The 102,200-nt window shown below is 46.9% G+C and overlaps 4 protein-coding genes and 2 long non-coding RNA genes across 24 annotated transcripts; 5 read left to right on the top strand and 1 right to left on the bottom strand.

Moving 5' to 3' along the window:
- Nucleotides 1–5,512: 5,512 nt before the first annotated feature.
- MAPK1IP1L (mitogen-activated protein kinase 1 interacting protein 1 like) lies at nucleotides 5,513–18,013 on the top strand. Of its 2 annotated transcripts, none has more exons than XM_064423084.1 (4): nucleotides 5,513–5,643; nucleotides 13,722–13,749; nucleotides 14,307–15,020; nucleotides 15,451–18,013. In XM_064423084.1, the coding sequence occupies exons 2-4, from the start codon at nucleotides 13,726–13,728 to the stop codon at nucleotides 15,460–15,462; spliced, it is 750 nt and encodes a 249-aa protein (XP_064279154.1). In that variant the 5' UTR covers nucleotides 5,513–5,643; nucleotides 13,722–13,725; the 3' UTR covers nucleotides 15,463–18,013. The 2 variants fall into 2 exon arrangements, with proteins under 2 accessions (XP_064279154.1, XP_064279153.1); XM_064423083.1 differs by lacking the exon at nucleotides 5,513–5,643 and adding an exon at nucleotides 5,899–5,921.
- On the top strand, nucleotides 5,928–10,087 carry LOC135302539 (uncharacterized). Its single transcript, XR_010364125.1, has 2 exons — nucleotides 5,928–6,343; nucleotides 6,376–10,087. It is a non-coding gene; the product is annotated as an uncharacterized LOC135302539 (long non-coding RNA).
- Nucleotides 18,014–26,581: 8,568 nt separating the features above from the next.
- LGALS3 (galectin 3) lies at nucleotides 26,582–32,807 on the top strand. Of its 3 annotated transcripts, none has more exons than XM_064423079.1 (7): nucleotides 26,582–26,648; nucleotides 29,924–29,977; nucleotides 30,107–30,129; nucleotides 30,818–31,273; nucleotides 31,421–31,509; nucleotides 31,768–31,936; nucleotides 32,542–32,807. In XM_064423079.1, the coding sequence occupies exons 3-7, from the start codon at nucleotides 30,112–30,114 to the stop codon at nucleotides 32,695–32,697; spliced, it is 888 nt and encodes a 295-aa protein (XP_064279149.1). In that variant the 5' UTR covers nucleotides 26,582–26,648; nucleotides 29,924–29,977; nucleotides 30,107–30,111; the 3' UTR covers nucleotides 32,698–32,807. The 3 variants fall into 3 exon arrangements, with proteins under 3 accessions (XP_064279149.1, XP_064279151.1, XP_064279150.1); XM_064423081.1 differs by lacking the exon at nucleotides 26,582–26,648 and adding an exon at nucleotides 26,669–26,738; XM_064423080.1 differs by lacking the exon at nucleotides 26,582–26,648 and adding an exon at nucleotides 26,860–27,011.
- A 941-nt stretch (nucleotides 32,808–33,748) lies between these two features.
- DLGAP5 (DLG associated protein 5) lies at nucleotides 33,749–53,407 on the bottom strand. 6 transcript variants are annotated; one of them, XM_064423057.1, is made up of 20 exons: nucleotides 53,349–53,373; nucleotides 52,264–52,322; nucleotides 50,374–50,623; nucleotides 48,682–48,884; nucleotides 48,140–48,244; nucleotides 47,635–47,719; nucleotides 45,877–45,975; nucleotides 45,082–45,152; nucleotides 43,163–43,455; nucleotides 42,667–42,785; nucleotides 42,467–42,587; nucleotides 41,991–42,076; nucleotides 41,289–41,449; nucleotides 40,511–40,603; nucleotides 38,928–39,147; nucleotides 37,717–37,927; nucleotides 37,305–37,362; nucleotides 36,003–36,153; nucleotides 35,594–35,643; nucleotides 33,749–34,932 (listed from the first exon to the last, which is right to left on the bottom strand). In XM_064423057.1, the coding sequence occupies exons 3-20, from the start codon at nucleotides 50,612–50,614 to the stop codon at nucleotides 34,810–34,812; spliced, it is 2,490 nt and encodes an 829-aa protein (XP_064279127.1). In that variant the 5' UTR covers nucleotides 50,615–50,623; nucleotides 52,264–52,322; nucleotides 53,349–53,373; the 3' UTR covers nucleotides 33,749–34,809. The 6 variants fall into 6 exon arrangements, with proteins under 6 accessions (XP_064279127.1, XP_064279129.1, XP_064279130.1 ...); XM_064423059.1 differs by having other exon boundaries at nucleotides 38,928–39,144; XM_064423060.1 differs by having other exon boundaries at nucleotides 42,467–42,584.
- Nucleotides 53,408–53,630: 223 nt separating this feature from the next.
- LOC135302536 (uncharacterized) lies at nucleotides 53,631–59,967 on the top strand. The gene is made up of 3 exons (XR_010364124.1): nucleotides 53,631–56,068; nucleotides 58,210–58,313; nucleotides 59,819–59,967. It is a non-coding gene; the product is annotated as an uncharacterized LOC135302536 (long non-coding RNA).
- Nucleotides 59,968–60,623: 656 nt separating this feature from the next.
- On the top strand, nucleotides 60,624–101,947 carry FBXO34 (F-box protein 34). 11 transcript variants are annotated; one of them, XM_064423070.1, is made up of 5 exons: nucleotides 60,624–60,771; nucleotides 74,136–74,213; nucleotides 86,059–86,158; nucleotides 88,544–88,746; nucleotides 97,028–101,947. In XM_064423070.1, the coding sequence occupies exons 4-5, from the start codon at nucleotides 88,670–88,672 to the stop codon at nucleotides 99,162–99,164; spliced, it is 2,214 nt and encodes a 737-aa protein (XP_064279140.1). In that variant the 5' UTR covers nucleotides 60,624–60,771; nucleotides 74,136–74,213; nucleotides 86,059–86,158; nucleotides 88,544–88,669; the 3' UTR covers nucleotides 99,165–101,947. The 11 variants fall into 11 exon arrangements, with proteins under 11 accessions (XP_064279140.1, XP_064279137.1, XP_064279133.1 ...); XM_064423067.1 differs by having other exon boundaries at nucleotides 88,113–88,746; XM_064423063.1 differs by having other exon boundaries at nucleotides 86,059–87,023; nucleotides 88,113–88,746.
- The last annotated feature ends 253 nt before the right edge of the window (nucleotides 101,948–102,200 follow it).

The following is a 102,200-nucleotide window of genomic DNA, read 5'->3' as shown; positions in this document are numbered from 1 at the left end:
TGCTGCTGCAGATGGAACCCCAGAGTGCCAACTCCCAGGGGCCTGGAGGTTTGGCAAGGGGAGGGTCACCCCACATTCCTTGTTTTTCTCCTCTTCCTGAGGACCTGGTGTTGCCCACAGTCACGAGGCCAGCTGGAGCTCTGGGCTGTCCCACTGTGACTATTCTGAAATCTATCCCACAGGCATGTGTGAATGTGCCTGTGTGTTATGTGTGTCACAGCGTCTGGGCCACGGGGAAAATCAGCTCTGCCCTCACTGTCAGGGCAAAGCCTCCACAGCCAGCCATTCCTCAGCTCTTTCTCCTCCTGGAAAAAAAAAAAAGAGCTTTGTTTACAATTGCAACATCAGAGTGAAATAAAATAAGAGGTCCTTTTATCTTCATTTCAAGGTTTCGGATAAAGAAATTTTCCAGCTTTTTCTCCACAGCACTGAGCACTTGAAAACATGATCCTTCAGAGAACGAAGGGCCATAATTCTATATTATCATCTGCCTGTTGGAGCCATGGCTGCCAGCCAGCCAGCAAATGTCACACAACTCATTGAGAGGCTGCGAGGATTGCAACACCATGCTGGGAGCCACGCTCTGGGACTGGGCATGTGGAGCAAAGGGGAAGGGCAAGCAGGGATCAGGAGGAACCAGAAGGAATTTGGGATATCAGAAGGAATTCCTTCATGGAAAGGGTGGTTAAACACTGGAAAGGGCTGCCCAGGGAGGTGATGAAGTCACTGTCCCTCAAGGTGTTCAAAGAATGACTGGATGCGGCGCTCAGTGCTCTGGTCTGGTTGTGACAGGGTGGTGACAGTCACAGGTTGGACTCAATGACCTTGGAGTTCCTTTCCAACCTAAGTGATTCTGTGGTTGCATGACAGAGAGTAGTGACAAAGGTTTGGATCACTCCTGAAAACTGTGGTTCCCAGTTTGGGGGTGAGGAGAAGGTGAGCACCTCTCTGAGAGGACAGATGATGGGGTGGCTTCCATTGCTGTTACCCACAGAGGAGTTTCCTACTTCTTATTCACTAAAAAAGAAAAAAAAAAGTGAAGAGAGCTCTGTTTTCTGCTGCCAGACATAATCACTAACTCCAAAACCTGAAAACAAACTCATACAGTAACTTGACACATGATCAAGGCTTTAACATATCCACCAATGTGGGAAGAAAATGTTCCCAAAAAATTCACTCGTTGTCACAAAAGCTCATGTGTTAGTACCAAAGTGACTGCTGGAGTGCCTTTAATGACAGTTCACCTGCTCATCATTTCACAACAAGCAGACAGCCACGCTTCCTTTCCAGTTCAATCCAGTTTATCTCCTCTCCTCAATAGGGTGAATTTGCCATCCCCATGCACTTTGAACCAGTTTTATGATTTTATCTTCATGGCAACAAGCCTCTGCTTTGAGGAAGAGCACTTATTAACTAGAGACAGCGTCGTTTTCAAAGTGATTTATTTTATGAGAGTTTTGAAATAAATGATCAGTCAGTGATTGGCCATAGGGGAAAAGCATATAAAAGCTTACCACATGCACTGAACATACCATCTGGTATCCTTTAAAATCTAGCTTCAGGGTGGCTCAGCTAATTCTTCAGAGTGCTTGATGTTCACAGAGCACACTGAAGCATGAATTGAAAAGTGAGTGACATCGCCCTGTAAGAATCAACACTGGAACTAAAGATTAATATCTTATATCTCACTGTTCCAGCCCATCAGCAAGAGAGTGGCATTTTCTTAATGAAAGCTGACGTTACATTCCAGAATTTTAAATTTGATTTTTAAAAAAAAAAAAAATCTTTTTTTTCAAGTTGGATAGCAAAGTGATGCCTCCACTGTGTGCTGTTCCTCCTGACTGGCTGATGTAAAAGGGAGGTACAACAAAGATATTGTTATTGTTCCTTTGAATTTACTGTTCACGGCATGAACAGCCCTCCGGGTGTGATAAAGTTCCCTGCCTCTGATGCCTGTCACAACTCAAGATCTGTGCTATTGTCCCTGAAAAGTACCAAATCGGACAATTTAAGTATTGTCTGTTGGTCTTTTACCCCAAAACAAAGGCTGAGGCAGGCAATTATGCCCAATTTTGTCACTGAAAGACAAGAGAGATGCTGAAACCGGAGGGAGTTCAGCAGGGGCCACTGGCACAGTTGGGGGCCAGAGCATGAAGAAAGGCTGTGGAAATTGTATTTTTGTGCTGGGAGAGAGGGTAGGAAGGAGCTCAGGGCAGCCTCCAGCCATCCAGGCGGGTGGCACTGAGGGGGCAGAGGTACGTGCCAGGAGAACAAGGCACAAGTCCAGCAAGGGAAAGTCTGACGGGATGCAGGGAGTGATGGGGGCTGTTTCTAGGGATGGAACACCCAGAGAGGTTGAGCAATCTCTGACCTTGGAGACACTCGGAACTCAGGCAGACAAGGTTCACAGCTATCTCCCTGTTTTGAGACAGAGGTTAGACCAGAGCTTCCTTCCAACACAAATATTTACATGAAGCTGAGCTAAAAACAAAGTGGCCAACACTTGTAGCACACAGGCAGGGTGCAGGCCCTGCAAGGCAGGCCTGTGCTGAAGAACTGCCCTCACATTATTACACCAAAGAGCCTTTCTGAATAATTTAAATTCACTGTTTCATCCCAACATTTCTTTCATTACATAATTTAGTGTGCAAAGTAACATCTTCCAATAGGATGTGGCCAGGGCTTGGTGTTAGCCCTTCCCAAGACCTATTCCTGGCACTGAGATGAATCAACTGAATGCAAATTCCACACTGGCACAGGCTGCCCAAAGAAGCTGTGGTTGCCTCAATCCTGGCAGTGTTCCAGGCCAGGCTGGACAGGGTTTGGAGCAACCTGGGATGGTGGAAGGTGTCCCTGCCCATGACATGGGGCTGGAACAAGATGGGCTTTAAGGTCCCTCATAACCCAAACCATTCTGGGATTCATTTTACAGCCTTCAGCATACACACACACAGAGCTAAAGAGCTGCATTTGCCCAAGGGAGAGGGGAAAGCTCAAAAATTCATAATTTTCTACTTCTACACATTGTGTGATCCTAACGTGAAGCTCGGCGAGGTTGGCTGGTGAGATTATTGATTAAAAGTGCTTTTGCAGTCCCAGCCTGATATTTAAAGTGAGACATCACCACTGTTGTCGGCTGCATGTTTGCTCATTAATTAGGGTTTCTAACTACCAGATTGCTCAGGAAGAAACATCAGGCTCTGGGGACTCCTGCTGTCACCACTGGCAGCCCAGGACACGGCAGCAGCCGCCCACAGCGCTGCCCTTTCAAGCGTGGAAAAGCAAAGGTGCCCTGAACACAGCTGGGAGGAGGATTGATTTCATTCTTATTTGCTCATTTCTCCCAATAAGGCCACGCCGAAAGGGCTGCTCCTACAGGAACTCCCAGTGATTGCTGGACTCAGAAAGGCAATTGTGAAAGAGCTCTGAAGTCAGCCTTCATTTTCTGTGGTTTGTATTTAAATTCAGATGGCAGGTTGTCATGTCCTTATGGGATAGGGTCTACAGAAAGTGCCCATTTAGTTTTGGTAGTAATTATTCATGAAAATTAGTCAGTAAAAACTTTGCAGTTTCATGCCTGTTACAACTACCACAGAATTTCAGAATGGTTTGGGTTGCAAGGGACATTAAAGACCATCTTGTTCCACCCCTGCCATGAGCAGGGACACCTTCCTCCACTAGCCCAGGTTGCTCCAAGCGTTTTTCAACCTGGCCTGGAACACTTCCAGGGATCCAGGGACAGCCACAGCTGCTCTGGGCACCCTGTGCCAGGACCTCATCACCCTCACAGCCAGGAATTCCTTCCCAATCTCCCATCCATCCCTACCCTCTGGCAGTGGAAGCCATTCCCCGTGTCCTGTCCCTCCATGCCTTGTCCCCAGTCCCTCTCCAGCTCTCCTGGAGCCCCTTCAGGCCCTGCCAGGGGCTCTGAGCTCTCCCTGGAGCCTTCTCCTCTCCAGGGGAACATTCCCAGCTCTCCCAGCCTGGCTCCAGCCCTTGCAACATCTCCCTGATTTCCTCTGGACTCGCTCCAGCAGCTCCACCTCCTGATTTTGGGGGCCCCAGAGCCGGACACAACACTCCAGCAGGGTCTCAGGAAACTGGAGCAGAGGGGCAGATTCCCCCTCTCCCTGCTGCTCACTCTCCTGGGAACACAGCCCAGGATACAGGCGGTCTCTGGGCTGACAGCGCGCTGCTCCTGCCGCTGACTTTTCCCTGTTACTTCAGAAACGGGGGAATAATGACCTTGAGGAGCACAAACAGATGCTCACTCCCAAGGGAAGGGCGCCAGCGGCCGGCTCGGCATGTGCTGGGCATCGGCCGTGCCCGCGTTTCTGCTGAGTTTAACGGAATCCTCCGGGCACGGAAGGCTCGGGATTAGTGCCATAGCTGGGCAGGGCAGGGCAGGGAACCACGCCGAGTGTTTGGGCCCTGCCACGGGGGCTGCGGACACCCAGGCACACAGGGAGAGGTAAAGGGAAAAGACAGATTTCAGGTGCAGCTTTAGGTTTGAAAGGTGAAAATTGGAAGATTTGGGGTAACTTGAAGTGAAAATTTGGTGGCGTTTTGTACAAAATGAGGGGAAATCCCGGCCAGTGGTCATGGCCACAAGGCTGACAGGGCTCTCAGGAGCGTGGAGGAATTGTTGGGGCTGTCGGGATTGCCTTCAGTCGTTCCTGTTGGGCAAGAAGAAAATCAGAACTGCATCTTCAGCAGTCATAGAGATCCAAGAGAAACAGCTGTTTGTGTGATTATTAATTACACTGTTTGTACGATTGTTAATTACACTGTTAAACACGACAGGAGTTGTGCAGCTTCTGCTGAAGTGTTTGTGCTGGCGGCTGTAGGTCTAAACAAATCAATGCTCTTGGAGCTTTTACTGGAACCACCAATGGCAATTTACCTTGCACACAGAAACAACATTTCAATTTCTTAGTAGTTAAATTGATTTTTTTTTTTACACTAAGGCTATTTCGAATCTTGAAGGAACAGAAAGGTAAGTGCTTTGCTTTGTCAGTTTCTTCTGCAGGTCTTGAACTGCACGGCGCAGATTTTGATTCACGGACGAGGGGGGCGACAAAGCACGACACAAGTTTGTGGGGTTTTTTAATAAAAGTGATGAAAATGGTGGTGAAATGGTGGCGAGGCGCTGTCTAAGAGCCGCGCTCGGAGCGGCGGGGCCATGGCGGGCCGGGTCCCCTCAGGGGCCGCGCCCGCCCCTCGGGGGAGGCGACACGTGACCGCGGGAAGGGGCGGGGCCGCGCTCGCTGTCACGTGGCCCCCACAGAGCCCGCGCGGCGATAATGGGCGGGCTTATGATTGATGGGCGTGGCTTGTGCATTATTCGTGGGCGGGGACACAGGTGGGGCGTGGTCAGCGGTGGGCGTGGCCCAGACGCGCGCTGCGGGCGGGAAAGGGGCGTGGCCACGCCGCGGGTGGGCGGCGCCGGTGACGCCGCGGCCGTCGAGGGGCGCGGCCGAGCGCGCGCGCGCGCGCCTCCGGTGTGGCGGCGGCGGCGGCGGCGGCGGCGGGGTGGGGGCGCGTGGGCGTGGCCTCCGTGACGCAGTTCCGGTTCCGGTGCCCGTCGCGGTGGAGCTGCGGCCGCCGCGTCGCTCCGGGCCTGCGCCGGCTCCCCCCGCTCAGGTACCGGCACCCGGCCCCGCCGCCGGCACGGGCCCCGCGCCGCCGCGGGGAGCGCGGGAGGGCGGGGGCGCCGCGCCTCGGCCGGCCCGGAGGTGCCGCCCCGCCGGCGGGGGGCGGGCGGTGCTGGTCCCTGCGGAGCGCCGGGGCTCGCTCGTGGCCGGGCCTGGCGGCTGCGGAGCGGCGCTGCTGCCTTGGCTGGGTTCAGTATTTGTTCGGCTTTATTGTTAATTTTTTAATTGTTTTGTGCGCGTTTCGCGGCCGGTTTTGTTAATGAGCAGGTCAGTGAGCGTGCGTTGCGTTTAAGTGACTTTAAGGTGAGGCTGGCTCTCTGCGGAAGGGCTCGGGAAAGCCGGTTTTTCGGAGTTGGCGAGAAGTTTGTTTATAAAATTTTAACGCGTTTAAGGCAGCAGGGGATGGCCAGCACCGCGTGGTGTCCGTGCTGCCCGCCTGACAGGTTTCGTTTTTGACAAAAAACTTGTTTCCAGGAGAATCCCGTGGCGAGCCGTGCTGATCTGATGCTCCTCAGCCTTATGGCCAGTGGTGCGAGAACAAAAGCAGCTGCTTGGTGGTTTTGAAAGCGAAATGACACGCCCTGAACGTGCCCTTCCCGGGAGCTGTGGAGATCAGGGCATGAGGGGAAGATTCCTGGTGGAGATCAGGCCTGGAGATCAGGGCATGAAGGGAAAAATTCCTGGTGAATGTTAGGGCATGAAGGGAAGATTCCTGGTGGAGATCAGGGCATGAAGGGAAAAATTCCTGGTGAATATCAGGGCAGCCCTGGGAAGCGTTTTGGGTGTTCCTGAAGCTCCAGTTCATCCAAGTGCATTTTGGTGCCAGTTGAAGGAAGGTGCCAGGCGTGGATCCTGAAAAGTGGTTTTTTGGGAAAGCCTCTGCAAGGAGCAGGAATGTGCCTGGGTGTGTGTGAGAGGTGGGGGCACAGCTGCAGTGGGACATGTGGGTTTGGTGGTGTTTTACAGCAGTGGAGCTGTTTGATGGTCACTCCTCAGAGGCAGCGTGTTCATTTCATCCAAAACAATGGCAGTAAAGGAGAGGAGAGCAGAGCCTGCCCAGGAAAGCTGGGGCTGCCCCTGGCAGTGCTCCAGGCCAGGCTGGAGAGGGCTTGGAGCACCTGGGACAGTGGAAGGTGTCCCTGCCATGGCAGGGTGGGATGGGATGAGCTTTGTGTCCCTTCCACCCAAACCACTCTGGGTTCTGTGATGTAGCTCTCAAGATAATTTAGAGTCAGCTCTGAAGGATCATTCCAAGATCTGCTGGACTGACAGATCTTTCCCAGGATTCCCAGGGCTGGGGGGTGTGGCAGGAGGGATGTCTGGCAGGGGAGACTGAGCTGTGCCCTGACTGTGTGTCACAGCTGGCACTCCCACAGGGCCCCTCCCTGAGCTCCGTGCCCGTGTGGGGCCATCTGCTGGGCTTGGGGCTGGCTGGGGAGGCAGCTGGGAGCTGCATGGCCTGCTGAGGGTGAGGAGCTGGCACACATCACACATCCTCCTGGCTTTGTGTTCCTCAGCTCTTGGAAAATGCCAGCTCCTTTGTTTGGAGGAATTGTTTTCTTTTGGTAGTTCAGTTTATAGTCACCATTTGGTTGTGGGTCTTCATGACATGTGTCCTGAACATCTGAGAATTGACTTTTGTCATTTTTTCATTTATAACAGACAGGGAAAGGGGCAGAAACATCCCCAAGCCTCTCATAGCCACTGATGATGTAGCTGTTGGTTTGTTTGCCAATTAACTGTGTTTTCCCAAAGGATAAACACCCAGGGCACACCAAATCATTTCATGGTGTGTGAGCACTGGGGAGGCTTCAGGGGTGGGGAAGGGGCCAGAAGAGGCCACCAAGGTGATCAGAGGGCTGCAGCAGCTCTCCTGTGGGGAAGGGCTGAGAGAGCTGGGAAGGTTCATCCTGGAGAAGAGAAGGCTTTGGGGTGATCTCATTGTGGCCTTGCAGTGCCTGAAGAGAGTCTGCAGGAAAAGTGGAGAGCATGGAGGGACAGGACACAGGGAATGGCTCCCACTGCCAGGGCAGGCATGGATGGGACATGGGGAAGGAATTCTTCCCTGTGAGGATGGTGAAGCCCTCCACAGGCTGCCCAGAGCAGCTGTGGCTGCCCCTGGATCCCAGGGAGTGAGCAGGAGGGAAAGAGAAGGAATCTGCCCCTCTGCTCCAGTTTCCTGAGACCCCGCTGGAGTGTTGTGTCCAGCTCTGGGGCCCCCAAAGTCAGGAGGTGGAGCTGCTGGAGCGAGTCCAGAGGAAATCAGGGAGATGCTGCAAGGGCTGGAGCCAGGCTGGGGTGCTCATGTGGAGAGGAGCAGGGAATGGCTCCCACTGCCAGAGGGCAGGGATGGATGGAATAATGGGAAGGAATTCCTGGCTGGGAGGGTGGTGAGGCCCTGGCACAGGGTGCCCAGAGCAGCTGTGGCTGCCCCTGGATCCCTGGAATTGGGTGGGCCTTGGAGCAGCCTGGGATGATGGAAGGTGTCCCTGCCCATGGGAGTGGAACAAGATGAGCTTTGAGGTCCCTTCCAACCCAAACCATTCTGGGATCCTCTCAAGGCCGCCTCTGAAGTGTTGATATTTAACGCCTGAAGCTGCAGAAATTTGCATATTTTAGAAAACATTTAGAAGCCGTCAAAGACTTGGTGTCTCTTCCATTTTCTCCGGGTGCTATGTTGGGTAGTTCCACTTATGTGGGCAGCAGTGCTGTTGTGGATGAGGTGGTGCTGGCAGGAATTAGTCATGTTGGAGTGACAAAGGAACCTCTCTGCCGAGGCAGCCGTGCCACCCAGTGGAAATGCAGCACAGCCTCTTGCATATCCAGAAAACCTTCTTCTGTCTTTGAAAGATCATCTTGGAGACAGGAACTAAATCTGGCGCATCAAGTGTTGGAATAATGTCATACAACTCAAAAAAAAAAATAGGAAAGCAGTTGATGCTTAGTTTTGGGTTAGAAAAAGTGCTTTGGATGGCTCTTCCTAATGAGGGTCTGTAAGGACTGATGGTGGGTAAAAGCCAGGAAAGGCAAAAGCATGGGGAAAATTGCTACTGCACCCACAGTTTCAGTGAGATGGATGCAATCCAAGAGGGTTTGGAGCTGAAAAAACCAGCGTGGAGCTGGTTTGTTGTGGAAGCTGTGCGGTAGGACGGATTTAGCACGGCTCACGTAGCACCAGGCGTTTCACAGACCTCCCTGGGAGTCACCCCCTGGTTGTGAAGGCTTTGGAAGAACTCTACTGCCAGAGCTGGGTTGGAATTGTGCTTCCCAGCCTTTCTCTCTTCCCAGTGCAGCCTGGCCCATCTCACCTTCCTGCTGGTGATTTCTGGGAGCAGCTCATGGAGAGGAAATCCAGGAGGCCTTGGCCTGTGCCTGAAGGTTTTGCAGGGTGTCATTTCTGGGCAGGTGCAGTGAACTCCTTCCTGTCCCTCATGGCTCTTCAGGATAAAGGGTGAGAGGGACTCAGCTCCTGGCAGCCTTGTTTTTGCAGGCATTGATCATCTCCCTCCCTCCCTTCAGTCTGGTGCTCTGAGGTGGCTGAAGGTGCTGCCCTGACCACAGAGCTGGAGCTGGCAGGTTCCCTGGGAAGCCAGAGATGATTCCAGGGGGCGTTGGCCTTCAGAAAACAAAGGGAATCTTATCTTACAGCACAGTGGATGCAAGCAGGACTTCACTGTGAATGCTGCCAGCTCTGTTGTCTGTCTGCTCCCTGCCAAGTGACTTTAACTCCTGAGCCCTCCTTCCATTTGTTCTTCCTTCATCCCAACTGCAGGGAGGATAATTTGGAGTAGAGTTTGAATGTGGCAGAAGGAATGTCTGTTACACGAATGGGTTTCTGTGCTGATATCAGTGCTTGTGCACCAGGAAAGCTTCAAGGGATAATTGGTTCATTCTAATGACTCTAAAAATCCCATCAAGCCACCATTCAGTGTGGGGGGTTTTTTCCTAAAATCTTGAGCCCATGTGTGATCTGGAGGGACTTTAAAATTTAGTTACTTGGAGGTCTGACACTGTCTCTGAGTCTGATTGGTGAGCATGTGAATGCCTTGGGCAATAATTGTAATAATATCATTGATATTCCTGTAGGGTTTTGACTGGAATTCTGTAGCTAGTGTTGAACAACCTGAATGGAATATAGATTCCAGATTTAAGTACAGATGAGTTCATATGTTGTCTGAATGTTAGGGGTAATTTCGGTTTCTTTTTTGTGAGATGAAGGTGGCAGTAGCCAGATTAAATGTCTGTTTAAAAAACATCCCTGAAATAGGGCATCCTTTCTGCAAGAGGATCCTTGACATGCTTGGCATGGGCTCAGTTATCCCAAATGTTGCCAGCAAATGTTGCTCTTGTCTGCTTGCCAAAGTAAAAAAGCCACTAAATCTCATTATAAGCTATGCTTAACTAGTTTTTTTTCCTTCTTTTTCTTTTTTTTTTTAATAAATCATGCAGCAGAATTGTTCTCTTCATTTTCATGGCACAGAAATATTTGGGAATGATCTGCTAACAGATATTGGGGATATCAGTTGATATTTGGGAAGCAGGCCTGTTTCAACTGTGTGCACCCACTGCTTGACTTGAATTTACTCCTCTCTGACACTTCTGTGGCAGATCACAGGATTTTCTTCTGAGTTCTCCTTTAGTTTCCTTTCTTCTCTTCCTTCTCTCCCTCGCAGCAAATGTTCCAACTTCTTCTATGGACTATTTTCAGTCTGTTGTAGATCTGGTTTTCACTTGGTCTTATCCCATCTCTCCATCTGCCTAAAGAAATGAGGATTCTCTTGACCTGTTTTGGTGGTGTTTTTAATAACCTGGTTATGATCATGGTTGTTATTATTATTATCTGTGCACTTATGTAAAAGTTTTTTTGTACATGTCTGCATATTAATTGTTGTTTTCCTTTATTTTTGGGGTTATGATAAATAACTTCTCTGTCCATGGAGGTAAATTGAATTACAGTACCACCAAAAAGCACCTGCCAGCTTATTATTATTGAGTGTGGTTAATTGCAAAAATTAATGAATTCTTAGCAGAAGAGGTATTTCTTGAAGAGAAATTGAGTTTGTAATAGATGTCTCAGACAGCTGAGCTGTTAATAGCAGGAGCAGAAACCATTTCCCTGATGTAGTTCACTTGCTTTCTCAATTTTAAACAAATAGTCCTTGATCTGAAATGTTCCTCATCTGAGACAGAGAGACCTTACTTGAAAGAACTACTGCTGTTATGAATTAATACTGGAGTTTTAACAAACCTTTGTATTCGTGCAATTAGGCACTGAATTCCATCAACTTTGTAGATACATATTTCTTAAAAGGTTTATTTAAATTATTAGGTGTTTCTTGACAGGTTTATTTAAATTACTAGCTATTTCTTGAAAGGTTTATTTAAATCACAAGGTATTTCTTAAAAGGGTTATTTAAATTATTAGGTGTAACTTGAAAAGTTCACTGTGTTTCCACAGAGGTCTGGGTAGTTCCACGTGGTCATAAATAACTTGGGAAATGAGATGAGCAGTGTCCTGTTGATACAAAGCCATTCAGGAAAGTAAGGATTAGGTAATAAATTGGAGAAATAATTCAATGGCAATAAATCTGCTGTGATTCAGACTAGATAAATGTAGAGTGGTGCATATAATTTCACATATAAAATGCTGGGCTGACCCTTGACACGGAGGAGTGAAATATTGCCACAGAAGTGTCAGTTCCATAGGGATCTAAAAGCAGCTGAAAAATGAAGAAGTATTAGGAAGGAAATAGAAGACAAACCAGAGCATAATTATGATACTGTATAAATCAATGGTTATCCCACATCTTCAATTCTCTGTGGTTCTTTCTTGTCATTCATCCCAAAAGATACAAAAGACTTGGAAAAGCCTCAAATTGAGGCAAGGGAGAATAATCAAAGGTAGGGAAGAGCTGCTGCACAGGGGTCAGGGGAAACAGCTGGAACTCAGCCTGGAGAAGGGAGAGATGAAAGAAAATGGTAAAAATCTGTAGGATAATGATCAGCACGGGCAGGGTGGGTTAGAATAGACTTGCTGATTTCCTCAGCTGCAAGAATGGAGGAGCTACAAGTGAAAGTAGTAAAATCCAGGTTTTTTTAGAACAAAAAAAGGAGGTGGCTTTTGTGCAACAAATAGCAGCCAGTGGGTGTTGTAGGAACAACTCTGAAGTGGGCAAATGGGACATCCCCTCATCTAAGTGAGGAAGCTGGATGTGTTTGTGAAAAAAGGAATTATTTGAGGTTATTGCTCCATGGAAATTGTCTTAGGAGGTGTCTGAGCTTGGAATCACTGAAGTGTTGGGGTGAGAGTCATTCCTGTTCTTGTTCTTCTCTGCTTGTTAAGATAAAATTGGATGCTGAGCTAAATGGCCCCTTGTCTGATCCAGAGCTGTCCTGAGGTCAGGAGATTGTGTGGGTAGTAACAAACTTACCATACAGTTTCAGAGAAGATTGTGTAAATAATATAATGTAAGTAATGTGGATATATATTAACCTAAAGGAGTAACATGTAAATAATGTGAGTATATATTAACCTAAGGGAGCTTCTAAACCTATTTGAGCTGGGTTTTCTGTATGAACCTCCATGCCCGAGACCATTCTCTGTCTTAGAAGTCAGTTCTTTACCATCAACAAGGGAAATACAAGGATTTTGTTTTGTGGGAACCAACTTTGCAGTAGTATTTATACTTGTGACTTGTCTTTTACATTTTTCCTCTTCTTATGTTCCTTTCTGGCTCCTACACTCTCCCCTAAAACTTTTTGGCTGCTCTTGGTAATCTTTTTAAACAGTTCCTCACCTCTGGTTAAGTGTTAATATGTCTCATTGGTCCCTATTTTTTGGTGCCTATTTTTTTGGAAGTGTGGAGAGGTTGGAAGTTGGATACATATTAATGACACCTCTGCAGTCAGGCTCTGGAGTTGGTGAATGTAAACAAAAGCATCCTCTGCCCTTGGTGGTGTTATTTATTCTGAAATAATTGGAGGATGAACCATCAGCAAGCTATAGTTTTTATTTTTAGCAATAAGATCTGTATGATTCCAGTTCTGAGGTCCCCAACCTCAGAAGGACATGGACCTGTTGGGACAAGTCCAGAGGAGCCACAGAACTGCTCCAGGGCTGCAGCCAGGCTGGGAGAGCTGGGAATGTTCCCCTGGAGAGGAGAAGGCTCCAGGGAGAGCTCAGAGCCCCTGGCAGGGCCTGAAGGGGCTCCAGGAGAGCTGGAGAGGGACTGGGGACAAGGCATGGAGGGACAGGACACAGGGAATGGCTCCCACTGCCAGAGGGCAGCGATGGATGGGAGATTGGGAAGAATTTTGAGGGTGGGCAGGCCCTGGCACAGGGTGCCCAGAGAAGCTGTGGCTGCCCCTGGGCAGGCTGGATGGGCTTGGAGCAATCTGGGATGGTGGAAGGTGTCCCTGCCCACAGCAGGGAGTTGTAACTAGGTGATCTTTAATGTCCCTTGCAACCCAAACCATTCCATGATTCTCTGATTTAATGATGCTTCGGTTTAGAGGCATTGACTTCACCCACAAGAATCCTGCTATACCTTTTCCAAATCCCAGTTTAGAAAACACCTGGAATCCTTCCCAGGCCTCCCTGTCTGGGCAGGCTCCATATGCTCCATATGAATGCTTAAAATATTTTTTTGCTATTGCAATGTGACCCATTTTCATCCTGTGTCACACCTGTCTGAGAGGAGGCAGGTGGAGGCTCAGGGCTTTCCTTTTCAGGGGAACTTCATCTAGAGAAAATGTTTGGGTCACTCTGTGAGCACAGGGAGGCAGCTGGGACAGCAATAAACCCAGGGCTAAAACAGAGAGTAAATTTTTTCCCATTATTCACTAAGTGGGGATCCCCAAAGCAACACCTGGCACAGGTGTCCACGAGCACTGCTCACCCTGAGCCGAGCTCCAGGAGCTGGTGTGGAGCCAAGGCACCAAGAGGTGCTGCTGGTTCTGCACCTGCTGAGCTCCCAATGAGACAAATGCAGACGTCTCCTTTAGTCTTGCTTAAAAATACCTTTATTATTTTCAACAAATTTCACTTTATCTTACCTTACTTTTCAGCACAATGTCTGGAACTGATGATTTTTCGGTAAGTAACAGTTTTTCTTTCCTGAAGATCAGCCAGTTGTGTTGATTATTCCAAAAGCTGACATGGTTTTGTGAAGGAAAAGGGGAGCTGACAGCTGAGACATTTCCTGTGTGTGGCAGTGGTGGTGTTTTCCTTTCGGGTAGGTGTAGCAATCCCTGGACTAACCATCGGAAGCTGCCGGGTGCCTCGTGGGTTCTCTCCTGTGACATTAACAACGGAGCTGTGCTTTCATGGCATCAGGATAGTTGTCATGCAAATCTAGGGAAATGTTTTCGGGTCTGTGCTGCAGCCGCCTGTTGTTCCGTGTGGTGGGGTCGCCTTTTATCTCTGGCTTTTTTTTAAGTGCGGCCTGTCAGTATGCCTCTGCTGCCTTAGTGATAGAAGCTGCACAAAAATGAATGTAATCATCTGTGTGCAGCCGCCGAGAGCTCCTCTCCTCCCTGCAGAGCTCCTCTCCTCCCTCGGGCAGCTGGGCTGTAGCCACGTGGTGGGGGGATGTCTGCAGCCGGGAATTCCGGCCCCGCTCATTCCATTCTCACCGCCGCTTTGTCTTTCAGTTGGCAGATGCTTTACCAGACCAGTCGCCTGCTAAAACCTCCAAAGTGAGCAGCACCAAGCCTGGCCAGCAGCCCGGGCAGCCTCCGCAGGGCTGGCCGGCTTCCAACCCTTGGAATAACCCCAGCGCCCCCCCTATGACTCCAACGGGACTGCCACCAAACACTTCGGCTTCCAGCGTGCCCTTCGGACCTCCTCCCACGGGAATGTATCCTTCAATGCCCCCGGGACCGCCTGCTCCATTTCCTCCTCCTCCTACTGGACCCTCCTGCCCTCCTCCTGGTGGTCCATATCCACCCCCAACTGTGCCAGGTCCTGTCCCACCAGGGCAGTATCCTCCACCAAATATGCCCTTTCCAGAGCTTCCACGACCTTACGGAGGTCCAACAGAGCCAGCTGCACCTCCTGCTCCTGTTGGGCCATGGGGATCCATGCCCTCTGGAGCATGGGGACCAACAATGGGAGGGCAGTATCCTGCTCCCAGCATGCCATATCCACCCCCAGGGCCATATTCTGCTCCCACCCAGACTCCAGGGGCTGCGCCGACAGTACCGTGGGGTACGGTCCCGCCCGGAACGTGGGGACCGTCACCGCCCGGCCCATTCCCTCCACCCACAGGATCATATCCAGCTCCAGGACTATATCCTACGCCCCCTAATCCTTTTCAAGTGCCATCTGGTCCTGCTGGTGCTCCATCAATGCCTGGTGGTCCCCATGTGAGTATTTCATTTTGGTGTCAAATTACTGTAAAGCGTTTCACTTTTGAGTGGGGAAATTCAGTAGCGTAAAACCTGTTAGTGCAGGTAAGGAGCTTCAGCACACCTCAAGTTGTGTTCCTCAAGTCAGTGGGATAACAGCAATTTAAATATTAAACATACCAGAATGGCTAAATTGTGTTAATGTCTCACCTTATAGTGGTCTTCCACTGCTTGGAAAGACCCAAAGCCAAAAAAGGGGGGAAAGCATTGTAATAATTCTGAAAGAGAAAATATTCTAATCTCTTTAATCCAGTGTGCTTGCTGACAGCAATGGGGAGGGAATAACAAAATATAAGGGTGAATTTGTGATTAATTAACAGTATTTGTAACTGTGAGTGAACTGCTGTGTGAAAAACCTGTACTGACCATGACTTATTCTCTCTTGCAGCCTTACCGCTGAATACGTTCTGGGCAACAAAATACTGTAGTTTTCCACCTTCATCCACTACTTACAGAGATTTTTACAGTTTTTGTTTCAGTAATGTATGGGGCTATGAAGAATATTGCCTCTTGTATGTGCATTTGAAGTATGAAGGAGCAGTTTACATCAATTTACCTTGCTCATATGCTGGCATAATTATTTGGTTTAATCAAGTGAAATACAAGGAGAAGAAATCAACTAACACACCTGTGGTTCTTATGTTGGCAAGTATTCCTTGGAAAAACAGGAGTTGCCATGTAAGGATTATAAAGAATCAGGCCCACGGAATTAAAAAAAGTTAATTCTTAAATTTCCTTTAATGCTTTAAGTCTCGTTGCCAGACTCCTGCTGGTCATTGAACGGATGGATAGTCATATTTTGTCTATTTTCAGGTTATTCTAAAAAGTCAATAGAGAAAGTGTTTCAGCATTTTAGTCAAGAAACCTAATTTTTGAACGTGCTACAGTAATTCAAACTAACAAGACAGAGCATGTGAACTCGAAGGTTTTCTCAGCATTTTGTACATACTCAAACCAATTGCAAGGTCTGGGACTACGGAGGAGAAGAGCCACGTTTGGAAGCCTTGGTGTGACTTGTCAGCACACTGTTGGTGTTCACAAACAGGCATTCCTGTGCAAGTGAAATAACCTGGATGTGCAGTTATCTTTGAATCAGCAAAATGTGAGTTTTATGCATGCAAATGAGGACATCCTGTTGCCAGTTCTCATTCTGTGGTGGTTGGAAGTTTGGCTTGGTCTGTGTAAAGAGAAACTGATCCCCACGTAGGTACTTCCCTATTTCTGACCTGGGTTCTAGTCATTTCAAATTTGACTTGGCTGCTGGGTTGTGTAAACCTGGCAGACTTTTTCAGAGTCCCTGGAAACTGAACTTGAGCTTAAAACCCAACCTGAGCATTCCCTTCCCAGCAGTTTTTGGCACAGTTGTGTCACATTGGAGATCCTCGTTGCCGCGCTTGGGCGCGAGGGGCTCTCGTTTGCTGTCCCTGGGAGCAGCCCCTGTTCCCAGCTGGGTGTCTGCATACCTCACGGAGTAGGAGGAATTTGGGAGAAATTGAATGTCAGGAAGCCTGTGCACTGCTGTGCAGCTGCCTCTCCCCAGGGGCACTGCCCTAAGCTTTCGTGTTCTTGCCATGTCTGTGCCAAGCACATCCGAGGGGTTTGCCGGGACGCGGCCACGTCCCTTGGTGGTACTTCATGGCCTACACTTGGACCACGGACAGTTTGTTTCCTCCCCAGCTGGGGATCTCCTGACTTAGCCTCTGTGGGTAGAATTAGGAACAGATTTTGCTTCACATGGTAGCTCATTAGGGAGTCTTTGTATCATGGAACTGTGAACACGAGTTAATTCTCTTCCAGTACTTTCGTGGCTTCCTGCATGCGTGTGATGGACACTCTGAAAGCACATGGGGTGACCTGGTGGTGATGCTCCCTGGTAGTCATAGCCTTTATGGCAAAGTCCTACAGTATTTTTGCAGGAGAAAGCAGCCAGCTGAGCTGTGGCTGTTTAATCCAACGTCATGAAAGCTGATAGCAAAGGAATGTCTATTTTTTCTTTTAGGAAGACAATACTGGAGCTGAACAAAAATACTTTTAACACTTCAACTTAAACCCCAGCAACCTAACCCTTGGAATAAGAACCAAAAGTGCAAGTCTTCACTAACCTTAAAAAAACCCCAGTTACCCCCTAAGCAGACTTGGCAAGACTAATTTAAAATTAACGTAAGCAACATTGACTGCATTTGCTTAAGTGCTTTTTTGATACCTGCAGCCTTAGACTGTAAATCATTGTAATGAAAACACATTTATTCCAAATGAATGGATCATGCAGTAGCAGCCCTCCAGTTGGAATTGCACTGGCCATATGTCTCTGCAGGGAATGGGAAGAGGTAGGAAAGGATAAAGCAAAAGTAGCAAGTAATGATTTTTGGAAAGGGGTTTTGTAAAAGTAACTAGACTTCTAGGTTCTTCCTGAAATAGGCAGGATTTATTACTGGAACATTTAGGCTAAAATTCAATATATATGGGATGTTTTTCAATGTATATTCGTATTTCTTGAGGTCATGAAAACTGTTTCATAACCCCTTTGTTTTTGTGAGCAGAGTTCTTTGCATAGCAGTGAAAAGGGTATTCCTGTTAATCTATTGTGTAAAAACTCAAGGTGTCACTATATACCGTGTAGTAACTTTATCACATGTTATGTCAAGTGTGAGCAACTTCTGGCCTGAAGCTTTTGCAATGGAATTTGTACATTTCTATGCATCATTTTGAGTTCAATTGCTGAGGAGTTCGTTTTGACTTGTGCTTTGAGGTTGACATACTGCATTTGTTTACAATACGAAATATAAGCAATCACATCTTTAAAGTATAGATTATCACCTGCTGCTGTATTTTCTTTAGATGAAACAAATATTGCTGTATGATAGTGAGAAGCTATAAATACAGGATTTGATATTTTTTTGAAAATGCTGTCACTTTTGTATAAGATTAGACATTAAACGTATTTTCAAGACTGTTGTGTTCACTGTTTTTCAATTCCTGCTTTTGACATGCCTGTGTAGACTTTTGCCTTGAATGAATGGTAAAAATAGGACATCCTTGATTTGCAAAGCCTGAATATAAAATCAGAATTACTTGACTTCTGTGAGTGTTTTTCCTCTTCCTTTTGTGATATTTGCAGCCTGTACATAAGGGATATTAAATGTGGATGCAACCATGGCTCTGGTGTAGCATGTCAGCCCCAGGTACTGCCTGTTCACAAATTCCTTGGTAATTAGGAGAGAAAAGATCTGATCTTGCCTGTTCCAGAGGAGGAAAGGGACTGGTTTTTTACCTGTGAAGAGTTGTGTGTGTGTTTTCCCTGCCCCTGAACAATTCCTGTGCCAGACTGACACACGTGGATGTGGTAAGTCCCCCAAACCACTGTTCTTACACATTTCCCAGGAGTTTGGTGGGATAAAGTGAGTAACAGAAACTCCAGGGCTTGGCATCAGTGTGAACTACTAAATTTGGGCATCACTTGTGGCTGCATTTCCATGTATTGGCTTGCAGAGCAGTTCACACTGAGCTGGCCAATGCTGCTGCCTTGGTTCACACCTTCACCCTTCAGGGAAGGTAAAAATGGCAGCAATGAACAGGAAATAATAGAAACAAAATTATTTACACACCTTAAGGCTTGAGAAAAGCTGTTTTTAGGCCATGGTCCAAAAATAATCCTGACATCTGTTAATAGAACAGTGCAGTGTGTGGGCAGTGCTTTATCCTGACTGTTCAGCTGTGGGATTGTCCCTCTGGATTTGTCAAATGAATTCTGTCTGCAACTCCTGTGCATCAGTAAAGACGTGGCCATGCAGATCCAGCTGTGTTAATTGCTGCCCTGCAGACCCAGAAAACTTCAGCTGAGTATTTTTGAGGGACCATGTCCTAGGGGAGGGAGCTGGGAAGGGGCTCAGCCTGGAGAAAAGGAGGCTCAGGGGGGACCTTGTCCTCTGCACAACTCCCTGGGTGCAGTCTGGGATCTGCTCCCGGGAACAAGGGGCAGGATGAGAGGGAATTAAACTGCAGCAGGGGAGGTTTAGATTGGATGTCATAAAAAACTTCCTCTTGGAAAGAATGGTCCAGCCCTGGCACAGCTGCCCAGGGCAGGGGTGGAGTCCCCATCCCTGGAGGGATTTTAGAGCCATGTGGATGTGGCACTTGGGGACAGGGGTCAGTGGTGGCCTTGGCAGTGCTGGGGGAAGGGTTGGACTCTCTCTTAGAGGGCTTCTCCGACCTGAAGATTCAGTGGTTCTAAGTGATGTTCATATAATTCTTAGGAGTAAAAGCTGCTCAGGGGTGCTGCAGAGTGCTCAGTGCAGGGTTCATCCAGCTGTGGGTGTGTCAGTTCTGCTCCCCTCCTGTGAAGGAAGGTGCCCAAACTCCTGTGGGTGAGCCCAGCTCCATTGCTGTGCCCAGTCAATGGAGTCCCTGCCCAGCCAGTCCAAACTGTGATCCCAGGAAAGGGATGGTGATCACAGGGTGGTTTGGGTTGGAAGGGGCCTTAAAAACCACCTCATTCCACCCCTGCTGTGGGCAGGGCCCCCTCCCACCTCCATAGGAAGGGTGGCCTGAGCCTCAGTGCAGTGAGAGCCTTTGGCATCTGTGGAAGGATGGAATGGTCCATGTGTATTTTTATTAATATTGGCTGCCCCGTGTCTTAAGTGAAGCTCAGAATTGCAGTTAGAGGGCAATTCCATACACACCAAACAGCCACCAGGCCCTGGTGTCTGAGTGTCAGCTGGGAAATTAAATAACACAAGTTTCAGCTTTCACCCAAAGCTTCCAACTGGGAGGAATAACTCCCAGTGTCCCACTGGGGTGTTCTGCTCATCCCAGACACAGCTGCAGGGGCATCCCAAGAGGGCTTGGACCCAGGTGTGTCCCTGGGTGGGTGGTGTAGGTGTTTGTGGCACGCAGGGGAGTGAGCTCTGCACCCACAGCCACCATCCCTGGGCACCCTGTGGGACCCAGGGCTGGAGAGGGATGGTGCCTCCACTGCTGGGATGCTCCCCTGTTCCGCTCACTGCCGGCCCAGTTCTCCCATTTCCAAGGTTGATGCAGTGGGATGAGCTGCTGTAACTTTTCCTCTGCTCTCACAGGTCAGTGGAATGAGTTAACTAAAAATGCCAGCTGGTAACAGAGAGGGAACATATTTTTGGTCACCCTTGCCTGCAGGATCTCTCAGGTTTGTTGGAAGCAGGTTTCCCACGGAAGCTGTGGCTGCCCCATCTCTGGAATTGTCCAAGGCCAGGTTGGATGGGGCTTGGAACAACCTGGTCTAGTGGCAGGGGTGGAATTGAATGGTCTCTAAGGCCTCTTCCAACCCAAACCATCCTGGGATTCTGTGATACTTTTGTTTCAGAGATTCCCTGGTTGTCCTGTTGGATAACAGTGGGACTTTGTATCCCCTGAGCAGCAGATCGGGAGCTGAGTTACACCCAGGTCAGTGGCAAGGGGAGTCAGTGCAGCAGCAGGAGCAGTTCTGCTCCCTGTTATCAGTTTCCAAAGGGAACCCTCCCTGTTAAATGAGAGACAAGGAGATAAAATCACAGTGCCTGTGTTCCTGTGTTCCCAACTTTCTCATGACAAGACAGGGAAGGGCTGTGTTGAGCAGCCCTTGGCACACCTCGGGTTTCATTTCAGGTCCTCCTCCTGCTGGCTGTGCAAGATCTTACCTGCTCTTGCACATTCATCTTCTTGTGATTCGGGGAGGGAATTCCTCTAGCAATTAAACCCTAAACTCCTGCATCAGCTCAGTTTCATTCCAAGTGGGAACTAGGAACCTCCCAGTATCCCTTCCCACCAGAATCACACATCACTCTCAGAAAGTAATGCAGTTTTATGCCTGGTTAAAAGCAAATATGGAATTTATCCATTCTTGAAATAAATTCAGGAGATGACAAAAGACACTGGATTTCATTTAGGAATTTCTGGGCTTGGCGTGAATGGGGAATGCATGAAGTTGTGCCAGAGTGGGTTCAGGTTGGATATCACAGAAAGTTTTTTCTCCCAGAGGGTGCTGGGCACTGCCCAGGCTCCTCAGGGAATGCAGACCAGGAGCTGGGCTCTGACCCTTGTGGGTCCCTTCCCACTCAGGATGCTCTGTGACACCCCTGGCTCAGGAATGCCGTGTTGTCCTGGGGTAGATCCGTGCTGAGAACCCCAGAAGAGTGTCCTAACAAGGGTGTTTTGTGAGGATACTCCACTTTTCTCAGCTGTTAAAGGATCATGAACAGTAACCCTGTGCTGTGGTGCCTTTTCAAAGGAACCTGCTTCATTTGCACAATGTGAAACCTTCACATTCCAGTGCTTTGTGTGACAGAAATGGTTCAGAGGGGTTGTTTCCAATTTGCCCGTGTTCCCTTCAGTTACAGGCAACACCCTCCAGCAAAGAGATGGCAGAATATCACAGTTTAAATTCACTTGAAGTGGGGAAAATTACTGCTTTAATACCCTGGTGCTGCTCTCCCTGCGTGCCAAGCTCAGTAAAGCCAGGGTGTGCTGGCACTCCTCAAGGACAGAGTTGCTCATCTTGAAGGTTTTTTAATCGAGGTACTTCAAAGTCTCATCAGCTCCACACCAGGCTTGCATTTCTGCATTTCTGCCTGGATTCTGTCCTGTTTCCCCCTCAGAAAGCAACACCACATCGACCTGCAATGCTGGGCTGATCACATTCATGGCTCTGTGCTGCCACTGTCACCATCCTTGTCTTGATGCTCCTCCCCTGGGGCTCTGTCCTGGCTGGCAGAGTAGGGAGCTGCTAAAAGGAGAGTGGGAGTGCAGTGACATCAAGAAAAACTGCTCTGAGTGGGTTAAAAAAAAAAAATACAAGGTGTTGGAAAAAGGAGCTTTTGGGTGTTGTGTGAAAGCAAAGCACGATGCAGTTCCTCTGGATTTTGCTCTCAGTGCTGGTAGCTGCCCCTCCAGCATCCTGCTCATCACCAGAGGGCTCTGCTGCTGCTCCACCTGCCCTGCCAAGCCTCTGGGAGAGGTGGCTGTGTCTGCTATTGATTATTTTTAACACTTAACTTGATTAAAAAATGGCAAAACCAACATTTTAGTGACATCTGGTGCTGCTGGGAGAGGTTGTTCTAACCTGCACCTTTGCAGACTTTGCCTGAGGAATAACTCCCAGCATAACTCCAGAACACAGGAATAACTCCTGTGTTCCTCTGGCTGCTGCAGGAAGAGCACAAACACAGGAGGTTTAAATGTGGGCCCTGCTCAGTGTAAGGGTTCACAGCAGGATGGATTCCTGTGCTCTGCAAAAATCTAGTGCAGGAAAGAAGGAAAAAGGATTCCTCCAAAGCTCTTCCCTTTCCCTCTCCTCTGGTTTCCTGAGATCTGGCAAAACCCATCCATTGGGGCTGGATTTGGCCATCCTAAAAGTGTTTCCCAACCTCAAAGATTCTGTGATTGCTGTGTAATAAAATTGTTTTAAACTCTTCAGAGTGGCTGGTACTGAGGCTTTAACTCTGTATTATTAAAATTCTTCAGAGTGGTTGGTACTGGGGCTTTCTGCTGGATGAGGCTGTGCTGTGCTGGCTTTCTTTGCCCTTCATGTTTTTCCCAGCCCCACGTGCTCAGGGTGGTGTCACACAGGGGTTTTACTCTCCTTATGGAGCATCTGTCCCAGAGACAAGGGGGGTTTTCCCTGCCCTCAGTGAACTGATGAAATCCCTTCCTTCAGCACAGCACTTTTCCTCTCAGCTTTTTAGGCTGGAGTAGTTTCTGCTGGGCAAGCACAGAGGGTGGGCAAGGAAAGCACCAAGGTGTTGGGTTTGATGGCAACGAGCCATGGGGGCTTTGGCCCCACCTGCACCAGCATTTGGGGTCACTGTGGGCATTTCTGCTGCAGTTATTTAATCACATTTGCATGAAGGATGCTCCATAAGGGCCCCTGGGCGCCAGGCTGCAGAGGAGGATGGAATTTCTATCAAGTTCAAAGCCAGGGGGAGTGTGAGGACTTTTGTAAAATCTCAGTTGACACAAATTGCTACGAGACTCATTTAACGCTCGAAAAGCAACTTCTGCTCAGATCTGAATGTCAGCCTCAAAGTGCTTCTCGTTTCCTCATCTTTAATCATGTAAAAGCCTCAAGCCTTAGCAGGGCTTTGCTCATCTACAGCCTCAGCATGAGAAGCTGGGTGAAGAATTTTGGGGTGGACTTGCAGCTCTCCTGGTGCTGCCGGGGCAGGAGGGGGCTGGGTGAGCTGCAGTTTTCCAGGAGGAGGAGGAAGCTCCAAAGGCAGGAGTTTTTCTTTGGTGCTTTATAGAAAGAATAAAAGGAGGACAAAGGGAGCGAGCCCAGACCTGCTGGTGCATGAGGGTTCATGTGAGCAGCAGGGGTGGTGCTCCTTATCCACTGGTTTCCCTTTCTTTGCCATCAAACTCGAGGTGCTGAAGTTCTCAGCCTTCCTCTGATGGAGTTTTCCCCCAGTGCTGGGGCAGAGTGATCTTTGGGGAGGGGGAGATGGTGATGCAGCCAAGGAAGCTCTGGAATGAACCAAACCCCCAAAAGGGCAGCAGGAAAAGGAGGAGGAGGAGCAGGAGGAGGACTCTTCATCCCTGCTCTCAGAAGTCCTGGGATGATATTGCTCAAGTCTGGCGGGTCACAGAGGAGATTCCCATTGCCTGATTTTGCTGTGATGCCCTTTTTTATTGTGAGGAGAGTCAGAGATGGCTCAGCCACCAGAATTCAGGGCTGGAGCTGCAGACACCTCGGGGAAGTGCCATGAGGGGCTCCAAATGCTCCTCAAAGCCTCATCCCCAGCTCTGAGACAGAAAGGAGGTGATGCTGTCGCAGCTCCCCAGCCTGGGAGGTTGCACAGGCAGAGATGGTGGCTGGATTTAGCACTCTGGGATGGTGCCAGGCAGATCTGCAGCCCAAACATTGCACGCTGTGGGTGCTGCCAGTCCCACACACATCAGGCCACAGGAATCACAAGGCAGGGAAATGTGGCTGTGGGCTGTTCTGCTCTGGGAAGGGAAGTGCATCTCTCACGCCATGGAGCTTCTTGCCCTCCAATTGGTTTCCTCTGATTAATTTACCATCAGGAAGAGAGCAGTAGCTTTCTGTTTATTATTTTCCATTGCTGCTTTAAGGTTATTCAGTAATCCAAATGACTGCTTTAAAGGTATTTCACCTTTGGAGATCAGTTATCCATTGCAGTGGGGTGTTTTTCCACAGCCCTGCACCAGCTGCAGTGAGGAACATCAACCTCCCCCAAGCAGACCCAGCACTGTCAGGTATCATGTGGCTCCTGCCATTGGGGAAATGCTGGGAATTCTAAAATGGGGAAAGCAACTCGTGCCTGGGGTGTTTGGCTGCAGTGAAGGGCAAGTTGGGAGCGCATTCCCCAGAAATGGGGAGGTCTCATGGCTGATCCACCCTGTGGCTCCTCCATCTCCCACCCCCTGGGTTTGCAATCTGGGGCTTTAAATCATCCACGGTACCAAGGAGGGTTTTGTTTTGCATTGAGGGTTCTCTAAAGCAAACAAGATACTTGGAAGTGCTTAAAAAAATTCAAACCCACGGAATATATTGATTTTTGAAGCATGACTAATTGTTTACCCTCTTTGGAAGAGCCAGGGCTGCATGGCCAGGCATCACAAGGCCGTGAGTGAGGAGATCTGTGTCTGACATCTCCCTCAAAGCCGGGGTGTTCCAGCCCTGCTCTGCTGGCTCCTGGCAATAAACCAAGCTTCCACTTCCCTGCATCCCAGGAGGCAGAGCTGTGAAACCCGTGGGCACACCTGGGTGTCCCGTGAGTCACCATGGGATGGGTCAGGTGAGGAGCAACCTCTGTGTGCAAAGGGCTCCAGCACCCACCCCGTGGATGCTGAATCATGGAATTGTGGAGTGGTTTGCCTTGGAAGGGACCTCAAAGGCCATTTTTGGGCAGGGACACCTTCCACCAGATCACACTGCTCCAAGCCCCACCCAACCTCACTCACCATCCTTGCTGCAGCTTGGGTTGTTTAAATTAAGGAATTAATTAGATCTGGGTTTGATTTCTGTATCCACTGACTTTTGGTCAAATATTTTTCTTTATCATCATGTGCTGGGTTGGACTCGATGGTCTTTGAGGTCTCTTCCAACCCATTCATTCTGTGAAGTCTGTGTCTTGTATAACTGAAAGTACAAACCTCAGGGCATTGGAGCAGGAAAAAAAAAAAGCAGGCAAAGCTTTTTGGTTGATGTTTGAAGCCTTTGAGCAAAATCCTGAAAATAGGAATAAACGTTTTCCATGAAAATCTCTTCCCAAAGACATCTTGAGGGAGTCTTAGGGAAAAACCTGTGTTCTAAGGAATTCATACAGCCCTGTCTGAGCCACAGGCTCAGGAAGCTGCAGCTCCTCATGCCCTGGATCCTTCAGCTTTACTGTCCTGAATCCTCTCCAAGTCCCTTTGCCCTAAAACACCTCCAAGGATATTGCAGTGTCTGTTTACTGGGATGGGTGCTGTGAGAGGCAGCTGAAGCAGCACTCCCTAATTAAGTGCATTTCTTAGGTACTAACATTCTTGATATCCATTACTTAATACACATTAAGTATAATAAACATATTTCCCTGAAATACTCAATTTCCAGCCATTCCCACGGGCATCCCTGGCATTTTTACACCCTCAGGTTTAGTCTGAATCCCTGTGACAATGTTACATGAAGCTGAAGGGTGTTAAAATCCAGGCTGGAGCCCTGATGGAGAGGAGGCTGCCCTCTTATAGACAAAATCTTTTAAGATAAGCAGAGTTGAACCAGAGGAGTTTATACTAAAATTAATCAGAGCCAAAGTCAACAGATTTTTGCCTTTTTTTTTTGGATATCAGCTGTAGCTGAGCCCTTTAGCTGAGCTGCTGCCTAAAAGCAGCAGTTTGCACCTCTGTAATGACACCAATTAGAGGTAACCTTTGGTCAGCCTGAATTGTTCAGGGAGGTTGATTACATGGTCATTGTGGGTGTCTTCCTACTGAAATCCTCTCTTCTGTTTGATTCTAATCCGGTCCAGTCTATTCCATTCCATTCCATCTGACTCCCTTCATTTCTTTTCCTTCCCTTTCCCTTCCCTTTCCCTTCTCCCAGATCAGGATTTCAGCACAAAACCACTTTGTTCTTTTCCGTTGCTTTAAGCCGTGGAGCCCATGGGATGATTCACCCTCAACCTCAAATAAAATTTGGCTTGTTGAAATTCCAGCTGCTCCCAACAGCTTCCCAGAGCCCATCCTCTGCGTCGGGCGAAAGCAAAGCTTTTTTTGCCTTTTTTTTTTTTTCGTGGGGAAGGAGAAAATGCTCAGAATGTAAAATCCAGTTGGTGTTTTACCGAGCTGCACTAAAGCTGGGGGGGGGGGGGGATGGAGCCCTGAGCCACGCGGGCAAACATCTGGCAGGGAGAACATCTGGCCGGGCGGGGAAAACGGGAACAAACCGCGAGAAAAACCAAATACTGCCCGTAAACACCCGCCGCTGGTGGTGTCACGGCGGGCGAGGGGAACCGCGGGGCTCCCGTGGGCTGTCACGGGTGTCCCGGCCCGGCCCCGCCCGGCCCGGCACCGCCCGGCCCGGCACCGCCCCGGGCGGGGCCCGCAGCGGGAGCGCAGAGCCGCCGCACGCAGGTGAGGGATCCCGCGGGGAGCAGGGGGACAAGGCGCAAAAATCCTTGGGAAAGAAGGGTTTGGGGTGCGCTGGTGCCCTGGGACAGCGAGGTGTGCGGCTTGGGGAGCGCGGAGAGGGAGCCCGGGCGATGGAGGGGTGGTGACTGTGGGGCAGCTCCGGGGGTGTCTGCAGCTCCTGGCGGCTGGACAGCCCAAAAACCCCTCACTGGCTTTAGGGGTGGTGACTGTGGGGCAGCTCCGGGGGTGTCTGCAGCTCCTGGCGGCTGGACAGTCCTGCCCGTGCCCCAAAATCCTTGCAGGGTGAGGAAAGAAGCCCGTTGTAATAAGTTGGCATTGGAAGACAGAAGATACTGACTGGACTTTGTGAGAAATGCTTTTGTTTTTCTATTCTTTCTATTCTATTTTTATTTTTCTATTATTTCTATTTTTCTATTCTATTTCTGTAAAAAATACTTTTATTTTCCTATTCTGCCAGTTATGTGCAGGAGTGAATAGGTTTATTTGAATTCTGTAGGAATAGCACTAAAGGGGAGAGAACTGGTGTTTCTTTCCCAAATAGTAGTTTTTTTCCACTTGATGTGAACATAGGGGATGTTTAGGGTCAGCTCTGGGATGTTTCTGCAGCTGATCCTCTGCTGGGGCAGGGAGAGCTCAGGTGAGCTCGAGCTCAGCTGCCCAAATGCTGCTGGAAATCAGAGCTCAAGCCCTCGATGAGGAGTGGATGAAGGAGCTGGGGGGGCTCAGCCTGGAGAAAAGGAGGCTCGGGGGGACATTCTCACTCTCCACAACTCTGTTCCAGGAGGGTGGGTCTGGGAGGGATTCAGGCTCTGCTCCCCAGGAACAAGAGACAGGATATGGGGAAATGGCCCCACGTTGCACTAGAGGAGTAACTAGAGGAAGTTTAACTGAATATTAAGGAAAATTCCTTCGTGGAAATGTTTGCCCAGCCCTGGCCCAGCTGCCCAGGGCAGTGGTGGAGCCCCCATCCCTGGAGAGATTTAAAACCTCTCTGGATGTGGCACTTGGGGACACAAAGCTGTGGGAATCGTTGGATTGGATGTGCTTAGAGGGCTTTTCCAGCCCCACTGGTGCTGTGACTCTCTGCAATCCATCACTGGGTGCTGCTGGAGAAGGTGGGGGGGGATAACCCCTCCCCATGGCAGCAGAGATAACCCAGAGGGCATCTCCAGGGAGCTCCAGGAGCTGCAGCGCTGCAGTGACAGAGAAGAGGTGACACTGGGCTCCAAGCCTGGTGCCAGGGGATCAGTGGTGGCAGGGGATTCGTGGGTTTTGGGTACAGCCTCCAAACTGCCCAGACATGAGGGGGACACGAGGCTCAGGCCAGTCTGTCCCCTGGGGGCCTGAGGGAACAAAGCTGCAGCTCCCAGGGCGCTCCAGGGGGATCATGCAGGACAGGGAGCAGCACAAGGCTCTGACCTGTCTGTGTGTGCCCCCCTGGTTTGGCTGTGTGTGCACCCCTTCCTTGGCTGTGTGTGCACCCCTGGTTTGCTGTGTGTGCCCCCCTGGTCTGGCTGTGTGTGCACCCCTGACCTGGCTGTGTGTGCCCTCCTGGTTTGGCTGTGTGTGCCCCCCTGGTTTTTCTGTGTGTGCACCCCTGACCTGGCTGTGTGTGCCCCCCTAGTCTGGCTGTGTGTGCCCCCCTGGTCTGGCTGTGTGTGCCCCCCTGACCTGGCTGTGTGTGCACCCCTGGTCTGGCTGTGTGTGCCCCCCTGACCTGGCTGTGTGTGCACCCCTTCCCTGGCTGTGTGTGCCCCCCTGGTCTGGCTGTGTGTGCCCCCCTGACCTGGCTGTGTGTGCACCCCTGGTTTGGCTGTGTGTGCCCCCCTGACCTGGCTGTGTGTGCACCCCTGGTTTGGCTGTGTGTGCCCCCCTGACCTGGCTGTGTGTGCACCCCTGGTTTGGCTGTGTGTGCCCCCCTTCCCTGGCTGTGTGTGCCCCCCTGACCTGGCTGTGTGTGCCCTCCTCACCTGGCTGTGTGTGCCCCCCTAGTCTGGCTGTGTGTGCCCCCCTGGTCTGGCTGTGTGTGCCCTCCTCACCTGGCTGTGTGTGCCCCCCTGCTTTGCTGTGTGTGCACCCCTGGTCTGGCTGTGTGTGCCCCCCTGGTTTGGCTGTGTGTGCCCCCCTGACCTGGCTGTGTGTGCCCCCCTGACCTGGCTGTGTGTGCCCTCCTCACCTGGCTGTGTGTGCCCCCCTGACCTGGCTGTGTGTGCCCTCCTCACCTGGCTGTGTGTGCCCCCCTGCTTTGCTGTGTGTGCACCCCTGGTCTGGCTGTGTGTGCACCCCTGGTCTGGCTGTGTGTGCCCCCCTGACCTGGCTGTGTGTGCCCCCCTGACCTGGCTGTGTGTGCACCCCTGGTCTGGCTGTGTGTGCCCCCCTGGTTTGGCTGTGTGTGCCCTCCTGGTTTTTCTGTGTGTGCACCCCTGCTTTGCTGTGTGTGCCCCACTGTCTTCACCTGCTTCAGGAAGAGTCCAGAAGGCAAATAAAGCTTTGGGGGATATGGGCAGCTCAAACACTCCAGGCCACTGGATTTCTGCCTTAAAAACCCTGTGGGCTCAGGAAAATTAATGTTTTGCAGGGAGAGGGTGATTTGCTAGCTGTGAACCTGGGGGGTTTGTTATTCCCAGGGCAGGGCGGCCACACTTCCTGCTTTGTGCATCTGAATGTTTCTTTCAAAGAGAATTCACCTTCTCTGCTTTAAATTTGGAATTTTTCTTTCCTCATTTCTGGCTCTCCCTTTTTCCTTCTCTCATGAATGCTCCCTTTGATGGGAGGAGCCCAGCTGGGGCTATTCCTGTGCACAGGCAGGTGTGTGTTCGCTGTGGGTTTGTGGACTCACAAAACTCGCAAAGCAGCTTTTATCTGCTGGCCCGGAGCCGCCGTGTCCCTCCCACGGTGCCCCCCGGCAGGAATGGGACAGCCGTGGATGCACGGGAGGAGAAAGGGGACGTGTGTGGGTGGCTGCCACCCTCCCGTGCCCATGCCAGGCCATCCCGTGTGTCACAGGGTGGCTGCGTGTCCCCTGTGTGCTGTGCTGGGTTTGCAGCTCCCGCACAGCTCCCGCTGATGCTGCCCCTGCAGCCCCCGGGGATCCCCTTTGGGGTTTTTGTATGGAAATGGAAACCCTGGCTGGCTCCTCAGGGCCGGGGAAGTGAATAACGCTGGGGGTGTCGTGAGCTCAGTGGTGGATTTCATCCCGAGGGTTCAGCCCAGAGCATCCAGGCTGCTCCCAGCAGTGCCTCCCGTTTATCCCACAGGTGTTGGACCAGGATTTGCTCTTTGGCACCGGAGCTGTCAGCTCTGCTGGGCAGGTACGTGATGGCAACTCAGCAATTCCCATCAAGTGCCGCTCTAAACTGTAAATCCCCTCAAAAATTCTCTGGTTTTTGGATGGGGCAGGTTAAGAATGACTGACACTTCCTTGTTTGTTTGTTTTTTAGGAAAAATGTCAGACGGTTTCTCTGTAAGTATGGATTTCTCTAAAAAGCCATGGGGGCTGTGGTCTTGAAGCAGAGACCTTTGGCTGGCGTGGGAGGGAACACGTCCTTGCTAAGCTGCTCAATCCCCAAACCCTCTCCAGTTCTGTCAGCAGTTTTCTGGAAAAGCCCAGGGAGCAGCAGAGAGCTGAGCTCTTGCCCTGGGCCGTGCTGCAGGCCACCAAAGATGGGCTTTGTGCAGAGGAGGCAGTGAGGCTGGTGAGGGGCTGGGAACACAAACCCTGTGAGGAACGTTTGAAGGAGCTGGGGTTGTTTGGCCTGGAGAAGAGGAGGCTCAGAGGTGACCTTACTGCTCTCTACACCTTCCTGAAGGGAGGCTGTACACAGGTGGGGTTGGTCTCTTCCACCAGGAGCACTGACAGAACCAGAGGACACAGTCTCAGCCACGTCAGGGGAGGTAAAGGTTGGATATTAGGGGAAAAAATTCACTGAAAGAATAATAAAGCACTGGAATGCTCTTCCCAGGGAGGTGGTGGAATCACCATCTCTGGATATGTTTAAAAAGACTGGTTGAGGTGTGAGGGCATAGGTTGGACTCAATCTTAGAGGTCTCTTCCAACCTCATTATTCTGTGATCCTGTGACTTTGGAGAGCTCAGTGTGACCCCAGCAGGAATCTCCCCCAGCTGAGCCTTGTCCTCTCCTCTGTCCCCAGTTATCTGATGCCTTGGCCAACAGCAACAACCCGGCCCCCTGTGCGCCCCCAGCCCAGGGCTGGCCCTCCTGGGGCAACCAACCAGCAGCTCCTGGTGCCTTCCCAGGGTATCCTGGAGCACCTGGAGCCTACCCTGGAGCACCTGGAGCATACCCTGGAGCACCTGGAGCCTATCCAGGAGCACCAGGAACCTGTCCTCCAGGACCTGGAGCATACCCTGCAGCACCAGGAGCTTATCCTGGAGCACCTGGAGCTTATCCTGGAGGACCAGCCGGACCAGGAGCGTATCCAGGGGCACCTGGAGCATTCCCTGGAGCTCCACCAGCAACAGGGCCATTTCCTACCCCAGGACAACCATCCAGTGGCCCTGGGTTTGGGCCTTCTGCTCCTCAGGGAGGACCAACAGCTCCCCAGGGAGGACCAACAGCTCCTCAGGGAGGACCAACCCCTCCAATGGTAAGGGCTCCATCATGACGAGGGTTTGTGCCCTCAGTGGCTGATTTTGCTTGGCCAGGGGAGGGACCTGGGGCTGGCTGTCCCCAGGGGTGGCTTTGGGCTTTTGACATGGTTTCCTGCTGACACCAAATGCCTGTTGTCTCCCAGAAAGTCCCCTTTGAGCTGCCCCTGCAGGCAGGACTCGTCCCTCGGCTGCTCATCACCATCACTGGGACTGTGAACCCCAACCCAAACAGGTACTGGGGGGTCCAGCAGCTCCGAGGGTGGGGGGCTTCCATGGGCACTGCTGGGTGGAGCAGGGGGGCTGGAATTTGATTTCTGTTACTGAATAACCCCAGCCTGGTGTAATATCAAATATTGCACCAAACAAACGTGTAAATGCCCTGTTGCCCTATGGGGTCTGTGGGGTTTTATCTCTGCTATTTTTAGGAAGCCCTGTAACAGAGTTCAGGGCTTTTGTGGCAAAAGCAGCAACTCCATTATTGTTTTTGCAGGTTTTCACTGGATTTCAAGAGAGGGAATGATGTTGCCTTCCACTTCAACCCCCGCTTCAACGAAGACAACAGGAAAGTCATTGTCTGCAATTCCATGTTCCAAAATACCTGGGGGAAGGAGGAGAGGACAGCTCCCAGGTTCCCATTTGAAGCTGGAAAACCCTTCAAGGTACCAGTAAAACCCATCCCAGCTCAGTCTCAGTGCACCAAAAGCACTGAGAGGGTTTGGGCAGCAACACCTGTGTAAGGACAATGCTGCTTTTGCACAGGAATCTGCTCCCAGGGCTGTTTCTGGGGCAGCCACCCCACGTGCTGTCCCTACAGCTCTTCTGACTCCCTCCTGCAGCTCCAGCTGCCCAGGGCATAACTTCTCCCCCCTTCTGGTATCCCCATGGATTATGAAACCCTCTTTATTTACACTGGTGTTCTGCACAGTGGTCGGACAGGTTTCTGTAACGTGTTTTCCCTACTGGCAGCTCCTCACGAGGTGTTTTTACCTGCAAAGGAGGTTCACAATGTGGAGTCTTGCTGTGAGGGACTGGCATAGGGATGAGGAGGCAGAAACTGGGCTGAAACACGGAGGAGGGAGAGCACAGGAGAGTTTTGGGAAGGCAAAGGTCGCTGGTGTTGCAGCAGCTCCTCCACGTGCCCCAGGCTGGACTCAGCTGGCAGCAGCCTCCAGCCAGTGCCAGCCTGCTCGGGGTGTGTGGCTCAAAACTTCTCCTGGAACAATTCCAGCTGGGTTTTGGGGCTGATCTGGGGTTTTTATTTCAGCTGCAGGTCCTTTGTGAGACGGATCACTTCAAGGTGGCCGTGAATGACGCACATCTGCTGCAGTACAACTTCCGTGAGAAGAGGCTGAACGAGGTCACCAAGCTCTGCATCGGGGGGGACATCGCCCTCACCAGCGTGGTGCCCACCATGATATAACTGGGGGGGACTCTGGGCAAACCCTGCTCTTTTATGGTGTAACACAAGTGCCTGCTCACCAGCTCACTGTGAGGTAATAAAACATTTAACCTGTAAAGTTTGTTTTAATAGTATCTTAAAAGACACGACACGCTCCAGGTGAGCTGAGTTTTGATGTGGAAGGAGCTGAACTCCTGCCGTAGAGGCAACAAGGAGTTTGATTTCTGTGGAGAGGAACTTGGGAATGCAGCCTGTGGCATTCCGCCCCTGCTCCTGGGGACAGGGGCAGCAATCTAGGAAGCACAGAGAAAACCTGACAGCCTCCAAGCCTGCCGAGGATGAGGCATTTCAGGAGAGGGGTCAGAGCTGGAGGAAGCAAAATCTCTCTGCTGGACTGTGGCTGGAGAAGCCATCCCTGTCCTTCATTTTTGGGGGCCCAAACCAGTGTGTCCCAGGAACATTTCCCACCCCAGGGAGATCCCATCCCTACAAGTGTTACGTGCTCCATGAATGGGTCACGAGGCTTGTGCTGCTCCCCACTCATCACCCCTGTGTGAGTCAAGAGCAGTTTCAAGGGTGGGGACGTTTATTGGCAACTTCACCCCGTGAGTCAGGCTGGTAAAAAAAGAAAACAGAAGTATGTATGTTCCCTTTGCTGTGAGTCACTGCAGTCTTGTCTGGAAAACAACAGTGCAGCAGCCACCACTGAAGTTTCCAAAGCTTTCTCTGACGTGGCTCATGCTGTTTTATAACAGTGACTCCTTTTATACTTTGAGTGCCAAGTTACAAGCAGAGTCCTTAAAATTTCCAGCAGATGCAGAAATCTAGAGCAGCACACTGCTACCAGCAGCATGGAGAAGCCGTGGCTACCCCAGCCCTGAAATTGTTCCAGACCAGGTTGGATGGGGCTTGGAGCAACCTGGTCTGTGGAAGGTGTCCCTGCCCGTGGCAGGGCCTGGAATGGGATGGGTTTTGAGTTCCTTCCCAACCCAAACCATTCTTCAGCAGGAAAGTCATTAAAAGGATCCCTAGAACTGGAGTTAGAAATGAAGAAAATGGATTCCAGCACACATCAGCTTCCTCTCTTTATTCAGTGTAATCAGTACACAACTTCCAGGTTCAAACTTAACACCTGGCAGTGGCAGCAACACTTTCTGCTGAGGGACTGAAATTTCTGCTTGGTGTGGGATCAAGGCTGGTGGAAGGATGTGTGTGTTACACTCAGGTCACCAGCAGAAGAAGCAGCCCAGTGAGGTGTTTGTTAAAAATATAACAAATGGTGGTACTGTAATGCTACTCCTCAAATCCACAGTCTACAGAACTGGCATGATCCTTGTGCACAAATATGTTACAGTCCAGATGGGGAATGCACAGGGAGCAAGATGAGAGAAGAGACTGAGCACAAACATGTCAAAAACAAGTAGAAAACATGGATCTATTAAGATACTGAATAGAAAACTGCATCCTTAAAGGAAGTAATATCAATGCCTATTGCAATACATCACCAAGAAAAGGCATTATCTGACTTAGAAATCCTTGTTCTGAGTTAGCTTCTGCTATTACAAATCCAGTGGTTACACACCAGGAAAACTTTCCCAGGAAAGAATTGCATACATCCAACCCTGCCAGAGCTGGTGCTGAGGCAGGGGTTAACACACCAGAGCATGGCAGAGTGTTCTGGGGAGGGAACAGGCTGGGTCTCACCCAGACTGGGTCTCTGGTGCCCTCCCAGCAGATACAGGGCACAGGCACAGCTGGTGGGGTGGGCATAATAACACCAAGTCATGAGGTCAGTCAGATCAGGGTAGAAAAGCTTAAAGGTGAACAGTTTTACAACCTGGAGGAGACAGGAAATACATTAAATGATACCAACATAAAAATGCTTCAGGTTGCAGTCAGAATTTACAGCCAGAGGATACAGCAGGGATCACCAGAACACAGCCCACTACTGCTGTACAGCAGAGCTTGGTGCATCACCACTGCACCACCAAATAATACAAACCCCAGGATCAGATCCATTACCACGGGTACTCTTCCTCTCTCAACACAGTTCCAGGTAGCAGACTGTGTTCCAGATACCTCAGTGGGCTTCCTGTTCATAGAATTTACATATTTTGCACTTGAAGTCACTTTTCAATGATCCCCAGAGGGACCAACAGGAGAAAACACCATGAGGTCACCAAATACTTCGGCTGCTGCCAAGTTCTGGGCTCTGGTCTTGACTGGAGTGAAGGGAAGCTCAGCATCCAGCACTGGCTGTGGGAAGAGCCAGAGTGTGGAGTCAGGAACACTTAAACCACAGAGCACTGGAAGGACTCTCATTTCCCCAAGGGTAATTTTCCAAGCTTATTTCCCATGCATAAAATAAAAAGTGATTACACATGGTCCGTGCTGAAGACAGACACTCCTTACTCAAGTCAGTAATCCATATTTTAAAGAGGATTTTTCACAAGAAAACCTACACCCAAATCCTATTAATTGTATTAAATGTGAAAGCTTTTGCACACCTGCTTTTCCCTGCTAGAATGTTACTTCCAGCTCTAAATGCTGAGGTGATTAAAAAAGATTTGGGGTAGACTTAAAAAATTCCAGGAAGAAAAAAAAAGGCTCTTAGTGAATATCTACAAGGAAATTTGTATGAAACACAATTTAAAGGCTCAATCTGACAAGAATCAGACATTGTCCTGCTACAAATGTCTTGATTCTTCCTACGCTCATCGTGAGCAATAAGAAACACCAGTGTGAGCCCAGCAAGGAAACAGCTGGAATGTGGTTTGTATTTAAAGTTACATCAACTGGCTTGATAACATCTTTAAGAGTTTAATTTTCTTTGTGCAGTAACTGAGTCTGCAGCAAAGGTGAACAGTCCTGCAACATGCAGCTTGCCTTAGTCAAATAAATTTGAAGGTCAACTTACCATATCAAAAGGATTTCTGTCAATGAGTGCCAAATCACTGCACGAAACATCTGAAAAATAAGTACATAATTAAAAAAAAAAGTTAGTCTGATGCTGCCAAAGCTGAAAAAATAGTATTGTTTCCTGTATTCATTAAAAGAAGAAATCCAAACTCTAAAGTGTATTTTTTTCTTTATATTAGCTTTCTCCCCCACACATCCCTCAGAAACTGTTCAGAGAAATGCAGGGGCACTGTTTGCTCATGTCCAGTGTGTGTTTAAGTCACACCAGCTAAGGGAGGCTTTTCTAACAGCACCCACAAACCAATCTGCTTTCAAAGAGTAATATTCAGGTTATCATAAATCCTTAGGACAACAGAAGGGCCCAGCAATGCCACCCAAGCTGCACCATGCAGCTCTCAGATAAGCACCTGTCTGATGTATTTGTGGCTCTCCAGACTGAGCAGAGTTTGTCTCCTCTGGGCTGCACATGATGATGTCTTGGCCCTGTTCTGCAGCAGACAGTTCCAGCTCTTCCATGCCATCCACTGCTTTTGATTCACTGCCAGGATTTCCCAGGACCTGAAAAACAGGGATTTTCTCCGTTCCCAGCCATGTCCTTGTTATATCACACCAAGTGCACACATCTAACCCACAGATTTTATGGAGAGTTCTGGAGAGATGGAGTTTAACTCCAGGCACTGTGCAAGGCACAGACAGGCCAAGGCTCAGGGTTAAGGCTGTGGCTCAAATCCCAAACACCCTTTAAAGCCTAAAAATCCCTCTGACAGTATAAGGGAAGCTCTTCCACAGGAAAGAAGGTTTTGAACTTCAAGTGTTATCTGGTGACTTTTCCTACAGAAAAACCCATCAGCAACACTGAAAGGTTTTCCCAGAGAGTGAAATCACCAACTCTCATTTTAATAGAGAAAGGATGCAGTAAAAGCACTAAGAAAAAATTAGTAACCAGGATTTAAAAAAATATATGTATGTAGGGGGATGGGAGGGGAAATGACTGCTGCAGTCATGCACAGATCCAAGCAGTAATAAATAAAATTTAAAGACTCCATTTCCAATGAAAGTTACTAAAGGATCATTGACTCCAAAGCACTGACTTTCACTGGCAGCACAGCATCATCTAAATTAGAGGCCACATTCCTGCTTTTTTAAGGCTACTCAACACAGGCAATGTCACCAAGTCTTCAGATATTTGAGGACATGGATTTTTGACTTGGATTAGCTCTTGCTATACCTTCATGGAGATTAAGAGCCCAGTGCTCTGCTGTGGAGGATGCTCTGAGGACTGAGTGCTGCTGCTTTTAGTCAGGGTCCATAAATGCACTTAATGCATTACTATATTACTATTGTATTTAATTATTATTGTATTACATATATTACATAATGATTATACTTTAAATGCATTTAAAACATCCCCACCAGAAGACAGGAGGTGGTAGACTTCTAGGTACACTGCTTCTCCAAGTGCCAGGTGTCCCCCTGGAGCAGCCAGGACCTCCAAAACACAGCTCTAAAGAGCAAGACAAGGTCCCCAAACTGCAGCAGTCCCTACTTTTGTCTAGTCAGAGGTAAAAAGCACTGCCCCAAGGAATATATAAGATTTTTAGGTGAGGATTTGATCAGAAGTCCAAGTGCCTGGGGTAATCAAAAGAATTTTTCCTTTGCTAGTAATAACCGAGTATGTAAAGCACATCCATGAACAATGCCTGACTTACCTTATTTCCCTCTGCTGGGCCAGCAACCAGGCACAATTCTTCAGCAACCGCAGAAGTGCTGGAAGAGAAACCAAAACATTTTCATTCTTCACAATCACCTTCATCAATCACCTTCTGACTTGTCGAACTAATCTTACAATTTGTTCTGCAGTTTTGCTGCCTTGGTTGGCACTGGTGAGCTACATCAAACTCAAACTTCCTGGGCAAACAAACTTCTACCCCAGCAGCAAAATTACATTTTGGCAAAGCTCTTAATATTTGCTTAAGGGAAGGAAAAGTCACAAGTACTTTGCAAACCTTATCACTGCCAGATCGACAGGTAACATTTAATGGGTTTTAACATCATGTCTTTCACTTCCAATTCCAAAATGATTTGTACAAGGTTATTTAAAAGCTGTTTTAACATGCCTACCTTTGTTCAAGACCTTCAGGGAGTTCATCCAATGGGGGAGTTTGTTCAGTGGGAAGTTGGTCCATTTTCAAACTCTGTGCTGGGTGGAAGCCTTTGAGGGCTGATGGAGTTTTCTTTGCAGGTGCATCCTCAGGGTTACAGAGAGGAGAAGAAAGCAAAGATCTGGATGATCTTGGATTTGCCAGTTTTCCAGGGGTCCTTGGAATCAGACCTGGAAAATGTGTTTAATATTTCATTCCTACAGCAGTTTCCAGAAGCTGCAATGAACTGATCATTACGATTCTAACCAGGGACAGACACAATTGTTTTCTGCTTGCTGAATCATCTTATACAAATATTAGATGGAAATCTTATATACACTTGCAAAGAGAAATTGAAATTATTAACTTCCATCTTTCAAATTAGGCAATTTTAATAGAGTTTAAAAGACACAGATTCAGAACTGATGCTTATAACAGATTCTCTGCTGGAGTTGGTATAAACCCAGTGTTGCTCAAAGCTTTTCAGAAGTTCTCCCCTACTAACAAGAGGCACATGAAAAAAATTGTTAGTTTTGTCATGAGAAGAGAGAACTGCACACAAAAAAGGGATTTTAAAATCAAATGATGAACTAGAAATGTGAGAGAAGCAGAAGTACTGAAAATACTGGCTGCATATAGATGTCAATATGATAAGATGCTGAAATTGAAGTTATATTTTGAGCACCTATTAAAAAACCTGAACTATTAAACAGCTTTTATAGCAAACTGGATTATGTTACAATCTTGTTAACCATGAGCACAGATTATGAGTGGACTTTATTTGCAGCTTTGAAGGCAGCACTGTAAGAGGTTTAGTTAAACAAAACAAAACAAAAAATCCCACTTCCTGTCCTACAATTAGAGTTGGTATTGACTTTGATGGAGAGGCTCATCAGCTGATTCTAGGAATGCTCAGATTAGGATTTCATTATTAAATTTATGCTGGAAAAACATGAACCAGCTATTTCACCTCTGCCTAAGCAGGGATTTCATGCTGCCATAACCACTCAAATCAGCACATTCATGTACACCAGCTTACTTTGGAGCCCTGATGTAATCAGTCACTGGCTGAAACACTGTCCAGCCCTGGAGTTGCAGCCAGAACAAACAGCACAATTCCTCTCCCCAGTGAAATGGATTAAACTCTTTGGTACCTTCAGATCACGGAAATCACGATTAAGCTTCACCTACCTGAAAAGTTTTTCACAGGGCTTTCAATCCTGAAAAATCCTGCTTCAAAAACCACTTTTTCTGCCTCTGGCAGACTCTCCTGCTGGGTACCCTCAGCAGCTCCCCCCTGCTTCATTCTGTCCCTCATGGCTGCTTTGACAAAAGCCAGGCGGCTCCGGGCAGCAGCTCTGGCAGCTGCTTCCACCTTGGCCTTGGGCACTCCACTGGGCACTGCCTTCTTCTGGAATGAAAGAAAGCTGGGTCACACCTGGAAATTCTGGAGAGGAGCAATCACACATGAATCTCTACACAGGTGCTGCTGCCACAGACACAGCAAGGAGCAAAAGGAGGCTCAGGGGGGACCTTGTGGCTCTGTCAGGTGGGATTCAGGCTCTGCTCCCAGGGAACAGGCAGGAGGAGAGGGAATGGACTAATTCGCACCAGAGGAGGTTTGGATTGGATATCAGGAAAAATATTTTCACTGAAAGGGTTGTCCAGCCCTGGCACAGTTGCCCAGGGAAGGGTGGAGTCCCCATCCCTGGAGGGATTTAAAAGCCATGTGATGTGGTACTTGGGGACAGGGATTGGGGGTGACATTGCCAGTGCTGGGGAATGGTTGGATTTGGTGACTTCTCCAACCTCAACAATTCTACAATTTTATGCATCAAGGCCTCTGCCCATCCCCAGCATCTCTTGTGCTGCCATCCAGCTGTTAAGTCTGTGATGACAACATTAATAATTTTTTTTCAAATGAATCTGCAGTTCAAAAAGCCTAGACTTTTTTTTCCCTAATAAATTCAGTAAGATTTTGGAAGCACTGGGATGCAGGGACTCCTAGTGGCAGGGACACAGTGTAACCACAGGACAGACTCCAGGCAGGCAGTGAAGCCTCTCTTGGCGTTCAGTTTTCCAAGGGAAGTTTTGTTTTGTACCACCTGAAGAGTTCTGGCATTTATGGGCAGCTCCCACAGACCACAATCCCTCTGTTTTCCCATGCCTGGAGTTTCTTACCCACCTTCATCTCAATGTTATGATTAGTTATGCAGTGTCAAGGAACTTAGAATTTAGGCAATGCAAACACAACTCAATACTCAGTCAGAAGCAATTATATATTTCAAACCAAAGAGTAGATAAAACAACTCACATTACAGCTTATTTTGCAATAAGCACTAACTTATTTTGGAGAGTATCAGATCCTTTTGTGCTTAGAGAAGCAGCAGTTTAAAGCCACCCATGGTGTTGGCTTAATGGGACACCATTACAATTGAGCACTCCCTGCTCAAAACTGGCAGTCACTCCCAAATTCCTGGGTGGTTTACTTCCCAGTTAAGTCAGTGGCCCAGATAAGTTGTTTTACATCTGAAGAGTAAGTTTATATCCTAAATTTAAGAGATTTATCTTACTGGTATAGACTCCAATGACTCCAAAAAATGCATTGTTAATTCTTAGTTCTAATCTTAGCAGCCAAAAGAGGCAACTAGGACTAAACCCATCAAATAATACAAGAGAGGTGAGGGAGAGGGGTGCACCCTGAGAGGAATTTCACTTAATATTCAATATATCTAAAGAAGCCATGCAAGATGTGCTTTAGGGGCTATTCATACCTTCACAACTGCTTTGCTTGGGACATCAAGTGGCTTCCACTCATTGTCTTGAAGCTTCACCAGATTATCAAACTTTTTATTCACATCTTCAATCTGTTGGTCACATTTAAGGAAAGCAAAAGAATGCATTGTAAAATAACCTTTATTCAAACAAGCACAGCCTTCCATCCTGCAGGAAACATCTCTCCAATACTTATGAAGAAGCAGGTCAAACTCTTATGCTTTCTGCAGAGAAGTCAAGACCTGTGACCAGGACCATAACAAATCCATCTCTGCATTTAATTTAACTACTTACAAACTCCTTGGTTGAGAGCTCTTTTGAGAATTCAGATTATATTTCATTCTGAAACTAAACAAAGCATCAAAGGAGGAGAAGAGGAAGGTTCTCTACCACCTAAGCTCAGCCCTAAAGAGTTATGTAGCTCCTGCATTATTCTCACACTGAAGCATGGAACCTCTACTTTTCAGGTGAGCTTCAGGAATTTTCCAAAAATTGGGAGGTAGACATTGTGACTGTATCCTCACTCCAAAACAGAGTAAGATTTGGCCAAATATTTTCATTCCAGAGACACAAAAGCCACAGGAACACACAACAGAAGAACTGGTCCATGAATTATAAGTCACAGTATCCCAACTGCAACTATTCACTGTCTCAGTGTTAAAACAAGGACCTGCATTTTTTACATTAAAGATAAAAAATAGAACCAAAGAAGTTTCAATACTTGGTTCATAAAAAACCATCAGTTTTATCCTACTAAGTTAACAAGCAAGTACATACCTGAAAATTAACCATATCCCAAAACCCATCCAGGTCTGTACACGTTGTTTCTTTTTCACCTCGTTTAAATTCACAATTATCAACCAATCCTTCAAACTGTTTGAACCTTTCTCCTATGAGCAGCCTTGTCTGACCAACTGTGGAGCGAATCAGGTCTTTAGCTGGTAGCAAGAAGACAAAAAATACAGGATATCTTGGATTAAGAAGTGTTTGAGGAGTCTGGAATTTGTTGTCCCACCTACTGCAAACCTGCAATTCAATTCAGATGGAGCTTTCCTGTCCACTGAAATGCTCTGAAGTTGCTTCTTTTAAAAAAAAATTACTCTCTCAAGTCTTAAAGATAAGCATTGCTGGAGTCTATATTTTCCCAGATAAGGGCACTTATTCCACATTAAAATTAATATTATTTTTTAAAACCAGCTTGGTTAAAGTTCCTACATTTAAATACACTTCAGAGTGGCAATAGAAAAACTATTTTGATGTGCACTTTGTTCATTTTATCCATCACCATCACTGCAAAGTGCTACACAAATTTTAGGACTAGACTTTGTCTCTTGGGGGAGATCCAACTCTAAACTTTCTCTAGTACAGCTTTGCAGATTTTTTTTTTCCTGTTTTGCAAACAGCACATACATGTCCTTCTCTCTGTCCCATTCAGTGCCCAGAACCCCCCTTCTGGTGCCTACTGCAGCTCACTCTTACCATCCTCTGGAATGTCCAGCTCAAGGTTTCCTTCCCACTGCAGGCATTGAGACAGGAGCCTCTCTGTCTCAGTCTGAAGAATGTTTCTGAAAATACAAGGATAGAGAAAAAAATAAGGATTTGGAGAATTTCCTGACTTGTGGAGGCTTTTAATGGTGATTATCCTTTTGCTCTCAGAGAATCCACAGTCTCTGAGCTGAAGATTAGATTGTTTGATTTTGTTGAGTGGCTGAGGTGCAATTTCTTTTCTACTGCTTTCAAGTCATGATCCTTAGGACAAGGTGTTAGTCTCCAGAATTTTGCATTCTTTCCTTGCACTAAGGTGCAAAAAGGAAAACAGGAATATCTGCCTGCTCAGGTCACAGCTGTCAGACACCAATCACCATTAAATGAAGCTGATCTTTGGAAGAAGTCTCATTATTCATATTAAGAGTTTTCAAATGGACATCAGGGAAGTGAAACAAGTGAACCCAAACCTGAAATAGGGCACATCATGCTCTTGCTCTCTTGTATCATCTGCCTTCACTGCAAGTGCTGTTGAGACAGGAGTTGTTTTGTTTGATCTCTGAGTGGAAGTTCTCCCATCTGATTCACCTGCTGAAAAGCATGAAAGGACCTTGTTCAGAATCCGGTGATAATTAAAAGCATTAGAATAAACTAAATGTGAACTTCCTACCTCCTCTTTTTAAACTTGTGGTCATTTGCTGTTCTTGAATGCCTTCAACAGAAGGTGAAATTTGGATTTTTAAATTAGGCTTTTGTGCTTTAGTTTCACTGGATTTTTCAAATATTTTGCTGGAAACAAACGAAAGTACATGTAGTTAAGACACACTGAGAAAGTGACATCAAATATGGGCAATCTCACAGAAATGCATAGTTTAGAAGGCAAACCTCCACAGAACACTAGAGAACCCAAATAAAGAAATCACTGCAGATAGATACAGGGCAGTCTTTGACAGCTGCTCCTCAAGCATGGACAGAATAATGGATTATATCCATATCTGCTGTTGTGTTAAGTGCACATTTAAGCAGTGGTAGAAACCATGAGGATCAGGTGTTAAAACACCACAACACTTTGTTACAAAGTGAATCTTTCTATAGAAAAATGGGTTTTTTGTGCCCCCACAGAGGTTTACTGGCATTTTAGGCCCCATTAGAAGGAAGACTCTTACACTGGAGATTTTGAAAAATTCCAGACAGCAGTGGGTGTCAAAAAAGCATTTGCCCTTGAAGGAGACATGGGTGTCACAGTGTAGGTTGTCAATTCATTTGGAGGCTGAAACACAAAGTTCTGAGGTGCAAAGGACCGTGTTCTGGGTCTCCTTGGACAAAAATTGTTGTTTTCCACTGAGGTTCGTTCTTGCTGAAGTTTTACTGGCACTGAGTGTGTGGAATCAGCTGCAGAACTTTGCACCCCTGGATCCACTCCAGAATTTGTCTCCACTTCATGTTCGGAAGAAATTATCTGTAGCAGCATAGAAAGACAAATAGATCATCAAACCAATCGTGTTTGCCATAAGTGAGGGCTCAATTATAACATGAGTGTCTGAAAGCCACCAGGAAGGGAACAGCTTAAGGTAAATCAGCTCCTAAACCAGCACAACTGGACAGAAGTGATGAGCTACTAATAAGTCCAAACATTTTTGATACCTTCAAATCATTCTAGAGACAGAAGTTAACACTTCACTACAAAAAATGCAACAATCCACCCCAGAGGCTAAAGGAGAACACCTTATCAACCAACACAATAATTAAAATTGACAAATGCTTGCTCCCACTGCTAGAAATAAAAGCTTTAAGGAGATAAAATTCTCAAGAGCAGAATTACTGGTTCCTAATCCAGCTAGGACTGTTGAATAATCATAGTATATGCACATGCTCCAATCCAAAAACTGAAAAACAAGCTGGAATAGGCTGATAGCTGAGGAATGCAACCCAAGACAAGTGCAGTTACCACCACAGAATGTCATTAAAAAAGGAGAAAAAAAATTAATCATTCACATTGTTATGAGATGAGTGAGCAGATAGCCACACAGAACACATTTCTGAGATACCTGACTGAGATTGTTAGCTCAAGCCAGCCAGAAAAACTCTGGGTGTTTTTCAATAAAATATGCATCTTCAATCCACTGAAAGTCTTGTTATACTTCAGTCACCTCTGCTAGGAATGTAAACCCTGAGTTTTGCTTTTAGCCAAGCTTTCCAAATGAGCTGCCTGTGGTTACCAACTGGCAGGGACTCCTGCCTGGGAAGAGGTGTTTGTCCAAGGAAGATACAAGTGCTCTCACCTCCTGTTTGGGTGTGATTGCACGACCTCAGACACTAAAGCACAGCTCCAGTTACAGGTACAAGGTGGAGATGAGAGGTGCGAGAGGGAAGAGTGAAGCAAAAGAAGGAAAAAATAATGGATAGCTCTTGCACAGAAATGCATGAATGCATAAAAAATTCTGGAAGTGATGACACCAAGAACCACAATGACTGCATTCAGCTGTAAATCATGCACAGAATAGTGTTCTACTTTGCAGAAAACAACATCTCCAGCTTTATTTTTTGGTGGTTCAAAACCTAAAATTGTGTTTATTTCTTAGCTTCTAGAGTTTCATACCGTTACCTGAGCAGGAAAATAATCCATTCAGAATACACTTCAAAAAGGAATGAACTGCACAAAATTTACAGCTGCTGGATTAAACCAGCAAAGCAATTTTTTTTTACTAGTTAAAACATCAGACACATCACGCAAGAACTTCTTGTCTATTTTAAATCATTGTCCAAATCCTGATTAGCAATCACATCATTCATCAGCCATGTCCATATCCAGGGTGGGATTCTTGGGGTTGCCCTGTGAGGGGCCAGGAGCTGGACTGGGATGATCCTGTCTCTTCCAAGTCACAGTATTCTGTGATTCTATGAGCACTAAATTTGATCTTAATTTTTAAAATATGTCAGTATAAATACATATAGCTCCTTCCCAAATTCCAGCTTATTACTGAAATTACTACTTTTATGTTTGAGCACTTCAGCTACAATGACACAGTTATTGGCACTTAAATTAGTTTTACTGCTTTTCCATTTGAACTATTACATGACCTACCTTTATGGGATCAGGTTTGACAGCTTTCTTCTGCTTTCCTACATTTGCTGCCTTTCTCTGTGACTGGTTACCTACAAAAAGAGACACTCCCAGAGGTCAAAAAGGCAGCTGATTCATGTAATCTTTCACCAAAACACTGCCATAAAAATCAGTTGCTAAAGATAGGGAGAGACTTTTATTTCCTGGGTGGGAGGCGGCTACAGGGAAGAAATAGCATTGCAAAATTTCATTCAAAAGAAAACCTGGCCTGGGATTTAACAGCCTAGTAACAGATGTATCACCAAGAAAACAAATTCATAAAGCCATCAATCTTCAGATCTTGCCATATAGTAAAAATCACCTTATTTCCTAAAAGGTTGGAGAGAGTGTCAAGCCAATTTGAGTTTAGATTTTTAATTTCTATATGGCATAGGAATTCTGTTGGTGGACTGACTTCCAGTAAACAGGCAAACACAAAGAGAAATTCCTCACCTGAAGAACAAAGGCTCTCATCTCTTCCAGAGATATTCCTGCTCATACATTTAATAATTATATGGCCATAAACAGCCCAAGTGCCAACCTCTACCAGGTCTGGCTTTGTTCTTTGAGTTTGTAATTACCATGTGGACATGGATGCTCCACACTGATGGCTTTTGTGGGAAGTCTTGGTTTCAACACATTGATGTAGATACTGCACTAGAGCTCCAGGCAAGAGTCTGAGTGATCCAGCATTTAGCCCCTTTCTTAGATGATAATTGGGCATGATTTAAATGCAGTCTAAGGTACAGCTGAGCTACACAGCTCTGCCTCACTTACCAGCAGTAGCAGCAGTTGGTTTCAGCACTTGCCTGGCTGCAGAGGCAGCTGCTCTGGTGACTCTCCCACTTGGGGCTGGTTGGGCTGCAGTCTGCAACACTGCAAGAGAGAGGAATCCCAGAGATTCCAAGTTTAATAAGGAGCTGCACTCAAGTAATAACTGAAAGTTTCCATTTTGTAGAAATCAGAGAAATGCACCAGCAGTTACCAGTTGCTTGGGTTTGCCAGAATGAACAGGGTTGGGTGGGTTGGGTCAGTTCAGAGCACAGCTTGGCCCTGGCACCCAGGCAATGCTCTGAGGGATCCTGACTCAGTGTGGTTTTACTGCACAGGTCCATCAGTGTGTTTGATGCCATGCACAAAGCTAAGGAATGCTTCTCACTGCTCCCTGCAAGCAGAGTCAAGGCCCTCCCTGTTTTGCAGATGAAGATTTTTAGATTAATATCTTTGCCATGGTTATTTGCACAGCTGGAAGCTAAAGCAAACCATCGGTGTAACAAAATGATGCCCTGGCCATTACATGAAAGATTTCCAGGTCAGAATTTAATGCAATCTAACAAAGTACTCTTAAAACTAATTGGCTCTGAAATATTTTATAAAACATGACAAGTTCATGCACTGTATTACCCATCTTCATAATTTTCATCTTTGTATTTTAGCACTGTTTCTAACAGGCTTTTAAAATGACTCCACTTTTGTGCACAGACAAATTTCATGGGAGTTCCTTATTCCATTCCCTGCCTGTCTGAAACCCCCACTTTGTTACTGTTAATGCTATTCCTGTCTTTATTGTCAAGCTGTGATTCTGTACAAGCTAGAATGAAAAGCTGGGGAAAAAATCACTGGGTAAACACCTACAACATTGGGTTTATCAAACATTCACTTCCCAAACATTTTTATATTGGTGTTTCAAAGAATCACAGAATGGTTTGGGTTGGAAGGGACCTTAAAGATCACCTCATTCCAACCTGCCAGTTTAAGTACATATAATGCATATCCTTGATTCAGTACAAAAGAAATAATCAATTTTAGAAAGAAATAACCAATGGATGACCACTTTGCAAAAATTAAACAATTTAATTGCTATATCAAGCACTAATAATACATCTTTTCAGTATTCACTAAGGGCACTACTGAAATTAAATAAAGGTCTGCATCTTGCTGATTTGATTAGATTAATGATGTGAAAGTCATTTCACTCTGAATTACTGAATATCTTGCATTAACATCAACATTCCACATGACTTGGTTGTATCTACTTAAGGATATCACTGAGCTATGAAGAATTTCTGATCCAAGATATTCCAATCCCTTGAGGTGGCACAGGTTGTTTATTTTTAATTGCTGTTTTCTTAAGAAATATCTGTAATTGTGGCACAAAGTGACAGAAGGCACTTGCTCTTTTCTAACGCAGTCACTACCTGTGATATTCTTGAGGCAAACAGAAACCTCTGCACAGCTCCAGGAGCTGAGGCATCTGGCAGTTGTGCAATTTGCCTTCTGACCTGTTTCTTCGCCCTCTTCCAGGGGGAATAATCAGTACCAGGACTGTCAGGACCCTGCATTCCATTTCCCCCAGCCCATGGAGGCAACAAGCTCATGTGATCCCTGAGCCACACACTTGACAATCCACCAGCTGCTGCCCTTGGTAGGAATGGCCATCTTAAAACCTCCTCCTTCCTTCCTACACCCAAAAATGTGCTGTGGATCTTTCACCCAAAAAATACCCAACTCTCAGGTTCAGCTGTATTTCCATACCTTTCTCTTTTTCAGCCACTTTGGCTGTACTCATCTGTTTCTGTCCTGCCTGTGTAGAGCGCACGCTCTGCCCGTGGGCACTGACCTAGGAGAAAAAAACCCAGGTTTTTTGTGAAATATCAGATTCCAGAAAATCAACAGCCTAATTTCTTTACTCATCTATCTATCCTAGGTTACAGCAAAGAGAAAAAGTCAAATAATTTGGTTGAGGGGGCTTTAAAAAGTAGAGAGACATTAAGGATAACTTAAAATAGATTGCTTTAGGGATATGTTATTGTGCATTATCCAACTAGTTAATAAATTGTCAGAAAAAGAATGAAGAAAAATATTTAAGCAACAGCTAAAATATCTTAAAAACTTGATTGATAAACAGATCCAGAAAACCTGTGCTCTTTTCTGCTTGTACTGATCTAGTCAAACTTGTAAAGATACTACCCTGAGTCTGAAATTGCATCACTTTCTCTACATTTATTCACTAAAGTTGTATATAAAAAAATAAACAAACCGTAGAGGACTTAGATGCGGTTGGTATCAGAGTTGGTATCATAGATTTTCCTTCTTGCATCTTGGCTTTTGACCGAGTCATCCTTCCAGAGAAAGCAGGAGCTGCCTGGAAACATCCCCAAGAAAATGAGAGTTAAAAAACTCCTTTTTCCCTTTGTTACAGAGACTGAGCAAGAAGCATAAATGTGAAAAACAACATGTCTGTTCAAAATGGGTCAAGTGTGAAAACTTTCAAAGCTGAGTTGATTAAATATGAACAAGTTACTAGTTCTAAAATAATGCAGCTCTTTCATTTGTGGATGAATCATTCCAGTTTTTGAACTGAACATAGTCACAAACACAAAAATCCACATATCATTACTACTGTTTCCAGCTTTGTTTAGAAAAGAGAATGAGCCAAATTACTCCCTTATCATAACATTAATAAAGCATTTGCAAAATAAGCAGTTGATTTGAATTAACACACACATCTTGTACACAAATACCAATTAAACAGCGTACACAGATGCAGATAATTTAGATATGAAATATCACCACTGTTACCGTCTCTCTTGGCTTTGCTACTGCAGGTTCCTCAGCAGCAAGAAACCCAGGTGCAGCTGGTCTGTAGAGGCCAACCTTGAAGACCCCTTTCTTGGCTCTCTCTCTCTGCTCCTGCAGTTTGCGCAGCTCCTTCTCCTCCTTGTAGCGCTGCAGCATCTCCCTGCGCTCGTTCATCCTCTTGGTGGCTGCATTTGGGGTTGCCTCTGCAGCAGACATGCAAGGCACATGTGTTATAAAACCACAAAGGTGGGTTTTGGGCCAACAAGAAGTCAGAAATTTCCAATAAACTTTGCCAAGCTAGAAGAGGAACCCAAGTCAAAGAGCAGAACGGACGGAATCTCAGAAGTGTTAATTTTAACCCTTCCCACTAAAAGGGAATTCAAAGGTAAATTTCAACTTACAAATAGACTTCCCCAAATATCCACTTGAGGACTACTACAAACTCTCTCCCATTTCACAGGCTTGCAAGGCTACTGGTATGAAAATTAACATCTCATCTTCTTATTTGGTTTATTTGTAGCAGTTTTTCTATTCAAACACTTGCAATGTCGTTGAAAACTCAACTTTAGATACCAAAGTCTGACTCAGGCTGAGAATAAACGAGGCAGAAGTTATATGAAAGAATAAAACCTTAAGATGTTGCCAAATTTGAATTATGTCTAACTGAAAAATGGATATCCACTTAAAGTTGAAATTTATGAAAGATAATGAAGACAAATTTATTACATTTTATATTTGATACTATTACATACAGACTGCACTCCAATAATCTTCAAAAAATTACTATCCTCCAATTATCTTCTGCTATCAAAATACTAAAGGTGAAAGTATTTCTAAAAAAACCTGTTGACATTTTTAAATATTAACTTAATTTCTTAGACCATAAACATCCAGGAGAGCCAGGAGGCAGAATTCAGTATATAAGCAGGCTCTATTTTCTGAGAGGAAAATAAGTTATCAAAAACTAGTAATTTTCAAAATAAAATCATACTATGCATTTATCCATTAATAATTTTATATACCATATAAAATTGCCCATTTGCTAAGTATAGTTTAAGTACACAACAGGCATGTGTACTAGAAGGTATTTTAGATTACAGTTTTTCACATCTTAAAGGACAAATCACAAAGGCACTTCCTATTGAATATTAATAATAAAATGCATTCTTCCTTTAGCTGCTGCAGACAAATGTGGATAGATAAAATGTAGGAGAATAGAGATAGTGGTGAAGGTAGGCAGTCTCACCCCTAAGGAATTACAGCTGTGCTAATTATCAGCATTAAGAACAAGCCTGCCCTTGATAGGCCACAGCTGGAGCCAGTTAAGAGGGGTATTATAAAAGAGCAGCTTGGCAGGTGGAGATGTGAGGTGGAGTTTGTTGGCTGTGCTGAGAAGAAGAAAAAGTCAGTGCTGTGAGGAGCTGCCCATGAGAAACCACCGAGAAGGTATGGAACCTTTGTAATAAGATGGCAACAGACAAATCAGAATAAAACATCATTCACACCACTGGAGCAGGGTACAGCTGTATTAAGATTTTATTGTCTTGATTTGAACACTTGATAGGGTTTTAAATCTTCAATGTTTTCATCAAATTAAAATGTTGACTGCTATTAGGTTTCTGTGATAATGCTACTAAACCTACTCATAATTTTTAACACTTAAAAAAAAGTCTATAGCAATTCTTTACTTACTCTGTTTCACACTGCTGTTCTCTTGAGGGCACAACTCCCTGGTTTCCTTGAGCTCAGCAATTCCCCTCTCCTTGGAGAACTGGACATTGACATCTGCCAGCCCCAGCTGCCGGCGCTTTTCGAAGAGCCTGTGCCTGTTCTCCTTCTGATGGATGGATTTCCTGCGGGCAACCTTGGTCCTGAGGGCTTCTGTACTGAAATCCTTCTTGTATCTACTGGCAAACTGGGAAGTGGCAGCCATCCTGATGACCTTAGACAACAATCACAGTGATTAGGAAAACACTGTCGTGATTTGTTTTCCGGTTTTGTTAAAGTTTGTTAATGTTATTACCAAAGCCTTGAATTCTTTATTTCTGTATGTGACCAGAGAAAACTCAAATGACAATTTCAGCAATGACTCTTTCAGCAATTTCCCATTATTTTTATTCATTCCAGGGAGCAGTTTGGGTGTGGAGTGGTCACCAAGTCTGGCACAGAATTAGGAGGGGACACTGCACCCATGCCTGGGATTGGCTGGGCTGCTTTCTCCACAGCTGTTTTCCACATTAAGGAGATGAGCAAGTAAATGATAGGGCTGGAGGACAATACTTGGAAACAACATTCCATTTAGATTAGACCTATCTGATAGCAAGGAATTTTGCCATCAGAAACATCAGGATGTTTCCAGGATGCAACTACAATACAATAGTGGTTATTTCAAGCAGAATTTTTCCCGTCTTTAACCTGAGGAAGCCTTAAGCCAATTGTCAGCTGGTTTGCACTTGTGTTGGGGTCAGCTGTCACTTGTCTTTGCTTTAGCACGGGAAAAGGTGGTTCTGGGCAGACCATGCTTTGGTGAAGGAGTCTGGACTCTTGCTTTTGGTCTTCAGTTGAGTTTATTGTTCCTTATCTACAAAGTTTTTCTGTCTGTCCAGCCGAGGTCTGATCAGCAAGACAGCCAAGGGCACTCTCTCCTGCCCACGGGGTGGTTGTCTCTTTTATAGTGAAAACTACATATTAGATATTTACCTTCTATTTCCAATACTTTTCATCCTTGTTGGCAAGTGCACCTTCACTATGAACCAATCCACACATGCCAACATCATCCTGAACATGGATGCCAAGGAGAAGAAAGAAGGACAGGGCACGCCCAAATCCCTCCATCTTGGGACTCCTGACCCCCATGTACAGAATTCCAAACCCCCTGTACAGTGCTCTAAATATTTTTCCTTCACCCTGTAATTCCTACTACTGTGCGACTTAAACTTTTGTGGCCTGTAATTCTTTATATAAGGTTGGCAATTTGCTCCATGAATTAAGGTCAGATTTCCAGGTGTCTTTGGCTTCCTGCCAGGGCTTTGAGACATCCAGGGCATCCACAGAGATGTCCTGGGTTCCAACACACTTGCTGTGCTAACAGGACATAAAGGGGCTCCAGGAGAGGTGCAGAGGGCCTGGAATGGCAGGACAAGGGGGAATGGGTGTAAACAGACAAAGGGGGGCAGGGTTAGATGGCATTTTGGGAAGAAATTCTTCTCTGTGAGGGTGGTGATGCCCTGGCACAGGGTGCCCAGAGAAGCTGTGGCTGCCCCTGGATCCCTGGAAGTGTTCAAGGCCAGGCTGGATGGGGTTTGGAGCAGCCTGGGATAGTGGGAAGAGTCCCTGCTCGTGGCAGGGGATGGGAACAAGATGGGCCTTAGGGTCCCTTCCTACCCAAACCATGCTGGGATTCTGTTATCTCCTGCATCCCCACTGAAACCTGTCTTATCAAGTCTCTACACTCATCCTTTCTCAGGACAAAGTTCCTAAATTTACCCTTTAAGTACAGCAAGGTTACCAGTGATATCTGTGGGCTCATTAAAAATGGTTTTCGTGCTCAATATCCCAAAGATGTGTTTAGAGAAAAAATACCTGTCTCCTCTTCTTCCCAGGTTACTGTTCCCCATGCAGTATCTTGCCCAAACAAGAGCCTAGAAGATTAATTCGTATTTAAATTGACAAAACCTCAAGTAAAGGGTATTAGCAAGAAAGGGACAGAGGGCTTATCTTGTCTTGGCCAAGACCCCTTGTGTGAGGACACGAGGCTTGACTCCATTTTATAGCTGTGATTGGTCACTAATTGAAAACAATCCACATGGACCAATGGAAGATGCACCTGTGGCACTCCACAGCAGCAGTTAGTTATTGTTTACATTTCTTTCCTGAGGCTCTCAGCCCCTCAGGACAGGAAAAAGATATCATGGCTACAGGCTTACACAAAGGATTTGTGACTGGCTAACTTACAGTACCAAAAATTAAAGCCGATTGTTTATTTTATATATAGCAGTAAAGGAAAAGGGACGCTTTTGACCAACAACACCCTAAGAACCAAAGAGCAGTATGAGCATGAAAACATTTAGGTGCTCTTTTAGGCTGAACAGTGAGAAAACAGAGCAGGACACGACTATTAGCAAGAAATTAAGAGAGGGTTTACACAAAGGATTTGTGACTGGCTAGACTACAGTACCAAAAATCAAAGCTGATCATTTATTTTGATAAAAAAAAACAACAAAGTAAAAGAGACACTTTTGACCAACACCGAGAACCAAAGAGCAGTGCGAGCAGGAAAACATTTGAGGCTGAATAGTGAGAAAGCCGAGCAGGGAGAGCAAACATCGCCCCTCTTAGAGCGGCCGAGCCTGAGCACAAGCCGGGCTCAACGGTTTCGAGCGGGGCCCCGGGGCTCGGAGCGGGCCGGGGGGCACAGCCCCGACCCGGCCGTGTGGGGCCAGCCCGGCACCTGCCCCTCAGCACCTTCCCCTCAGCCCCGTCCCCGCCAGCGCCCCCGGCTGCTCCCGTCACAACTCAGAGAAGCACCGCTGCCACGCCAGACCCGCACGCCGGGACCCCTCACGGAGCACACCGCCGGGGAGCCGCGGTTCCCCCGACCCCTCAAAGCCCCTCCAGGCTCCCAAACCCGGCCGCGGGACCCCCGCTCCCCCCGGGCCCGCCATTACCTGCCCCGGCTCCGCGCAGCCCCCGCCGCGCGCCGCCCCGCCTCGCTTTCAAATCTCACCCGCCGACGCTCATTGGCCAGCCCGGACGGCCCGCTGTCATTGGCCTCACCGCGGGAGCTGATTGACAGCGCCGGAGCGCCACAGCTTATTGGTCGCCCGATGGCCACTATTAATTTCCATTGGCTGCTTGGGGAAATTCCCCGCCCAGTCTTGCCGCTCATTGGCTGGCGGGGTGAGGGAGGTGAAGCCGCTGAGGGCGCGGGGGCGAGGCCGGCCCGTGGCGTCCCGCGGGGGGCGCTAAGATGGCGGCGGGGTCACCTGTGCCTGAGGGGCACCTGGCACCGGTTTGGGCTTGCAAAGCCCTCGCTGCCACCGGGACTCGGGACACTGATGAGCCTCCCACCACGCGCAGAATCCCAGAACGGACAGAGCTGGAAGGGACTGCATCTGGTCCAGTCTCCCTGCTGCAACAGGGGGATCCCAGGGCACAGGATTGTGTCCAGACAGCCCTGGAATGTCCCCTGTGAGGGAGGCTCCACGCCCTCTCGGGTGTCTGTCCAGGGCTCGCTCACTGCACGGGGAAGTTCTTCCTCATGTTCAGGTGGGACTTGCGGGCATCGGTTCCTGCTCGTTCCCCTGGTGCCATGGCTGGCCCCTGGAGCAGAGCCTGCTCTGTCTCTGAGCCCTCCCTGCAGACGGGGACAGACAGGGATCATGTCCCCTGTCCTGGGTTGGCTATATGATGCTTTTATCCCCAATCGTCTTGTTCTGTTTATACCGAATAATAAGTTTTACACCTTTAAGACTCTCCCAGACAGTGAAGAGGGGAGGGAAGAAGCGCGCAGTTTGTTTTCAGACTGCTCTCACTCCTCCACATTCCTGCTCCTGGACTGTGTTGTCTGTGGATGGACAGACAGCCGGACAGAGCTCCTTTTCCCCTTTTTTTTTTTTTGCTTTTAGTTAGTCTTAGCTAGCTGAGGCAAAGAAGTTCCCTGGACTGTGATTTTTCCTTTTTTCTTGGACCTGTTCAAGCCTGCTCTGGACTGAACACCCAGAAGAGCACCGGCAGCTCCACCTGTGGCCCCCCTGGCCGGGCCTGGGCCGCGGCGTTTCCAGCACCAGAGACTGATCAGAGACTGAGTGAGCCGAGCTGCAACCTGGGGAGGGGACTGTTCTGAGTTTGGGATTTTTTGGGGTTTTTTTGGAGCAGTGAGAAGTTTTATTGTTTAATATTGTTTGGGTTCTATTGTTTAATAAACAGGTTTCTTTCCACTTTTTCTCCAAGGAGATATTTTCTCCCGAACCGGTTGGAGGGGGCAGGGGCAATTGAATCTGCTTTTGTAGAGAAGCTCCTTTGGGGGTTATCTCCCAAACTTGCCCTAAACCAGGACATCCCCCCTGGGGGGCTCCAGCCCCTGCTCCTTCAGCCTTCCCTGGGCAGGGAGATGCTCCAGTCCCGCTGCCGGGAGGAGCTCCAGGTCTCTCCTGAACCGAGGAGCCACAAGGTGTGTGTGCACACCTGGATACTCGCCTCGGGTACAGTACAATACCCGCATCGTGCTGCTCCTGAGGAGCCGAACCCGAGCCTTCACAGGTCTGAAACGACCACAAACACATCATTAATATGGTTTTAATTAACAACCCTTTGTTTCCTGCCATGCCCGCATCGCAGTAACCCCGCGGTTTGCTGCGGTGGGCTGCGTTTAACACAGCTCTCAGCTACTGGAGAGTTCTGTGTTTGGAAGTTGTAACCCGGAAAATTCAAATGCTGGAGGAGGAACCATCCGCTTCGTGGCACTGCAAAAATGGGGACGACGCTTGGAGAGGAAAAATAAGTGTTTGGAAAGGGAAACTGCTGAGTAGCAGGAGCCGGGGTCAGCAGCAGAGAGCCGTGCCCTTCCAGCAGCCTGAAAATGCAGGGTCCCCTCTGGCGTTACACAAATATATCAGTAATTTTGTATAAAAAGGCGATTTTAAGACAGGAATAAATGGATTAAGCACCACAGAAAGAGCACAGAGCTGTTCCCCACAGCAGTGATCAGTGAGTGGCTCTGGGCATCCCAGACTGGAGCAGTTGGGGAAAAGTCACCCCATTTCTGCACAGACTGACAAAGGTTACAGCAAAGGTCACAAATATGGACCATCCAGCCTAATCCTTCAGTCATTTATTTGCTCAAGATAATAAAAGACCAGCATGGAGGTTATTGAGTGCTGCCAAAGTGATGGTTTGAAAAAGATCCAATTAAACAGAACCACAGGAGCTCAGATCTGTGGAGTGCACAGAGCCCAGTGCAATGCAGACCTCGGGCTTTGCTGATTTTTCTTACTCCACTTTTTCTCCTATGGCAGTGGAATTTCAGGGCATCAGCAATTCTGCCTTCTATCAGGATATAGTCCAATTATGTGACTGAAACACAAGTTTTAGGGAGAAAGTGAGTTTAGGAGTGTCATCATTTCAACCAAAAATATTTTTTTTTCTTACTGCATACCTGAATGTGCTGAAACCAGACTTGTTTGCTCTTTGGAGCATCTGGACTGGCACCTTTGCTCATTCCCACTCTTGTGGGTGCCCATACAGAATTTGGGAAGCTTTGCTACAGCCTGGGCTTAATCTCAGGAGCTCAAGTAACAACAGGAGTGATAACACAGCCTTGGGCCCTTGAGGAACCTGAGTGCCTGCCCTGGGTTTGCTGCTCCTCTGCAGGTGTTACCTGAGCCAGGTAGGTTACAGCCAGAATGGGTTTCCTTAAGGTGCTGCAGACATCTTCCACTGACAATATTTAGGTCACCACAAGGGCCTTGGTGTGTTTGAATAATGCCAAGATTTTAAAGTGTTGCAATATGACTTAAAGTAAAACACTCAAACCAGGTGTTTTTCAGCCAAATTCCTGATTGCTACTGATTTTATTGTGCTAAGAGAAATAAATGTATTACCATTTCATAGAAATAAACAAGGGATGTGAATTTCTAAACTCATTATCCTGTGCACATATTAGCTATGCCTGAAAGGCTGAACTCCTTGTTCTCATACAGACCTGATGATTTTATGATAATATCCCACTTTAGCCATAGAGCTTTGAGAACCAATTTGAATTTCTTTATTTCTTGGCAATATAACTGTCATTATCCCATACATTTTGTACTGAGGAAATCATTATGTGACAATCTGCTAATTTGCTCTTTCTGCTCTTCATTCCTTCACATGGAATATTGTTCTTTGTGAAGGTGATTCTCCCACCCTTGCACAAATCAAGTGCAATATGGAGCAGGGAGGGAAATCTATCCTCAAATTTAGCCCTGAAATACATTTTCTGATCATGTTTTTGGTGAGAGTACAGGTAAATGGAGTTATAAAGCTGTACCCCACAGCCACTTGCCTGCAGTCAAAGAAAATCCTCTGTAGGCAAAATAAGACACTGCAGAGGGCACAGGTTGCCAAATTCGATTGATAACCTCTCAGTCAGGTATTGAACAGCAAATTGATTATGATGCATTGGCTGCTGTCCCCACTTCTGCTCAGGCTTTTCACCTGAAGTGCTTGCTAGGTTAAAAACCAGAACAAATTCTAGGAGCAGAAAATAGAACTAAAATTCCTGTCTTTGAGCAACTAGGGAACACAGTTAAGCCTCTTGCTCTGTTCTGTGTGGTTTATTTGGCTCTGCAGCACATTTTTACCAGGAATGGGAAGAAGCCACCCCCCAGTGCCTCAGCCTGTCACCTGGGAGGATGCCATGGTCCAAGCAGGTAGAGAGAGATGTTTGGACTCTCACCTGGATGAGCCTGGAGAGTGTCTTCCCTTTCCTGAGTATTTCTCCACCTCTCAGATCAGCATGTACAACAAATAACATCAAATGCAACCTCGACACCCACGGTGTTTAACAGAGATTATTACTGCTCCAATCCTTCAAAGAGCTCTGACAGACTCCTAAACCCCAAGCTGTGGGTCTGGGATCCTGAGCTGATGGAAACACCTACACTGGCTGTGCAAAGTGATCTCCTACAGCCCTCATTTGATGTTTCCTTCTCCCTGGTCTCTGCTCCCAGGTGAGTTTCCACTTGCCCTTGGGAAGTGTCTCTCTCTGGACTATAAATAGAAGGACAAGGTACCTGACTGGAGATTCTATTGCACCCTGGCAGCTGATACCAAAAGCTGGATGTTGTAGTACATTTATAAGCTCCCAGCTTTCACAAAAATGCAAACTAGCAATGTCAGCATGCAAAGTGCACTTGGGAACACAGCCTGAGTGGTTTTATCTCAGCATATCTGTACATCCTCTGTTATTTACAGGGTGTTCACACCAAATGTTCCCTGCTGCTACAGATTTCACTCACAAACCTGCTCCAGCACTGCAGGTGAAAGCAGCCTCAGCTGGCTTCTTTCTTCAAAGCCCAAGGCCACATTCTTAAGGATATCACACTTCTTTCCAAACAGACTCAACCCCTCTTAGGTTTCTTCCAGAGGCAAAAAGGAGAGTGGGAATTAACCCCAGAAGAAATGCTGGATTCAACCATAAGCCAACCATAAGCTGAGTTGAGACCAAACGTTTTTTGTTTCTAGAGACTTTGAGTAGGTTGCTTTGGGGAAATAGTGTTTTTTATCCCCTTGAGCAAAAGCAGATGAAGAAACCACTTAGTGGGGTGGGATTAGATGAAGTCTCAGCAGCAGGAAGTAGGTGTCTGAGTTAGGCCAAGACCATTACATTTTCTTCTGTAAAGAGCGTCCTTTTCCCTACTTGCACAATAATTCCAGTTTGGTTTTTTTTTTGTGGGTTTTTTTTTTTTTTTTGTTTTTTGTTTTTTGTTTGTTTGGTTTGGTTTGGTTTTTTTTCCATTTTGTCTGAAAACCTGCATCTTTTTTCAGCATGTGCCTCCATTGTGTCTCCATTGCCCAGAGGTAGAACACCTCCTGTGGAAGCTGGATGGAACTGCTGGAGTTGTGTTTCATGGTTGAAATTAATACAGCCAGTAAGGGACATTTTCTTCTCTTGGTTTAGGGAGTACAACACAAGCTGTGAGGAGTATGACTGCTAATCAAGATGGAAACAATAAAAGAGCTGTAAGGACTTGGTTAATCCTCTTTGCTCTGACAGAGTTAAACTTCTCCAGGTCTCTGATAAGATAGGACTGGTTTACTTTATCTATTGGGTTTTTTTAATGTTCAAGGCTACTGAAATGCAGAAGGGCCAGATGGCCATTTAAGCTAAACAATGTGCAAAATCTTTCTTATATTATCACTAACTGCCCCGAGGGGGTGGGAGAAGAAAGGTTGTTTAATCATTAGAAGTCACTTAGCAGCAAATGGCAGTTCACTGTCTTTATCAATTTACAAAAAAAGATTGGGGCCATGTCTTTGTGAGGCCTTTTTCTGATATGACAGGGCACATATTTCATTCCCCTCTAAGTCATGTGGAGATATCTTGCATCTCACTGCATGTCACCAAACTGTGGGACCATGCTAGTAAATAGGGTTTTTTTCCCATATGCATTTGGTCCTATACCAAAACACAGAATTTTTCCCTGGAACACAGGAAACTACTGTGTCAGCAGCAGCTAAATCCCGTTGTTGTTCTGTGGTTTGTTACAGTTCAGAGGAGAAAGTACTGGAGGGGTGAGAACACTAGGGTCTGCTTTCTGTCCTGTCCTCATCTAGTATTTGACCTTCAGCAGCTCATCTCACCTCCACCTTCCCTCCCACCCTCGATTTGTATATCATGGCCATAGTCACCAGGGGCTTCAGAGACTTAGGGAGGTTCATCTCAGCCATCTGAGACACCATGTAAATGTGATCCTGGGCCTTGGCTAATTAGCTCTGCCCCTCATCAGGGCTGTCATGGCACAGCGCTGTGCTGACACACGCTGCTGTTTAGCAGTGCTGACACACTTACACTGCTTTTTAGCTTGAGAACAGTCTCAAGGTTCTTCTCTCAGTACTGTATACAGACAGTAAGTAGTGCTGCCCTCTAGCAAGTCAGGGAATCATGGAGTCAGACAATATCCTGAGTGGAAAAGCACTCACAAAGTCCATCCAGTCCAACTCCCGGCCCTGCACAGACACCCCAACAATCCCAGCCTATGCCTGAGAGAGTGTTCCAAACACTCCTGGAGCTCTGGCAGCCTTGGAGCTGGGACCATTCCCTGGGGAGCCTGTTCAGTGCCCCACCACCCTCTGGGGGAAGAACCTTTTCCTGATATCCAAACAAAATGTCCTCTGAACAGCTTCCTGCTGTTCCCTGGGGTGGAAAGAAACCAGGCCTTTTCAGTTTGCTGCCTGCTTCCATCATCTAACTGGAAACAATTTGCCTAAATCTTTTAAGGAAAGGGGAAGCTCCTTCTTGTAGAAACCCTTTTCGGTTCAAACTGCCACCACTTAATTTCTCTTTTCCCAATGCCTTCTCTTTGTGTTTCTCTCTTGTAGTCAATACCGTTGGTTTCAGAGGATTTCTCCAGTGCCCTTCTCTTTCTCTCTGCAGGCTGACACATTTAGAACACTGCATAGAGAAGATGGCTGGGGTGACACTTGCATGACAAATCACTGTGGATACATCTACAGCAGGAACAGCAGTTCTTGTTTGCCTCTGCCAAGGACAGATGACAGCAAAGGGTATTTAGTGATTGTGCTGCAGAGGAAACGTTGGCAAAACAAGCTGGCAAGGCTGGCACCACGCTGGTGGGGTTCCAGCAGGGAGGGACACTCCCAGTGACCTCCCTGCAGCTCTTCTGGGATGGACTGCCCAGGCAGATGGTGGAGTCACCATCCCTGGAGGTGTTTAAGGAAAAAATAGACGTGGCACTCAGTGCCATGATCTGGCTGTCAGGGTGGTGTTCCGTCATGGGTTGGACTGTGATCTCAGAGGTCATTTCCAACCTAATTGATTCTGTCATACTTCTGGCCCTGCAGTGGGGAGTTCAGTAGGTTTCAAAGCCAGGAGGTTTATCGAAAAACTTTCTGGCCTCCTGTACAGGACCTTACAGATTTTCAGCCCACACTAAATTCACTGGTAAATTGCCGGTGTCCCCTCAGCGGGTTGGAACTGGCATCCCAGTGGCTTCCAGTGCCACGTTGGTCGCTAAACCTCGTCGGTGAGCCACAAGGCACACCGGGGAGAGCGGGCAACCACAGGGTCGCCAGCGCCGGGGGCTGCCTCGGAACTGTCTGGCCTCGAACAGGCACTCGCAAGGAGCCCGGGAAGCGCCCCGAGCCGAGCCCCCGGTGCCTGGCGCGGCGGGGCGGCCGGTGCCTGGCGCGGCGCGGGGGCGGCTCCGCGTCCCTCCCCGGCGGCTCCGCGTCCCGCCCCGCTCCGCCCCGGATTGGCGCGGCCGCCCGGCTCCTCCCGCCGCCGCCGGGCGCAGGGGGGATCCGGCCGAGCCGAGCCGAGCCGAGCCTGGCGGCTCCGCCACGGCCCGTCCTCCGGCCCTGCTCCCGGTAGGCTCCCGCGGGCGCGGCGCGGGTGGGTGGGCGCTGTGTTCGGCGCGGTGCGGGCAGGTGGGCGGCGAGCGGGGCCCGCCCGCAGCGCCCGCGCTCCGCCGGCCATGGCGGCCGAGGGGCCGCCGAGGGGCCGCTGCCGCCCGCAGGACGGGGCCGCGCCGAGGGCACCGCGCTCCGCTTGGCTTTATTTTACCCTCTCGCTTTATTCTGTCCGCGGTGCTCCCCCAGCGCCCCGCTCCCGGCCTCCGCGGGGGAGCTCCTTCCCTGGAGCGCTGCCGCGGCGCTCCCGGCCCCGCGGAGCCCGGAGCGGTGCCGTGTCCCCGCAGCGCCCGCTCGCCGTGCGGGGCGCGGAGCATCCCCGCTCCCCCGCGGTTGCGTAACGCGCCCGTCCCACGCGTGGCCGGGGGGACGGAGCCCCCCTGTTTTCTTCTCGCGGATCTTCTTTTGAAAGCCATCCCCTTCCCAAACCGCGTGTTTTCCCCCCAAATTTTGGTCTACTGAGTTGCGGTCACTTCCTGGTCGTGTTTTTTTTTCTGCACGGTTTCCCCCGTGGTTCGTGCATCGATCAGCCGCCCTTCAGAAGGGAAGGGTTGCGAACTCGCTAAACATAAACAGTGATCCGAAAAGAGCTTTAATGGTTATTAGATATTGTGATAATTCTTGAACGACGCCTTCACGTGGGGATGGCGTAAGAACCTAAGGAAAGGTTAAAAGTACAATTACAGTGGAAGTGATTTCTTCTCGGAATTACTTCCTCCAAGGCCTTACTCGAAACAATAAGCGTAGCTTTTAATTTCTTCAGTAAACCGAGATTATTGACTTGTGCCATGCGGCTCCCAGTTGGAAAAATCTGCTTGGATCAGCCGGACGAGTGGGTCTGAGGCTCGTCCTGCGAGGTGCTTTCCTACAACGCCCAGCAGCCGCGTGTGTCCCTGCTCTGCTTTTAAATAACCGGCTTGGATGGGGCTGCAAAGCCCATCCCCGGCAGCCCGGAGCGTGTTGCGGGCTGTAAAACCGTGTAAGTACTCCAGGGCTGGCCCTGCCCTGCCGGGCGCTGTCCTGGCCGTGCCACAGCGCTCGGCATCCAGGTTTGGTGGCTGGAGATATCCAGGGGAGCTGTGGAACAGGCGAACGTGCCTAGGCTCCAGCCGAGAGTCTTAATGAGTGTTTGCGTAGTGCTTCGTGTTTTCTCGGATGAAAGGTTTTACATAATTGGCCATTATAATTGTCTGTCACCCCTAGATAAGAGCCAGAAAAAAAAACCTTAAAAAACAAGCGCGGAGGTAGGTAGTTGTCTTAAAAGTCCAAAGTCTAAATGCCTGTAGGTTGTGAATGCTGTTACTTCTGGGTGTGGAGACAGCAAAATGACTGAGTTTAAAAAAAAATTTAATCTAATTCTGTCCTCCTTTTGAGCCATTTGATCAGCATCATTGGGACAGATGACATCCTGCTTGCGTTTGAGCTGCTTGTTCTTCGGTGCCCAGAAGAATTCCTAATGTGACTCTGGTTCTACCGGTGTTAATGTTTTTGTATTTTTTTTTTTCTCTTGAAATCTTAACTGGAAACCTTTTACAGTGTTTTGATTCCTTTTTAATAAATGGCTAATCCCTTGCTGCAGGGGATGGGAGTGTTTTGAACGCAGCATTTTTGGGTCCTGAGGGGAGGGGGAAGGGAGCGCCTTGTGTTGGTTTCCAGCAGCCACCCGCCTTCCCCCAGCCTGAGTGAAAGAGCCTTATTGACTGATTTTGAAGGTAACCTGCCCTATTCTCCTCTTACATGCTAAAACCCATAAATTTGCTGTAGCACAGAGCCTTTGAGGGGAAGAAATGGAATGTCAAGAAGCCTGGGCTTCATCACGAGCAGCCTGGTAACAAAGGCACTGTCTGTTAATTGCATCGTGCTTATCAAAATCTCCCCTCCTAATGACAGAGTAACAATTTAATAAGGTGTGAAAATTTGTGGGATTTGATTTAATACCACTGTCTTAAAATCATCCTGCATGCTCAGTATGACTAAGTTGTCGCTTTCATATTTAGTTGGAGGGTGACCAGAGGCTGAGGAGAAAGCTGGGGATGTTTCGCTTGCACTAAATGCTCTTTAAAATCTTTTCCCCATTTGGAGAAGATTGTGAAGAATTGTGAGTGGCTTGTTAAGTGCTAAGCTGCAGCTGAGTGACTTGGAGGTTATAAAACATCTTTCTGTGTCCCTTAAATTTGGACGCTCATCTTGAAGCTTGCGCTGCGGGTGTTTATCACAGGCTGGTCTCCAGCTCCAGGAAGGACCGTGGTTTTGGGGTGTGGAGGTGCCTGGTTAGGTTTGGGTGATGTGAAGGTGAGTGCTCTGTGCTGGATGCACGATACTGCCTGGGTAATAACACTCCCTGAGGTTCCAGGTGTCAACACCTTCATCACGATGTGTTATTTTCACTTCTCGGTGCCCTGTAGCATAAACCAACCAGCATTTTGGTATAATCCTCACACACACAGAGGTTGTTGTATTCCCAGCAGCTAGGGCATATTTCAATATTCCTGTTGCAGGTTTGATACCAGGTTTCAGAGAAGAGAGCAGCTTTTCTTGGATCTGATGGTTGAGCCTATAAGGAAAACACGGGACTGATTCTAAACTTATCATGAAAGTGAACATAGCCTGGGAAGCATCTCTCTTGCTCTTGTCTGCTGGGATTTTTTTGTCTCTTGTGGATTATTTGGTTACTGGATTTATCACTGGGTGTTCCAATCCATAGATTTGAGCTTTTGAAGGAATACTGGTTTAGTAGAAGTTGTGGGTTAGAGATCCTCTTCTGTGAGCTCTGCAGGAAGGAGGGCACAGGAATGCTGCTTTGGTATGTGTGGCTGCTCCATTTTTATTTGTACCATATTTTACTGGCTTGTTTTTAAAGCTATTTTGATTCTATTAACTGATTAAACTTAGAGTCCATTAAAGTCAGTGTGACAGTCTTTCTTTAATGTAGGAGTGTTGTCCTTTTTTTAAAAATGTTCTTTTTTCACCCCTAAAATATGAAATGGACTAATTGTCCGTAGTTCAGATTCTGCCTCTAATTGTGGGATTTGTATTTGAAATTCACATTGTAGTTGTGGATTTAGTGTTTATTCCCCAAATAACTTTTTTTGGGTCTTTGTTGTAGAGGAGGAATATCTGCTGTATCACTCGCTAATCTTGCTGTTGCTGTTTTATGCCTAGAGCATAACTGGAGCTGTATTTACCACTGTAGGCATGGTGGTTGGTTTATTTAACTATTTTAGGTATCAAACACAGAGAAATCACAGCAGGGCTGTCTGGTGTAGGTACAGGATGAGCATCAGTGGTACCATGACCTGGCTGTCCAAATTTGGGTGTCTGCAGCGTCATTGCAATGGGTGTCAGGGAGAGATGGATTAAATATAGCTCAGGTGTGTCCCAACATGTTGCAGCTGCTCCTCCTGTTGCAGTACAGGGCTAATAGGAATGTTTACATAGATCACCTTCCTACACATCCCAGGTTCAACCACCTCTTTAGTAGCAAGTTGCTGCTGGGCAGCCACATGACTGCTTCAAGCTGTTTGGAGAGTAGAAATAAACTACAGAGGGACACATAAATGGCTGTTAATAAAGTGTCAGCTTTTAAAAAATTTAGAAATGGCTGACTGGTATCTTGGGGAGCAGAAAATAGTGCTGGGTTTTTTTTTTCTGTGTGATTAAAAAATAATCCTGCTTTAGAAGCTGCTCTGTCTGCAGTTCACAGCAAAGTGATGGCATTTGGGTAGCAGGGAGGCAGAATTCCTGCCAGTTAAAATCTTGCTGTCCTAATGTGCCATTCCATGCAATGCTTGGAAGCTGATATACAGTGTTCTTCTGCCTTGCAGCAAAACAACTAATGATTAAAAATTCAGCAGATGCTGTGGTTCACTTAACTACTTGTTCTTGCATCATTCAGGTCATATCACACAATTAATGTTGCTAATGTTCGATCTAGTTTTTTTTTTTTGCTCTAAGAATGGAAATTATCTGAACTACCATGGGATTTACAGAACTGTTTTGGCAGGAATTGGGCTATGCAAAATAAGTTATTCAGGACTGTTTTTCCCTTCCCCTAACTTGGAGAATCTTCTTTTGATTTCAGAAATAGATTTGTTCATGCCAGACAGGCCTGTAATTTCTGCAACTTTTCTGACTTTAAAAAGCAAAGTGTTTTCTTTAGATTGCTTTGAGATAAATGAGACTCCCCAGATGAGAAGGAATAGGGGGAGAGCACGATAGGTGTAAGTGCTTGCTTTCTTACTTAAACTCAGTGTTTCATTTGGCCACAGAAGTATTTTTGTAAGAGAATTCTCATTTTGTTGCGGGCAGGGTTTCTGCTGCTTTCAGTACATCCACTTTTAACTTGCACAGTTTTGGTTAATAGTATTCAATCCAGGGTGTCACTTACTTGACTTTGAAATTAGCATTAAATTTTACCTTCCCCTCCCTATGTTCCTTTAATTATGTAAGTTTTGGGTTCTTTTTGTAACACATACAGATTCTAGAAATCTTTTCTGGGCTGCCTGAAAGTAATATTCATGTAGGAAGAGATTTGTAGTTTGTTTTTACTTCTTTTACCAATTTTCTGCTTGGAAGCTGGTGTTTAGGAAGAAGCTTATCCACTTTCTTTGTGATCAGTGCAGTAAGTTGCTTTTGGTTGCCCTCCCTGCACCTTCTCAAGCCTCTCCTGCTGTTGCTGGGTGGTGCCCTCTAAACTGGATGGATGTATTGATATGAGCCTTCATGGCTTGTGCTGTTCTAAGAAAGATAAAATGCAGCCTAAAATTAAAATTGCTGGGTCTTTCAGTGTCCTTGAGAGGAACTTGCTGTGGTGGGGCAGCCCTGGGCTGCAGAGCTGGAGAAATTAAATTGAGAATGTGGAACACAGGTTGAGTATTTTGGTGAAGAGCACACACGAGGTTCAGCCCTTGCTGGAGAGCTGCAGGCTGAGGGGAAGGTTGTGTCTTTTGAAGTGTGAAGCAAGGGGCAAATCCATCATAGGAATGGAAGAGGTGAATTTGTATCACACACTGTGTGATGGGTATGTCTGTGAAGCAGGTTTTGGAGAAGGAAGGGGCAAACCCAAGAGCCTTTGCTGACACATGTTGTTTGGACTTGCAGTTTGGGTGACTTTTTGTGATCTGTCAATTAGCACATCAAGAGGATGTATTTTCAGTCAAGGAAGACATTTTTCTTTGGAAAAACCTGTTTGGACTATTAACTGTGAATGTGCTTTGAGAGAACTTGTCTCAACCAAGTTGTCAGCAATCAGTTTGAAAAATGAAGTCTTAAATATGTAAACCTTCCTCCAGCCTCTTCAGTCCTGCTCAGAATGATGGAAAAGGAGGATTCAGGCTGGCTTTTGCATATTCCTGCTTCCATGAATCCATATATCCAATGTGCTGTACTCCCAGAATTGATATTCAGGATAATATGTTTAATCTTCAATTGCAAAAAAATAGCTTCACACATAGCTAATTCCATCTGCTGGAGAAATAAGAGCGAGGCTAACTTCATCACTTATTTGGGACCTGCTTTTTGCTGTGCTAATTACTATGTATGAACTTTGGAAATTTGCATAATTTTTTGGCAAACTTAAGCGGCAGCCATTTAATTTAGAATTTTTATTAACTTTAAACATCCCTTAGCAACTCCTAAGCTACTTCTGGTTCATTTTGTGGTTTTGGTGTTTTACAGGGTTTGATTTTGAAAGCTTCAGTAGCTTCTTTTGTCTTTTCCGTGCAATGACTTTATGTAAGCAACAGCAGCTTGCTGCCATTTCCAGTAACTTTCAACCTACAATGTGACACAAAATTCCTTCTGTCATTCAGATAAAAAAAGTGTTGAAGTTATGTTCTTGTAAAAAAAATTCTAAAAAAGTAAACTTAGAAGGTAGGTTTTGGTTGCTTTTCTGCAGTGTGAGAAGAGCACTTGAAATATTTTAAGAGTATATGCATTTCCAAAAGTAACCTTGGGGAAATTGGGGCATGTCAAGTCTGGTCCTAATTCTGGTAAAAGCTGGTCTTATGATGTGAATTTTTAAGCTCCAAAGAGTTTGGATGTAAATTGATCGTTGCAGATAGCTACTAAATGTTCTTTCTTACTCAAAGGTTGTATTTTGACACACTTTCAGCTTCCCAAGTTGTCTAGCCATGCCTTTTCCACTTGGTTTGCTTTTGTTTTTGTGACCTCCACCTTTCACTGATTTTGCTGGTTGGCAGTCAGTGGAGGTGGATAATCTGTAAAATATTGAAGCAGTTGGAATTTTATAGCAAAAAATACTGTCTGCTTTATTGGAATGCTGTCATTTGGAGTCAGCTGTTACATGCTGATTTTCTTTTGGAGGCAATAGACTGGATTAATTTTAAAATTTGAATTATTTGTGCCCACTTTCTGTCTCAGTACCATCAGAAATTTCCTATGTTGCTCTATGCAGTTGCACTCTTGAGTCTTTGTCCCTCTTTTCTCATCCCTCTTGTTCTGTTGACCACTTAAAAATGCAGTTTCTTCCTCAGGATGAACGGGGTTATATTGCCAGACTCTTTAATTCCTCTCTAACTGGCAGAAAGCCAAGCATAAAATCTTCTTCATAAGTCACCCTAGAGGTTTCTTTGTATGTGCTATTATTTTCTTTGCGTGCTAACATCACTGAAAATACTTTTTCATTTTTTTCCCTTCCCCCCAAGTCTAGACCAGGCGTAATTATGTTCGTGTGTATGTGTAGGCTTGAGTGTTGCCATGCTGCAACACCCAATTTGAAGTCCTTGGGCAGTTTAAGACCAAAATTTCTTTTAGCATCAAAGGCAGCACTATCCCCTCTGCATCTAGGGAGGTGGAGTAATTTTCTGGTGTATCTGAACTTCAAAGACAGGCTCATGGTTTGTGCCTGTGGTCTGCCTTTCTGAGATGTGTCATACTGCAGGCTATATTTTAAAAAAGAGTTTGGACCCTGGGTTCAGGCAGGACTTGTGCATCAGTGATAGTGGCTGGTGTTGGATTGTGGATTAATTACATTCATGTGCTTCCAGAGCACCCAAGTTCTCTTTTCATTTATGAAATTCTTCATTGAGGTCTTTGTTCTGAGCTTCATCTTTATTGCAAAGTCTAAAAATCCTTTCCATCGTGAAGCCCTTGCTCATGTGTTGGGCTTCTTAAAGTTTTTATGTCTCAGAGCTTCGGTGCTTCCTCCCACCCTGACTGCTGAAGTTGAGACAAGCTCCCTGTAAATGTACATGCAGAACTGCCTCTTTTTCTCCTGCTGAAAGCTCTTGCTTTGTCATGATGTCTACTGTGATTTTTTTCTGTTCATTTCCCTTCCTGACCTCCTGCACGTGTCCTGGTGCTGGGGAGAGCAGCAGAGAGAGGAGGATCCACTGCTGAACAATGAGGGCATGCAAGGCATGGTACCTTGAGACAGGTGTCAGGCACTTGGGAAGGGAATTCTAGAAGAAACCTCACCCCTAAGGAAATCTTGTTGCCTGAAAATGGGTTTGTACACCTCAATTTGACCATCAGGGCACCAGAGCTTGCCAGCAGGTGTGGGACAGACTGTTAGTTCCTTGAATTTTTTCACTTAATTTCCTCTCTCTAAAGAAGGATAACACTCTACCATTGGGTTTGCCTTTTTTTTTTTTAATGAGGTAACTTTATCTTAATAAACAGATGAATGAAGTGATGCAGAGTGCTTGTTTTTGTGGGTGAAATCTCTGTGAATCTGCAGCTCCTTCTGAAACTGGGGCTGTGGGAGGATTACTGATAGCAATGAATCCATCTCCTGTGGTGTTAAGGAAGAAAAAAAGTTGCTGTATTTCTCTTAAAGTGCTTATGGATTTTTTTAGATGCAGTAGGACTGCAGATGTAGTCATATTAAAATATAAAACATCTCACTTCGAGTTGGTCTCTCAGCAGAAGGAGTTGGAGACGTGACTTTGGTAGAAGTTACTGGGAATTCTCTTTTTAATGCAGCTTTGCAGCCTGAGCTGTGGATGGGAGCCCAGAGCAGTCTGAGTCACGCTTCCTCCATGGAGAGGACATGGGATGCCACCAGCAGTGGACTAAACCAGTTTTCCTAATGATTGCTTTGTTCAGCTTTAGCTACTTATGGTGTTGTTAAGATGGTGTCAGCTGATGTGTCAGCTGGAGGCCATGGGGTAAATTGTAGGATCAAGAACACTAGTTTACATACCTTTGTAGCAAATGTCTCTGCAGCATTCTGCACACTCTTCTTGCCTTAAAAGGGTTTTTTTTAGCCCTTTTTCCTCGTTTGGATCAGTAGATGTATGGATTTTGTGAGGTTAACCCAGCTTCATCCCTGACCTGACTGAATCCTACAAAGTGAAGGCACCAGCAGGGATGGCCCATTTTCTTTGGGAAAATGTTTTTAAGAAATTTGGAAGAACTTAGGAAAATGGCAAGAAACAAGTAAAAATTGAGTGAAATTCACTCAATTGAGTGAGTTCACTGAGTGAAAATTGCTGCATCTCTAGTGGACCTATACAGAGCAAGTTTGTTGATGTTGCTTTAATGGTGGTTTTAAGGTTATTTTAATATTTTTATTTAAGGATTTGGGGAATGCCCTCTATCCCCTAGCTCTCCCTTGTGCTCCTTGGGTCAAAGATAGAGACTTTACTGGGATATATGTAAAGAGAAGAAGCCTTCTCTTTAATTAGACCAACGATTATCACTGGGGTGGAGGGGAAGAGATGAGTGAGCTTTTGAGCCTGAATAAATGTCAGATTGTATTTTATCAGAATTACAGTTTGGAACCAGGGGTTCACTGAGTTTCCATTTGGCTGTGGGCTGTCTGGGGCCTTTTTGCATCTTCCATCTCTTAGCTGCAGTTATGGGAAAGTTGCATATACCACTTCACACACATAAAGCAGAGCTCTTTAGGGGGAGGAAGGGTAGATGACCCAGGTAAAATGAGCCAGGCTGGAGTCAGTAAAACTACCCAGAATGCCAGCAAGTGATACCTGTGTCCTCAGTTTAATCTATTCACTTCCCAGTGGTCATGCCCAGGATTCATGAAGAGATGCTTTAACCTAAAGCTACTTGGAACAGCAGTGCTTTTTTATTCTCCCCTCTCAAAAGTGGTTTGCTGTTACTAAAATAGCTAAATGCAGGCATGTTAAGCTTAATATATATGTGTGTGTGGGTACCTGAGAAAGCATCCCATTAGGTAACCCTGTAACTTTCTCCTGGGGAGATGCTGAGAATATCACCTTTGCTGCCAGTCAGGGCCAAGCCAGGCTTGTTAGCAGCTTGTAAGTGACAGCCCTACTTTGCTTTGTGGGTATTTTAAGTGATGAGGGTAGCAGAGCTCCAGGGAGAAGTGATAACGTCTGTGCTGGTTTTCTTCTCGATAGGGAGGTGGCAGAGGAGGAGGAGATAGGACTAATTGCATACCTTCCAATTCCAGTTACTTCATTACAGAATAATCATTGGAGCAGCCCTGCAATCTGCTCTGATAGCAGATAAGTGGCGTGGCTCGAAGCACTTCAATCTAAACAAAACTTAAGTGCTTTTTCCTTTTTCCCTGGAGTGAAACTGTAATTTCGTTATGTGAATGTTAGCCAGGACAAAGTTGTTTTTGCAGCTGTCATGATGATTCTCTGGGCTTTGTGTTAGAGGTATGTCCCCAGTGTATGTAGCAAAAATATCCTAAAATACTGCATTCCCGTACCTGGAAGCTTCAGTTGAAGGCTCTCCAAATGTTTGCCAGGTGAAGATCTGTTTAGCTTTGACGTTAGATGTCTCAGAGGGTTTAGATATAAACCAGTGAAGGTTTGGATTATATTCCTTTCCATAGCAATACATGTTAATTAGCTTCTCTGTCTGCATTAGGGCCTGAAATAGTCAAGTGAAAGAGCCTGAGCACATCTCTGCTGCTTCAGAATACGAGTCCCTGTGGTGAGGGTGGTCACGTTGAAGCATTGTCTCATTTTGGTTCTCTGGTGTAGAAATGGTGTTAAATGCAGCCCATGCTATGCAAAAGAGAAGTATCAGGCAGAGCTTGGGAGAGAGATTTTGCCTTTCTTTGCAATGGGGTAGAAGTGAATTTGTACTCCAGGCTGAACCCTGGGAAATAATAAAATCCTAGAATGTTTAGGTTGGGAGGGACCTTCAAGCCCGTCTTGTTCCAACCCCCTTCCACGGGCAGGGACACCTTCCACTATCCCAGGTTGCTCCAAGCCCTGTCCAGCCTGGCTTTGGACACTTCCAGGGATCCAGGGGCAGCCCCAGCTTCTCTGGGCACCCTGTGCCAGAGCCTCATAAAATACCTGGAACTGCTGTTGATGATGATGACTTTAAGGTACCTATTTAGGGCCACAAGATCACCCCAGACAAGTGCCTGCCCTTTGCACAGTGCAGTACCGGCCAAACCTTAAACTCTCTTCAGGCTCATTTTTTTCTGGACTGCCACAGAACCATTAAATCTGATCCGTTCCTAAAAAGACAGCTGACTGTGCAATCTGAGCCACATAAAATTCTTTGTCTCTGCTTTGGACTTGAGTGGAAAAGTAGTTTGTTTTCCCATTAAATTGACCTCAACTGTCGCTGCCCCAAAGGGGGTCTGTTCTTGCAGGCTCTGCTTGGCCGGGAGGCAGAGCGTGCTTGGCTCTCCCTGTGTTTTGCTGCTAACTCACTCCAGGACAACGGGAGGATGGTAATGCACTAAGGCAGGTATTTGTTAGCAGGTTAAATGTTTTGGGAAAGAAAACGTAATACACTTTGTGGAGGTTAATAGTTTTGTAAGTTTAGGTTTGGTTGTGTTGGTCATAACTTGGCTGATAGGGTTGATGGTGTAGATCCAACTGCAGCATTAAGCTCTGGGGAATAATAAGGTGAAGTGGTGGTGAATTTCAATGAAGCAATACAAGGTCTCCTTAATTGAATCTTACATTTTTAGGGTGGCTTTCAGAAGGAAAAGCCCAAACATGCTTTGTAAACCAGTCTGTGCATTGTGTACTGTAGTGAATCCATGCTTTGATAGGAACAGTGTGACTTATTTAATGAGATGAACTGCATACTATTCTTTTTTAAAAGAGGTATTTAGTTAGTTGTATTGGGGAAAAAATACATTTTTGCTGATAGTCTGTAGCTGATCAGACTCCTTCATCCCTTTGTAGCCACTGATGTTGCAGGGACAGGAGGCTGGCAGGTTGGATTTGGTATTGCCTATATAAAAATGAGGTTCAAGCCTGGAGTGTTACCTGGCAGGGCTGCCTGACCCCCACCTGCTGGGGACTCACAGTGCTCTTTGCTCATGGTTTGTCTGGGAGAAGGTTTTAGGATGTGAGTCTCGTGTGGGAGCACAGGTGCCATGTTGCCTTTTTAAGAGTTTGGAGCCTTGATTTTGTAGGGAAAAGAAGCCAAAAAATGGGCTGTGATATCTTTCATGCTGGCCAAGCTGCTCCAAGGGTGATCCAGGTGGGAAGGGACTCACCTATGGATAGGAGGTTCAGCTGGGTAGTCAGGAAGCATCAGCAAAGCACAGCTCCTTCCTAAGGGTGAGCAAAATTCCTTTACTTGTAAACACCATCACACAGACCCAGCCTTGGCTCTTCTCTGGCTTCTGTTTGCCTTTTAATGGCCATGGAGTGCCTCAGTGTTTCCTTCCTGTCTTCCTGGTGTTTGGCTCAGGGATTTGATGGCCCCTCTGATGTTGGAATCAGCACATGGGAGCAGGTGGGTACTTGGTGAATGTCCATGGCATTACACTGCTTTGTTTATGGCCTGGGATGGCTGCACTGGGACTTTTCACGTGCTTCCATATCCAGTTCTTAGTCACCATCCATCTTCACTGCAGAAAATGAATGGAAGGCAAATTGTTACTGGAGACTTTTCTAGGGAAAAAGTTTTTAATGAGTACCTGAAGGGCCACAATCCTACGCATTGTGTGTGGTGTCATGTAGCTGTGAGCAGGTTTTCCTTATTGCAGAAGCTGGATTGATTCCTCAAGGCTGGATAGCATCTGATTTTTATATGAGGGAGGGGGAAAAGTTGTGTGACTTTAATCTGAATTTACTAGGTACTTAATAAGAAAGACCTCTGCCCTGAGTGACTTGCTCAGCCTATGTTGTGTTGCAGGAGCTCCATGGAGATGAAGCCTGCTGGCTTTATTTTGCTCTGAAATCCATTTGGCTCAAAATTGCTTCCAGAATCCTATCCTCCCTGGTACTTCAGACTTGTGACTGGGTAACCTGCTGAGTGTTAAGGGTTGTGGCAAAGCCTGGGTGCTGTGGTGGCTGAGAGGTGACACTGGCACATGGAACTTGTCCTTCAGGTGACAGTCAGAGGCACATTTCTGAGAGCTGTCTACTTCTACCTGTCTCATCCCTTTATAATCTGCAATATATACTTAAAAGCAGAGGGATTTAAGTTGTTTTCTGAGCAGTTGTGGCCTGTGGGAGCAGTTGGCTGTCGTGGTGTTTGGCCCTGGAGCTGCCTTGGTGGCCGATTGCGTAAGCGAGCGAAGGTATTTGCAGCAGTCACTTGGAAACGGGGATAATTCAAGTCTCGATCAAGCTCAGGCTCAAACAGGTTGTGGAATTTATTTATACAACACCACTGGGGTGTGTGACACTGCAGAGCCAAACAAACAGAGGTTCCCAGCCCCAAGGCTTGTGCTGGGTATTAGATAACGAGGGATGGGGTAATTACAGCCAGGGACATGGGTGGAGGGGTTCGGAGTGGGTGAGGGCTGCATCCACGTGGAGAACATGAAATGTGCCTCGTTAATGGCAGTGTGAAGAAACTGAGGGTGTGTCTGGGGTTATGGGAAGGCTGGAGGTCAGCTCTGCAGAAGGAAGTGTTGTCTGAGCTATTGGAGACGCGTGGATTAATAAGGGAAAGCGGAAGGAGGCGAAATGAAACCAGCCGGGCGTACGGGGAGGGGCCGCGTTACGAGGGAGCTGACGTACAACAGCAGTGGCTCTCCAGGGGCTTGGGCAGTTTGGGTGTCACAGCAGCCACTGGCAATCCACACCCAGACCCCAAAACACTTGTGCTTGATGGGAACAGAGGAACAGGTAAAGAGAGGGGTCCACTGTGGCTTCTGGAGGCTTGGCAGTCCCTCCTCTCTGCTATCTGTGCTCCCTGGGCTCTGGTGGTGCCAGATTGGCTTGTGGCCAGCCACTGGGCTGGTTTTGGGGTGTACTCCATCAGTCAGCACTGAAGACCTTGAATTGGTGGTTGTCCACGTCAGTAATGCATGGTTTTTTGTTCCCATGTGCCCTTTGCTCTGGGCAAACTGGATCTTTTGGGTTTTAGGAGCTGGATAGTGGTTGTTAATACCTTTACTGTGTCACTAATTTCCTTTTTCCTTCCCTTTTGCTCTTCAGAAATGCCATTCTCGTGAGTGTGTAAGGAGCTACAGAACTGTAATGTCTAACCCTACATGGAATAACAACTCTTGGAAGGTACCACCCTTTTTTAACTACATGGTTTTGTTTCAGGTTGGGCTAATGATGTGCTGATCTTTGCTTCAAAGCTTGAAATTGAAGAACTGTGTCTTATATAATGCTGTCCCTTTGAAAGGGCTGACAGTGCTGTGATCCTCCAGCCTCTGATTTCCAGAAAAACTGGGCGCAACCTAACACTTGGTTTGGGGTGCTGAGGGATCATCCCTGTTTCTCTGTGGATGTGATGTCTTTAGGCAGCTCTGGTGTTGCCTTAGGAACAGATGGTGGTTTCTATTCAAAGAGCTAAACTGAGCTTTCTTCGTACTTGGTGGCCATCCTTGGAAACACATTGCCCTTCTTTTTAGTGATGCATGGTGGTTTGCCCGTTTCTGCAATCCAGTGACCTTCTGCATTGTCTTTCTTGAGGCTTCTAGGCATATTTATAAAGAATATTGTGATGAGGTGCAGTTACACTTTAACATTTAGATTGAAATGTCTTGGCTGTTCGTGCTGCATTAACCAGCTCTCAGGCGTTGGCTTGTTCTGCTGTCTGATCCCGCAGTGATGCCATAATACTGAATTTTGGACTGCCCTGTGCATTGCCATGGCAACAGACTGATGTCACACGCTCAAGGACATGACTTCAGTGCACGATCATGCAGAGGCACAATCAGATTTGTGGAGGAGAAAGCTGACTAATGCACATCTCAGAAGCAAACAAGGGGAATGCAGGTTACAGCTGACCAACCAAGGTGCCTCGGTGTGAAAATTCCCCACTTACAGGAGGGGCTGATTCTGTCCCTAAGACAGGAACAGTTGTCTTGATGAGCTTCTCTTCACCATGGAGAAGCAGAGGACTTGCAGGTCTGCTATGTCTTTAAAACAGGTGGTGGAGGAGATCATAATTTCTGGGGTGGGGAAATGCTCTGGTTTCAGAACTTTGAAAGGGCACTGCTTTGTTTTAATTTTAAAGAGCCTCTCAGTGGTCTTGTAAGCACCCTGAGAATACTTTGACTTGCTTAATGTTGTTCAAACAGTTTAATTGGTTTTCCAAAGCTTGTATTTTATCCATAACATTGGAAGGTGAAAGGGGAACTCCGCATCTGCATTATGGTCACATTTTCCTATATCCTATTAGCAGATTCCAAGATTGTTTAATGTGATCTCCACCCATTTCATTTGGCTGCAACCTTTGCTCCCATGAAAACAAGGCTGATTGTTCTGAATTGCTGTGTGTATGTGCTTTGGCACGGCATGAAGGTACCTATAATAACACAACCATTGTCTGGAAAAAAAAGGCAGTTTGCAGTAATAACTACAAATAAAAGGGTGCAGTCCAGGGGCAAGACAGATAATGGTCGTTTTCCCACCCACTGCACAGGGCAGATTCTTAAACATGGTCACCCCTCAGCATGACAGGGCTGTGGGCTTTAGCCTGGGATGTGAATACTGGGAATAAGGGACTGAAATATTTGCACGTTGTTCCAAGTTTCTCTTTCCTGGCCCCAGCTCCATTGCTCATATCTACGGATGGAGAGACTGAATGACTTTTGCACAATGCAGTGTTTTATTTGCATGCTGTGAGCAGTTTAACAAGTGTGTGTGTGCTAAATGAAGCATTCCCACTTTCAGTGAGCAGCTGATGCACCCTTAAAATAAAAAAAAAATGCCTTTAGGTTGAACAGTGGGGTTTTGAGGGGTGACATTGTGCTGTGTGCCTGAGCGGATGGTGGGTTGTGCCAAGGCTGAATGTTAACTAGAAATGCTGTGAGATGCAGCAAACAACCAACTCACACTTCTTGGTGCTAAAGTAATTTTTGCTCATCTCTGCACTTTTTGGGATAAAAGCTGTTATAGTGCAAAGTTTGGAAGCAGTGTAATTGTTTTAAATGCTCAGTGTCACAGGAATTGAGGACATTTAACAGAAACTGGCATTTCTTGTAGCAGTTTGGTTGCCTCCCAGGACAGGAAACTGTGAAGTGGTAAAAAAAGAGTCAGGGAAGGAGTTTAACAACCCTCTCTGTAAATCATGATGCTTGAATTCAGATCCTGGCCTTGAGCTGAAAGGACTGGAAGCTCTGCAGGACCCAGTGATTCAAGCTGCTCTGCAGAGAACAAGAAGATAATGGTGATGGACTATCAGGAAGGCGGCCTTGCTGAAAAGAGAGGCTTTGTGATACAGTCAAGGGGAAGGAAGTCTGGAGAACTCAGAAAAGGAACAGATGTTTTTGGTGGTGGGGAAAAACTTAACTATCCCTGTAGTTTGCTCTTGCAGCGGAGCCAGCAGGAGGAACTTGATACCAAACAAAAGTAGGCACACCCAGGATTTAGCAGAGGGATCCTGGAAAGCTGAAAATCAGTGCTTTGGTGCTTTTCTGTTTGACAAATACCTTATACAATGGCATCTGGCAGATATAGTAATATATGTTTGTGCAAAGGTGTGTGTAAAACAGCTTGAAGGTGCTAGATGTTTCTCTATAACAGCAATAAAAGAAGTATTGATATATGAAGTGATACTCAAAGTGGGGAGCCAAGAGAGATGCTGTTCCCTGAGAAGGAAATAATGACAGAAGAAGCATTAAAAAAGAGGGTGAGGTTTTTTTCTAGGGTGTGTTTATGGATGGTGATGACTTGAAGTGTGATAAAACAGATTGCTGATCCTATGTATCAAAGTACCAGTGGCAATGACTTTTCAAACTGTTGAAACTTGCATCCACCAAAAAATATATATCTATTTCATTCTTCCTAATAGGTTAATCCACTGTAATTGGTTGTGAAATCAACCTGGGGGAATTTTCCCATCTGTAAGTGATGCACAGCCTCTTTGCTGTCTACTTGGCAACTGTACCTTCAGATAATTAAAAGCTGTTTTTGAAATCCACTTTTCTTTCAACTCTTGTTTTTCTGCATCTTGCTACTTCTCTGAGAGTTGTCAGTCACTCTTCTGGCCAAGATGTAAAAACCAAGATAATGTGCTTTTAGGAAAGGAAAACTGCAAATGATCTTTTTACTTTAATTAAAAAAAATGCCATAAAAACTACAAAACTAGGTGAATGTGAGGAGCCTTTTAGCATGCATGTCACTGCTGCATTTCTAAAAGTAGCTAAACTTTCCCAGTTCAGTATGGAAAACTTTGACTTTCAGAGCTCTGGTGCCACTTGCCCTGCTAAAATCAATAACCAGGCCTCCGTGGTTCACTTAGGAAGCAGTTCCAGTTACCCAGAAATTGCAGGAGTGTTCAGCACAGGGATCCTCTGGTTTCAGCACATACTTTCATTGCTCTGTAGTGTTTTGAGAGGCCGAAGGGTGGGATGCAGCTCCAGTGAATTTCCAGATTCCTAACAGTGTGAGGGACTGTTTTTAATAGTGATGATAAAAACAGCTATTCCCAGTTGGAGGTTTAGTCAGTGGTATAATTATCAGAGCTATGAAATAGTGCAGGGATGGCTTGGGATGGAAAAAACTAAGGCTTGAAACTGATTTTCTTGAGGGAGCTGTTTGAAATTATTTCCTGCAAGCTCATGAAGAATTGGTGAGAGATGTCAAAGGGTGAGGGCTCAAGATGGGTGATTGCTTTGGTAATTCAGGGTTTGGGCTGGCAAGCTGCAGCTGGCTTTTGGGAGTAAATTGATTGTTGAAAGCCAGGGGGATGAGTGGGAACTCTGGAGTGGCACATTTGGTTTGTAAAGTGCTGAGGATTTCCACACCAGGGTCACAATCCCTAGCTCCAAAGCTGGCTCATTTAAACCATCCTTTCTAAACCACAGCTGTGGCTCCTTATTTTCTGCTTCACTTCTTAGAGATTTGGTGGGGTTTATTCATATTTTCTCATTTTGTCCAAGAGGGGAAACTCTGAGAAGAAAATACTGTTTGTACTGGAGGGAGCAGTGGGAATATTGGGTTAGAGAGCAATGTAGGTATTTTTTTCCTCTTTCTCTCTTGATTATAAAGCTATTTTTTTGGACCTGTTAGAGCAGAGACCACAAAGATGCTCTGAGGACTGGAGCACCTCTGCTTTGGAGCCAGGCTGGGAGGGCTGGGAATGTTCAGCTGGAGAAGAGAAAGCTCTGGGGAGACCTTGGAGCCCCTTCCAGTGCCTAAGGGGACTTGGGAAAAAGAGTGTGACTTTTTATGTGGGCAGATAGGGATGAGACAAAGGGGAGCAGTTTTGAAATAAAAGATGAGAGATTTAGATTAGATATTGGGAAGAAATTCTTCTCTGTGAGGATGGTGAGGCCCTGGCACAGGGTGCCCAGAGCAGCTGTGGCTGCCCTGTCTCTGGAAGTGTCCAAGGTCTGGTTGGACAGGGCTTGGAGCAGCCTGGGATAGTGGAAGATGTCCCTGCCATGGCAGGGCATTAGAACAAGGTGATCATGAAGGTCCCTTCCAACCCAAACCATTCTAGGATTTTATGTTTTCTGTGTTTTTTTCATTAAAAAAAGTTTCAAGTCTTGTAAAACCAACCTGATTCTGATGTTTCCAGTGGACTGTAGGAAAGTTCATACTTCCAAAGTGGTTATGAACACGGAAAAGATTGCACCAGAATTATTTCTGGTGTCCTCTTATAGGCCTGTGCCACTGAATTTTGAAGAGGAAATGTGAAAAGGGAGAGGCAGAAGCAGAAAGCAAAAGTTGTCACAGTTCATAAGCGTGCAGAAGTTGTCCTTTACTGAAATTTCAATGCTATTTTGGGGCCTTTCTTTTTTCCTTAAGAATGAATTACAGTGGAATTCGTGCTATGCTTAGGATTTCTGAAACTTTAATTGTGTCAGTTGCTAGGTGTATTGACTACAAAGTTCTGAAAATATCAAACTATTTTTTACTTCAATAATTCTTGAGTTATTAATAGGGAAAAAAAAATCTTTAAAAACAGAGCTGAAAAAAGATGAAAGATCTGTGGAATTGGTAGGTTTCCAGATTAGCTTAGATTTTAAACAGTCCTTTGAAATAATCATGCAATAAGATTTTGGTCTCTACTGCAGTTTACCAGTTAAAACCCCTGAGTTTATGTGAAGCTGAGTTGGTTCAGCAGATGTTTTGTGCATAATGTTCTCTTGAGAGTTTCTGTAAACCCAGGTGATGCTTTGTCTGGGAAGGATTTTCAGTGTGTCCTCTTGGCTGCCTTCAGTCTTCCTCTTGAGCCCTTTGGCCATGACGTGTCACATGTCTGTGCTTTGGCTGCTCAGAGTCCTTTCTGGTCCCTTTAAACGGGTTCTGTGCTTTTTTTACAAGCTGCAAAGCAGTTTAGGGTGGGAAATACCCTGATGCTGCTTTGGGATCGTTCACCTGCATTTGTGTGAGCCCAGCTCTGCTCACCCATGCCCTGTTCCCTCCCTGTTCTGCTCCTGCTGCTCTGTCTGTGCAGGATGAGCTCTGCAGGTGCCTGGTTCTGGCTGATGGATGTCCAGGGCTCCACTTGGGTCGTGGTGTCATGCCAAGTGCTGTTTTGAGCCCCCTCTGCCCTTGCTGTGCTGTTCCTGCTGTCACTGGTGAGGGTTCCAGCTTTGTGTTGCTGGCTGTCACACCCTGGTGTCCTGTTTCTTTCCCTTGCGTGACTTCACGCTGCAGGCCTGGAGCTGTAGGAAGGAGGAGTGCTCATTCCTGGCAGCCCCAAGGGTGTCAGAGGGTCCCTCCCAAAGAGGCCTGGTGGCAGTAGAGCTCTGGAGGCCTCTGGTTGTAAAGAGTGGCTGCTCCCTGTCCAGGAAATTGGGGCTGAGAGTCCTCTCTCCAGAAGGTGTGTCCCCATTGAGGAGCTGTGTCACCAGGTCCAGGAGCTGTGTGAGAATGAAAGAAGGTTGTGTGGCCTTCCTGGGAATGAGAAACCTCACCAAGTTCAGCAAGCCTGGGTGCAAGGTCAGGGCAGTCCCAGGTGTGAGTGCAGACTGGGAGAAGTCACTGAGGACAGCCCTGCAGAGGAGGACTTGGGAGTTGTGGTGGATGAAGAGAGGGCTGCGAGCCAGCCGTGTGTGCTCACAGTCCAGAGGGACAGCTGAGTCCAGGGCTGCTTCAAAACAGGTCAGGGGATGTGATTTTCCCCCACAGGGTGCCCTGAGAAGCTGTGGCTGCTCCATCCTTGGAAATGTCCAAGGCCAGGCTGGATGGAGCTTGGGGCAGCCTGGGATGGTGGAAGGTGTCCCTGCCCTTGACCAGGGGTTGAAAGTGGATGGACTTTGAGGTCCCTTCCAACCTGAACCTTTCAAGGGTTCTGTGGAATAGGATGTTTTCAGAGAGCTCACAAGTCTGAATTCCCCCCTGCATCAGGGATCCCAGTGGGGTCTGCACCACCTCTCACAAGAAGTGAATAAAAGAGGGACACTGGGAAATGGCCACTCTCCATACAAGGAGGAATATTCCTGCCCTTCCTGAAGACTGACATTAATAATAAGCTGTGAGTGATTGTAGTGGGTGACTCCCTGCTGCAGGGACAGACACATCCACCTGACAGGCTGGCCACAAGAGGTTGTTGCCTCCCAGAGCTGGATTTGGAGATGTCACAGAAGCACTGCCAAGAGAGCTTAAAGGTCAAGATAAAGTTCATGAGATTCCTGATTACTGTTGTGGACAAAACAGAAAAATAACATTTATTAATGGCTAGAACAGTAAAATAATAGTAAGAAACAAGCATAAAACCAAAATATTCTCTCTCCATGTGGGGAGTGCCCCTTATCCTTCCTTGGCCTTGGTGTCCTTGTCCCCCTGTCAAGTGTTTTTCTTCCTTTCTTAAATGTTTCCCCAATGGAACCAGTTGATTCAGTGATGGGCTCAGACACATCCTGTGGTGGGACATGAGGAGCAGGCTGGAAAGGGCCTGGGGTAGCCCTGACATCCTCCAATTAGAACCTGACATTAATTAGTGTTTGGGTGTGGGTTTTTTTTTTGGTTTTTTTTTTTTTGGTTTGATTTTTTTTTTTTTTTTGGGGGGGGGGGGTTTTTTGTCTTAAGATTGTAACCTGTTCTTTAGGACCTTTCTCCTTTGTTTTAAGACACAGCTGGAAAGCCCAGTGAATCCCAAATTTCTTCAGAGGGTGTGGGTGGTGGTGTGTCCTGTTTGTTTGTGGGTGGGTGGGTTGTTTTCAGATGTTCCTAAGGAATCTGTTCTGGTGGAAGTTTGCAGATGTAATGAGGCACTTTGTTCCAAAATGTGCTGTGAAAAATAGTTTGAACTTGTTTCTGTATGAAATCTGTCCTGAAGTTTGGTGTACTTGGGTAGCTCTTTCCCTATGTGCAGAGCAGACTTTTTTGTAAACTGCTGACCTATAAATTTGAGGTTTCTGAGTTCAGCATTTTTGCATTGTCCTTGCAAGGTGGAAGATGGTTCTGTGTGAAAGTGTGACATTGGGGCACCAGCAGTGGCCTACTTTAGACAAAAGTTTGACAAGATTTAAGGTTTTTTGACAATTCATGAAACATTGGTACTAAAAATAGCAGAAAATGCTTTTATGTGAGAATAGAGAATAGGATTCAGGAATATGATAGGAAAAACCTGGGCATTTTGAATGACAGAAATAATGGAATTATAAAATGTTAAGGGGCTGGAAAGGGACCTTAAAGATCATCTCATCCCAACCTCCTGCCACGTGCAGGAACTTCTCCCACTGGACCAGGTTGCTTAAGGCCTTATCCAACCTATCCAAATATTTGCAAGTAATGGCACAGTTACTTCTAAAGCTCTTTTTTAGTACTATTCTATTTAATCTAGTGTTTGTGCTGCTGGGTAAGGTTAGCTGAATTTGGATTTGGAGACTTCTAGGAAAAATCTGGACACTTTAGAGATGCCTAATGGATATTGGAACCTCTCAGCCCTGCAGTGGACTGGCAGAATAACCCATGTGGAGGAAACTGCATTGTTCTGCTTTGAGTCTTTTGTGTGTCTGTGTGGGTTTGGTTTGCTTGGGGTTTTTTGGGGAGTGTTTTTGGGGGTGTCTTCTGTGCCTCTGTCTCTGCTGAAAAAGTATCCACAGTGGTACAGGACAGAGAAATGCAGAAAATAACCTTTTTGTGAAAGGGTAAGACTCTACAGAAGTAAATAAAAATTAATTGCCCCTTGTTGTGTTACACTGTGAGGGTATGGACCTGTGATCAGGGAACATGGGGTGGTCTCAGAAAGGAGAATTGGCAACCCAAGGGCTGGTCCAAACCATTAGAGCTATAGAAACCTGTTAAAGCTGTATTTTTGTCAATGAATCGAGTTTTAAAGCTGATGGAATTAGTGCTTAACATTGAGTCACCTGCTGTGGGGTTTTCCTTGTTAGCAGAGTTCTAAAGAAGGAACTGTATTTATTTATTTGCTGTATTTATTTATTTGCTGTATTTATTTATTTATGTATTTACTGTATTTATTAATTTATTTAGAAGTCAGCTGTAGGTTTTTTCTGCTATTTTAGAAGCCATTTCATAGCCCACGGAGAGATGTGCAGGAGCAGTTATTCCTGTGCATTTTGTGCCATGGTGCACGGGGCCTTTTTCCCTATGTAGTGTCCTGTGTGAGATTTTTGCTGTCCTGGTGACATTTTACTTTGTTACTATTTGCCAACCAAAAGGCCAGTCCTATGCTGGAGTACACAGATGCAGAGATACACAAAGATACACTTGTAATCAGTTTTGCAACTGAGTTTATTTCTGTTGTGTTACAAGATCCGCCCTGAAACAAGAGAAGGAAACTTTAGGAATTAAAATGGGTCACTGACAAACTGTTCCTGGTGAACTGGTGAGGAATTTCTGTGGGGCAGGGCATGTGATGGTCACTTTATGAGCTGTCACAACAAAAACAAATCCACCCTCTGCGTGCCAAAGTGAGTCAAGTGCAGTGATCCTTTCCAGCCAGGATCCCTGCTACCACTGGCAAAACAGGGTGATGAAATGATTGTTGGCAATCCTAATCTGCCACGTTGGGGTTGTAATAACAATAATAATGATCAGGATTTTTTTTAGCAAGCTTACTTTGTGTTCTTGAAAAAATGGGATTTTTCTTGCAGGTTTTGACTGGCTTTCTCTAAAGTGGGGCAGGTTGGCTCTCTCCTGGTGTTCAGGCTGATCTTTCACAGAGGCAGTCTGGGTTTCTGCCTCTGGTGTTTGTCCTGAAACTCCCTTTTCACGTCAGCTCTGCATCTTGCAGTCCTTTCTACCCATCTTTGCATGTGCAGGAGCAATCCAGCGAGACCTCAGCCTCACAAAACCAGGGCACGACGTCTCCAGAGCTCTGGGAGTGCTGCTCTCCTATATTTGGAACCAGCTCTATTGCTTCTATAATAGGAAGGCTTCTGGAAGCTTTCTCCTTCCTCTCGCCCCAAGAAAGTGGCCTTTCAGCTGAGCTTTCATTAATTCACAATCTGCATGGCAAAACAGATGGAGTTTTATAGGCTGAATAATTCAGATGTGGCTCGTGGGTCATGTAGCCTCAAGTGTGGGGTGTTCAGGGAGGATTTTTGTCTGTCCCCATGAGCTGAGGGTGCAGCAGCACAGCCCCACTCACAGGGGCTCTGCCACCCCCAGTTTGTCATTCGGGGCACGTGGTGGTGCCAAGGGGTGCCAAGGCAGCTTTCTAGAAAGCAGAGTGATGTGTGAGCCCCGTGTTTGTCACCAGAGCTGCAGCAGCACTGCCCACTGAGGGATTTACTGGTTTTGTTTTCCTCTCGGATCAGGCAGAACAAATCTAATGAGCCAGTTCTTAACTTCTTCCCAGCTGAGCAGCAAGTGATGTTCTTACCCAAATTGTGCAAGGCAGCTGAGACCTTTCAGGAATAGCTGAACAAGGGAAACACTTGTAATATTATTTTTCCCAATACTCATGCAGGGCTAAGAGGGTGCAGCAGAGCTTGTCTTTATTTTCTTTTTCCCTTCTGAGGTTTTCCTTTTGAGGGGACAACTTAGTCCTTCCACCTCCTACCCCACCTAGAGAGAAAGCATGTGAACCACAAATGTGGAGCCTTTCATTCTTTCTTGACGTGGTCTTGGAAGGAAAACAGGTTCTCCCTGTAGTGCTTCATTGGAATAAGCATTTCACATGCTTATCAGTACAGCAAGTAGTGCTGTTTGACAGCTCTGAGGAGTCAAATGCTGCCTTGGAGCCCTACATGCTCATTTCCCTGCTTCTGAAACACTCTGCCCACTGTGCATTCAGAAGTGTTCCTTTCCACTGAAAAGACCTAAACCCCACTTTGTAGCAATGATTTTCCAGCATGATTCCAGGTGTGGATTGGAGATGGCTGAGTGCAGTCTGAGTTTCCGAGAACCTTGTCCTGCCAGGCCAGGGGTTCAGGGAGCTGACCACTTTGGGTTAATTCTGTCCTGGTCCAGCTCCTTGGGAGGCTTCAGGTGAGAAATCAGACAGGGAGGCAGTGCTTGAGAAAGGGGAAGGTGTGAAAGAATAAACAGGCTCAGCTCCTGGAGTCTTTCCTCATAAAAGAGGTGCTCCAGACCCCTCATTGTCTTTGTGGCCTCTGCTGATTCTGCTTACATGGGAATCTTCAGTTTTCATTTTAGTTGCTGCTCTGTCTGGTGGCATCCAAGGATGGGAGCTTGGAGGAGCTTTGGGAAGGAAGGGCTGGAGTGAATTTGGTGGGGAAATGAGCACAGGGCAATGGTAACCAGTCCTGCTGCTTTGCCACCTCTGGTTCCTGGTGCTTGGCAGAAGTGCCATCAGCTGGTTTTGGTGTGGGAGTAGACACAGGAAGCTCCCCCACATTAATTCCAGCTGGATTCCCTGTGGCAGTTCCATTGCCTTTAGGTCAGATCATACCAGATCTGATGGACCATCAGAGGGGAAGCTGAGCACACAAGGTTTCACAAGGCAAATGATGCCTGTGATGGCTCCTTTAGGGTTAAAAGGCAGTTCTTTAGGTGCTTTAAATAAGTAGATATTACCTGAAGAATGGTTAAAAATAAATGGTTGTGTTCCTGTAGGTGTCTGAGAGGCTGAGGACCTGGTGTGTGTGGGGATCCTTCCCAGTGGGAGTGTTGGGATGGGGAAAGACTTTGTGCCAAAGCCTCTTGCTTAGGAGAGTCTGGTGCTGTTAGAGGTGTCCTGAGGGGTGCCTGGGAGGGAGGGATGACTTGGCTGGGGGATGGCAGAATTGCATGTCTGGTGAATTAATTGTATCATATAACAACCTAAAATTGAGCTCCATTGTGGGAGAATGGACATGCAACCTGGTTCTTGCAAGAAAACAAATACCCTTATCCTATTATAAAGCCTTAGCACTGACTTTTTCCACCCTAGTGACTGTTTTTGTTGTTAACTCCTCTGAGTTCTGCCCTGAAACACTTGCTACTGCTTCCTTCTACATCCTGAGTGTGCTGATGCTCTTTGCCCAGCTGATCCAGAGTGACATCCCTATGGAACATCCCAGAGCTTGCCCTGCATGGAGGTGGGGTGGTCAAATGTGTTTTTACACATGTTTTTACCAACAGGGCGATTGTTGCTCAGATCCAGTCCCGAGGCCACGGCCTCCTTTCAAGAAAGTAAATTTTCTGAGAGGATGTGCCCACCCTTTGAACTGGTTTGTTGATCAGTTACTGTTGCTACAGCTAAAACACACTTGCACTAATCAAAATATCAAAAACTGTGGTGAATTGCTACACAGATGGGGAGACCTTGACTGCAGCCTGGTTGGGTTGATACATTTGTTTTTCTAGGCTGCAGCAGTGCTCAGTCCTGGTGATAAGACAGGGAATTTTGTGGGCCCGTTCCCTGAGTCCGTCAGCGGCTGAGAGGATGTGATGCTTTCTGCTGCCAAAACCAGAGTCCTTCCCACATCTTGTGCAGAAAGGCATATGTTTGGGGGTGGTTTCAGAGAGGGAGAAGAACATGATTAGGGTTTTAACTTCCTCTTCTGTTTTGTTTCTCTGTGCATCTGTATTTCAGTTTTTTGGGCTGTACCTGACTCTGTGCAAAACTTAAATCGGCTGCAGCTCCTTCTGCTAAGGATCAGCCTTGGTACAGAAACAGTGGTAGTTAAAAGGCAGTAAGTATATCTGCTAGCTTAAATGCTGGGTTGTTTTTTTTTTCCTCTCTTTTCCTTTTTTCTAATTCACAAGCACAGCTTTTTACTCGTCACACAGTAGGAATTTGTCAGGAGCTTGCCTGGCATTAATAGTCTATTTCAACTCTTTTCTATAGCCCAGCAGCTACAGAGGGGGGGAAAAAGCATGCTTTGTATGGAGCTGTGGTTGGGTCTGTGCTGCAGTGCCCATCTGAACTCGGCTGTGTCTATTTTGTCAGCTTTTGCTACCCTCTAGTAGTTGCTGGTCCCTTCCTAAACTCACGAAATCTCACCATACAGTGCCTGTGCTTGGATCAGGGTTCTGGCTGCTCCTGACCTGAACCACTTCTCTTGATGGTTTTGCTTCTCGAGCTCTTCACTGCAAACAAGATATCTTTGAGTTTCAATTCTTTGTATGGCTTTTTATCTTTTACTTCTCAATTGATCTCCAAAGGAGTGGGATAGGACAAAACATTGGTATTCTTAACCAGGGATCCATGGAGAGGGTGTAAGCTGTTGGAAAAGTGAGTGGCATTCTTGAAGTGGTGTGGTTGCGTTTATTTGGGTGTGGATATAATCATGCTTCTGTGATACAGTTCCTGCTGAGTTTGAAATGCTAGTGTTAGTAAAGCCAGAAGGAGAGCCAGACAAAAGCTTGGAGAAAAGTCAGAGTTTCAGTGCCTTTTTAGTGATGGTTCATGGGAAAGTAACAATTTTATGTTTGATTTTCCTAAAGCACTGGGCATATGCTTTTTCTTCTCTGTGAATTATTGTTTGTGAATATATATCTTTACAGCATGAGAACATCAGAAACACCTGGTTTTGTGCCTAGGTTTCACTCATAGAGGTAGGTCCTTGTTAGAGACTCTGGGTAGTCTGATGAAAATGGTGTTTAACTACAAAGCTTCAATTTCTGCTGTTGCTGATCGTGGCAGCTCAATTCCTGGTCTGCCTGAATCCCTGGAGCAGAGGACATGCTCTCCTCCTCCTGCTCTGCCACTGCCCTGCCTCCGTCTCCTCCACCCCACACGTTTCTTAGCCTTGTGTAGAGCTCAGCAGAGATTTCTTCATGAAGACTGGAATGTGTTTATATAATATTTTATATATTATTTTAGGCTCCTGCTACTCAAATATAGGCAAACGCTTAACCTCTTATTCGCCATCATTAGATGAAATGTGGAATTGCTGTAGCAGACATCAAGTCAGGTGGATCTAAACCAGCTTCTGTTTTTCCTGCCTGGAAGGTTCATCATTTCCCTGGCAAGTGTGGCTACCAAGAGCAGGTTTTCCAGGCCAGGAGTGTTTAGTGGGAGCATTGTTTGTGAACCACACCAGTGAAGCAGGGCTGGGCTGGGCTTAATGGGGGCTCTTCTGTGTGGGAGGCATTGGGAAGGGGGTGATGTGAGAGGCTCAATCTCTGCAAAAGCAGGGGTAGGACAGCAGTAGGAACACTGGACAGAACTGCTGAAAAGGAGAGAACAACCTGCTGTACTAAATCACAGCTCCCCTGGGGACACAGCTCCATAGTTAGCATCCTCAAATGGCATTCCTTTATTACGGCATCATTGTGCACAGTCCTCTAGAGAGGAAGCAAACGGTCTCTAAAACAATCTGCTGGCAGCTCAGGCTGGAGTGTTTGAGGTTTTCCAGGGCTCTTTTGCTGTGTCACTCTTCCCTTTAATGTTCCAGCTTGAAGGTTGTTGTTCTTTCTCCATCAAAGTGCCTTAAAGTGCTGGTAAGGGTGTCTGCTCCAAGGACAAGGTGGAGAAGGCAGCAGCCCAGAGAGAACAAGAGATACTGCAGAACAGCTTTGTTCTGGTGTAATCTGTCTTATCTGCATGTGATGCAAAAACAGGGCAGTTTTCACAAGACTTGGAGGCTGCGTGGTGACATGTTTTCTGTCCTTTTATAAAATCCACCACGTTATTTTGACTAGAGCGCTAACGTAACTCCTGGCAGCCTCAAATCTCACTGCTAGCAGCTACTTCCCTCCAAAGGCTGATGTGGTGCTAACAAGCAGAGAGATCTTGTGCGTCCTGTTTACATGGAGCTGGGAAGACAGCGTGTTCCGTGGGAGGTGCCAAGGTAGAGCTGCAGTGGATATAAGGTGAAAAAACTCTGTGTGTGCAGACAGGCTGTGGTGGGGCGTGTTCCTTTGTGTTTGGTGGTGTTCAGGAACTCCAGGTGAAACGCTGGAATGATGGTGTTAAGTTCTTTTATATCTGAATACGTATCTTTGATATCTATGCATGCGTAGCATGTTTGTGTTTGTATATATTTATATTTATATCTATTCTCTCTCATGGGAAAGTCCATGTCCTGATCATCTGCTCTTGTGATCTCCTCACGTAGCTCTCTGTTGTTCAGTTTTTAGGTGGCAGAGACGCGGTGAAGCCGAGTGTGGGGCAGGCAGAGCTGATGGGGGAGCCTGGGGTGTAGCCCAGGATGGACTGGCTGTGACGACGACGTGCCTTAGCCGGAGAGGTCGTTACCATGAAGAGTTCCTGCAGAGCTGGCCTCCACAGGGAACCGCTCAATTCCACATCCTCCACCTTCCATCAAGTCAAACGGTACGAACACGCTGCCTGCTCTGCCTGCAGCTGAGGGTTCAGCACTGATTTTAGCCTTCTCCTTGCCCTCTCCTATTGTCTTGTCCTGTCTCTCAAATGTTTGCTCGAAATTCTGACTTTCAGGTGGTGTTTAAGCAAAACGTTGTAATGGCTTAAGGGCAGAAATGTTCTTTGACGTTTTTATTTGATAATGACAACTGCAGATTTGCTGCAGCTGGTAGTGTACTTGCAGAAATCTTTGGGTTTTCCAGCAACAGCTGTAAATTAGTTTGGGAAACATGACTTTGAAGTAAAACTTAATTGGCGAAAGGCTCATCAGAGTAGGCTTTAAAACATGCAGGCAGCTTAAAGTGAGTGGAAATGCTGGCAGTCATTGTTGTGGTTTGTCTTACTATGGACTAAGTAATTAGATTAGTTTAAGCTCAGATTTTGCATTGCTCACTCTCCTGTGTCTCTTATTAAGGAGAAATGCACGATTGATTTCAAACACTTGTGCTTATGTGACAATTAAGTGAACGCCTCTCACTGTGTCTCCTTATAGGAACACCATGCAGAACAACTTGTCCTCATGCAAATGCAAGGACATGCCAGTTTGTTGGAGTTCAAACTACTTCAAAATAAATGTGTATTTTTTAAAATTCTTCTTCTGAAACCAAGGCTCTTAAACTTCCTCAGTCTGGAGGAAGAGCGCCAGCTTTTTGGTTTCCAAAGGCTGTGTGGGTTTAAAGCAAACTTTTAACCTTTGTTCTTTGTGGTTGTGTAGACAGCATATACTTGCTATGTTAGTCTCATGGTAATTTAGTGCTGGAAAAGACTTCCTGGGTCACCCAGCTCCTTGCTTTCCCAAGCAGGATCTCATAATCCCTTTTGTGAACTTAGTCCAGCCTAAAAACATTTACATCTTGCATCTTTTCTTCATTCCTCCTGTAGATCAAGCCATTACTGAAGATGACAGATCTTGCTGTGCAATTAGGAACCTTCTTTTCATTCCCAGGCTGAACATTCATGACAGTTTATAGACTCATTTGAGTTTCTGTTCCTTTATTTGCCTTCTGCCTCAGGACTGCTGCTTACTTTCAGTGGTTTACCTCTTCTTCTGCATTCTGAGGGGGTTGTAACCCTCACCTGTGGTTTTGCTAAGTGACCCAAGTGTTCTCTAGTAGCTTCCTGAGTAGCAATTGCTGCTGTTCTCAGTGTGATGCCCCTCACAGAATATTCTCAGTCCTGGCTAAAAGTGTGTGCTGTGCTCTGGAGCTGCTCTGGCTGGAGGGCTTCTCCATCACTTCCATTTCTTATTTCATGGATGTCTCTGTGGTAGCCAGTTCACCTCAGTTACTTCCAAAATTTGTTGGTGTTCCTCTTGCTGATGCATCACTGCCTGCATTTCAAAACCCTCCTCAGTTTCTGTTACTTGGAGCTTTGTGCCTCTGCTGTTTTGGAGCTGCCTCTGTTTCTGTGGGTGCAGGATTAGTGCTGAGGTCATTCCTAACAAAGTCAGATGTTCCCAGGGCTGATTCTTGAGGCATGTCTTTGGTTTCCAGGCTGGTATTTTCTTATTCAGCATCACCTGGGGCTGTCTGCTGCTAAGCCAGCTCCTTTGTCTGTTTTCCCATTCCTCTGCCAATCTGTCTTAACCAGTAAATCTCTTTGTGCTCTCTGAAGTCCATGTGAGGAAGATATAGTAGATTGCTCTAAAAAGATGGCTTTTTTTGAGAACCTTGAGGTTAGTCTGGCATATTGAACTATTCCCTCTTCCCCCTTTTTCTCTGTGTCACATTAATCCTCTTTGCTTGCAAAGCACCTTTATATTGGAGTCAGAATACGAGCCCTGGAGAGGCTGTGATCATTCTCCTTCTCTTTCTCCCCTGCAGTGCCCCCTCCAATGTGCCACATGTTTATTATCTCCTATTGTTGTCTTTCAAGAGGTTTATAAATCCTGTTTCTTGGCCTGCAGTGCATGAGCCTATCTGGTTTGGATTCTAAAACTGGGATGAGCCAATCCTCACAATTTTTATGAAGCTCTCTAATCCTCCCCCTGCCAATGCTCTTGTTCAGATTAACGCCTGGGCTTTTGCCCTCATCATCACCCTTACGTCCCCTCTTTAAAAATGGTGCAAAGTCAAATTTGGTATTTTGTGTTGTACTCTTGATCTCTGCCCTGCCCTTGCTTGCAGCCCTGTTTCTCTTTTCTCTCACAAACTGAACAAAAACCTTTCACTATTTCTTTGTTGTTAAATATCTCTGCAGTGACTTAACACTGCTCCAGTTCTCATGTTTATTCCTGGACTTTCTGGTCTCTAGACAGAAGTTTCCAAGGGATGTGACCTGAAACTTGTGTCTGCTTCTGGTATCCTTCATAAAGAAGGATCACATCCAGTTGCAGTTGCTTTAAATCTTTTGTTTGGGATTTGGTCTTAATAATGAAAACACCTTCTGACTCCTGGAGAATGCAGTGTGCAGTGAAATCCTCCCCAGCTGAATTCATGAACCAGTTTCTTTCAGTCTTGAGTTTCCAAAGGGCAACCTGATAACTTGCCTTCAGCTCTACTTTTGCTTGTTTTTATTTTGAATGCTGAGTCTGTTACTGATCGTGTGGTCCAAGGTTAATTTCTGCAACCTCTGATGTGTTCTCATTACATATGCACAAAAATGAAGGCTATAAATAGCATCACTCTGTGGTGGTTCGTTAACACAAGAAATTTGTTGCACTGTGATATGAAGAAAGGTCCTCTTGCACTTTATAAATCAGGAAACAAATTAATAAATGTGAAACACTTCCAGAAGGACACTTGGCACTTACTTGTGCTGCTCTGAGCAGCTTTCAGGAGAAGCTCTATAAAAGCACCAGTTTTTGTCTTGCTGTCCCTCTGTGATTTCCCCTCATCCTGTCCCACCACAGCCACGTGTGCCATCCCATCATCTCTGAGCTACACGTTTCTGGAGCAGCTGATAACCTTGAATTCCAAATCTTTCAGTTTGTTTTGTTCCCTTCTGCTTTGTCATCTCTGTGTTATGTCTGGTGTGGTTGGGAAGCAGGGCTTTGAGCTTCCTGAGGCTCAGCACAGAATTGCTGCTACATCTCTCTCTTCATGGTGAGTGCTTTTATACAAAAGCCTGGCAAAGCTGTGGCACTTCTTCCTGTACAAAATTTAGGAGGTAGCCAAGGCAACTGTGCTTTACTGAAGGGTGTGGGTGTGTTTAGTGTAAAACATGTTCAAAACATTGATGGGTGGGAGCCCTCAAAGTGGAGTGGTCTGTGCTGGGCTTGGGGGTGCATTCTGTCACCCAAAACCTCTGTGCTGCAGATGCTGGGCTTTGTGGGATGGATTTTCTGGCTGTGCTGGGTGCAGCTGTGTTTGGGTGTTGTCTGCCCAGACTCAGGTTATGTGAGCACCTGATGAAGGTGAACAAGCTGGGGAGGGACCCAGCATTAGGAATTTGGTTCTTACACAGTGCATTTAGCTCCTCAGCTCTGCTGGGCCAGCTCTGCCCCACGGTTTTGGCATTCTTCCACTTGCCCCAGGCTGGCCACTGGAGCAGAGAGCTCTCCTTCAGCAGCCACATGCCTTCTGTTTGCCTTCAAATCCCTCTCTAATGCTTGCTGGCTCTCTCTTTGCTGCAAGAGGCATTTTGGAGGTGTTGGGAGGTGGGTCAGGAGCAGTTGCTGCTCCAAGGGGAGTGGGGTTTCAGGAAATCAGATGCTTCCACAGCTGCCAGAGTCAAACCCACCCCTGCTCTGGAGCTTCCCAGCCCTCCTTTCTGTGAGCTTGGACCCTTGCCATGCTCCAGAACAAACTCCATGAGTGCAGAGTGCCTTCCATCCCGGGACTTTCCCCAGCAGAATCCCTGGAATGCCTTTGAAGCAGCTCTCTGTCTGCTTTGCCTTGCCCTGGCAGTGCAAAGGGGATGGAAATGGGACTGGAGATGGAGCCCAAAGGACCCACCAAGCCCTTCCAGAAATAACAAGTGGTTAGCTGTGGTTAACTCCCACTCAGTGCTCAGTCCTTGCTAATTGTCAGTGTCCTTCATAGAGGAGGAAAACTCTATGGACAGAGAGCTGGGATGCCAGGGAAGAGGAATGCTTTGCCAGAGGTGTGGGGTTTTTATTGTTGTTGACTTTTTTCCTTTTTTTTTTTTTTTGGCTTTTGCCTTGTGTTAGTATGTCCTGAGGGGTTTTTCAGAGTTGTAGTTGGCACTGGGTGTGCAGTCAGCAACGTGAGGAGCTTGTGTTGACTGGAATTGGTGTTTACAAGGAGAAATCCATAGGAAACTTGGGGGTTTTGATGGAAATTTTCCCCCTAATAAAACCTTCCGGTGCTTTGCCCAGAAAACTTGCAGTGTGAACATGCTGTTTGTGAAGATCAGGCTTTTTTGTTCCTTGTTCTTCTTACTGGCCAGAGGAAATCTTTTGGCTTCATGGGGCATCATCAGAGTCCCTGAGCTGGGAGCTGCAAGGGGAATTAAGGCTCTCTGTGGACCTTACAAAGGAGTTGTGAAAACTGAGTCTTTTCTAACAGTTTTGCCTCCAACTCTGGAGTTTCCACTAAAGCAAATATATTATTGTTTTAGGCTGCTGTGATTTAGAACATACATAAACACAAAAGGATGCTGGAGGATTCTTGGCAAGTAGAATCATGGAATGATTTGGGTTGGAAAAGACCTTAAAGCCCATCTCATTCCAAACCATTGCCATGGGCAGGGACATTTCCCACTAGACCAGGTTGATCCAAGCCCCATCCAGCCTGGATTTGGACACTTTCAGGGATGGGGAGTCCACCAGTGGGTTATGGGTCTTCCCTTGGGTGGGGAGAGGAGGGGTGTGTGAGTATCTGAGCTCATATAAAGGAATATATTTCTGTATCAGCAGTGTGTAGTAACCCAGCTTGATAAAACTGCAGTGGAAACAAGCCGTAGTGAGGACTTACAAAAACAGCAGTCTCATTCCAGCAGTGCAAGTATCCTGTTTTTCAGACATGGCTGATTAGAAATAGAAAAACTGGCCCCTTTATTTCATCAGCTTAAGGATGGAATAACAGTATAAAGGCAGCACTGCTCGTTGTTTCAGTGCTGATCATTCCTGGCAGAATTCTCTCTTATCAGCAATTTAAAACCGCACATTTGGGATTGAAAACCTTTTATGTTTGCTCCTGTGGACTTCTGAAGAGTCGTTGTCTCTAAAGATAAAATTGGAGAGCTTGATAACTTAAAGGGTGGAGGAAAGCAAACAGAATTATTCTGGAATGAAGTGTCGTAGGGAATATGTGACTTCACCTTTTAACAACTATTTTTGGTGGTTTTAAATATTTAAAAGCTTACCTGCAGCTGCCACAGCTCTGTGCTTGCCAGCACTGAGAAACAGGGGAGTCTGTGGGTGGGGACTGGGCTCTGGTTCATCTTCAAAGCAATTTCAGCTGGGAAGCCTTGTTCTAAATGTAGGAGCTAGAGATGAAATGTGCTGCTGATGTGCAGGGAAGAAGCTGTGATTGCCTAAAAGTTCATTCTCAATGTCCACAGCAAAGGGCGTGTGAGGTGGGGGCTCGTTTTTGCCAAGTGGCACTTTCAGGTAAGGTCCATTGCTAAGATGGCTTTTAAAATGAAAGTTCTCTTCCCTGCTGCTGGAAAACTCTGAGGCAGGTGGCAGCTGGTGCTGTGGAGTTTGCAGAGCTCTTTATAGCTGTCTGAAGTTATTAGATGAAGGTTTTCTTTAAATCCAGATCCATTAAAACATGTGCAATGAACTGAATGCTGAATTCAAATGAGGCAATTATTCTGGCAGTAAAACTTCTGACTAAGGCATAATTTTGTTATGTAAATTATAACTTTTCAACCTTAAATGGTATTGTTGGTTTAGCCAGGGACTAACTGAAACATAGGAAATATAACCTTAAACAAGAAATCTGTAATAGGTGAGGCAGAACTTTACCCTTTGTCTTTCTCCATAGACCAGAAATAGCTGGGAGCAGCTGAACCAACTCTGCTGGCTGAACATGTCCCCTGAGCCTGTTGGGGTAACCAGTTTGGTTCTGGTTTTATTCACATAATACCTGGTCTCACCTCCATTTGCAGCTTCTCTTAATGAAGGGTGTTGAGCTGATTGTCCTGCTGGATTCCTGAAAACTGCTTGAAGAAAGCCTTTTAAAAACAAGCTCAGCTCATCTTTCAAACACCTTGGCACAAAACTCATGAATGAAATTTGATCTTCTGCTCCTGGCTCAGGAGATTTCAGCATGCAAAGTCGTGTTTTAATTGTATTCACCTCTTCTCCCCAGGGTACAGTGGCGAGCAGCCACCAGAGTTTTTCTCTCCCAAGTCTGGGAAATGTCCTTCTGGAAGGGAAGGGAGGGGAAGGCTGCAGGCACCGTTCTCTGCAGCAGTTTGCTGCAGTGCTTCACCTGCTGCTCTTCTGGGCTGGGCTTTGGCCAGGTCACCTCAGTGGCCTGACCCTGCTTCACTGTGAAGTACAACCAGAGTGAGGCAGCCCCTGTGAAAAATGAGGCCAAAGCAAACTCCAGCAGCCTCGATTTCCCATTTTTCTCTCCATGCATCTATTTCAACGCCCTGAAGTTCTATTTTTATGAGATTATTTTAGTTTTCAGCATCCGACGGAGGAGGCAAACAAAGTAGCTCAGTTGCATTTTGCAGAGGAGACTAAACTGGGAGGTGACCCAATTCCAGCTGCTGGAATTGGCACACAGGAGGCACAGGGAGAAAATTAACCCAGGGGCTGGGTAGGTGTGTGTGCAGCACTGGGATCTCTTACCCCACAGTCTCTAGGTGAGATGCAGGTGGTTTTGGCATTATCTGGTTGCAAGAGCCAGATGGTGATCTCCCTAAAAAATCCAGAGGGAAGGAGCACAACATCTGCCTTTCCAGCAGCTGCTTCCTGGCCTTCAAAGCCCTGCTTGGACCAAAGAGGTATAGAAAGGTGAACTAAGCCCTTCCTCTTGATGTACCTCCCCAAAATCTCTGTGCCTGCCCTCCCTTCTTGTCACTAGAGCCAGAAGGAGGAACCAGAGAAAGCAGCACAAGCTGCTTCTAGTCCTGGAGGCTTCCTCTGCTTGGACAACATCACTTACAAATTTGTTGGACTTTATAGACCAACAGATAGAGGTTTTTAGTAAAAAGCTGGTTTTAGGCTAGAAACCTACAAAGTTGCCACACTTAACTCTCTTGGTGTTGGCTCTCAAGGGAAACATGCTCAGTGCCTGAATGTGTCTGTGTCAGCTCATGGTGAACGTGGCATTGAACCTGCTGCTCTTCACTCCTGAGCACAGATCATCCCTGAAGAGGAGGCCTTGGAGTGCACCAACTCAAAGATTACCATGGGAACATGACCTGTAGTCAGTTCTGTAATGTGCTTGTGAGATGCTCCTGGGAGAAGGGCCTGGAGTCTCCTGGTGGTTGCTTTCCTGAACTTTGAAGGGAAGGGGAAGGTGTGACAGGACAGAGGATGCAGTGTCAGCAGCATCCAAGGGGTCCTTCACAGCTCTGGAATTCCTGAGTGTAAAATCCCCTCCTTGAGAGTGGGCGTCCTCAGCTGGATGTCACGCTGCTGTCACTTTGGGAGGGGCATTGGTGGTGCATAAGGACCCATCAAGAAAGAAAGTCACCAAATTTGCCATTACCACTATGCTAAAGGAAAGGTTTAATTGCCCAGAGAAGCTGTGGCTGCTTCATCCCTGGAAGTGTCCAAGGATGGCCTGGATGGGACTTGGAGCAACCTGAGATAGTGGAAGGTGTCCTGCCCGTGGAAGGAAGTGGAACAAAATGAGTTTAAGGTCCCTTCCAGCCCAAACCACTGTGTGATTTTGGGTGATAGGAGGAGATTAGATATCCCCTGGGATCTCTGATTACTCTGATTACTCTTGCTAATTTCCCTTTTGAGCTTTAACCACATATTATCTACTGAAAAGAGTGTGTGTGGTAGGTGATGTCCAGATAAAACCTGTGATCCACGTGTGCCTTGCAAGTGGATCGAGGAATGAACAGGCAGAAGGATGGCTCTAGCTCAAGAATGAGCCACTAGCTATGTTTTCACAACTGATACAACTTAAACTGTAGGATTTCTCCTTGCAACTGCCTGGAAACAGATTTCTGTAATGGGAAGTTCTCTCCTACTGCAGGAAGTTCTTCAAGGGTGGATATTGCAGCCTTGGTGGCTCTTTTCCTTTCTCATGTGGTTCCTCTTGAGGTGTGGGCTGGTGCCTGCTCTGGGCCACCTTCTCTAATTCCAGACAGGCATATTTTGCAACTATAACTTCTTCCCTCTCTGTTTTTCCAGGGTTTCTGGTATGCACTTAAAGCCATATCTCAAGTTACAGAAGAAAGAGCGATCCCCAGAAATAAGCCAGGATTCCCTGCGAGGCCACCAGGGACCAGCACAAGGAGAAAAATACACCAACTGCACCAAACTGAGCGTTTTCCCAAAACCCTCCCTGGTGACTCCATCTCAAAAGCTTCTGGGGATTATTTATCCAAATACTATGTGCAATATGAACGGGAAAGGCCCGGCGGACGGCCCAAGTGCAAGGGAGAAGAAGAACGCCCTGTCTGCCACGATCCACCAGGGAGAAGAAGGGGAAGGGCCGCTGGATGTCTGGGCTGTGGTGAAACCTGGCAACACCAAGGAGAAAATCGCCTTCTTCGCAGCCCAGCAGTGCAGCAGCAGCACCCGCACGGGCTCCATGAAAATCAAGAGCACGTGGGACATCGACGGGAGAACGGCCAAGCGCCGGAAAAAATCCGTGGACCTTAAGAAAAACAAAATCCAACTGGAAAGAATGAGGGAGGCCAACTCCAGGTGCTCCCAGCCGGAGCCTTTCGCCTGCGGCATCGAGCACTGCTCGGTGCACTTCGGGAGCGACGGCGGCGAGGGCGCCTTCCCGGGCCGCTCGCTGTCGGTCATCGAGATGGTGGCTTTCCTGGAGCAGCGGGCCAGCGCCCTGCTGGTGGACTGTGCCAAGACCTGCACGGCCCCCTCTGCCACCAGGCTGGGCGCCCAGCCCAAGGCCCTGCCCGGCTCCGAGCCCTTCTCCTCGGCCGGGGCGTGCGAGGTGCCAGCGGAGCGCGGCCCCGGCGAGGCGCAGGGCGAGCCCGTGCGCGTGCTGGACATGGTGGCCAGGCTGGAGTCCGAGTGCCTGAGGCGGCAGAGCGAGCGCGAGGCCGGGAGCCTCTCCCGCAACAACAGCTTCCGCAGGAACGTCGGCAGGGTGCTCCTGGCCAGCGGCACCCAGCCCGAGGGAGAGGTGGGGAAGGGGGTCCCGGCTCAGGGGGACGGGCTGGGGGAGGCAGGGGTGGCGGAGGCTGGGTACGGAGGTCGCTGTGGCCCTCTGGGTGACACCGAGCTGTGGGATGGCGGCGCCTCTGCCCGGCAGCCGTTTCCTTCGGGGCTGGATACCCGGGTGGGGAATGTGAATTCGGGACTTGCCCACGCGGTGTTGGCCATGACAGCTGGCAGGAATGACGCTGAAACACGGATTGAGCCCCCCAGGGCTCTGCTGTCCTCGTGTCCCCCTGCTGCCAGGCTGCCACCGGATCCCTCGCAGAGCAAGAACGCGACTGTTGATTGTACGTCGAAAGAGCCTGTAATTTTCCCAAAGCATCCTGCTAGGAAGGAACCCTTGTGCATCAGTATATCGGTCACCAAGACAGAGGATGGGTGCAGGAAGGAGAAGCTCTCCGGTTCTGGTGAGGATTCACTCCCAGGGAGGCTGTTTTTCCTCCAGGGTGAGCAGCCTGCTGCTCAGGAGCAGCAGCCACGGCGGGAGGGTCCCCAGGAGAAGCCAGGAGAAGTAGCCCAAAAGGAGGATGAGGATGCTCTGGCATCTGGTAGATCGTGTGTCAGAAGCAGTGTCCCTACAGAGCCATCGGCCCCTTCTGTCCCTCCCACAGAAGGGGCTTTGCAAGTACTTGATGCTTCCTGCCTAAAGCGGCAGGTTTCACATGACTTTCTGGAGACCAGGTTTAAAATCCAGCAGCTTTTGGAGCCTCAGCAGTACATGGCCTTCTTGCCTCACCACATCATCGTGAAGATCTTCGGGTTGCTTCCCACCAGGAGCCTGGTTGCCCTAAAATGCACTTGCTACTACTTCAAGTTCATCATTGAGTACTACAACATCAGGCCGGCCGACTCGCGCTGGGTGCGCGACCCTCGCTACCGGGAAGACCCTTGCAAGCAGTGCAAGAAGAAATACGTGAAGGGGGACGTGTCCCTGTGCCGGTGGCACCCCAAGCCCTACTGCCAGGCTCTGCCCTACGGGCCTGGCTACTGGATGTGCTGCCACCGCTCCCAGAAGGGCATCCCGGGCTGCAAGCTGGGTCTCCATGACAATCACTGGGTCCCCGCCTGCCACAGCTTTAACCGCGCCATCCATAAGAAAACCCGAGGAGCGGGAGCCGAGGTGGAAGAGGAATATTAGTGCACAAACACTTTTCTGCAAGATTGTTTGGGAGAGGAGGAGGAGGAGATTCTCATGCCTTGTGCTGTTTACAGTGTATATAATTGTCGTGATTTTTTTTTTTTCCCCACAGGGCTATGAAACTGCACATACTCAAACACAAGAGCCTTTACCTTTTAGATTAAAAGAGAGCTTTTAGTCCATCTCTGTAAATAACACTATAAAAACTAATTGTACATACAGAGTCTACAGCTGGCTGAACAAGGTAACCCCTACAATGCAGCTATCCCAGTGTTGCGGCTATAGGTGTGTGTGTTTTTAAGTGTCTTGTTTCAAAATCTGTATATCCTGTATAATATATGAATGTTTCTGAGAAGAAACTCTAAATAGGTAAAGGTCAACTTGTTTAAAGAAGCTGCAGACAACTTAACTGGACAACCTGAAACTTAGACTATAGAACAGATCCATTATAGTAGCGTGGCAGTGGATTAAAGAAAGAAAGAGAGGAATATTATTGTATAGTCAAAATATAAAAAAAGTTCTTGTCTACCTTACCCATATTGTCTGGTTGGGTTTTGGTTTTTTTTTTTACATAAAGAAAATGTGCATTCTAGATCTGCCTTACCAGACTTTCTCTTGTAAGACTTTTGCCCCAAAATAAAAATGCTGTGAAACACGTGGCAGAAACTTGGTGCTGTGCTGTAGTTCAGACGTGCAATGTGCTTTCTCTAGGAAACCTCTCCTCCAACTAACAAAGGATCAAAACCCCCCCACATCTCTGGTACTTGGAGAACTCCCTGCTGTAACAATCACAGATTCCAGCTTTTCCTTTCCTTCCTGCCAGCCCAGCATGCAGCAGAGGCCCCTTTCATTGGGAATTCTGGTGCTAGGTGCACTTTCTGGTCCTCCTGCTCCTTGGCTCTTGTGTGGGCACCTGCCCTGTTCCCTGGATGCTCAAGGATGGAATGTGGGTCCAGCAGGATGAGTGTGGAGTTGCCTTGGCTCTGTGTGGATGTGCTGGAAGCTTTCCTACCTGCTCTGTATGGAATTTATTCCTTGTAGAAGACTCCTTGCAGAGCTTCCCTGCTCTGCTGCAGCCCTGGCCTCTCCCAGTGCCCTGGGTCAGTGCTTTGCTGAGGTTCCTGTCGGATGAACGGTAATTCCTCACATCAGAACGGGAGCAGAGCTTGGCATCCATGGCAGAATTTCCCTGGATCCTTTCCTGTCCTGCAGTGCTGTGAGCCAGACCTCAGCCTCCCGTTCCAGCCCTCGCAGGGTGGATGGTTTGGAAGCCTGGGAATGGACCCTGGCCAGAGCAGCAGCCGGGTTCCAGGGAGCCCAGCAGAGTGTGGCAGCCGTGCCTTTGCCCTGGCCACGTCCCTCCTCTGCCCCACTTGGTGCTGTTGCTGTTCCTCTGCCCCTTCTCAGGGCACAGATGGACTCCTGGCTCCCACCATTCCAAATCTCTGACCTGGTGCAAGAAGAGCTGGTGCCACCTTCCCACTGGGCTCTCCTCTGCCCTGCAGACCCCAAGGAGCTGCTGGAAAGGGCAGGGATGGGGTGGCCCTGTACTTGGCTCATCCTTTGGTGATTCATTCTTTATCCTGTGGTGCTGGATCGAGGTGTGGAGAACTGCTGGCTGTGGGGGCCAGGCTGAGCCACCCACCTCCAGCTGCCCTGGGCTCACAGGGAGTGCCTTGCCTGGTTTCGGAGCATGAGGAGGAGAAAAGGGTTTGAAGGCTTTTGTTCTTTCCTTTAACACTGGGAGAAGGAAAATCAAGGCCTGACAGCCTGAAATGTGGGTTTGGTGAGCTCAGGCTTTTCAGGGAAGTTTAAAGGATGTACTGGTTTTATATTTTGCCTTCACCTGCTCCTGCCACCCACCAGGTGTCATCCACCTCCCCCCCGGAGCTGCTCAGCCTCCCTGCACTGCAGACGTGATGACAGCCAGGAGGAATGAAATTAGGAATCTAAAAGAAGGGTGTGGCAGCCTTGTAACCGGCTGGGAAGAGGGAGAGGAAGAGCAGGAACCCTCCTTAACCCCTGACTTCATCCCCTAACGGGGCTCAGGCTTCACCCAAACTTCCATCTGCTCCCTCAGCTGCACCTGGACCAGCAGCACAACATCCTCCAGGCTGTTGTTTTGCCAAAGCCACGGGCATCAAAAGCCTCAGCTTAATTCTGATGAGGAAAAAGGGAAAGAAGCTGCTTTCCTGCTCTCCCACCCAAGACTCTGGAAAACTTGAGGCTGACAGCAGCAAGGAAAGTCCCTGCAAGGCTGGAATGGAGTGGCAGAGGAAAATGTTTTGTAATTAGATAAGGGGCCAGTGAGGTCATTTTATTTGGAACAGGGTGTGAGATTGTGGTCACCTTTGTTGAACAAGGGGAAAAATGAGGATAAAATAATACCATGAGGCTATTTTGTTCTTGGAGCAGGTAAAGCCAGAGGACAGCTTGCTGTCTCCCCTGCCCCATCCCTGCCCTCCCCCCAGGCTGGCTGGGGAGCGTGGGCTGGTTTATACATCATTTATTACATTGTCTGCTGGAACTGTCCCTCCTGCACAGCATTGCTGTTAAAAATTGTTTCACAGAGCAAGCTCTGCATCCAGGAGTGGGTTGGGTCTGAGTGTTGCCATGCTGAGCTGCCTGCAGGCTTTTTTTTTCTGTAACTTTGTAAAATGCAGATTTCTGTTTCCTTAAGGGATGGTTCAGGGAGAAGCCAAGGTCTGATGAATGTTGGGGTTTTGGTTTTTTTCCCTAAGAAGCAATTAAAAAAAAATAAAATCCAGTGTTGGATTTACAAAGTTCAGTGTTTAGAACTGAGGATGAAGGAGTGCACCATGTGCTTGACTTCCCTGCCTGGGAGCATTTGGAGTGTCTGGACTGAATTTCCAGATAGGCCTGCAAAGAAGTTGTAATAACATTTCCATTGTCCATAAGCTTCCAGTTTTCATCAAGCTCTGGGCTCTCCTGGCATGGGCAGCACTGCGAGAGCTGCCTGTGGCTGAGCCTTGTGGTTGGGCTCTTGCTCCATCCTGGCTGTTTCTGCAGCAGCTT

This window comes from Passer domesticus, chromosome 6, assembly GCF_036417665.1.
Source record: "Passer domesticus isolate bPasDom1 chromosome 6, bPasDom1.hap1, whole genome shotgun sequence".
NCBI classification, from domain to species: Eukaryota; Metazoa; Chordata; class Aves; order Passeriformes; family Passeridae; genus Passer; species Passer domesticus.
Note: the sequence above shows the minus strand (reverse complement) of the source record. Positions and strands in the feature narration are given on the sequence as shown.

What these genes read in the sequence shown, in the direction of transcription:
- MAPK1IP1L (XM_064423083.1), top strand. An exon ending in CTGGAACTGATGATTTTTCG is followed by an intron (nt 13,750 to 14,306) that starts GTAAGTAACAGT and finishes TTTGTCTTTCAG; the next exon opens with TTGGCAGATGCTTTACCAGA.
- LGALS3 (XM_064423079.1), top strand. An exon ending in GAGGACCAACCCCTCCAATG is followed by an intron (nt 31,274 to 31,420) that starts GTAAGGGCTCCA and finishes GTTGTCTCCCAG; the next exon opens with AAAGTCCCCTTTGAGCTGCC. An exon ending in AAGCTGGAAAACCCTTCAAG is followed by an intron (nt 31,937 to 32,541) that starts GTACCAGTAAAA and finishes TTTTTATTTCAG; the next exon opens with CTGCAGGTCCTTTGTGAGAC.
- DLGAP5 (XM_064423058.1), bottom strand. Translation starts at nt 50,614, where the DNA reads ATGGCTGCCACTTCCCAGTTTGCCAGTAGATACAAGAAGGATTTCAGT. An exon ending in ACCAACTGCTGCTACTGCTG is followed by an intron (nt 45,153 to 45,876) that starts GTAAGTGAGGCA and finishes CTCTTTTTGTAG; the next exon opens with GTAACCAGTCACAGAGAAAG. An exon ending in GCCACAAATACATCAGACAG is followed by an intron (nt 35,644 to 36,002) that starts GTGCTTATCTGA and finishes CTTATTTTTCAG; the next exon opens with ATGTTTCGTGCAGTGATTTG.
- FBXO34 (XM_064423074.1), top strand. Translation starts at nt 91,759, where the DNA reads ATGTCTGGTGTGGTTGGGAAGCAGGGCTTTGAGCTTCCTGAGGCTCAG. An exon ending in GCTACATCTCTCTCTTCATG is followed by an intron (nt 91,839 to 97,027) that starts GTGAGTGCTTTT and finishes CTGTTTTTCCAG; the next exon opens with GGTTTCTGGTATGCACTTAA.